This window comes from Schistocerca serialis, unplaced genomic scaffold (assembly GCF_023864345.2).
Source record: "Schistocerca serialis cubense isolate TAMUIC-IGC-003099 unplaced genomic scaffold, iqSchSeri2.2 HiC_scaffold_849, whole genome shotgun sequence".
NCBI lineage: Eukaryota > Metazoa > Arthropoda > Insecta > Orthoptera > Acrididae > Schistocerca > Schistocerca serialis.
The window spans coordinates 3,194,190-3,338,368 of NW_026048462.1; positions in this window are offsets into that span (position 1 = coordinate 3,194,190).

The following is a 144,179-nucleotide window of genomic DNA, read 5'->3' on the forward strand; positions in this document are numbered from 1 at the left end:
TCATCAAGAAGGTCCAAGGGATACAGTAAACCTGAAGTGAAGCATCGGAAGCTAAAACTGGACCCACAGGAGAGGTTCAATTCATAGAAAGTGAGAGTGTCAATCCTCTTGTACTTAAGTCGGCATTGTGACTTTTTTATTAAATTCGGATACAATTTCTGTGTTTCGTCGTCAACAAGAAGGTCCAAGGGATACAGTAAACTTGAAGTGAAGCATCGAAATCTAAAACTGGACTCACAGGAGAGGTTCAAATCATAGAAAGTTAGAGTGTCAGTCCTCTTGTACTAAAGTCGGCCTGTGCCTTTTGTATTTAATTCCGATGCAATTTCTGTGTTTCATCGTCAATAAGAAGGTGCAAGGTATGCAGTAAACCTGAAGTGAAGCATCGGAATCTTAAACTGGACTCACAGGAGAGGTTCAAATCATAGAAAGTTAGAGTGTCAGTCCTCTTGTACTTAAGTCGGCATTGTGCCTTTTGAATTTAATTCCGATGCAATTTCTGTGTTTCATCGTCAATACGAAGGTCCACGGTATACAGTAAACCTGAAGTTAAGCATCGGAATCTATAACTGGACCCACTGGAGAGGTTCAAATCATAGAAAGTGAGAGTGTCAATCCTCTTGTACTTAAGTCGGCATTGTGTCTTTTGTATCAAATTCGGATGCTATTTCTGTGTTTCATCGTCAATAAGAAGGTCCAAGGGATACAGTAAACCTGAAGTGAAGCATCGCAATCTAGAACTGGACTCACAGGAGATGTTCAAATCATAGAAAGTTAGTGTCAGTCCTCTTGTACTTAAGTCGGCATTGTGCCTTTTGAATTTAATTCCGATACAATTTCTGTGTTTCATCGTCAATAAGAAGGTGCAAAGTATACAGTAAACCTGAAGTGAAGCATCGGAATCTAAAACTTGACTCACAGGAGAGGTTCAAATCATAGAAAGTGAGAGTGTCAGTCCTCTTGTACTTAAGTCGGCATTTTGGCTTTTGTATTAAATTCGGATGCAATTTCTGTGTTTCATCGTCAATAAGAAGGTCCAAGGTATACAGTAAACCTGAAGTGTAACATCGGCACCTAAAACTGGACTCACAGGAGAGGTTCAAATCATTGAAAGTTAGAGTGTCACTCCTCTTGTACTTAGGTCGGCATTGTGGCTTCTGAATTTAATTCCGATGCAATTCCTGTGTTTCATCGTCAATAACAAGGTCCAAGGTATACAGTAAACCTGAAGTGTACTATCGGAATCTAAAACTCGACTCACAGGAGAGGTTCAAATCATAGAAAGTTATAATGTCAGCCCTCTTGTACTTAAGTCGGCATTGTGCCTTTTGTCTTAAATTCGGATGCAATTTCTGTGTTTCATCGTCAATAAGAAGGTCCAAGGGATTCAGTATACCTGAAGTGACACATCGGAATCCAAAACTGGACTCACAGGAGAGGTTCAAATCATAGAACGTTAGAGTGTCAGTCCTCTTGTACTTAAGTAGGCATTGTGCCTTTTGAATTTAATTCCTATGCAATGTCTGTGCTTCATCGTCAAAAAGAAGGTCCAAGGCAGACAGCAAACCTGTGTGAAGCCTCGGAATCTAAAACTGGACTCACATTAGCGGTTCAAATCATAGAATGTTAGATTGACAGTCCTCTTGTACTTAAGTCGGCATTGTGCCTTTTTTATTAAATTCGGATACAATTTCTGTGTTTCGTCGTCAACAAGAAGGTCCAAGGGATACAGTAAACTTGAAGTGAAGCATCGAAATCTAAAACTGGACTCACAGGAGAGGTTCAAATCATAGAAAGTTAGAGTGTCAGTCCTCTTGTACTAAAGTCGGCCTGTGCCTTTTGTATTTAATTCCGATGCAATTTCTGTGTTTCATCGTCAATAAGAAGGTGCAAGGTATACAGTAAACCTGAAGTGAAGCATCGGAATCTTAAACTGGACTCACAGGAGAGGTTCAAATCATAGAAAGTTAGAGTGTCAGTCCTCTTGTAATTGAGACTTTATTGTGCCTTTTTTATTAAATTCGGATGCAATTTCTTTGTTTCTTCGTCAATAAGAAGGTGCAAGGTATACAGTAAACCTGAAGTGAAGCATCGGAATCTTAAACTGGACTCACAGGAGAGGTTCAAATCATAGAAAGTTAGAGTGTCAGTCCTCTTGTAATTGAGACTTTATTGTGCCTTTTTTATTAAATTCGGATGCAATTTCTTTGTTTCTTCGTCAATAAGAAGGCGCAAGGTATACAGTAAACCTGAAGTGAAGCATCGGAATCTAAAACTTGACTCACAGGAGAGGTTCAAATCATAGAAAGTGAGAGTGTCAGTCCTCTTGTACTTAAGTCGGCATTTTGGCTTTTGTATTAAATTCGGATGCAATTTCTGTGTTTCATCGTCAATAAGAAGGTCCAAGGTATACAGTAAACCTGAAGTGTAACATCGGCACCTAAAACTGGACTCACAGGAGAGGTTCAAATCATTGAAAGTTAGAGTGTCACTCCTCTTGTACTTAGGTCGGCATTGTGGCTTCTGAATTTAATTCCGATGCAATTCCTGTGTTTCATCGTCAATAACAAGGTCCAAGGTATACAGTAAACCTGAAGTGAAGCATCGGAATCTAAAACTCGACTCACAGGAGAGGTTCAAATCATAGAAAGTTAGAATGTCAGTCCTCTTGTACTTAAGTCGGCATTGTGCCTTTTGTCTTAAATTCGGATGCAATTTCTGTGTTTCATCGTCATTAAGAAGGTCCAAGGGATTCAGTAAACCTGAAGTGAAGCATCGGAATCTTAAACTGGACTCACAGGAGAGGTTCATATCGTAGAAAGTGAGAGTGTCAATCCTCTTGTATTTAAGTCGGCATTGTGTCTTTTGTATTAAATACGGATGCTATTTCTGTGTTTCATCGTCAATAAGAAGGTCCAAGGGATACAGTAAACCTGAAGTGAAGCATCGGAATCTAAAACTGGGCTCACAGGAGAGGTTCAAATCATAGAAAGTTAGATTGTCAGTCCTCTTGTACTTAAGTCGGCATTGTGGTTTTGAATTTAATGCCGATGCAATTCCTTTGTTTCATCGTCAATAAGAAGGTCCAAGGTATACAGTAAACCTGACGTTAAGCATCGGAATCTTAAACTGGACCCACAGGAGAGGTTCAAATCATAGAAAGTTAGAGTGTCAGTCCTCTTGTAATTAAGACTTCATTGTGCCTTTTGTATTAAATTCGGATGCAATTTCTGTGTTTGGTCGTCAATAAGAGGGCGGAAGGTATTCAGTAAACCTGAAGTGAAGCATCGGAATCTAAAACTGGACTCACAGGAGAGGATCAAATCATAGAAAGTGAGAGTGTCAGTCCTATTGTACTTAAGTCGGCATTGTGCCTTTTTTATTAAATTCGGATACAATTTCTGTGTTTCGTCGTCAACAAGAAGGTCCAAGGGATACAGTAAACTTGAAGTGAAGCATCGAAATCTAAAACTGGACTCACAGGAGAGGTTCAAATCATAGAAAGTTAGAGTGTCAGTCCTCTTGTACTAAAGTCGGCCTGTGCCTTTTGTATTTAATTCCGATGCAATTTCTGTGTTTCATCGTCAATAAGAAGGTGCAAGGTATACAGTAAACCTGAAGTGAAGCATCGGAATCTTAAACTGGACTCACAGGAGAGGTTCAAATCATAGAAAGTTAGAGTGTCAGTCCTCTTGTAACTGAGACTTTATTGTGCCTTTTTTATTACATTCGGATGCAATTTCTTTGTTTCTTCGTCAATAAGAAGGTGCAAGGTATACAGTAAACCTGAAGTGAAGCATCGGAATCAGAAACTGGACTCACAGGAGAGGTCCAAATCATAGAAAGTGAGAGTGTCAGTCCTATTGTACTTAAGACGGCATTGTGCCTTTTGTATTAAATTCGGATGCAATTTCTGTATTTCATCGTCAATAAGAAGGTCCAAGGGATACAGTAAACCTGAAGTGAAGCATCGGAAGCTAAAACTGGACTCACAGGAGAGGTTCAAATCATAGAAAGTGATAGCGTCAGTCGTCTTGCACTTAAGTCGGCATTGTTCCTTTTGTATCAAATTCGGATACAATTTCTGTGTTTCATCGTCAATAAGAAGGTCCAAGGGATACAGTAAACCTGAAGTGAAGCATCGGAATCTAAAACTGGGCTCACAGGAGAGGTTCAAATCATAGAAAATTAGATTGTCAGTCCTCTTGTACTTAAGTCGGCATTGTGCCTTTTGAATTTAATTCTGATGCAATTTCTGTGTTTCATCGTGAATACGAAGGTCCACGGTATACAGTAAAGCTGAAGTTAAGCATCGGAATCTAAAACTGGGCTCACAGGAGAGGTTCAAATCATAGAAAGTTAGATTGTCAGTCCTCTTGTACTTAAGTCGGCATTTTGGCTTTTGTATTAAATTCGGATGCAATTTCTGTGTTTCATCGTCAATAAGAAGGTCCAAGGGATACAGTAAACCTGAAGTGAAGCATCGGAATCTAAAACTCGACTCACAGGAGAGGTTCAAATCATAGAAAGTTAGAATGTCAGTCCTCTTGTACTTAAGTCGGCATTGTGCCTTTTGTCTTAAATTCGGATGCAATTGCTGTGTTTCATCGTCAATAAGAAGGTCCAAGGGATTCAGTAAACCTGAAGTGAAGCATCGGAATCTTAAACTGGATTCACAGGAGAGGTTCATATCGTAGGAAGTGAGAGTGTAAATCCTCTTGTATTTAAGTCGGCATTGTGTCTTTTGTATTAAATACGGATGCTATTTCTGTGTTTCATCGTCAATAAGAAGGTCCAAGGGATACAGTAAACCTGAAGTGAAGCATCGGAATCTAAAACTGGGCTCACAGGAGAGGTTCAAATCATAGAAAGTTAGATTGTCAGTCCTCTTGTACTTAAGTCGGCATTGTGGTTTTGAATTTAATGCCGATGCAATTCCTTTGTTTCATCGTCAATAAGAAGGTCCAAGGTATACTGTAAACCTGACGTTAAGCATCGGAATCTTAAACTGGACCCACAGGAGAGGTTCAAATCATAGAAAGTTAGAGTGTCAACCCTCTTGTAATTAAGACTTCATTGTGCCTTTTGTATTAAATTCGGATGCAATTTCTGTGTTTGGTCGTCAATAAGAGGGCGCAAGGTATACAGTAAACCTGAAGTGAAGCATCGGAATCTAAAACTGGACTCACAGGAGAGGATCAAATCATAGAAAGTGAGAGTGTCAGTCCTATTGTACTTAAGTCGGCATTGCGCCTTTTGAATTTTATTCCGATGCAATTTCTGTGCTTCATCGTCAATAAGAAGGTCCAAGGGATACAGTAAACCTGAAGTGAAGCATCGGAAGCTAAAACTGGACCCACAGGAGAGGTTCAAATCATAGAAAGTGAGAGTGTCAATCCTCTTGTACTTAAGTCGGCATTGTGCCTTTTTTATTAAATTCGGATACAATTTCTGTGTTTCGTCGTCAACAAGAAGGTCCAAGGGATACAGTAAACTTGAAGTGAAGCATCGAAATCTAAAACTGGACTCACAGGAGAGGTTCAAATCATAGAAAGTTAGAGTGTCAGTCCTCTTGTACTAAAGTCGGCCTGTGCCTTTTGTATTTAATTCCGATGCAATTTCTGTGTTTCATCGTCAATAAGAAGGTGCAAGGTATACAGTAAACCTGAAGTGAAGCATCGGAATCTTAAACTGGACTCACAGGAGAGGTTCAAATCATAGAAAGTTAGAGTGTCAGTCCTCTTGTAATTGAGACTTTATTGTGCCTTTTTTATTAAATTCGGATGCAATTTCTTTGTTTCTTCGTCAATAAGAAGGTGCAAGGTATACAGTAAACCTGAAGTGAAGCATCGGAATCAGAAACTGGACTCACAGGAGAGGTCCAAATCATAGAAAGTGAGAGTGTCAGTCCTATTGTACTTAAGACGGCATTGTGCCTTTTGTATTACATTCGGATGCAATTTCTGTGTTTCATCGTCAATAAGAAGGTCCAAGGGATACAGTAAACCTGAAGTGAAGCATCGGAAGCTAAAACTGGACTCACAGGAGAGGTTCAAATCATAGAAAGTGATAGCGTCAGTCGTCTTGCACTTAAGTCGGCATTGTTCCTTTTGTATCAAATTCGGATACAATTTCTGTGTTTCATCGTCAATAAGAAGGTCCAAGGGATACAGTAAACCTGAAGTGAAGCATCGGAATCTAAAACTGGGCTCACAGGAGAGGTTCAAATCATTGAAAATTAGATTGTCAGTCCTCTTGTACTTAAGTCGGCATTGTGCCTTTTGAATTTAATTCTGATGCAATTTCTGTGTTTCTTCGTGGATACGAAGGTCCACGGTATACAGTAAACCTGAAGTTAAGCATCGGAATCTATAACTGGACCCACTGGAGAGGTTCAAATCATAGAAAGTGAGCGTGTCAATCCACTTGTACTTAAGTCGGCATAGTAACTTTTGTATTAAATTCGGAAGCAATTTCTGTGTTTCATCGTCAATAAGAAGGTCCAAGGGATACAGTAAACCTGAAGTGAAGCATCGGAATCTAAAACTGGGCTCACAGGAGAGGTTCAAATCATAGAAAGTTAGATTGTCAGTCCTCTTGTACTTATGTCGGCATTGTGCCTTTTGAATTTAATTCTGATGCAATGTCTGTGTTTCATCCTGAATACAAAAGTCCACGGTATACAGTAAACCTGAAGTTAAGCATCGGAATCTATAACTGGACCCACTGGAGAGGTTCAAATCATAGAAAGTTAGAGCGTCAGTCCTCTTGTACTTAAGTCGGCATTGTGCCTTTTGTATTAAATTCGGATGCAATTTCTGTGTTTCATCGTCAATAAGAAGGTGCAAGGTATACAGTAAACCTGAAGTGAAGCATCGGAATCTACAACTGGACTCACAAGGGAGGTTCAAATCATTGAAAGTGGGAGTGTCAATCCTCTTGTACTTAAGGCGGCATTGTGCATTTTGAATTTAAGTCCGATGCAATTTCTGTGTTTCATCGTCAATACGTAGGTCCACGGTATACAGTAAACCTGAAGTTAAGCATCGGAATCTATAACTGGACCCACTGGAGAGGTTCAAATCATAGAAGGTGAGAGTGTCAATCCTCTTGTACTTAAGTCGGCATTGTGTCTTTTGTACTAAATTAGGATGCTATTTCTGTGTTTCATCGTCAATAAGAAGGTCCAAGGGATACTGTAAACCTGAAGTGAAGCATCGGAATCTAGAACTGGACTCACAGGAGATGTTCAAATCATAGAAAGTTAGTGTCAGTCCTCTTGTACTTAAGTCGGCATTGTGCCTTTTGAATTTAATTCCGATACAATTTCTGTGTTTCATCGTCTATAAGAAGGTGCAAAGTATACAGTAAACCTGAAGTGAAGCATCGGAATCTAAAACTTGACTCACAGGAGAGGATCAAATCATAGAAAGTGAGAGTGTCAGTCCTCTTGTACTTAAGTCTTCATTTTGCCTTTTGTATTAAATTCGGATACAATTTCAGTGTTTCATCGTCAATAGGACGGTCTAAGGGATACAGTAAACCTGAAGTGAAGCATCGGAATCTAAAACTGGACTCACAGGAGAGGTTCAAATAATAGAAAGTTAGAGTTTCAGTCCTCTAGTACTTAAGTCGGCATTGTTCCTTTTGTATTTAATTCCGATGCAATTTCTGTGTTTCATCGTCAATAAGAAGGTGCAAGGTATACAGTAAACCTGAAGTGTAACATCGGCACCTAAAACTGGACTCACAGGAGAGGTTCAAATCATTGAAAGTTAGAGTATCACTCCTCTTGTACTTAGGTCGGCATTGTGGCTTCTGAATTTAATTCCGATGCAATTCCTGTGTTTCATCGTCAATAACAAGGTCCAAGGTAACAGTAAACCTGAAGTGAAGCATCGGAATCTAAAACTCGACTCACAGGAGAGGTTCAAATCATAGAAAGCTAGAATGTCAGTCCTCTTGTACTTAAGTCGGCATTGTGCCTTTTGTCTTAAATTCGGATGCAATTTCTGTGTTTCATCGTCAATAAGAAGGTCCAAGGGATTCAGTAAACCTGAAGTGACACATCGGAATCTAAAACTGGACTCACACGAGAGGTTCAAATCATAGAAAGTTAGAGTGTCATTCCTCTTGTACTTAAGTCGGCATTGTGCCTTTTGAATTTAATTCCGATGCAATTTCTGTGTTTCATCGTAAGTAAGAAGGTGCAAAGTATACATAAACCTGAAGTGAAGCATCGGAATCTAAAACTTGACTCACAGGAGAGGTTCAAATCATAGAAAATGAGAGTGCCAGTCCTCTTGTACTTAAGTCGGCATTGTGCCTTTTGTATTAAATTTGGATGCAATTTCTGTGTTTCATCGTCAATACGAAGGTCCAAGGGATACAGTAAACCTGATGTGAAGCATCGGAATCGAAAACTGGACTCACAGGAGAGGTTCAAATCATAGAAAGTGAGAGTGTCAGTCCTCTTTTACTTAAGACGCCATGGGCCTTTTTAATTTAATTCCGATGCAATTTCTGTGTTTCATCGTCAATAAGAAGGTCCACGGTATACAGTAAACCTGAAGTTAAGCATCGGAATCTAAAACTAGACTCACAGGAGAGGTTCAAATCATAGGAAGTTAGATGTGTCACTCCTCTAGTACTTAAGTTGGCATTGTGGTTTTGAATTTAATGCAGATGCAATTCCTTTGTTTCATCGTCAATAAGAAGGTCCAAGGTATACAGTAAACCTGACGTTAAGCATCGGAATCTAAAACTGGACCCACAGGAGAGATTCAAATCATAGAAAGTTAGAGTGTCAGTCCTCTTGTAATTAAGACTTCATTGTGCCTTTTGCATTAAATTCGGATGCAATTTCTGTGTTATGTCGTCAATAAGAGGGTGCAAGGTATACAGTAAACCTGAAGTGAAGCATCGGAATCTAAAACTGGACTCACAGGAGAGGATCAAATCATAGAAAGTGAGAGTGTCAGTCCTATTGTACTTAAGTCGGCATTGTGCCTTTTGAATTTTATTCCGATGCAATTTCTGTGCTTCATCGTCAATAAGAAGGTCCAAGGGATACAGTAAACCTGAAGTGAAGCATCGGAAGCTAAAACTGGACCCACAGGAGAGGTTCAAATCATAGAAAGTGAGAGTGTCAATCCTCTTGTACTTAAGTCGGCATTGTGCCTTTTTTATTAAATTCGGATACAATTTCTGTGTTTCGTCGTCAACAAGAAGGTCCAAGGGATACAGTAAACTTGAAGTGAAGCATCGAAATCTAAAACTGGACTCACAGGAGAGGTTCAAATCATAGAAAGTTAGAGTGTCAGTCCTCTTGTACTAAAGTCGGCCTGTGCCTTTTGTATTTAATTCCGATGCAATTTCTGTGTTTCATCATCTATAAGAAGGTGCAAGGTATACAGTAAACCTGAAGTGAAGCATCGGAATCTTAAACTGGACTCAGAGGAGAGGTTCAAATCATAGAAAGTTAGAGTGTCAGTCCTCTTGTACTTAAGTCGGCATTGTGCATTTTGAATTTAATTCCGATGCAATTTCTGTGTTTCATCGTTAATACGAAGTTCCACGGTATACAGTAAACCTAAAGTTAAGCATCGGAATCTATAACTGGACCCTCTGGAGAGGTTCAAATCATAGAAAGTGAGAGTGTCAATCCTCTTGTACTTAAGTCGGCATTGTGTCTTTTGTATTAAATTCGGATGCTATTTCTGTGTTTCATCGTCAATAAGAAGGTCCAAGGGATACAGTAAACCTGAAGTGAAGCATCGGAATCTAGAACTGGACTCACAGGAGATGTTCAAATCATAGAAAGTTAGTGTCAGTCCTCTTGTACTTAAGTCGGCATTGTGCCTTTTGAATTTAATTCCGATACAATTTCTGTGACTCATCGTCAATAAGAAGGTGCAAAGTATACAGTAAACCTGAAGTGAAGCATCGGAATCTAAAACTTGACTCACAGGAGAGGTTCAAATCATAGAAAGTGAGAATGTCAGTCCTCTTGTACTTAAGTCGGCATTTTGGCTTTTGTATTAAATTCGGATGCAATTTCTGTGTTTCATCGTCAATAAGATGGTCCAAGGTATACAGTAAACCTGAAGTGTAACATCGGCACCTAAAACTGGACTCACAGGAGAGGTTCAAATCATTGAAAGTTAGAGTGTCACTCTTCTTGTACTTAGGTCGGCATTGTGGCTTCTGAATTTAATTCCGATGCAATTCCTGTGTTTCATCGTCAATAACAAGGTCCAAGGTATACAGTAAACCTGAAGTGAAGCATCTGAATCTAAAACTCGACTCACAGGAGAGGTTCAAATCATAGAAAGTTAGAATGTCAGTCCTCTTGTATTTAAGTCGGCATTGTGCCTTTTGTCTTAAATTCGGATGCAATTTCTGTGTTTCGTCGTCAATAAGAAGGTCCAAGGGATTCAGTAAACCTGAAGTGACACATCGGAATCTAAAACTGGACTCACAGGAGAGGTTCAAATCATAGAACGTTAGAGTGTCAGTCCTCTTGTACTTAAGTAGGCATTGTGCCTTTTGAATTTAATTCCTATGCAATTTCTGTGCTTCATCGTCAAAAAGAAGGTCCAAGGCAGACAGCAAACCTGATGTGAAGCCTGGGAATCTAAAACTGGACTCACATTAGCGGTTCAAATCATAGAATGTTAGATTGACAGTCCTCTTGTACTTAAGTCGGCATTGTTCCTTTTGTGTAAAGTTCGGATCAATTTCTTTGTTTCGTCGTCATAAGAAGGTGCAAGGTATACAGTAAACCCGAAATGAAGCATGGGAATCTAAAACTGGACTCACAAGGGAGGTTCATATCGTAGAAAGTGAGAGTGTCAATCCTCTTGTATTTAAGTCGGCATTGTGTCTTTTGTATTAAATTCGGATGCTATTTCTGTGTTTCATCGTCAATAAGAAGGTCCAAGGGATACAGTAAACCTGAAGTGAAGCATCGGAAGCTAAAACTGGACTCACAGGAGAGGTTCAAATCATAGAAAGTGATAGCGTCAGTCGTCTTGTACTTAAGTCGGCATTGTGGCTTTTGTATCAAATTCGGATACAATTTCTGTGTTTCATCGTCAATAAGAATGTGCAAGGTATACAGTAAACCAGAAGGGAAGCATCGGAAACTAAAACTGGGCTCACAAGGGAGGTTCAAATCATAGAAAGTGAGCGTGTCAATCCTCTTGTACTTAAGTCGGCATAGTAACTTTTGTATTAAATTCGGAAGCAATTTCTGTGTTTCATCGTCAATAAGAAGGTCCAAGGGATACAGTAAACCTGAAGTGAAGCATCGGAATCTAAAACTGGGCTCACAGGAGAGGTTCAAATCATAGAAAGTTAGATTGTCAGTCCTCTTGTACTTAAGTCGGCATTGTGCCTTTTGAATTTAATTCTGATGCAATTTCTGTGTTTCATCGTGAATACGAAGGTCCACGGTATACAGTAAACCTGAAGTTAAGCATCGGAATCTATAACTGGACCCACTGGAGAGGTTCAAATCATAGAAAGTTAGAGCGTCAGTCCTCTTGTACTTAAGTCGGCATTGTGCCTTTTGTATTAAATTCGGATGCAATTTCTGTGTTTCATCGTCAATAAGAAGGTGCAAGGTATACAGTAAACCTGAAGTGAAGCATCGGAATCTAAAACTGGACTCACAAGGGAGGTTCAAATCATTGAAAGTGAGAGTGTCAATCCTCTTGTACTTAAGTCGGCATCGTGTCTTTTGTATTAAATTCGCATACAATTTCTGTGTTTCATCGTTAATAAGAGGGCCCAAGGGATACAGTAAACCTGAAGTGAAGCATCGGAATCTAAAACTGGACTAACAGGAGAGGTTCAAATCATAGAAAGTTAGAGTGTCAGTCCTCTCGTACTTAAGTCGACAATGTGCCTTTTGTATTAAATTCGGATGCAATTTCTGGGTTTCATCGTCAATAACAAGGTGCAAGGTATACTGTAAACCTGAGGTGAAGCATCGGAATCTAAAACTGGACTCACAAGGGAGGTTCTAACCATTGAAAGTGAGAGTGTCAATCCTCTTGTACTTAAGTCAGCATTGTGTCTTTTGTATTAAATTCGGATGCTATTTCTGTGTTTCATCGTCAATAAGAAGGTCCAAGGGATACAGTAAACCTGAAGTGAAGCATCGGAATCTACAACTGGACTCACAGGAGAGGTTCAAATCATAGAAAGTTAGAGTGTCAGTCCTCGTGTACTTAAGTCGGCATTCTGCCTTTTGAATTTAAATCCGATGCAATTTCTGTGTTTCATCGTCAATAAGAAGTTGCAAAGTATACTGTAAATCTGAAGTGAAGCATCGGAATCTAAAACTTGACTCACAGGAGAGGTTCAAATCATAGAAAGTGAGAGTTTCAGTCCTCTTGTACTTAAGTCGGCATTTTGCCTTTTGTATTAAATTCGGATGCAATTTCTGTGTTTCATCGTCAATTGGAAGGTCCAAGGGGTACAGTAAACCTGAAGTGAAGCATCGGAATCGAAATCTGGACTCACAGGAGACGTTCAAATCATAGAAAGTGAGAGTGTCAGTCCTCTTGTACTTAGGTCGGCATGGGCCTTTTGAATTTAATTCCGTTGCAATTTCTGTGTTTCATCGTCAATAAGAAGGTCCAAGGTATACAGTAAACCTGAAGTTAAGCATCGGAAACTAAAACTTGAGTCACAGGAGAGGTTCAAATCATAGAAAGTTAGACAGTCAGTCCTCTAGAACTTAAGTCGGCATTGTGCCTTTTGTATTTAATTCCGATACAATATCTGTGTTTCATCGTCAATAAGAAGGTGCAAGGTATACAGTAAACCTGAAGTGTAACATCGGCACCTAAAACTGGACTCAGAGGAGAGGTTCAAATCATTGAAAGTTAGAGTGTCACTCCTCTTGTACTTAGGTCGGCATTGTGGCTTTTGAATTTAATTCCGATGCAATTCCTGTGTTTCATCGTCAATAACAAGGTCCAAGGTATACAGTAATCCTCAAGTGAAGCATCGGAATCTAAAACTCGACTCACAGGAGAGGTTCAAATCATAGAAAGTTAGAGTGTCAGTATTCTTGTACTTAAGTCGGCATTGTGCCTTTTGTATTAAATGCGGATACAATTTCTGTGTTTCATCGTCAATAGGAATGTCCAAGGGATACAGTAAACCTGAAGTGAAGCATCGGAATCTAAAACTGGACTCTCAGGAGAGGTTCAAATCATAGAAAGTTAGATGTGTCTCTCCTCTAGTACTTAAGTCGGCATTGTGGTTTTGAGTTTAATGCCGATGCAATTCCTTTGTTTCATCGTCAATAAGAAGGTCCAAGGTATACAGTAAACCTGACGTTAAGTATCGGAATCTAAAACTGGACCCACAGGAGAGGTTCAAATCATAGAAAGTTAGAGTGTCAGTCCTCTTGTACTTAAGTCGGCAATGTGCCTTTTGAATTTAATTCCGTTGCAATTTCTGTGTTTCATCGTCAATAAGAAGGTCCAAGGGATTCAGTAAACCTGAAGTGACACATCGGAATCTAAAACTGGACTCACACGAGAGGTTCAAATCATAGAAAGTTAGAGTGTCATTCCTCTTGTACTTAAGTCGGCATTGTGCCTTTTGAATTTAATTCCGATGCAATTTCTGTGTTTCATCGTAAGTAAGAAGGTGCAAAGTATACATAAACCTGAAGTGAAGCATCGGAATCTAAAACTTGACTCACAGGAGAGGTTCAAATCATAGAAAATGAGAGTGCCAGTCCTCTTGTACTTAAGTCGGCATTGTGCCTTTTGTATTAAATTTGGATGCAATTTCTGTGTTTCATCGTCAATACGAAGGTCCAAGGGATACAGTAAACCTGATGTGAAGCATCGGAATCGAAAACTGGACTCACAGGAGAGGTTCAAATCATAGAAAGTGAGAGTGTCAGTCCTCTTGTACTTAAGACGCCATGGGCCTTTTTAATTTAATTCCGATGCAATTTCTGTGTTTCATCGTCAATAAGAAGGTCCACGGTATACAGTAAACCTGAAGTTAAGCATCGGAATCTAAAACTAGACTCACAGGAGAGGTTCAAATCATAGGAAGTTAGATGTGTCACTCCTCTAGTACTTAAGTTGGCATTGTGGTTTTGAATTTAATGCAGATGCAATTCCTTTGTTTCATCGTCAATAAGAAGGTCCAAGGTATACAGTAAACCTGACGTTAAGCATCGGAATCTAAAACTGGACCCACAGGAGAGATTCAAATCATAGAAAGTTAGAGTGTCAGTCCTCTTGTAATTAAGACTTCATTGTGCCTTTTGCATTAAATTCGGATGCAATTTCTGTGTTATGTCGTCAATAAGAGGGTGCAAGGTATACAGTAAACCTGAAGTGAAGCATCGGAATCTAAAACTGGACTCACAGGAGAGGATCAAATCATAGAAAGTGAGAGTGTCAGTCCTATTGTACTTAAGTCGGCATTGTGCCTTTTGAATTTTATTCCGATGCAATTTCTGTGCTTCATCGTCAATAAGAAGGTCCAAGGGATACAGTAAACCTGAAGTGAAGCATCGGAAGCTAAAACTGGACCCACAGGAGAGGTTCAAATCATAGAAAGTGAGAGTGTCAATCCTCTTGTACTTAAGTCGGCATTGTGCCTTTTTTATTAAATTCGGATACAATTTCTGTGTTTCGTCGTCAACAAGAAGGTCCAAGGGATACAGTAAACTTGAAGTGAAGCATCGAAATCTAAAACTGGACTCACAGGAGAGGTTCAAATCATAGAAAGTTAGAGTGTCAGTCCTCTTGTACTAAAGTCGGCCTGTGCCTTTTGTATTTAATTCCGATGCAATTTCTGTGTTTCATCATCTATAAGAAGGTGCAAGGTATACAGTAAACCTGAAGTGAAGCATCGGAATCTTAAACTGGACTCAGAGGAGAGGTTCAAATCATAGAAAGTTAGAGTGTCAGTCCTCTTGTACTTAAGTCGGCATTGTGCATTTTGAATTTAATTCCGATGCAATTTCTGTGTTTCATCGTTAATACGAAGTTCCACGGTATACAGTAAACCTAAAGTTAAGCATCGGAATCTATAACTGGACCCTCTGGAGAGGTTCAAATCATAGAAAGTGAGAGTGTCAATCCTCTTGTACTTAAGTCGGCATTGTGTCTTTTGTATTAAATTCGGATGCTATTTCTGTGTTTCATCGTCAATAAGAAGGTCCAAGGGATACAGTAAACCTGAAGTGAAGCATCGGAATCTAGAACTGGACTCACAGGAGATGTTCAAATCATAGAAAGTTAGTGTCAGTCCTCTTGTACTTAAGTCGGCATTGTGCCTTTTGAATTTAATTCCGATACAATTTCTGTGACTCATCGTCAATAAGAATGTGCAAAGTATACAGTAAACCTGAAGTGAAGCATCGGAATCTAAAACTTGACTCACAGGAGAGGTTCAAATCATAGAAAGTGAGAATGTCAGTCCTCTTGTACTTAAGTCGGCATTTTGGCTTTTGTATTAAATTCGGATGCAATTTCTGTGTTTCATCGTCAATAAGATGGTCCAAGGTATACAGTAAACCTGAAGTGTAACATCGGCACCTAAAACTGGACTCACAGGAGAGGTTCAAATCATTGAAAGTTAGAGTGTCACTCTTCTTGTACTTAGGTCGGCATTGTGGCTTCTGAATTTAATTCCGATGCAATTCCTGTGTTTCATCGTCAATAACAAGGTCCAAGGTATACAGTAAACCTGAAGTGAAGCATCTGAATCTAAAACTCGACTCACAGGAGAGGTTCAAATCATAGAAAGTTAGAATGTCAGTCCTCTTGTATTTAAGTCGGCATTGTGCCTTTTGTCTTAAATTCGGATGCAATTTCTGTGTTTCGTCGTCAATAAGAAGGTCCAAGGGATTCAGTAAACCTGAAGTGACACATCGGAATCTAAAACTGGACTCACAGGAGAGGTTCAAATCATAGAACGTTAGAGTGTCAGTCCTCTTGTACTTAAGTAGGCATTGTGCCTTTTGAATTTAATTCCTATGCAATTTCTGTGCTTCATCGTCAAAAAGAAGGTCCAAGGCAGACAGCAAACCTGATGTGAAGCCTGGGAATCTAAAACTGGACTCACATTAGCGGTTCAAATCATAGAATGTTAGATTGACAGTCCTCTTGTACTTAAGTCGGCATTGTTCCTTTTGTGTAAAGTTCGGATCAATTTCTTTGTTTCGTCGTCATAAGAAGGTGCAAGGTATACAGTAAACCCGAAATGAAGCATGGGAATCTAAAACTGGACTCACAAGGGAGGTTCATATCGTAGAAAGTGAGAGTGTCAATCCTCTTGTATTTAAGTCGGCATTGTGTCTTTTGTATTAAATTCGGATGCTATTTCTGTGTTTCATCGTCAATAAGAAGGTCCAAGGGATACAGTAAACCTGAAGTGAAGCATCGGAAGCTAAAACTGGACTCACAGGAGAGGTTCAAATAATAGAAAGTGATAGCGTCAGTCGTCTTGTACTTAAGTCGGCATTGTGGCTTTTGTATCAAATTCGGATACAATTTCTGTGTTTCATCGTCAATAAGAATGTGCAAGGTATACAGTAAACCAGAAGGGAAGCATCGGAAACTAAAACTGGGCTCACAAGGGAGGTTCAAATCATAGAAAGTGAGCGTGTCAATCCTCTTGTACTTAAGTCGGCATAGTAACTTTTGTATTAAATTCGGAAGCAATTTCTGTGTTTCATCGTCAATAAGAAGGTCCAAGGGATACAGTAAACCTGAAGTGAAGCATCGGAATCTAAAACTGGGCTCACAGGAGAGGTTCAAATCATAGAAAGTTAGATTGTCAGTCCTCTTGTACTTAAGTCGGCATTGTGCCTTTTGAATTTAATTCTGATGCAATTTCTGTGTTTCATCGTGAATACGAAGGTCCACGGTATACAGTAAACCTGAAGTTAAGCATCGGAATCTATAACTGGACCCACTGGAGAGGTTCAAATCATAGAAAGTTAGAGCGTCAGTCCTCTTGTACTTAAGTCGGCATTGTGCCTTTTGTATTAAATTCGGATGCAATTTCTGTGTTTCATCGTCAATAAGAAGGTGCAAGGTATACAGTAAACCTGAGGTGAAGCATCGGAATCTAAAACTGGACTCACAAGGGAGGTTCTAACCATTGAAAGTGAGAGTGTCAATCCTCTTGTACTTAAGTCAGCATTGTGTCTTTTGTATTAAATTCGGATGCTATTTCTGTGTTTCATCGTCAATAAGAAGGTCCAAGGGATACAGTAAACCTGAAGTGAAGCATCGGAATCTACAACTGGACTCACAGGAGAGGTTCAAATCATAGAAAGTTAGAGTGTCAGTCCTCGTGTACTTAAGTCGGCATTCTGCCTTTTGAATTTAAATCCGATGCAATTTCTGTGTTTCATCGTCAATAAGAAGTTGCAAAGTATACTGTAAATCTGAAGTGAAGCATCGGAATCTAAAACTTGACTCACAGGAGAGGTTCAAATTATAGAAAGTGAGAGTTTCAGTCCTCTTGTACTTAAGTCGGCATTTTGCCTTTTGTATTAAATTCGGATGCAATTTCTGTGTTTCATCGTCAATTGGAAGGTCCAAGGGGTACAGTAAACCTGAAGTGAAGCATCGGAATCGAAATCTGGACTCACAGGAGACGTTCAAATCATAGAAAGTGAGAGTGTCAGTCCTCTTGTACTTAGGTCGGCATGGGCCTTTTGAATTTAATTCCGTTGCAATTTCTGTGTTTCATCGTCAATAAGAAGGTCCAAGGTATACAGTAAACCTGAAGTTAAGCATCGGAAACTAAAACTAGAGTCACAGGAGAGGTTCAAATCATAGAAAGTTAGACAGTCAGTCCTCTAGAACTTAAGTCGGCATTGTGCCTTTTGTATTTAATTCCGATACAATATCTGTGTTTCATCGTCAATAAGAAGGTGCAAGGTATACAGTAAACCTGAAGTGTAACATCGGCACCTAAAACTGGACTCAGAGGAGAGGTTCAAATCATTGAAAGTTAGAGTGTCACTCCTCTTGTACTTAGGTCGGCATTGTGGCTTTTGAATTTAATTCCGATGCAATTCCTGTGTTTCATCGTCAATAACAAGGTCCAAGGTATACAGTAAACCTCAAGTGAAGCATCGGAATCTAAAACTCGACTCAGAGGAGAGGTTCAAATCATAGAAAGTTAGAGTGTCAGTATTCTTGTACTTAAGTCGGCATTGTGCCTTTTGTATTAAATGCGGATACAATTTCTGTGTTTCATCGTCAATAGGAATGTCCAAGGGATACAGTAAACCTGAGGTGAAGCATCGGAATCTAAAACTGGACTCACAAGGGAGGTTCTAACCATTGAAAGTGAGAGTGTCAATCCTCTTGTACTTAAGTCAGCATTGTGTCTTTTGTATTAAATTCGGATGCTATTTCTGTGTTTCATCGTCAATAAGAAGGTCCAAGGGATATAGTCAACCTGAAGTGAAGCATCGGTATCTAAAACTGGACTCACAGGAGAGTTTCAAATCATAGAAAGTTAGAGTGTCATTCCTCTTGTACTTAAGTCGGCATTGTGCATTTTGAATTTAATTCCCATGCAATTTCTGTGTTTCATCGTCAATAAGAAGGTGCAAAGTATACATAAACCTGAAGTGAAGCATCGGAATCTAAAACTTGACTCACAAGAGAGGTTCAAATCATAGAAAATGAGAGTGTCAGTCCTCTTGTACTTAAGTCGGCATTCTGCCTTTTGTATTAAATTCGGATGCAATTTCTGTGTTTCATCGTCAATACGAAGGTCCAAGGGATACAGTAAACCTGATGTGAAGCATCGGAATCGAAAACTGGACTCACAGGAGAGGTTCAAATCATAGAAAGTGAGAGTGTCAGTCCTCTTGTACTTAAGACGGCATGGGCCTTTTGAATTTAATTCCGAAGCAATTTCTGTGTTTCATCGTCAATAAGAAGGTCCCCGGTATACAGTAAACCTGAAGTTAAGCATCGGAATCTAAAACTAGACTCACAGGAGTGTTTCAAATCATAGGAAGTTAGATGTGTCACTCCTCTAGTACTTAAGTCGGCTTTGTGGTTTTGAATTTAATGCCGATGCAATTCCTTTGTTTCATCGTCAATAAGAAGGTCCAAGGTATACAGTAAACCTGACGTTAAGTATCGGAATCTAAAACTGGACCCACAGGAGAGGTTCAAATCATAGAAAGTTAGAGTGTCAGTCCTCTTGTACTTAAGTCGGCATTGTGCCTTTTGAATTTAATTCCGTTGCAATTTCTGTGTTTCATCGTCAATACGAAGGTGCAAAGTATACAGTAAACCTGAAGTGAAGCATCGGAATCTAAAACTGGGCTCACAGGAGAGGTTCAAATCATAGAAAGTGAGAGTGTCAGTCCTCTTGTACTTAAGTCGGCATTGTGCCTTTTGTATTAAATTCGGATGCAATTTCTGTGTTTCACCGTCAATAGGAAGGTCCAAGCGATACAGTAAACCTGAAGTGAAGCATCGGAATCTAAAACTGGACTCACAGGAGAGGTTCAAATCATAGAAAGTGAGAGTGTCAGTCCTCTTGTACTTAAGTCGGCATGGGCCTTTTGAATTCAATTCCGATGCAATTTCTGTGTTTCATCGTCAATAAGAAGGTCCAAGGTATACAGTAAACCTGAAGTTAAGCATCGAAACTAAAACTAGACTCACAGGAGAGGTTCAAAACATAGAAAGTTAAAGTGTCACTCCTCTTATACTTAAGTCGGCATTGTGGCTTTTGAATTTAATTCCGATGCACTTCCTGTGTTTCATCGTCAATAAGACGGTCCAAGGTATACAGTAAACCTGAAGTTAAGCATCGGAATCTAAAACTGGACTCACAGGAGAGGTTCAAATCATAGAAAGTTAGAGTGTCAGTTCTCTTGTACTTAAGTCGGCATTGTGCCTTTTGTATTAAATGCGGATACAATTTCTGTGTTTCATCGTCAATTGGAATGTCCAAGGGATACAGTAAACCTGAAGTGAAGCATCGGAATCTAAAACTGGACTCACAGGAGAGGTTCAAATCATAGAAAGTTAGAGTGTCAGTCCTCTTGTACTTAAGTCGGCATTGTGCCTTTTGAATTTAATTCCAATGCAATTTCTGTGCTTCATCGTCAAAAAGAAGCTCCAAGGCAGACAGCAAACCTGATGTGAAGCCTCGGAATCTAAAACTGGACTCACATTAGTGGTTCAAATCATAGAAAGTTAGATTGTCAGTCCTCTTGTACTTAAGTCGGCATTGTGCCTTTTGTGTAAAGTTTGGATGCAATTTCTGTGTTTCGTCGTCATAAGAAGGTCCAAGGTATACAGTAAACCTGAAGTGAAGCATCAGAATCTAAAACTGGACTCATAAGGGAGGTTCAAATCATAGAAAGTGAGAGTGTCAATCCTCTTGTATTTAAGTCGGCATTGTGTCTTTTGTATTAAATTCGGATGCTATTTCTGTGTTTCATCGTCAATAAGAAGGTCCAAGGGATTCAGTAAACCTGAAGTGACACATCGGAATCTAAAACTGGACTCACAGGAGAGGTTCAAATCATAGAACGTTAGAGTGTCAGTCCTCTTGTACTTAAGACGGCATTGTGCCTTTTGAATTTAATTCCTATGCAATTTCTGTGCTTCATCGTCAAAAAGAAGGTCCAAGGCAGACAGCAAACCTGATGTGAAGCCTCGGAATCTAAAACTGGACTCACATTAGCGGTTCAAATCATTGAAAGTTAGATTGTCAGTCCTCTTGTACTTAAGTCGGCATTGTTCCTTTTATGTAAAGTTCGGATGCAATTTCTGTGTTTCGTCGTCATAAGAAGGTCCAAGGTATACAGTAAACCTGAAGTGAAGCATCGGAATCTAAAACTGGACTCACAAGGGAGGTTCAAATCGTAGAAAGTGAGAGTGTCAATCCTCTTGTATTTAAGTCGCCATTGTGTCTGTTGTATTAAATTCGGATGCTATTTCTGTGTTTCATCGTCAATAAGAAGGTCCAAGGGATACAGTAAACCTGAAGTGAAGCATCGGAATCTAAAACTGGACTCACAGGAGACTTTCAAATCATAGAAAGTTAGAGTGTCATTCCTCTTGTACTTAAGTCGGCATTGTGCCTGTTGAATTCAATTCCGATGCAATTTCTGTGTTTCATCGTCAATAAGAAGGTCCAAGGTATACAGTAAACCTGAAGTCAAGCATCGGAAACAAAAACTAGACTCACAGGAGAGGTTCAAAACATAGAAAGTTAAAGTGTCACTCCTCTTATACTTAAGTCGGCATTGTGGCTTTTGAATTTAATTCCGATGCAATTCCTGTGTTTCATCGTCAATTAAACGGTCCAAGGTATACAGTAAACCTGAAGTTAAGCATCGGAATCTAAAACTGGACTCACAGGAGAGGTTCAAATCATAGAAAGTTAGAGTGTCAGTTCTCTTGTACTTAAGTCGGCGTTGTGCCTTTTGTATTAAATGCGGATACAATTTCTGTGTTTCATCGTCAATAGGAGTGTCCAAGGTGATACAGTAAACCTGAAGTGAAGCATCGGAATCTAAAACTGGACTGACAGGAGAGGTTCAAATCATAGAAAGGTAGAGTGTCTGTCCTCTTGTACTTAAGGCGGCATTGTGCCTTTTGAATTTAATTCCTATGCAATTTCTGTGCTTCATCGTCAAAAAGTAGCTCCAAGGCAGACAGCAAACCTGATGTGAAGCCTCGGAATCTAAAACTGGACTCACATTAGTGATTCAAATCATAGAAAGTTAGATTGTCAGTCCTCTTGTACTTAAGTCGGCATTGTGCCTTTTGTGTAAAGTTTGGATGCAATTTCTGTGTTTCGTCGTCATAAGAAGGTCCAAGGTATACAGTAAACCTGAAGTGAAGCATCGGAATCTAAAACTGGACTCATAAGGGAGGTTCAAATCATAGAAAGTGAGAGTGTCAATCCTCTTGTATTTAAGTCGGCATTGTGTCTTTTGTATTAAATTCGGATGCTATTTCTGTGTTTCATCGTCAATAAGAAGGTCCAAGGGATACAGTAAACCTGAAGTGAAGCATCGGAATCTAAGACTGGACTCACAGGAGAGGTTCAAATCATAGAAAGTTAGAGTGTCATTCCTCTAATACTTAAGTCGGCATTGTGCCTTTTGAATTTTAGTTCCGATGTAATTTCTGTGTTTCATCGTCAATAAGAAGGTGCAAAGTATACATAAACCTGAAGTGAAGCATCGGAATCTAAAACTTGACTCACATGAGAGGTTCAAGTCATAGAAAATGAGAGTGTCAGTCCTCTTGTACTTATGTCGGCATTGTGCCTTTTGTATTAAATTTGGATGCAATTTCTGTGTTTCATCGTCAATAAGAAGGTCCAAGGGAAACAGTAAACCTGAAGTGAAGCATCGGAATCTAAAACTGGACTCACAGGAGAGGTTCAAATCGTAGAAAGTGAGAGTGTCACTCCTCTAGTACTTAAGTCGGCGTTGTGGTTTTGAATTTAATACCGATGCAATTCCTTTGTTTCATCGTCAATAAGAAGGTCCAAGGTATACAGTAAACCTGACGTTAAGCATCGGATTCTAAAAGTGGACCCACAGGAGAGGTTCAAATCATAGAAAGTTAGAGTTTCAGTCCTCTTGTACTTAAGTCGGCATTGTGCCTTTTGAATTTAATTCCGTTGCAATTTCTGTGTTTCATCGTCAATACGAAGGTGCAAAGTACACAGTAAACCTGAAGTGAAGCATCGGAATCTAAAACTGGACTCACAGGAGAGGTTCAAATCATAGAAAGTGAGAGTGTCAGTCCTCTTGTACTTAAGTCGGCATTGTGCCTTTTGTATTAAATTCGGATGCAATTTCTGTGTTTCATCGTCAACAGGAAGGTCCAAGGGATACAGTAAACCTGAAGTGAAGCATCGGAATGTAAAACTGGACTCACAGGAGAGGTTCAAATCATAGAAAGTGAGAGTGTCAGTCCTCTTGTACTTAAGTCGGCATGGGCCTTTTGAATTCAATTCCGATGCAATTTCTGTGTTTCATCGTCAATAAGAAGGTCAAAGGTATACAGTAAACCTGAAGTTAAGCATCGGAAACTAAAACTAGACTCACAGGAGAGGTTCAAAACATAGAAAGTTAAAGTGTCACTCCTCTTATACTTAAGTCGGCATTGTGGCTTTTGAATATAATTCCAATGCAATTCCTGTGTTTCATCGTCAATAAGAAGGTCCAAGGTATACAGTAAACCTGAAGTTAAGCATCGGAATCTAAAACTGGACTCACAGGAGAGGTTCAAATCATAGAAAGTTAGAGCGTCAGTTCTCTTGTACTTAAGTCGGCATTGTGCCTTTTGTATTAAATGCGGATACAATTTCTGTGTTTCATCGTCAATAGGAATGTCCAAGGGATACAGTAAACCTGAAGTGAAGCATCGGAATCTAAAACTGGACTCACAGGAGAGGTTCAAATCATAGAAAGTTAGAGTGTCAGTCCTCTTGTACTTAAGTCGGCATTGTGCCTTTTGAATTTAATTCCTATGCAATTTCTGTGCTTCATCGTCAAAAAGAAGCTCCAAGGGAGACAGCAAACCTGATGTGAAGCCTCGGAATCTAAAACTGGACTCACATTAGTGGTTCAAATCATAGAAAGTTAGATTGTCAGTCCTCTTGTACTTAAGTCGGCATTGTGCCTTTTGTGTAAAGTTTGGATGCAATTTCTGTGTTTCGTCGTCATAAGAAGGTCCTAGGTATACAGTAAACCTGAAGTGAAGCATCGGAATCTAAAACTGGACTCATAAGGGAGGTTCAAATCATAGCAAGTGAGAGTGTCAATCCTCTTGTATTTAAGTCGGCATCGTGTCTTTTGTATTAAATTCGGATGCTATTTCTGTGTTTCATCGTCAATAAGAAGGTCCAAGGGATACAGTAAACCTGAAGTGAAGCATCGGAACCTAAGACTGGACTCACAGGAGAGGTTCAAATCATAGAAAGTTAGAGTGTCATTCCTCTTGTACTTAACTCGGCATTGTGCCTTTTGAATTTAATTCCGATGCAATTTCTGTGTTTCATCGTCAATAAGAAGGTGCAAAGTATACATAAACCTGAAGTGAAGCATCGGAATCTAAAACTTGACTCACATGAGAGGTTCAAATCATAGAAAATGAGAGTGTCAGTCCTCTTGTACTTATGTCGGCATTGTGCCTTTTGTATTAAATTCGGATGCAATTTCTGTGTTTCATCGTCAATAAGAAGGTCCAAGGGAAACAGTAAACCTGAAGTGAAGCATCAGAATCTAAAACTGGACTCACAGGAGAGGTTAAAATCGTAGAAAGTGAGAGTGTCAGTACTCTTGTACTTAAGACGGCATGGGCCATTTGAATTTAATTCCGATGCAATTTCTGTGTTTCATCGTCAATAAGAAGGTCCACGGTATGCAGTAAAACTGAAGTTAGGCATCGGAATCTAAAACTAGACTCACAGGAGAGGTTCAAATCATAGGAAGTTAGATGTGTCACTCCTCTAGTACTTAAGTCGGCATTGTGGATTTGAATTTAATGCAGATGCAATTCCTTTGTTTCATCGTAAATAAGAAGGACAAATGTATACAGTAAACCTGAAGTGAAGCATCGGAATCTAAAACTGGACTTACAGGAGAGGTTCAAATCATAGAAAGTGAGAGTGTCAGTCCTCTTGTACTTAAGTCGGCATTGTGCTATTATGATCTCAATTCCGATGCAATTTCTGTGTTTCATCGTCAATAAGAAAGTCCAAGGTATACAGTATACCTGAAGTGAAGCATCGGAATCTAAAACTGGACTCACAGGAGAGGTTCAAATCATAGAAAGTTAGAGTCTCAGTCCTCTTGTACTTAAATCGTCATCGTGCCTTTTGAATTTAATTCCGATGCAACTTCTGTGCTTCATTGTCAATAAGAAGGTCCATGGTATACAGTAAACCTGAAGTGTAACATCGGCACCTAATACTGGACTCACAGGAGAGGTTCAAATCATAGAAAGTTAGAGTGTCACTCCTCTTGTACTTAGGTCGGCATTGTGGGTTTTGAATTTAATTCCGATGCAATTCCTGTATTTCATCGTCAATAAGAAGGTCCAAGGTATACAGTAACCTGAAACGAACCATCGGAATCTAAAACTCGACTCACAGGAGAGGTTCAAATCATAGAAAGTGAGAGTGTCAGTCCTCTTGTACTTAAGACGGCATGGGACTTTTGAATTTAATTCCGATGCAATATCTGTATTTCATCGTCAATAAGAAGGTCCACGGTATACAGTAAACCTGAAGTTAAGCATCGGAATCTAAAACTAGACTCACAGGAGAGTCTCAAATCATAGGAAGTTAGATGTGTCACCCCTCTAGTACTTAAGTCGGCATTGTGGTTTTGAATTTAATGCCGATGCAATTCCTTTGTTTCATCGTCAATAAGAAGGTACAAGGTATACAGTAAACCTGACGTTAAGCGTCGGAATCTAAAACTGGACCTACAGGAGAGGGTCAAATCATAGAAAGTTAGAGTGTCAGTTCTCTTGTACTTAGGTCGGCATTGTGACTTTTGTATTAAATTCGGATGTAATTTCTGTGTTTCATCGTCAATCAGAAGGTCCAAGGGATACAGTAAACCTGAAGTGAAGCATCGGAATCTAAAACTGGACTTACAGGAGAGGTTCAAATCATAGAAAGTGAGAGTGTCAGTCCTCTTGTACTTAAGTCGGCATTGTGCTATTTTTAATTTAATTCCGATGCAATTTCTGTGGTTCATCGTCAATTAGAAGGTCCAAGCTATACAGTAAACCTGAAGTGAAGCTTCCGAATCTAAAACTGGAGTCACAGGAGAGGTTCAAATCACAGAAAGTTAGAGTCTCAGTCCTCTTGTACTTACGTCGGCATCGTGCCTTTTGAATTTAATTCCGATGCAACTTCGGTGCTTCATCGTTAATAAGAAAGTCCATGGTATACAGTAAACCGGAAGTGTAACATCGACACCTATAACTGGACCAACAAGAGAGGCTCAAATCATAGAAAGTTAGAGTCTAAGTCCTCTTGTACTTAGGTCGGCATTGTGGCTTTTGAATTTAATTCCGATGCAATTCCTGTGTTTCATCGTCAATAAGAAGGTCCAAGGTATACAGTAAAGCTGAAGTGAAGCATCGGAAACTAAAACTAGACTCACAGGAGAGATTCAAATCATAGAAAGTTAGAGTGTCAGTCCTCTTGTACTTAAGCCGGCATTGTGGCATTTGAATTTAATTCCGATGCAATTCTTGTGTTTCATCGTCAATAAGAAGGTCCAAGGTATACAGTAAACCTGAAGTGAAGCATCGGTATCTAAAACTCGACTCACAGGGGAGGTTCAAATCATACAAAGTTAGAGTGTCACTCCTCTTATACTGAAGTCGGCATTGTCGCTTTTGAATTTAATTCCGATGCAATTCCTGTGTTTTATCGTCAATAAGAAGGTGCAAGGTATACAGTAAACCTGAAGTGAAGCATCGGAATCTAAAACTGGACTCACAAGGAAGGTTCTAATCTTGAAAGTGAGAGTGTCAATCCTCTTGTACTTAAGTCGGCATTGTGTCTTTTGTATTAAATTCGGATGCTATATCTGTGTTTCATCGTCAATAAGAAGGTCCAAGGTATACAGTAAACCTGAAGTGAAGCATCGGAATCTAGAACTGGACTCACAGGAGAGGTTCAAATCATAGAAAGTTAGAGTGTCAGTCCTCTTGTACTTAAGTCGGCATTGTGCCTTTTTGAATTTAATTCCGATGCAATTTCTGTGTTTCATCGTCAATACGAAGGTGCAAAGTACACAGTAAACCTGAAGTGAAGCATCGGAATCTAAAACTGGACTCACAGGAGAGGTTCAAATCAAGGAAAGTGAGGGTGTCAGTCCTCTTGTACTTAAGTCGGCATTGGGCCTTTTGTATTAAATTAGGATGCAATTTCTGTGTTTCATCGTCAATAGGAAGGTCCAAGGGATACAGTAAACCTGAAGTGAAGCATCGGAATCGAAAACTGGACTCACAGGAGAGGTTCAAATCATAGAAAGTTAGAGTGTCACTTCTCTTATACTTAAGTCGGCATTGTGGCTTTTGAATTTAATTCCGATGAAATTCCTGTGTTTCATCGTCAATAAGAAGGTCCAAGGTATACAGTAAACCTGAAGTTAAGCATCGGAATCTAAAACTGGACTCACAGGAGAGGTTCAAATCATAGAAAGTTAGAGTGTCGGTTCTCTTGTACTTAAGTCGGCATTGTGCTTTTGTATTAAATTCGGATGCAATTTCTGTGTTTCAGTGCCAATAAGAAGGTCCAAGGGATACAGTAAACCTGAAGTGAAGCTTCGGAATCTAAAACTGAACTCACAGGAGAGGTTCAAATCATAGAAATTGAGAGTGTCAGTCCTGTTGTACTTAAGTCGGCATTGTGCCTCTTGTATTTAATTCCGATGCAATTTATGTGTTTCATCGTCAATAAGAAGGTGCAAGGTATACAGTTAACCTGAAGTGTAACATCGGCACCTAAAACTGGACTCACAGGAGAGGTTCAAATCATTGAAAGTTAGAGTGTCACTCCTCTTGTACTTAGGTCGGCATTGTGTCTTTTGAATTTAATTCCGATGCAATTCCTGTGTTTCATCGTCAATAACAAGGCCCAAGATATACAGTAATCCTTAAGTGAAGCATCGGAATCTAAAACCCGACTCACAGGAGAGGTTCAAATCATAGATAGTTAGAGTGTCAGTCCTCTTGTACTTAAGTCGGCATTGTGCCTTTTGTCTTAAATTCGGATGCAATTTCTGTGTTTCATCGTCAATAAGAAGGTCCAAGGGATTCAGTAAACCTGAAGTGAAACATCGGAATCTAAAACTGGACTCACAGGAGAGGTTCAAATCATAGAAAGTTAGAGTGTCAGCCCTTTTGTACTTAAGTCGGCATTGTGCCTTTTGAATTTAATTCCTATGCAATTTCTGTGCTTCATCGTCAAAAAGAAGGTCCAAGGCAGACAGCAGACCTGATGTGAAGCCGCGGAATCTAAAACTGGACTCACATTAGTGGTTCAAATCATAGAAAGTTAGATTGTCAGTCCTCTTGTACTTAAGTCGGCATTGTGCCTTTTGTGTAAAGTTCGGATGCAATTTCTGTGTTTCGTCGTCATAAGAACGTCCAAGGTATACAGTAAACCTGAAGTGAAGCATCGGAATCTAAAACTGGACTCACAAGGGAGGTTCAAATCATAGAAAGTGAGAGTGTCAATCCTCTTGTATTTAAGTCGGCATTGTGTCTTTTGTATTAAATTCAGATGCTATATCTGTGTTTCATCGTCAATAAGAAGGTCCAAGGGATCCAGTAAACCTGAAGTGAAGCATCGGAATCTAAAACTGGACTCCTAGGAGAGGTTCAAATCATAGAAAGTTAGAGTGTCATTCCTCTTGTATTTAAGTCGGCATTGTGCCTTTTGAATTTAATTCCGATGCAATTTCTGTGTTTCATCGTCAATAAGAAGGTACAAAGTATACATAAACCTGAAGTGTAGCATCGGAATCTAAAACTTCACTCACATGAGAGGTTCAAATCATAGAAAATGAGAGTGTAGGCCTTTTTGTACTTTTGTCGGCATTGTGTCTTTTGTATTAAATTCGGATGCAATTTCTGTGTTTCATCGTCAATAAGAAGGTCCAAGGGATACAGTAAACCTGAAGTGAAGCATCGGAATCTAAAACTGGACTCACAGGAGAGGTACAAATCGTAGGAAGTGAGAGTGTCAGTCCTCTTGTACTTAAGACGGCATGGGCCTTTTGAATTTAATTCCGATGCAATTTCAGTGTTTCATCGTCAATAAGAAGGTCCACGGTATACAGTGAACCTGAAGTTAAGCATCGGAATCTAAAACTAGACTCACAGGAGAGGTTCAAATCATAGGATTTAGATGTGTCACTCCTCTAGTACTTAAGTCGGCATTGTGGTTTAGAATTTAATGCCGATGCAATTCCTTTGTTTCATCGTCAATAAGAAGCTCCAAGGTATACAGTAAACCTGACGTTAAGCATCGGAATCAAAAACTGGACTCACAGGAGAGGTTCAAATCATATAAAGTGAGAGTGTCAGTTCTCTTGTAATTAAGTCGGCATTGTGACTTTTGTATTAAATTCGGATGCAATTTCTGTGTTTCATCGTCAATAAGAAGGTCCAAGGGATACAGTAAACCTGAAGTGAAGCATCGGAATGTAAAACTGGACTCACAGGAGAGGTTCAAATCATAGAAAGTGAGAGTCTCAGTCCTCTTGTACTTAAGTCGGCATCGTGCCTCTAGAATTTAATTCCGATGCAACTTCTGTGTTTCATCGTCAATAAGAAGGTCCATGGTATACAGTAAACCTGAAATGTAACATCGGCACCTAATACTGGACTCACAGGAGAGGTTCAAATCATAGAAAGTTAGAGTGTCACTCCTCTTGTTTTAGGTTGGCATTGTGGGTTTTGAATTTAATTCCGTTGCAATTCCTGTATTTCATCGTCAATAAGAGGGTCCTAGTTATACAGTAAACCTGAAGTGAACCATCGGAATCTAAAACTCGACTCACAGGAGAGGTTCAAATCATAGAAAGTTAGAGTGTCAGTCCTCTTGTACTTCAGTCGGCATTGTGCCTTTTGTATTAAATTCGGATGCATTTTCTACGTTTCATCGTCAATAAGATGGTGCAAGGTATTCAGTAAACCTGAAGTGAAGCAGCGGAATCTAAAACTGGACTCACAGGGGAGGTTCAAATCATAGAAGTGAGAGTGTCAATCCTCTTGTACTTAAGTCGGCATTGTGTCTTCTGTATTAAATTCGGATGCAATTTCTGTGTTTCATCGTCAATACGAATGTCCAAGGGATACAGAAAACCTGAAGTGAAGCATCAGAATCTAAAACTGGACTCACAGGAGAGGTTAAAATCATAGAAAGTTAGAGTGTCAGTCCTTTTGTAATTAAGTCGGCATTGTGCCTTTTGTATAAAATTCCGATGAAATTTCTGTGTTTCGTCGTCAATAAGAAGGTGCAAGGTGTAAAGTAAATAAGAAGTGAAGCATCGGAATCTAAAACTGGACTCACAGGAGAGGGTCAAATCATAGATAGTTAGAGTGTCAGTCCTCTTGTACTTAAGTCGGCATTGTGCTATTTTTAATTTAATTCCGATGCAATTTCTGTGTTTCATCGTCAATAAGAAGGTCCAAGGTATACAGTAAACCTGAAGTGAAGCATCGGAATCTAAAACTGGAGTCACAGGAGAGGTTCAAATCATAGAAAGTTAGAGTCTCAGTCCTCTTGTACTTATGTCGGCATCGTGCCTTTTGAATTTAATGCCGATGCAACTTCTGTGCTTCCTCGTTAATAAGAAAGTCCATGGTATACAGTAAACCTGAAGTGTAAATCGGCACCTACAACTGGACTCACAGGAGAGGTTCAAATCATAGAAAGTTAGAGTCTCAGTCCTCTTGTACTTAAGTCGGCATTGTGGCTTTTGAATTTAATTCCGATGCAATTCCTGTGTTTCATCGTCAATAAGAGGGTCCAAATTATACAGTAAAGCTCGAAGTGAAGCATCGGAAACTAAAACTCGACTCACAGGAGAGATTCAAATCATAGAAAGTTAGAGTGTCAGTCCTCTTGTACTTAAGGCGGCATTGTGGCTTTTGAATTTAATTCCCATGCAATTTCTGTGCTTCATCGTCAAAAAGAAGGTCCACGGCATACAGTAAACCTGAAATGAAGCATCGGAATCTAAAACTGGACTCAGATTAGAGGTTCAAATCATAGAAAGTTAGATTGTCAGTCCGTTAGTACTTAAGTCGGCATTGTGCCTTTTGTATTAAATTCGGATGCAATTTCTGTGTTTCATCGTCAATAAGAAGGTCCAAGGGATTCAGTAAACCCAGGGTGAAGCATCGGAATCTAAAGCTGGACTCACAGGAGAGGTTCAAATCATAGAAAATTTGAGTGTCAGCCCTCTTGTACTTAACTCGGCATTGTGCCTTTTGAATTTAATTCCGTTGCCATTTCTGTGTTTCATCGTCAATACGAAGGTCCAAGGTATACAGTAAACCTGAAGTGAAGCATCGGAATCTAAAACTGGACACACAGGAGAGGTTCAAATCATAGAAAGTTAGAGTGTCAGTCCTCTTGTACTAAGGTCGGCTTGTGCCTTTTGTATTTAATTCCCATGCAATTTCTGTGTTTCATCATCATTAAGAAGGTACAAGGTATACAGTAAACCTGAAGTGAAGCAACGGAATCTAAAACTGGACTCACAGGAGAGGTTCAAATCATAGAAAGTTAGAGTGTCAGTCCTCTTGTAATTAAGACTTCATTGTGCCTTTTGTATTAAATTCGGATGCAATTTCTGTGTTTCGTCGTCAATAAGAGGGTGCAAGGTTTACAGTAAACCTGAAGTGAAGCATCGGAATCTAAAACTGGACACACAGGAGAGGTTCAAATCATATAAAGTGAGAGTGTCAGTCCTATTGTACTTAAGTCGGCATTGTGCCTTTTGAATTTAATTCGGATGCAATTACTGTGATTCATCGTCAATAAGAAGGTCCAAGGGATACAGAAAACCTGAAGTGAAGCATCGGAAGCTCAAACTGGACTCACAGGAGTGGTTCAAATCATAGAAAGTGAGAGTGTCAGTCCTCTTGTACTTAAGTCGGCACTGTGCCCTTTGTATCAAATTCGGATGCAATTTCTGTGTTTCATCGTCAATAAGAAGGTGCAAGGTATACAGTAAACCTGAAGTGAAGCATCGAGTTCTAAAACTGGACTCACAAGGGAGGTTCAAATCATAGAAAGTGTGAGTGTCAATCTTCTTGTACTTAAGTCGGCATTGTGCCTTTTGTATTAAATTCGGATACAATTTCTGTGTTTCATCGTCAACAAGAAGGTCCAAGGGATACAGTAAACCTGAAGTGAAGCATCGGAATCTAAAACTGGACTCACAGGAGAGGTTCCAATCATAGAAAGTTAGAGTGTCAGTCCTCAAAGTCGGCTTGTGCCTTTTGTATTTAATTCCGAAGCAATTTTTGTGTTTCATCGTCAATAAGAAGGTGCAAGTTATACAGTAAACCTGAAGTGAAGCATCGGAATCTAAAACTGGACACTCAGGAGAGGTTCAAATCATACAAAGTTAGAGTGTCAGTTCTCTTGTACTTAAGTCGGCATTGTGACTTTTGTATTAAATTCGGATGCAATTTCAGTGTTTCATCGTCAATAAGAAGGTCCAAAGGATAGAGTAAACCTGAAGTGAAGCATCGGAATGTAAAACTGGACTCACAGGAGAGGTTCAAATCATAGAAAGTGAGAGTGTCAGTCCTCTTGTACTTAAGTCGGCATTGTGCTATTATGAACTCAATTCCGATGCAATTTCTGTGTTTCATCGTCAATAAGAAGGTCCAAGGTATACAGTAAGCCTGAAGTGAAGCATCGGAATCTAAAACTGGACTCACAGGAGAGGTTCAAATCATAGAAAGTTAGAGTGTCAGTCCTCTTGTACTTCAGTCGGCATTGTGCCTTTTGTATTAAATTCGGATGCATTTTCTACGTTTCATCGACAATAAGAAGGTGCAAGGTATTCAGTAAACCTGAAGTGAAGCAGCGGAATCTAAAACTGGACTCACAGGGGAGGTTCAAATCATAGAAGTGAGAGTGTCAATCCTCTTGTACTTAAGTCGGCATTGTGCTATTTTTAATTTAATTCCGATGCAATTTCTATGTTTCATCGTCAATTAGAAGGTCCAAGAGATACAGAAAACCTGAAGTGAAGCATCGGAATCTAAAACTGGACTCATAGGAGAGGTTCAAATCATAGATAGTTAGAGTGTCAGTCCTCTTGTACTTAATTCGGCATTGTGCTATTTTTAATTTAATTTCGATGCAATTTCTGTGTTTCATCGTCAATAAGAAGGTCCAAGGGATACAGAAAACCTGAAGTGAAGCATCGGAAGCTCAAACTGGACTCACAGGAATGGTTCAAATCATAGAAAGTGAGAGTGTCAGTCCTCTTGTACTTAAGTCGGCACTGTGCCCTTTGTATCAAATTCGAATGCAATTTCTGTGTTTCATCGTCAATAAGAAGGGGCAAGGTATACTGTAAACCTGAAGTGAAGCATCGGAATCTAAAACTGGACTCACAAGGGAGGTTCAAATCATAGAAAGTGAGAGTGTCAATCCTCTTGTACTTAAGTCGGCATTGTGCCTTTTGTATTAAATTCGGATACAATTTCTGTGTTTCATCGTCAACAAGAAGGTCCATGGGATACAGTAAACCTGAAGTGAGGCATCGGAATCTAAAACTGGACTCACAGGAGAGGTTCAAATCATAGAAAGTTAGAGTGTCAGTCCTAAAGTCGGCTTGTGCCTTTTGTATTTAATTACGATGCAATTTCTGTGTTTCATCGTCAATAAGAAGGTGCAAGGTATACAGTAAACCTGAAGTGAAGCATCGGAATCTAAAACTGGACTCACAGGAGAGGTTCAAATCATAGAAAGATAGAGTGTCAGTCCTCTTGTAATCACGACTTCATTGTGCCTTTTCAATTAAATTCGGATGCAATTTCTGTGTTTCTTCGTCAATAAGAAGGTGCAAGGTATACAGTAAACCTGAAGTGAAGCATCGGAATCTAAGACTGGACCTACAGGAGAGGTTCAAATCATAGAAAGTTAGAGTGTCAGTCCTCTTGTAAATAAGTCGGCATTGTGCCTTTTGTTTAAAATTCGGATGCAATTTCTGTGTTTCGTCGTCAATAAGAAGGTGCATGGTATACAGTAATCCTGAAGTGTAGCATCGGAATCTAAAACTGGACTCACAGGAGACTTTCAAATCATAGAAAGTGAGAGTGTCAGTCCTCTTGTACTTAAGTCAGCATGGTGCCTTTAGTATCAAATTCGGATGCAATTTATGTGTTTCATCGTCAATAAGAAGGTGCAAGGTATACAGTAAACCTGATGTGAAGCATCGGAATCTAAAACTGGGCTCCCAAGGGAGGTTCTAATCGTAGAAAGTGAGAGTGTCAATCCTCTTGCACTTAAGTCGGCATAGTGACTTTTGTATTAAATTCGGAAGCAATATCTGTGTTTCATCGTCAATAAGAAGGTCAAAGGGATACAGTAAACCTGAGGTGAAGCATCGGAATCTAAAACTGGGCTCACAGGAGAGGTTCAAATCATAGAAAGTGAGAGTGTCAGTCCTCTTGTACTTAAGTCGGCATTGTGCCTTTTGAATTTAATTCGGATGCAATTTCTGTGTTTCATCGTCAATACGAAGGTCCAAGGTATACAGTAAACCTAAAGTGAAGCATCGGAATCTAAGACTGGACCTACAGGAGAGGTTCATATCATAGAAAGTTAGAGTGTCAGTCCTCTTGTAAATATGTCGGCATTGTGCCTTTTGTTTAAAATTCGGATGCAATTTCTGTGTTTCGTCGTCAATAAGAAGGTGCATGGTATACAGTAATCCTGAAGTGTAGCATCGGAATCTAAAACTGGACTCACAGGAGACTTTCAAATCATAGAAAGTGAGAGTGTCAGTCCTCTTGTACTTAATTCGGCATTGTGCCTTTTTGAATTTAATTCCGATGCAATTTCTGTGTTTCATCGTCAATACGAAGGTGCAAAGTACACAGTAAACCTGAAGTGAAGCATCGGAATCTAAAACTGGACTCACAGGAGAGGTTCAAATCAAGGAAAGTGAGGGTGTCAGTCCTCTTGTACTTAAGTCGGCATTGTGCCTTTTGTATTAAATTAGGATGCAATTTCTGTGTTTCATCGTCAATAGGAAGGTCCAAGGGATACAGTAAACCTGAAGTGAAGCATCGGAATCGAAAACTGGACTCACAGGAGAGGTTCAAATCATAGAAAGTTAGAGTGTCACTTCTCTTATACTTAAGTCGGCATTGTGGCTTTTGAATTTAATTCCGATGAAATTCCTGTGTTTCATCGTCAATAAGAAGGTCCAAGGTATACAGTGAACCTGAAGTTAAGCATCGGAATCTAAAACTGGACTCACAGGAGAGGTTCAAATCATAGAAAGTTAGAGTGTCAGTTCTCTTGTACTTAAGTCGGCATTGTGCTTTTGTATTAAATTCGGATGCAATTTTGTGTTTCAGTGCCAATAAGAAGGTCCAAGGGATACAGTAAACCTGAAGTGAAGCTTCGGAATCTAAAACTGAACTCACAGGAGAGGTTCAAATCATAGAAAATGAGAGTGTCAGTCCTGTTGTACTTAAGTCGGCATTGTGCCTCTTGTATTTAATTCCGATGCAATTCATGTGTTTCATCGTCAATAAGAAGGTGCAAGGTATACAGTTAACCTGAAGTGTAACATCGGCACCTAAAACTGGACTCACAGGAGAGGTTCAAATCATTGAAAGTTAGAGTGTCACTCCTCTTGTACTTAGGTCGGCATTGTGGCTTTTGAATTTAATTCCGATGCAATTCCTGTGTTTCATCGTCAATAACAAGGTCCAAGATATACAGTAATCCTTAAGTGAAGCATCGGAATCTAAAACTCGACTCACAGGAGAGGTTCAAATCATAGCGAGTTAGAGTGTCAGTCCTCTTGTACTTAAGTCGGCATTGTGCCTTTTGTCTTAAATTCGGATGCAATTTCTGTGTTTCATCGTCAATAAGAAGGTCCAAGGGATTCAGTAAACCTGAAGTGAAACATCGGAATCTAAAACTGGACTCACAGGAGAGGTTCAAATCATTGAAAGTTAGAGTGTCAGCCCTCTTGTACTTAAGTCGGCATTGTGCCTTTTGAATTTAATTCCTATGCAATTTCTGTGCTTCATCGTCAAAAAGAAGGTCCAAGGCAGACAGCAGACCTGATGTGAAGCCGCGGAATCTAAAACTGGACTCACATTAGTGGTTCAAATCATAGAAAGTTAGATTGTCAGTCCTCTTGTACTTAAGTCGGCATTGTGCCTTTTGTGTAAAGTTCGGATGCAATTTCTGTGTTTCGTCGTCATAAGAGCGTCCAAGGTATACAGTAAACCTGAAGTGAAGCATCGGAATCTAAAACTGGACTCACAAGGGAGGTTCAAATCATAGAAAGTGAGAGTGTCAATCCTCTTGTATTTAAGTCGGCATTGTGTCTTTTGTATTAAATTCAGATGCTATATCTGTGTTTCATCGTCAATAAGAAGGTCCAAGGGATACAGTAAACCTGAAGTGAAGCATCGGAATCTAAAACTGGACTCCTAGGAGAGGTTCAAATCATAGAAAGTTAGAGTGTCATTCCTCTTGTATTTAAGTCGGCATTGTGCCTTTTGAATTTAATTCCGATGCAATTTCTGTGTTTCATCGTCAATAAGAAGGTACAAAGTATACATAAACCTGAAGTGTAGCATCGGAATCTAAAACTTGACTCACATGAGAGGTTCAAATCATAGAAAATGAGAGTGTAGGCCTTTTTGTACTTTTGTCGGCATTGTGTCTTTTGTATTAAATTCGGATGCAATTTCTGTGTTTCATCGTCAATAAGAAGGTCCAAGGGATACAGTAAACCTGAAGTGAAGCATCGGAATCTAAAACTGGACTCACAGGAGAGGTACAAATCGTAGGAAGTGAGAGTGTCAGTCCTCTTGTACTTAAGACGGCATGGGCCTTTTGAATTTAATTCCGATGCAATTTCAGTGTTTCATCGTCAATAAGAAGGTCCACGGTATACAGTAAACCTGAAGTTAAGCATCGGAATCTAAAACTAGACTCACAGGAGAGGTTCAAATCATAGGAAGTTAGATGTGTCACTCCTCTAGTACTTAAGTCGGCATTGTGGTTTTGAATTTAATGCCGATGCAATTCCTTTGTTTCATCGTCAATAAGAAGCTCCAAGGTATACAGTAAACCTGACGTTAAGCATCGGAATCTAAAACTGGACTCACAGGAGAGGTTCAAATCATAGAAAGTGAGAGTGTCAGTTCTCTTGTAATTAAGTCGGCATTGTGACTTTTGTATTAAATTCGGATGCAATTTCTGTGTTTCATCGTCAATAAGAAGGTCCAAGGGATACAGTAAACCTGAAGTGAAGCATCGGAATGTAAAACTGGACTCACAGGAGAGGTTCAAATCATAGAAAGTGAGAGTGTCAGTCCTCTTGTACTTAAGTCGGCATTGTGCTATTATGAACTCAGTTCCGATGCAATTTCTGTGTTTCATCGTCAATAAGAAGGTCCAAGGTATACAGTAAACCTGAAGTGAAGCATCGCAATCTAAACCTGGACTCACAGGAGAGTTTCAATTCATAGAAAGTTAGAGTCTCAGTCCTCTTGTACTTAAGTCGGCATCGTGCCTCTAGAATTTAATTCCGATGCAACTTCTGTGTTTCATCGTCAATAAGAAGGTCCATGGTATACAGTAAACCTGAAGTGTAACATCGGCACCTAATACTGGACTCACAGGAGAGGTTCAAATCATAGAAAGTTAGAGTGTCACTCCTCTTGTTTTAGGTCGGCATTGTGGGTTTTGAATTTAATTCCGTTGCAATTCCTGTATTTCATCGTCAATAAGAAGGTCCTAGGTATACAGTAAACCTGAAGTGAACCATCGGAATCTAAAACTCGACTCACAGGAGAGGTTCAAATCATAGAAAGTTAGAGTGTCACTCCTCTTGTTTTAGGTCGGCATTGTGGGTTTTGAATTTAATTCCGTTGCAATTCCTGTATTTCATCGTCAATAAGAAGGTCCTAGGTATACAGTAAACCTGAAGTGAACTATCGGAATCTAAAACTCGACTCACAGGAGAGGTTCAAATCATAGAAAGTTAGAGTCTCAGTCCTCTTGTACTTAAGTCGGCATCGTGCCTCTAGAATTTAATTCCGATGCAACTTCTGTGTTTCATCGTCAATAAGATAGTGCAAGGTATTCAGTAAACCTGAAGTGAAGCATCAGAATCTAAAACTGGACTCACAGGAGAGGTTAAAATCATAGAAAGTTAGAGTGTCAGTCCTTTTGTAATTAAGTCGGCATTGTGCCTTTTGTATAAAATTCCGATGAAATTTCTGTGTTTCGTCGTCAATAAGAAGGTGCAAGGTGTAAAGTAAATCTGAAGTGAAGCATCGGAATCTAAAACTGGACTCACAGGAGAGGGTCAAATCATAGATAGTTAGAGTGTCAGTTCTCTTGTACTTAAGTCGGCATTGTGCTATTTTTAATTTAATTCCGATGCAATTTCTGTGTTTCATCGTCAATAAGAAGGTCCAAGGTATACAGTAAACCTGAAGTGAAGCATCGGAATCTAAAACTGGAGTCACAGGAGAGGTTCAAATCATAGAAAGTTAGAGTGTCAGTCCTCTTGTACTTATGTCGGCATCGTGCCTTTTGAATTTAATGCCGATGCAACTTCTGTGCTTCCTCGTTAATAAGAAAGTCCATGGTATACAGTAAACCTGAAGTGTAACATCGGCACCTACAACTGGACTCACAGGAGAGGTTCAAATCATAGAAAGTTAGAGTCTCAGTCCTCTTGTACTTAAGTCGGCATTGTGGCTTTTGAATTTAATTCCGATGCAATTCCTGTGTTTCATCGTCAATAAGAGGGTCCAAGGTATACAGTAAAGCTCGAAGTGAAGCATCGGAAACTAAAACTCGACTCACAGGAGAGATTCAAATCATAGAAAGTTAGAGTGTCAGTCCTCTTGTACTTAAGGCGGCATTGTGGCTTTTGAATTTAATTCCCATGCAATTTCTGTGCTTCATCGTCAAAAAGAAGGTCCACGGCATACAGTAAACCTGAAATGAAGCATCGGAATCTAAAACTGGACTCAGATTAGAGGTTCAAATCATAGAAAGTTAGATTGTCAGTCCGTTAGTACTTAAGTCGGCATTGTGCCTTTTGTATTAAATTCGGATGCAATTTCTGTGTTACATCGTCAATAAGAAGGTCCAAGGGATACAGTATACCCAGGGTGAAGCATCGGAATCTAAAGCTGGACTCACAGGAGAGGTTCAAATCATAGAAAGTTTGAGTGTCAGTCCTCTTGTACTTAACTCGGCATTGTGCCTTTTGAATTTAATTCCGTTGCCATTTCTGTGTTTCATCGTCAATACGAAGGTCCAAGGTATACAGTAAACCTGAAGTGAAGCATCGGAATCTAAAACTGGACACACAGGAGAGGTTCAAATCATAGAAAGTTAGAGTGTCAGTCCTCTTGTACTAAGGTCGGCTTGTGCCTTTTGTATTTAATTCCCATGCAATTTCTGTGTTTCATCGTCATTAAGAAGGTACAAGGTATACAGTAAACCTGAAGTGAAGCAACGGAATCTAAAACTGGACTCACAGGAGAGGTTCATATCATAGAAAGTTAGAGTGTCAGTCCTCTTGTAATTAAGACTTCATTGTGCCTTTTGTATTAAATTCGGATGCAATTTCTGTGTTTCGTCGTCAATAAGAGGGTGCAAGGTTTACAGTAAACCTGAAGTGAAGCATCGGAATCTAAAACTGGACACACAGGAGAGGTTCAAATCATATAAAGTGAGAGTGTCAGTCCTATTGTACTTAAGTCGGCATTGTGCCTTTTGAATTTAATTCGGATGCAATTACTGTGATTCATCGTCTATAAGAAGGTCCAAGGGATACAGAAAACCTGAAGTGAAGCATCGGAAGCTCAAACTGGACTCACAGGAGTGGTTCAAATCATAGAAAGTGAGAGTGTCAGTCCTCTTGTACTTAAGTCGGCACTGTGCCCTTTGTATCAAATTCGGATGCAATTTCTGTGTTTCATCGTCAATAAGAAGGTGCAAGGTATACAGTAAACCTGAAGTGAAGCATCGGATTCTAAAACTGGACTCACAAGGGAGGTTCAAATCATAGAAAGTGTGAGTGTTAATCTTCTTGTACTTAAGTCGGCATTGTGCCTTTTGTATTAAATTCGGATACAATTTCTGTGTTTCATCGTCAACAAGAAGGTCCAAGGGATACAGTAAACCTGAAGTGAAGCATCGGAATCTAAAACTGGACTCACAGGAGAGGTTCCAATCATAGAAAGTTAGAGTGTCAGTCCTCAAAGTCGGCTTATGCCTTTTGTATTTAATTCCGAAGCAATTTCTGTGTTTCATCGTCAATAAGAAGGTGCAAGTTATACAGTAAACCTGAAGTGAAGCATCGGAATCTAAAACTGGACACACAGGAGAGGTTCAAATCATACAAAGTTAGAGTGTCAGTTCTCTTGTACTTAAGTCGGCATTGTGACTTTTGTATTAAATTCGGATGCAATTTCAGTGTTTCATCGTCAATAAGAAGGTCCAAGGGAAAGAGTAAACCTGAAGTGAAGCATCGGAATGTAAAACTGGACTCACAGGAGAGGTTCAAATCATAGAAAGTGAGAGTGTCAGTCCTCTTGTACTTAAGTCGGCATTGTGCTATTATGAACTCAATTCCGATGCAATTTCTGTGTTTCATCGTCAATAAGAAGGTCCAAGGTATACAGTAAACCTGAAGTGAAGCATCGGAATCTAAAACTGGACTCACAGGAGAGGTTCAAATCATAGAAAGTTAGAGTCTCATTCCACTTGTACTTAAGTCGGCATCGTGCCTTTTGAATTTTATTCCGATGCAACTTCTGTGTTTCATCGTCAATAAGAAGGTCCATGGTATACAGTAAACCTGAAGTGTAACATCGGCACCTAATACTGGACTCACAGGAGAGGTTCAAATCATAGAAAGTTAGAGTGTCACTCCTCTTGTACTTAGGTCGGCATTGTGGGTTTTGAATTTAATTCCGATGCAATTCCTGTATTTCATCGTCATAAAGAAGGTCCTAGGTATACAGTAAACCTGAAGTGAACCATCGGAATCTAAAACTCGCCTCACAGGAGAGGTTCAAATCATAGAAAGTTAGAGTGTCAGTCCTCTTGTACTTCAGTCGGCATTGTGCCTTTTGTATTAAATTCGGATGCATTTTCTACGTTTCATCGACAATAAGAAGGTGCAAGGCATTCAGTAAACCTGAAGTGAAGCAGCGGAATCTAAAACTGGACTCACAGGGGATTTTCAAATCATAGAAGTGAGAGTGTCAATCCTCTTGCACTTAAGTCGGCATTGTGCTATTTTTAATTTAATTCCGATGCAATTTCTGTGTTTCATCGTCAATAAGAAGGTCCAAGAGATACAGAAAACCTGAAGTGAAGCATCGGAATCTAAAACTGGACTCATAGGAGAGGTTCAAATCATAGATAGTTAGAGTGTCAGTCCTCTTGTACTTAAGTCGGCATTGTGCTATTTTTAATTTAATTCCGATGCAATTTCTGTGTTTCATCGTCAATAAGAAGGTCCAAGGTATACAGTAAACCTGAAGTGAAGCATCGGAATCTAAAACTGGAGTCACAGGAGAGGTTCAAATCATAGAAAGTTAGAGTCTCAGTCCTCTTGTACTTATGTCAGCATCGTGCCTTTTGAATTTAATTCCGATGCAACTTCAGTGCCTCCTCGTTCATAAGAAAGTCCATGGTATACAGTAAACCTGAAGTGTAACATCGGCACCTATAACTGGAAGCACAGGAGAGGTTCAAATCATAGAAAGTTAGAGTCTCAGTCCTCTTGTACTTAAGTCGGCATTGTGGCCTTTGAATTTAATTCCGATGCAATTCCTGTGTTTCATCGTCAATAAGAGGGTCCAAGGTATACAGTAAAGCTCGAAGTGAAGCATCGGAAACTAAAACTCGACTCACAGGAGACATTCAAATCATAGAAAGTTAGAGTGTCAGTCCTCTTGTACTTAAGGCGGCATTGTGGCTTTTGAATTTAATTCCCATGAAATTTCTGTGCTTCATCGTCAAAAAGAAGGTCCACGGCATACAGTAAACCTGAAATGAAGCATCGGAATCTAAAACTGGACTCAGATTAGAGGTTCAAATCATAGAAAGTTAGGTTGTCAGTCCGTTAGTACTTAAGTCGGCATTGTGCCTGTTGTATTAAATTCGGATGCATTTTCTGTGTTTCATCGTCAAAAGAAGGTCCAAGGGATACAGTAAACCCAGGGTGAAGCATCGGAATCTAAAGCTGGACTCACAGGAGAGGCTCAAATCATAGAAAGTTTGAGTGTCAGTCCTCTTGTACTTAACTCGGCATTGTGCCTTTTGAATTTAATTCCGTTGCAATTTCTGTGTTTCATCGTCAATACGAAGGACCAAGGTATACAGTAAACCTGAAGTGAAGCATCGGAATCTAAAATTGGACACACAGGAGAGGTTCAAATCATAGAAAGTTAGAGTGTCAGTCCTCTTGTACTAAAGTCGGCTTGTGCCTTTTGTATTTAATTCCCATGCAATTTCAGTGTTTCATCGTCAATAAGAAGGTCCAAGGGATACAGTAAACCTGAAGTGAAGCATCGGAATCTAAAACTGGACTCACAGGAGAGGTTCAAATCATTGAAAATTAGAGTGTCAGTCCTCTTGTACTTAAGCCGGCATTGTGCCTTTTGTATTAAATTCGGATGCAATTTCTGTGTTTAGTCGTCAATAAGAGGGTGCAAGGTTTACAGTAAACCTGAAGTGAAGCATCGGAATCTAAAATTGGACACACAGGAGAGGTTCAAATCATAGAAAGTGAGAGTGTCAGTCCTATTGTACTTAAGTCGGCATTGTGCCTTTTGAATTTAATTCCGATGCAATTACTGTGATTCATCGTCAATAAGAAGGTCCAAGGGATACAGAAAACCTGAAGTGAAGCATTGGAAGCTCAAACTGGACTCACAGGAATGGTTCAAATCATAGGAAGTGAGAGTGTCAGTCCTCTTGTACTTAAGTCGGCACTGTGCGCTTTGTATCAAATTCGGATGCAATTTCTGTGTTTCATCGTCAATAAGAAGGGGCAAGGTATACTGTAAACCTGAAGTGAAGCATCGGAATCTGAAACTGGACTCACAAGGGAGGTTCAAATCATAGATAGTGAGAGTGTCAATCCTCTTGTACTTAAGTCGGCATTGTGCCTTTTGTATTAAATTCGGATACAATTTCTGTGTTTCATCGTCAACAAGAAGGTCCATGGGATACAGTAAACCTGAAGTGAAGCATCGGAATCTAAAACTGGACTCACAGGAGTGGTTCAAATCATAGAAAGTTAGAGTGTCAGTCCTAAAGTCGGCTTGTGCCTTTTGTATTTAATTACGATGCAATTTCTGTGTTTCATCGTCAATAAGAAGGTGCAAGGTATACAGTAAACCTGAGGTGAAGCATCGGAATCTAAAACTGGGCTCACAGGAGAGGTTCAAATCATAGAAAGTGAGAGTCTCAGTCCTCTTGTACTTAAGTCGGCATTGTGCCTTTTGAATTTAATTCGGATGCAATTTCTGTGTTTCATCGTCAATACGAAGGTCCAAGGTATACAGTAAACCTAAAGTGAAGCATCGGAATCTAAGACTGGACCTACAGGAGAGGTTCATATCATAGAAAGTTAGAGTGTCAGTCCTCTTGTAAATAAGTCGGCATTGTGCCTTTTGTTTAAAATTCGGATGCAATATCTGTGTTTCGTCGTCAATAAGAAGGTGCATGGTATACAGTAATCCTGAAGTGTAGCATCGGAATCTAAAACTGGACTCACAGGAGACTTTCAAATCATAGAAAGTGAGAGTGTCAGTCCTCTTGTACTTAAGTCAGCATGGTGCTATTGTGAATTTAATTCCGATGCAATTTCTGTGTTTCAGCGTCAATACGACGGACCAAGGGATACAGTAAACTAAAATGAAGCATCTGAATCGAAAACTGGACTCACAGGAGAGGTTTAAATCATAGAAAATGAGAGTGTCAGTCCTCTTGTACTTAAGTCGGCATGGTCCTTTTGAATATAATTCCGATGCAATTTCTGTGTTTCATCGTCAATATGAAGGTGCAATGTATACAGTAAACCTGAAGTGAAGCATCGCAAACTAAAACAAGACTCACAGGATAGGTTCAAATCATAGAAAGTTAGAGTCTGAGTCCTCTTGTACATAAGTTCGCATTGTGCCTTTTGAATTTAAAACCGATGCAATATCTGTGCTTCATTGTCAATAAGAAGGTCCATGGTATACAGTAAACCTGATGTGTAACATCGGCATCTAAAACTGGACTCACAGGAGAGGTTCAAATCATGGAAAGTTAGAGTGTCACTCCTCTTGTACTTAAGTCGGCATTGTGGCTTATTAATTTAATTCCGATGCAATTCCTGTTTTTCATCGTCAATAAGAAGGTCCAAGGTATACTGTAAACCTGAAGTGAAGCATCGGAATCTAAAACTGGACTCACAGGGGAGGTTCAAATTATAGACAGTGTAAGTGTCAGTCCTCTTGTACTTTAGTCGGCATTGTTCCTTTTGTATTAAATTCGGAAGGAATTTCTGTGTTTCATCGTCAATAAGAAGGTGCAAGGTATACAGTAAACCTGAAGTGAAGCATCGGAATCTAAAACTGGACTCACAAGAGAGGTTCAAGTCATAGAAAGTTAGAGTGTCACTCCTCTTGTACCTAAGTCGGCATTGTGGCTTTTTAATTTAATTCCGATGCAATTCCTGTTTTTCATCGTCAATAAGAAGGTCCAAGGTATACTGTAAACCTGAAGTGAAGCATCGGAATCTAAAACTGGACCCACAGGAGAGGTTCAAATCATAGAATGTGAAAGTGTCAGTCCTCTTGTACTTAAGTCGGCATTGTTCCTTTGGTATTAAATTCGGATGCAATTTCTGTGTTTCATCGTCAATAAGAAGGTGCAAGGTATACAGTAAACCTGAAGTGAAGCATCGGAATCTAAAACTGGACTCACAAGAGAGGTTCAAATCATAGAAAGTGAGAGTGTCAGTCCTCTTGTACTTAAGTCGGCATTGTGCCTTATGAATTTAATTCCGATGCAATTTCTGTGTTTCATCGTCAATACGAAGGTCCAAGGTATACAGTAAACCTGAGGTTAAGCATCGGAATGTAAAACTGGACTCACAGGAGAGGCTCAAATCATAGAATGTTAGAGTGTCAGTCCTCTGGCACTTCAGTCGGCACTGTGCCTTTTGTATTAAATTCGGATGCAATTTCTGTGTTCCATCGTCAATAAGAAGGTCAAAGGGATACAGTAGACCTGAAGTGAGGCATCGGAATCTAAAGCTATACTCACAGGAGAGGTTCAAATCATAGAAAGATAGAGTGTCAGTCCTCTTGTACCTAACTCGGCATTGTGCATTTGAATTTAATTCCGATGCAATTTCTGTGCTTCATCGTCAATAAGAACGTCCAAGGTACACAGTAAACCTGAAGTGAAGCATCGAAATTCAAAACTGGACTCACAGGAGAGTTTCAAATCATAGAAAGTTAGAGTATCAGCCCTCTTGTACTTATGTCGGCATTGTGCTTTTTGAATTTAATTCCGATGCAATTACTGTGATTCATCGTCAATACGAAGGTCCAAGGTATACAGTAAACCTGAAGTGAAGCATCGGAATCTAAAACTGGACTCGCAGGAGAGGTTCAAATCATAGAAAGTGAGAGTGTCAGTCCTCTTGTACCTAAGTCGGCATTGTGTCTTTTGTATTAAATTCGGATGCTATTTCTGTGTTTCATCGTCAATACGATAGTCCACGGAATACAGTAAACCTGAAGTGAAGCATCGGAATCTAAAACTGGACTCACAGGAGAGGTTCAAATCATAGAATGTTAGAGTGTCAGTCCTCTTGTACTTCAGTCGGCACTGTGCCTTTAGTATTAAATTCAGATGCAATTTCTATGTTCCATCGTCAATAAGAAGGTCAAAGGGATACAGTAAACCTGAAGTGAGGCATCGGAATCTAAACCTATACTCACAGGAGAGGTTCAAATCTTAGAAAGTTAGAGTGTCAGTCCTCTTGTACTTAACTCGGCATTGTGCATTTGAATTTAATTCCGATGCAATTTCTGTGCTTCATCGTCAATAAGAAGGTCAAAGGTACACAGTAAACCTGAAGTGAAGCATCGGAATCTGAAACTGGACTCACAGGAGAGGTTCAAATCATAGAAAGTTAAAGTATCAGCCCTCTTGTACTTATGTCGGCATTGTGCCTTTTGAATTTAATTCCGATGCAATTTCTGTGTTTCATCGTCAATACGAAGGTCCAAGGTATACAGTAAACCTGAAGTTAAGCATCGGAATCTAAAACTGGACACACAGGAGAGGTTCAAAACATAGGAAGTTAGAGTGTCAGTACTCTTGTACATATGTCGGCATTATGCCTTTTGTATTAAATTCGGATAAAATTTCTGTGTTTCATCGTCAATAAGAAGGTCCAAGGGATGCAGTAAACCTAAAGTGAAGCATCGGAATCTAAAACTGGACTCGCAGGAGTGGTTCAAATCATAGAAAGTTAGAGTGTCAGTCCTCTTGTACTTAAGTCGGCATTGTGCCTTTTGTATTACATTCGGATACAATTTCTGTGTTTCATCGTCAATTAGAAGGTCCAAGGGATACAGTAAACCTGAAGTGAAGCATCGGAATCTAAAGCAAGACTCACAGGAGAGGTTCAAATCATAGAAAGTTAGAGTCAGAGTCCTCTTGTACATAAGTTGGCATTGTGCCTTTTGAATTTAATACCGATGTAATATCTGTGTTTCATCGTCAATATGAAGGTGCAAGGTATACAGTAAACCTGAAGTGAAGCATCGGAATCTAAAATCGGACTCACAGGAGAGGTTCAAATCATAGAAACATAAGTGTCAGTCCTCTTGTACTTCAGTCGGCATTGTGTCTTTTGTATTAAATTCGGATGCTATTTCTGTGTTTCATCGTCAATACGAAGGTCCCAGGGATACAGTAAACCGAAAGTGAAGCATCGGAATCTAAAGCAAGACTCACAGGAGAGGTTCAAATCATAGAAAGTTAGAGTCAGAGTCCTCTTGTACATAAGTTGGCATTGTGCCTTTTGAATTTAATACCGATGTAATATCTGTGTTTCATCGTCAATATGAAGGTGCAAGGTATACAGTAAACCTGAAGTGAAGCATCGGAATCTAAAACAAGACTCACAGGATAGGTTCAAATCATAGAAAGTTAGAGTCTGAGTCCTCTTGTACATAAGTTGGCATTGTGCCTTTTGAATTTAATACCGATGCAATATCTGTGCTTCATTGTCAATAAGAAGGTCCATGGTATACAGTAAACCTGATGTGTAACATCGGCATCTAAAACTGGACTCACAGGAGAGGTTCAAATCATAGAAAGTTAGAGTGTCACTCCTCTTGTACTTAAGTCGGCATTGTGGCTTTTTAATATAATTCCGATGCAATTCCTGTTTTTCATCGTCAATAAGAAGGTCCAATTTATACTGTAAACCTGAAGTGAAGCATCGGAATCTAAAACTGGACCCACAGGAGAGGTTCAAATCATAGAAAGTGAAAGTGTCAGTCCTCTTGTACTTAAGTCGGCATTGTTCCTTTTGTATTAAATTCGGATACAATTTCTGTGTTTCATCGTCAATAAGAAGGTGCAAGGTATACAGTAAACCTGAAGTGAAGCATCGGAATCGAAAACTGGACTCACAAGAGAGGTTCAAATCATAGAAAGTGAGAGTGTCAGTCCTCTTGTACTTGAGTCGGCATTGTGCCTTTTGTATTTAATTCGGATGCAATGTCTGTGTTTCATCGCCAATAAGAAGGTCCAAGGTATACAGTAAACCTGAGGTTAAGCATCGGAATCTAAAACTGGACTCACAGGAGAGGTTCAAATCATAGAAAGTTAGAGTGTCAGTCCTCTTGTACTTAAGTCAGCATTGTGCTTTTTGAATTAATATCCGATGCAATTACTGTGTTTCATCGTCAATAAGACGGTCCAAGGTATACAGTTAACTTGATGTGAACCATCGGAATCTAAAACAGGACTCACAGGAGAGGTTCAAATCATAGAAAGTGAGAGTGTAAGTCCTCTTGTACTTAAGTCGGCATTGTGCATTTGGTATTAAATTCGGAAACAATTTCTGTGTTTCATCGTTAATAAGAAGGTCCAAGGGATACAGTAAACCTGAAGTGAAGCATCGGAATCTAAAACTGGACTCACACGAGAGGTTCAAATCATTGAAAGTAAGAGTGTCAGTCCTCCTTACTTAAGCCGGCATTGTGCCTATCGTATTAAATTCGGATGCAATTTCCGTGTTTCATCGTCAATACGAAAGTCCAAGGGATACAGTAAACCTGAAGTGAAGCATCGGAATCTAAAACTGGACTCACAGGAGAGGTTCAGATCATAGAAAGTTAGACTGTCAGTCCTCTTGTAATTAAGTCGGTATTGTGCCTTTTGTATAAAATTCGGATGCAATTTCTGTGTTTCGTCGTCAATAAGAAGGTGCAAGGTATAAAGTAAACCTGAAGTGAAGCATCGGAATCTATAACTGGACTCACAGCAGAGGTTCAAATCATAGATAGTGAGAGTGTCAGTCCTCTTGCACTTAAGTCGGCATTGTGCTACTTTGAATTTAATTCCGATGCAATTTCTGTGTTTCATCGTCAATAAGAAGGTCCAAGGTATACAGTAAACCTGAAGTGAAGCATCGGAATCTATAACTGGACTCACAGTAGAGGTTCAAATCATAGAACGTTTGAGTCTAATTCCTCTTGTGCTTAAGTCGGCATCGTGCCTTTTGAACTTAATTCCGATGCAACTTCTGTGCCTCATCGTCAATAAGAAGGTCCATGGTATACAGTAAGCCTGAAGTGTAACATCCGCACCTAAAACTGGACTCACAGGAGAGGTTCAAATCATAGAAAGTTAGAGTGTCACTCCTCTTGTACTTACGTCGGCATTGTGGCTTTTGAATTTAATTCCGATGCAATTCCTGTGTTTCATCGTCAATAAGAAGGTCCAAGGTATACAGTAAACCTGAAGTGAAGCATCGGAATCTAAAACTGGACCCGCAGGAGAGGTTCAAATCATAGAAAGTTAAAGTATCAGCCCTCTTGTACTTATGTCGGCATTGTGCCTTTTGAATTTAATTCCGATGCAATTTCTGTGTTTCATCGTCAATACGAAGGTCCAAGGTATACAGTAAACCTGAAGATAAGCATCGGAATCTAAAACTGGACTCACAGGAGAGGTTCAAACCATAGAAAGTTAGAGTGTCAGTCCTCTTGTACTTAAGTCGGCATTGTGTCTTTTGTATTAAATTCGGATGCTATTTCTGTGTTTCATCGTCAATACGAAGGTCCACGGAATACAGTAAACCTGAAGTGAAGCATCGGAATCTAAAACTGGACTCACAGGAGAGGTTCAAATCATAGAATGTTAGAGTGTCAGTCCTCTTGTACTTCAGTCGGCACCGTGCCTTTACTATTAAATTCGGATGCAATTTCTGTGTTCCATCGTCAATAAGAAGGTCAAAGGGATACAGTAAACCTGAAGTGAGCCATCGGAATCTAAAGCTATACTCTGAGGAGAGGTTCAAATCATAGAAAGTTAGAGTGTCAGTCCTCTTTGTACTTAACTCGGCATTGTGCATTTGAATTTAATTCCGATGCAATTTCTGTGCTTCATCGTCAATAGGAAGGTCCAAGGTACATAGTAAACCTGAAGTGAAGCATCGGAATCCAAAACTGGACTCACAGGAGAGGTTCAAATCATAGAAAGTTAAAGTATCAGCCCTCTTGTACTTATGTCGGCATTGTGCCTTTTGAATTTAATTCCGATGCAATTTCTGTGTTTCATCGTCAATACGAAGGTCCAAGGTATACAGTAAACCTGAAGATAAGCATCGGAATCTAAAACTGGACTCACAGGAGAGGTTCAAAACATAGGAAGTTAGAGTGTCAGTACTCTTGTACATATGTCGGCATTATGCCTTTTGTATTAAATTCGGATAAAATTTCTGTGTTTCATCGTCAATAAGAAGGTCCAAGGGATACAGTAAACCTGAAGTGAACCATCGGAATCTAAAACTGGACTCACAGGAGAGGTTCAAATAATAGAAAGTTAGAGTGTCAGTCCTCTTGTACTTCAGTCGGCATTGTGTCTTTTGCATTAAATTCGGATGCTATTTCTGAGTTTCATCGTCAATACGAAGGTCCCAGGGATACAGTAAACCTGAAGTGAAGCATCGGACTCTAAAACTGGACTCGGAGGAGAGGTTCAAATCATTGAAAGTTAGAGTGTCAGTCCTCTTGTACTTAAGTCGGCATTGTGCCTTTTGTACCAAATTCGAATGCAATTTCTGTGTTTCATCGTCAATATGAAAGTCCAAGGGTTACAGTAAACCTGAAGTGAAGCTTCGGAATCTAAAACTGGACTCACAGGAGAGGTTCAAATCATAGAAAGTGAAAGTGTTAGTCCTCTTGTACTTCAGTCGGCATTGTGTCTTTTGTATAAAATTCGGATGCTATTTCTGTGTTTCATCGTCAATACGAAGGTCCCCGGGATACAGTAAACCTAAAGTGAAGCATCGGAATCTAAAACAACACTCACAGGAGATGTTCAAATCATAGAAAGTGAGAATGTCAGTCCTCTTGTACTTAAGTCGGCATGGGCCTTTTGAATATAATTCCGAGGCAATTTCTGTGTTTCATTGTCAATATGAAGGTGCAAGGTATACAGTAAACCTGAAGTGAAGCATCGGAATCTAAAACAAGACTCACAGGATAGGTTCAAATCATAGAAAGTTAGAGTCTGAGTCCTCTTGTACATAAGTTTGCATTGTACCTTCTGAATTTAATACCGATGCAATATCTGTGCTTCATTGTCAATAAGAAGGTCCATGGTATACAGTAAACCTGATGTGTAACATCAGCATCTAAAACTGGACTCACAGGAGAGGTTCAAATCGTAGAAAGTTAGAGTGTCACTCCTCTTGTACTTAACTCGGCTTTGTGGCTTTTTAATTTAATTCTGATGCAATTCCTGTTTTTCATCGTCAATAAGAAGGTCCAAGGTATACCGTAAACCTGAAGTGAAGCATCGGATTCTAAAACTGGACCCACAGGAGAGGTTCAAATCATAGAAAGTGAAAGTGTCAGTCCTCTTGTACTTAAGTCGGCATGGTTCCTTTTGTATTAAATTCGGATGCACTCTCTGTGTTTCATCGTCAATAAGAAGGTGCAAGGTATACAGTAAACCTGAAGTGAAGCATCGGAATCTAAAACTGGACTCACAAGAGAGGTTCAAATCATAGAAAGTTAGAGTGTCAGTCCTCTTGTACTTAAGTCGGCATTGTGTCCTTTGTATTAAATTCGGATGTTATTTCTGTGTTTCATCGTCAATACGAAGGTGCAAGGGATACAGCAAACCCGAAGTGAAGCATCGGAATCTAAAACTGGACTCACAGGAGAGGTTCAAATCATACAAAGTTAGAGTGTCAGTCCTCTTGTACTTAAGTCGGCATTGTGCCTTTTGTATTAAATTCGGATACAATTTCTGTGTTTCTTCGTCAATAAGATGGTCCAAGGAATACAGTCAACCTGAAGTGAAGCATGGAAATCTAAAATGGACTCACAAGCGAGGTTCATATCATTGAAAGTTAGAGTGTCAGTCCTCTTGTAATGAAGTCGGCATTGTGCCTTTTGTATTAAATTCGGATGCAATATCTGTGTTTCGTCGTCAATAAGAAACTGCAAGGTATACAGTAAACCAGAAGTGAAGCATCGGAATCTAAAACTGGACTCACAGGAGAGGTTCAAATCATGGAAAGTTAGAGTATCAGCCCTCTTGTACTTATGTCGGCATTGTGCCTTTTGAATTTAATTCGGATGCAATTTCTGTGTTTCATCGTCAATACGAAGGTCAAAGGGATGCAGTAAGCCTAAAGTGAAGCATCGGAATCTAAAACTGGACTCGCAGGAGTGGTTCAAATCATAGAAAGTTAGAGTGTCAGTCCTCTTGTACTTAAGTCGGCATTGTGCCTTTTGTATTAAATTCGGATGCAATTTCTGTGTTTCATCGTCAATAAGAAAGTCCAAGGGATACAGTAAACCTGAAATGAAGCATCGGAATCTAAATCTGGACTCACAGGATAAGTTCAATCCTAGAAAGTTAGAGTGTCAGTGCTCTTGCACTTAAGTCGGCATTGTGCCTTTTGTATTAAATTCGGATGCAATTTCTGTGTTCCGTCGTCAATAAGAAGGTCCAAGGGATACAGTAAACCTGAAGTGAAGCATCGGAATCTAAAACTGGACTCACAGGAGAGGTTCAAATCATAGAAAGTGAGAGTGTCAGTCCTCTTGTACTTAAGTCAGCATTGTGCTATTGTGAATTTAATTCCAATGCAATTTCTGTGTTTCATCGTCAATACGAAGGACCAAGTGATATAGTAAACCTAAAGTGAAGCATCGGAATCTAAAACTGGACTCACAGGAGAGGTTCAAATCATTGAAAGTTAGAGTGTCAGTCCTCTTGTACTTCAGTCGGCAGTGTGTCTTTTGCATTAAATTCGGATGCTATTTCTGTGTTTCATCGCCAATACGAAGGTCCCAGGAATACAGTAAACCTGAAGTGAAGCATCGGTATCTAAGACTGGACTCACATGAGAGATTCAAATAATAGAAAGTTAGAGTGTCAGTCCTCTTGTACTTAAGTCGGCATTATGCCTTTTGTATTAAATTCGGATGCAATTTCTGTGTTTCATCGTCAATATGAAAGTCCAAGGGTTACAGTAAACCTGAAGTGAAGCATCGGAATCTAAAACTGGACTCACAGGACAGGTTCAAATCACAGAAAGTTAGAATGTCCGTCTACTTGTACTTAAGTCGGCATTGTGCCTTTTGTACTGAATTCCGATGCAATTTCTGTGTTTCATCGTCAATAAGAAGGTCCAAGGGATACAGTAAACCTAAAGTGAAGCATCGGAATCTAAAACTGGACTCACAGGAGAGGTTCAAATCATAGAAAGTGAGGGTGTCAGTCCTCTTGTACTTAAGTCAGCATTGTGCTATTTTGAATTTAATTCCAATGCAATTTCTGTGTTTCATCGTCAATACGAAGGACCAAGTGATATAGTAAACCTAAAGTGAAGCATCGGAATCTAAAACTGGACTCACAGGAGAGGTTCAAATCATTGAAAGTTAGAGTGTCAGTCCTCATGTACTTAAGCTGGCATTGTGCCTTTTGTATTAATTTCGGATGCAATTTCTGTGTTTCATCGTCAATAAGAAAGTCCAAGGGATACAGTAAACCTGAAGTAAAGCATCGGAATCTAAAACTGGACTCACAGGAGAGGTTCAAATCGTAGAAAGTTAGAGTGTCAGTGCTCTTGTTCTTCAGTCGGCATTGTGCCTTTTGTAGAAAATTCGGATGCAACTTCTGTGTTTCATCGTCAATAAGAAGGTCCAAGGGATACAGTAAACTTGAAGTGAAGCATCGGAATCTAAAACTGGACCCACAGGAGAGGTTCAAATCATAGAAAGTTAGAGTGTCAGTGCTCTTGTACTTATGTCGGCATTGTGCCTTTTGTATTAAATTCGGATGCAATTTCTGTGTTTCATCGACAATAAGAGAGTCCAAGGGATACAGTAAACCTGAAGTGAAGCATCGGAATCTATAAATGGACTCACAGGAGATGTTCAAATGATACAAAGTTAGAGTGTCACTCCTCTTGTACTTACGTCGGCATTGTGGCTTTCGAATTTTTATTCCGATGCAATTCCTGTGTCTCATGGTCAATAAGAAGGTCCAAGGTATACAGTAAACCTGAAGTGAAGCATCGGAATCTAAAACTCAACTCACAGGAGAGGTTCAAATAACAGAAAGTTAGAGTGTCAGTCCTCTTGTACTTAAGTCGGCATTGTGCCTTCTGTATTAAATTCGGATGCAATTTCTGTGTTTCATCGTCAATAAGAAGGTCCATGGGATACAGTAAACCTGATGCGAAGCATCGGAATCTAAAACTGGACTCATAGGAAAGGTTCCAATCAAAGAAATGTAGAGTGTCAGTCCTCTTGCACTGAAGTGGGCATTGTGCCTTTTGAATTTATTTCCGATGCAATTTCTGTGCTTCATCGTCAAAAAGAAAGTCCAAGGCAGACAATAAACCTGAAGTGAAGCATCGAAATCTAAAACTGTACTCACATTAGAGGTTGAAATCATAGAAAGTTAGAGTGTCAGTGCTCTTGTACTTTAGTCGGCATTGTGCCTTTTGTATTTAATTCGGATGCAATTTCTGTGTTTCATCGTCAATAAGAAGGTCAAAGGGGTACAGTAAACCTGAACTGAAGCATCGGAATGTAAAACTGGACTCACAGGAGAGGTTCAATTCATAGAAAGTTAGAGTGTCAGTCCTCTTGTACTTAAGTCGGCATTGTGACTTATGTATTTAATTCGGATGCAATTTCTGTATTTTATCGTCAATATGAAGGTCCAAGGGATACAGTAAAACTGAAGTGAAGCTTCGGAATCTAAAACTGGACTCACAGGAGAGTTTCAAATCGTAGAAAGTGAGAGTGTCTGTCCTCTTGTACTTAAGTCGGCATTATGCCTTTTGTGGTAAATTCGGATGCAATTTCTGTGTTTCATCGTCAATAAGAAGGTCCAAGGGATACAGTAAACCTGTAGTGAAGCATCGGAATCTAAAACTGGACTCGCAGGAGAGGTTCATATCATAGATAGTTAGAGTGTCAGTCCTCTTGTACTTATGTCGGCATTGTGGCTTTTGAATTTAGTTCCGATGCAATTTCTATATTTCATCGTCAATAAGAAGGTCCAAGGTATACAGTAAACCTGAGGTGAATCATCGGAATCTAAAACTGGACTGACAGGAGAGGTTCAAATCATAGAAAGTGAGAGTGTCAGTCCTCTTGTACTTAAGTCGGCATTATGCCTTTTGTGTTAAATTCGGATGCAAATTCTGTGTTTCATCGTCAATAAGAAGGTCCAAGGGATACAGTAAACCTGAACTGAAGCATCGGAATCTAAAACTGGACTCACAGGAGAGGTTCAAATCATTGAAAGGTAGAGTGTCAGTCCTCTTGTACTTAAGCTGGCATTGTGCCTTTTGTATTAAATTCGGTTGCAATTTCTGTGTTTCATCGTCAATAAGAAAGTCCAAGGGTTACAGTAAACCTGAAGTGAAGCATCGGAATCTAAAACTGGACTCACAGGAGAGGTTCAAATCATAGAAAGTGAGAGTGTCAGTCCTCTTGTACTTAAGTAGGCATTGTGATTTTTGTATTAAATTCGGATGCAATTTTTGTGTTTCATCGTCAATATGAAGGTCCAAGGGATACAGTAAACCTGAAGTGAAGCTTCGGAATGTAAAACTGGTCTCACAGGAGAGGTTCAAATCATTGAAAGTTAGAGTGACAGTCCTCTTGTACTTAAGTCGGCATTGTGCCTTTTGTATTAAATTCGGATGCAATTTCTGTGTTTCATCGTCAATTAGAAGGTCCAAGGGGTACAGTAAACCTGAAGTGAAGCATCGGAATCTAAAACTGGACTCACAGGAGAGGTTCAAATCATTGAAAGTTAGAGTGTCAGTCCTCTTGTACTTAAGTCGGCATTGTGACTGTTGTATTAAATTGGGATACAATATCAGTATTTCATCGTCAATAAGAAGGCCCAAGGGATACAGTAAACCTGAAGTGAAGCATTGGAATCTGAAACTGGACTCGCAGGAGATGTTCAAATCATAGATAGTTAGAGTGTCAGTCCTCCTGTACTTAAGTCGGCATTGTGCCTTTTGAATTTAATTCCGATGCAATTGATGTGTTTCATTGTCAATAAGAAGGTCCAAGGTATACAGTAAACCTGAAGTGAACCATCGGAATCTAAAACTGGACACATAGGAGAGGCTCAAATCATAGAAAGTGAGAGTGTCAGTCCTCTTGTACTTAAGTCGGCATTGTGACTTTTGTATTAATTTCGCAAGCATTTTCTGAGTTTCATCGTCAATAAGAAGGTCCAAGGGATACAGTAAACCTGAAGTGAAGCATCGGAATCTAAAACTGGACTCACATTAGAGGTTCAAATCATAGAAAGTTAGAGTGTCAGTTCTCTTGTACTTAAGTCGGCATTGTGTCTTTTGTATTAAATTTGGATGCAATTTCTGTGTTTCATCGTCAATAAGAAGGTTAAGGGATACAGTAAACCTGAAGTGAAGCATCGGAATCTAAAGCAGGACTCACAGTAGGGGTTCAATTCACAGAAAGTTAGAGTGTCAGTCCGCTTGTACTTAACTCGGCAATGTGCATTTGAATTTAATCCCGATGCAATTTCTGTGGTTCATCGTCAATAAGAAGGTACAAGGTATACAGTAAACCTGAAGTTAACCATCGGAATCTAAAACTGGACAAGCAGGAGTGGTTTAAATCATAGAAAGTTAGTGTGTCAGTCCTCTTGTACTTAAGTCGGCATTGTGCCTTTTGAATTTAATTCCGATGCAATTGCTGTGTTTCATCGTCAATTAGAAGGTCCAAGGTATACAGTAAACCTGAAGTGAACCTTCGGAATCTAAAACTGGACTCACAGGAGAGGTTCAATTCATTGAAAGTTAGAGTGTCAGTCCTCTTGTACTTAAGTCGGCATTGTGCCTTTTGTATTAAATTCCGATGCAATTTCTGTGTTTCATCGTCAATTAGAAGGTCCAAGGGGTACAGTAAACCTGAAGTGAAGCATCGGAATCTAAAACTAGACTCACAGGGAGGTTCAAATCATAGAAAGTTAGAGTGTCACTTCTCTTGTACTTAAGTCCTCATTGTGCCTTTTGTATTAAATTCGGATGCAACTTCAGTGTTTCATCGTCAATAAGAAGGTCCAAGGGATACAGTAAACTTGAAGTGAAGCATCGGAATGTAAAACTGGACTCATAGGAGAGGTTCAATTCATAGAAAGTTAGAGTGTCAGGCCTCTTTAACTTAAGTCCGCATTGTGCATTTTGAATTTAGTTCCGATGCTGTTTCTGTGTTTCATCGTCAATACGAAGGTCCAAGGTATACAGTAAACCTGAAGTTAAGAATCGGAATATAAAACTGGACACACAGGAGCGGTTCTAATCATAGAAAGTTAGAGTGTCAGTCCTCTTGTACTTAAGTCGGCATTGTGACTTTTGTATTTAATTCGGATGCAATTTCTGTGTTTTATCGTCAATATGAAGGTCCAAGGGATACAGTAAAATTGAAGTGAAGCTTCGGAATCTAAAACTGGACTCACAGGAGAGGTTCAAATCGTAGAAAGTGAGAGTGTCTGTCCTCTTGTACTTAAGTCGGCATTATGCCTTTTGTGGTAAATTCGGATGCAATTTCTGTGTTTCATCGTCAATAAGAAGGTCCAAGGGATACAGTAAACCTGTAGTGAAGCATCGGAATCTAAAACTGGACTCGCAGGAGAGGTTCATATCATAGATAGTTAGAGTGTCATTCCTCTTGTACTTATGTCGGCATTGTGGCTTTTGAATTTAGTTCCGATGCAATTTCTGTGTTTCATCGTCAATAAGAAGGTCCAAGGTATACAGTAAACCTGAGGCGAATCATCGGAATCTAAAACTGGACTCACAGGAGAGGTTCAAATCATAGAAAGTGAGAGTGTCAGTCCTCCTGTACTTAAGTCGGTATTGTGACTGTTGTATTAAATTGGGATACAATATCTGTATTTCATCGTCAATAAGAAGGTCCAAGGGTTACAGTAAACCTGAAGTGAAGCATTGGAATCTGAAACTGGACTCGCAGGAGATGTTCAAATCATAGAAAGTTAGAGTGTCAGTCCTCCTGTACTTAAGTCGGCATTGTGACTTTTGTATTAATTTCGGAAGCATTTTCTGAGTGTCATCGTCAAAAAGAAGGTCCAAGGGATACAGTAAACCTGAAGTGAAGCATCGGAATCTAAAACTGGACTCACATTACAGGTTCAAATCATAGAAAGTTAGAGTGTCAGTTCTCTTGTACTTAAGTCGGCATTGTGTCTTTTGTATTAAATTCGGATGCAATTTCTGTGTTTCATCGACAATAAGAGAGTCCAAGAGAAACAGTAAACCTGAAGTGAAGCATCGGAATCTAAAACTGGACTCACAGGAGAGGTTCAAATCATAGAAAGAGAGAGTGTCAGTCCTCTTGTACTTAAGTCGGCATGGGCCTATTGAATTCCGATGCAATTACTGTGTTTCTTCATCAATAAGAAGGTGCAAGGGATACAGTAAACCTGAAGTTAAGCATCGGAATCTGAAACTGGTCTTACAGGAGAGGTTCAAATCATAGAAAGTTAGAGTGTCAGTCCTCTTGTACTTAAGTAGGCATTGTGATTTTTGTATGAAATTCGGATGCAATTTCTGTGTTTCATCGTCAATAAGAAGGTCCAAGGGATACAATAAACCTGAAGTGAAGCTTCGGAATCTAAAACTGGTCTCACAGGAGAGGTTCAAATCATTGAAAGTTAGAGTGTCAGTGCTCTTGTACTTAAGTCGGCATTGTGCCTTTTGTATTAAATTCGGACACAATTTCTGTGTTTCATCGTCAATAAGAAGGACCAAGGGATACAGTAAACCTGAAGTGAGGCATTGGAATCTAAAACTGGACTCGCAGGTGATATTCAAATCATAGAAAGTTAGAGTGTTAGTCCTCTTGTACTTAAGTCGGCATTGTGCCTTTTGAATTTAATTCCGATGCAATTTCTGTGCTTCATCGTCAAAAAGAAGGTCCAAGGGATACAGTAAACCTGAAGTGAAGCATCGGAATCTAAAACTGGGCTCACATTAGAGGTTCAAACCATGGAAAGTTAGAGTGTCAGTCCTCTTGTACTTAAGTCGGCATTGTGCCTTTTGTATTAAATTCGGATGCAATTTCTGTGTTTCATCGTCAATAAGATGGTCAAAGGGATACAGCAACCCTGAAGTGAAGCATCGGAATCTAAAGCTGGACTCACAGGAGAGGATCAAATCATAGAAAGTTTGAGTGTCAGTCCTCTTGTACTTAACTCGGCATTGTGCATTTGAATTTAATTCCGATGCAATTTCTGTGCTTTTTCGTCAATACGAAGGTCCAAGGTACACAGTAAACCTGAAGTGAAGCATCGGAATCTAAAACTGGACTCACAAGAGAGGTTCAAATCATAGAAAGTTAGAGTATCAGCCCTCTTGTACTTAAGTCGGCATTGTGCCTTTTGAATTTAATTCCGATGCAATTTCTGTGTTTCATCGTCAATACGAAGGTCCAAGGTATACAGTAAACCTGAAGTTAAGCATCAGAATCTAAAACTGGACTCACAGGAGAGGTTCAAATCATAAAAAGTAAGAGTGTCAGTCCTCTTGTACTTAAGTCGCCATTGTGCCTTTTGTATTATATTCGGATGCAATTTCTGTGTTTCATCGTCAATAAGATGGTGCAAGGTATACAGTTAACCTGAAGTGAAGCATCGGAATCTAAAACTCGACTCACTGGAGAAGTTCAAATCATTGAAAGTTAGAGTGTTAGACCTCTTGTACTTATGTCGGCATTGTGACTGTTGTATTAAATTGGGATACAATATCTGTATTTCATCGTCAATAAGAAGGTCCAAGGGATACAGTAAACCTGAAGTGAAGCATTGGAATCTGAAACTGGACTCGCAGGAGATGTTCAAATCATAGAAAGTTAGAGTGTCAGTCCTCCTGTACTTAAGTCGGCATTGTGCCTTTTGGATTTAATTCCGATGCAATTGATGTGTTTCATTGTCAATAAGAAGGTCCAAGGTATACAGTAAACCTGAAGTGAACCATCGGAATCTAAAACTGGACACATAGGAGAGGCTCAAATCATAGAAAGTGAGAGTGTCAGTCCTCTTGTACTTAAGTCGGCATTGTGACTTTTGTATTAATTTCGGAAGCATTTTCTGAGTTTCATCGTCAAAAAGAAGGTCCAAGGGATACAGTAAACCTGAAGTGAAGCATCGGAATCTGAAGCAGGACTCACAGGAGGGGTTCAAATCACAGAAAGTTAGAGTGTCAGTCCTCTTGTACTTATGTCGGCATTGTGCCTTTTGTATTAAATTCGGATGCAATTTCTGTGTTTCAACGACAATAAGAGAGTCCAAGAGAAACAGTAAACCTGAAGTGAAGCATCGGAATCTAAAACTGGACTCACAGGAGAGGTTCAAATCATAGAAAGAGAGAGTGTCAGTCCTCTTGTACTTAAGTCGGCATGGGCCTTTTGAATTCCGATGCAATTACTGTGTTCTTCATCAATAAGAAGGTGCAAGGGATACAGTAAACCTGAAGTTAAGCATCGGAATCTGAAACTGGTCTTACAGGAGAGGTTCAAATCATAGAAAGTTAGAGTGTCAGTCCTCTTGTACTTAAGTAGGCATTGTGATTTTTGTATTAATTTCGGATGCAATTTCTGTGTTTCATCGTCAATATGAAGGTCCAAGGGATACAGTAAACCTGAAGTGAAGCTTCGGAATCTAAAACTGGTCTCACAGGAGAGGATCAAATCATTGAAAGTTAGAGTGTCAGTCCTCTTGTACTTAAGTTGGCATTGTGACTTTTGTATTAAATTCGGATACAATTTCTGTGTTTCATCGTCTATAAGATGGTCCAAGGGATAAAGTAAACCTTAAGTGAGGCATTGGAATCTAAAACTGGACTCGCAGGTGATGTTCAAATCATAGAAAGTTAGAGTGTTAGTCCTCTTGTACTTAACTCGGCATTGTGCCTTTTGAATTTAATTCCGATGCAATTTCTGTGTTTCATCGTCAATACGAAGGTCCAAGGGATACAGTAAACCTGAAGTGAAGCATCGGAATCTAAAACTGGACTCACAGGAGAGGTTCAAATCATAGAAAGAGAGAGTGTCAGTCCTCTTGTACTTAAGTCGGCATGGGCCTTTTGAATTCCGATGCAATTACTGTGTTCTTCATCAATAAGAAGGTGCAAGGGATACAGTAAACCTGAAGTTAAGCATCGGAATCTGAAACTGGTCTTACAGGAGAGGTTCAAATCATAGAAAGTTAGAGTGTCAGTCCTCTTGTACTTAAGTAGGCATTGTGATTTTTGTATTAATTTCGGATGCAATTTCTGTGTTTCATCGTCAATATGAAGGTCCAAGGGATACAGTAAACCTGAAGTGAAGCTTCGGAATCTAAAACTGGTCTCACAGGAGAGGATCAAATCATTGAAAGTTAGAGTGTCAGTCCTCTTGTACTTAAGTTGGCATTGTGACTTTTGTATTAAATTCGGATACAATTTCTGTGTTTCATCGTCTATAAGAAGGACCAAGGTATACAGTAAACCTGAAGTGAACCATCGGAATCTAAAACTGGACACATAGGAGAGGCTCAAATCATAGAAAGTGAGAGTGTCAGTCCTCTTGTACTTAAGTCGGCATTGTGACTTTTGTATTAATTTCGGAAGCATTTTCTGAGTTTCATCGTCAAAAAGAAGGTCCAAGGGATACAGTAAACCTGAAGTGAAGCATCGGAATCTGAAGCAGGACTCACAGGAGGGGTTCAAATCACAGAAAGTTAGAGTGTCAGTCCTCTTGTACTTATGTCGGCATTGTGCCTTTTGTATTAAATTCGGATGCAATTTCTGTGTTTCAACGACAATAAGAGAGTCCAAGAGAAACAGTAAACCTGAAGTGAAGCATCGGAATCTAAAACTGGACTCACAGGAGAGGTTCAAATCATAGAAAGAGAGAGTGTCAGTCCTCTTGTACTTAAGTCGGCATGGGCCTTTTGAATTCCGATGCAATTACTGTGTTCTTCATCAATAAGAAGGTGCAAGGGATACAGTAAACCTGAAGTTAAGCATCGGAATCTGAAACTGGTCTTACAGGAGAGGTTCAAATCATAGAAAGTTAGAGTGTCAGTCCTCTTGTACTTAAGTAGGCATTGTGATTTTTGTATTAATTTCGGATGCAATTTCTGTGTTTCATCGTCAATATGAAGGTCCAAGGGATACAGTAAACCTGAAGTGAAGCTTCGGAATCTAAAACTGGTCTCACAGGAGAGGATCAAATCATTGAAAGTTAGAGTGTCAGTCCTCTTGTACTTAACTCGGCATTGTGCCTTTTGAATTTAATTCCGATGCAATTTCTGTGCTTCATCGTAAAAAAGAAGGTCCAAGGGATACAGTAAACCTTAAGTGAAGCATCGGAATCTAAAACTGGGCTCACATTAGAGGTTCAAACCATGGAAAGTTAGAGTGTCAGTCCTCTTGTACTTAAGTCGGCATTGTGCCTTTTGTATTAAATTCGGATGCAATTTCTGTGTTTCATCGTCAATAAGATGGTCAAAGGGATACAACAACCGTGAAGTGATGCATCGGAATCTAAAGCTGGACTCACAGGAGAGGATCAAATCATAGAAAGTTAGAGTGTCAGTCCTCTTGTACTTAACTCGGCATTGTGCCTTTTGAATTTAATTCCGATGCAATTTCTGTGTTTCATCGTCAATACGAAGGTCCAAGGTATACAGTAAACCTGAAGTTAAGCATCGGAATCTAAAACTGGACTCACAGGAGAGGTTCAAATCATAGAAAGTAAGAGTGTCAGTCCTCTTGTACTTAAGTCGGCATTGTGATTTTTGTATTAAATCCGGATGCAATTTCTGTGTTTCATCATCAATATGAAGGACCAGGGGATACAGTAAACCTGAAGTGAAGCATTGGAATCTGAAACTGGACTCGCAGGAGATGTTCAAATCATAGAAACTTAGAGTGTCAGTCCTCCTGTACTTAAGTCGGCATTGTGCCTTTTGAATTTAATTCTGATGCAATTGATGTGTTTCATTGTCAATAAGAAGGTCCAAGGTATACAGTAAACCTGAAGTGAACCATCGGAATCTAAAACTGGAATCACAGGAGAGGCTCAAATCATAGAAAGTGAGAGTGTCAGTCCTCTTGTACTTAAGTCGGCATTGTGACTTTTGTATTAATTTCGGAAGCAATTTCTGAGTTTCATCGTCAATAAGAAGGTCCAAGGGATACAGTAAACCTGAAATGAAGCATCGGAATCTAAAACTGGACTCACAGGAGAGTTTCAAATCATTGAATGTTAGAGTGTCAGTCCTGGTGTACTTAAGCCGGCATTGTGCCTTTTGTATTAAATTCGGGTGCAATTTCTGTGTTTCATCGTCAATAAGAGAGTCCAAGGGATACAGTAAATCTGAGGTTAAGCATCGGAATCTAAAACTGGACTCACAGGAGAGGTTCAAATCATAGAAACTGAGAGTGTCAGTCCTCATGTACTTAAGTCGGCATTGTGCATTTTGCATTAAATTGGGAAGCAATTTCTGTTTTTCAACGTCAATAAGAACGTCCAAGGGATACAGTAAACCTGAAGTGAAGCATCTGAATGTAAAACTGGACTCAAAGGAGAGGTTCATATCATAGAAAGTGAGATTTTAAATCCTCTTGTACTTAAGTCGGCATTGTGCCTTTTGTATTAAATTCGGATGCAATTTCTGTGTTTCATCGTCAATAAGAAGGTCCAAGGGATACAGTAAACCCGAAGTGAAGCATCGGAATCTATAACTGGACTCACAGGAGAGGTTCAAATAATAGAAATTGAGAGTGTCAGTCCTCTTGTACTTAAGTCGGCATTGTGCGTTTTGTATTAAATTCGGATACAATTTCTGTGTCTCATCGTCAATAAGAAGGTGCAAGGTATACAGTAAACCTGAAGTGAAGCATCGGAATCTAAAACTGGACTCACAGGAGAGGTTCAAATCATTGAAAGTGAGAGTGTCAGTCCTCTTGTACTTAAATCGCCATTGTGTCTTTTGTATTACATTAGGATGCAATTTCTGTGTTTCATCGTCAATAAGAAGGCCCAAGGGATACAGTAAACCAGAAGTGAAGCATCGGAATCTAAAACTGTACTCACAGGAGATGTTCAAATCATAGAAAGTTAGAGTGTCAGTCCTCTTGTACTTAAGACAGCATTGTGCCTTTTGAATTTTTCCGATGCAATTTCTGTGTTTCATCGTCAATAAGAAAGTGCAAAGTATACAGTAAACCTGAAGTGAAGCATCGGAATCTAAAACTGATCTCACAGGAGAGGTTCAAATCATAGAAAGTGAGAGTGTCAGTCCTCTTGTACTTAAGTCGGCATTGTGCCTTTTGTATTAAATTCGGATACCGTTTCTGAGTTTCATCGTCAATACGATGGTTTAAGGGATACAGTAAACCTGAAGTGAAGCATCGGAATGGAAAACTGGACTCACAGGAGAGGTTCAAATCATAGAAAGTGAGAGTATCAGTCCTCTTGTACTTAAGTCGGCATTGTGCCTTTTGAATTTAATTCCGATGCAATTTCTGTGCTTCATCGTCAATAAGAAGGTCCATGGTATACAGTAAACATGACGTGTAACACCGGCATCTAAAACTGGACTCACAGGAGAGGTTCAAATAATTGAAAGTCAGAGTGTCAGGCTTCTTGCACTTAAGTCGGCATTGTGCCTTTTGAATTTAATTCCGAACAATTTCTGTGCTTCATCGTCAAAAAGAAGGTCCAAGGGATACAGTAAACCTGAAGTGAAGCATCGGAATCCAAAACTGGACTCACATTAGTGGTTCAAATCATAGAAAGTTAGAGTGTCAGTCCTCTTGTACTTAAGTCGGCATTGTGCCTTTTGTATTAAATGCGGAAGCCATTTCTGTGTTTCATCATCGATAAGAAGGTCTAAGGGATACAGTAAACCTGAAGTGAAGCATCGGAATCTAAAGCTGGACTCACAGGAGGGGTTCAAATCACAGAAAGTTAGAGTGTCAGTCCTCTTGTACTTAACTCGGCATTGTGCATTTGAATTTAATTCCGATGCAATTGCTGTGTTTCATCGTCAATAAGATGGTCCAAGGTATACAGTAAACCTGAAGAGAAGCATCGGAATCTAAAACTACACTCACAGCAGAAGTTCAAATCATAGAAAGTTAGAGTGTCACTTCCCTTGTACTTAAGTCGGCATTGTGCCTTTTGTATTAAAGTCGGATGCAATTTCTGTGTTTCATCGTCAATAAGAAGGTCCAAGGGATACAGTAAAACTGAAGTGAAGCATCGAAATCGAAAACTGGACTCACAGGAGAGGTTCAAATCATAGAAAGTGGGAGTGTCATTCCTCTTGTACTTAAGTCGGCATTGTGCCTTTTGTATTAAATTCGGATGCAATTTCTGTGTTTCATCGTCAATACGAAGGTCCAAGGGATACAGTAAACCTGAAGTGAAGCATTGGAATCGAAAACTGCACTCACAGGAGCGGTTCAAATCATAGAAAGTGAGAGTGTGAGTCCTCTTGTACTTAAGTCGGCATTGTGCCTTTGGTATTAAACTCGGATGCTAATTCTGTGTTTCATTGTCAATAAGAAGGTGCAAGCTATACAGTAAACCTGAAGTGAAGCATCGGAATCTAAAACTGGACTCACAGGAGAGGTTCAAATCATAGAAAGTGAGAGTGTCAGTCCTCCTGTACTTAAATCGGCATTGTGACTTTTGAATTAAATTTGGATGCAATTTCTGTATTTCATCGTCTATAAGAAGGTCCAAGGGATACTTTAAACCTGACGTGAAGTATCGGATTCTAAAACTAGACTCACAGGAGAGGTTCAAATAATAGAAAGTGAGTGTGTCAGTCCTCTTGTACTTAAGTCGGCATTGTGCCTTTTGAATTTAATTCCGATGCAATTTCTGTGTTTCATCGTCAACACGGAGATCCAAGGTATGCAGTAAACCTGAAGTTAAGCATCATAATCTAAAACTGGACTCACAGGAGAGGTTCAAAACATAGAAAGTTAGAGTGTCTGTCCTCTTGTACTTTAGTCGGCATTGGGACTTTTGTATAAAATTCGGATGCAATTTCTGTGTTTCATCGTCAATATGAAAGTCCAAGGGATACAGTAAACCTGAAGTGAAGCTTCGGAATCTAAAACTGGTCTCACAGGAGAGGTTCAAATCATAGAAAGTTAGAGTATCAGTCCTCTTGTACTTAAGTCGGCATTGTGCCTTTTGTATTAAATTCGGATACAATTTCTTTGTTTCATCGTCAAAAAGAAGGTCCAAGGGATACAGTAAACCTGAAGTGAAACATCGGAATCTAAAACAGGACTCACAGGAGAGGTTCAAATCATTGAAAGTTACAGTGTCAGTCCTCTTGTACTTAAGCCAGCATTGTGCCTTTTGTATTAAATTCGGATGCAATTTCTGTGTTTCATCGTCAATAACAAAGTCCAGGGGATACAGTAAACCTGAAGTGAAGCAGCGGAATCTGAAACTGGACTCACAGGAGAGATTCCAATCATAGAAAATTAGAGTGTCAGTCCTCTTGTACTTTAGTCGGCATTGTGCCTTTTGTATTAAATTCGGATGCAATTTCTGTGTTTAATCGTCAATAAGAAGGTCCAGGGGATACAGTTAACCTGAAGTGAAGCTTCGGAATCAAAAACTGGACTCACCAGAGAGGTTCTAATCATAGAATGTTAGAGAGTGTCAGTTCTCTTGTACTTAAGTCGGCATTGTGCCTTTTGAATTTAATTCCGGTGCAATTTCTGTGTTTCATCGTCAATAAGAAGGTGCAAGGTTACAGTAAACCTGAAGTGAAGCATCGGAATCTAAAACTAGACTCACAGGAGAGGTTCAAATCATAGAGAGTTAGAGTGTCAGTCCTCTTGTAATTAAGTCGGCATTGTGCCTTTTGAATTAAATTCGGATACAATTTCTGTGTTTCATCGTCAATAAGAAGGTCCAGGGGATACAGTAAACCTGAAGTGAAGCATCGGAATCTAAAACTGGACTCGCAGGAGAAGTTCAAATCATAGAAAGTTAGAGTGTCAGTCCTCTTGTACTTAAGTCCTCATGGTGCCTTTTGAATTAAATTGGGATGCAATTTCTGTGTATCGTCGTCAATAAATGGGTCCAAGGGATACAGTAAAACTAAAGTGAAGCATCGGAATCTAAAACTGGACTTACAGGAGAAGTTCAGATCATTGAAAGTTAGAGTGCCAGTCCTCTAGTACGTAAGTCGGCATTGTGCCTTTTGTATTAAATTCGGATGCAATTTCTGTGTTTCATCGTCAATAAGATAGTCCAAGGGATACAGTAAACCTGAAGTGAAGCATCGGAATCTAAAACTGGATTCACAGGAGAGGCTCAGATCATAGATTGTTAGAGTGTCAGTCCTCTAGTACTTAATGTGGCATTGTGCCTTTTGTATTAAATTAGGATGCAATTTCTCTGTATCATCGTCAATAAGAAGGCCCAAGGGATACAGTAAACCTGAAGTGAAGCATCGGAATCTAAAACCGGACTCACAGGAGAGGTTCAAATCATAGAAAGTGAGAGTGTCAGTCCTCTTGTACTTAAGTCGGCATTGTGCCTTTTGTATTAATTTCGGATGCAATTTCTGTGTTTCGTCGTCAATAAGAAGGTGCAAGGTAAACAGTAAACCTGAAGTGAAGCATCGGAATCTAAAACTGGACTCACAGGAGAGGTTCAAATCATAGAAAGTGAGAGTGTCAGTCCTCTTGTACTTTAATCGGCATTGTGTTTATTGTATTAAATTCGGATGCAATTTCTGTGCTTCATCTTTAATAAGAAGGTCCAAGGAATACAGTAATCCTGAAGTGAAGCATCGGAATCTAAAATTGGACTAACAGGAGAGGTTCAAATCATAGAAAGTTAGAGTGTCAGTCCTCTTGTACTTAAGACTGCATTGTGCTTTTAAATTTATATCTGATGCAATTTCTGTGTTTCATCGTCAATATGATGGTCAAAGTATACAGTAATCCTGAAGGGAAGCATTGGAATCTACAACTGGACTCACAGGAGAGGTTCAAGTCATAGAAAGTGAGAGTGTCTGTCATCTTCTACTTAAGTCGGCATTGTGCCTTTTGTATTCCATTCGGATGATATTTCTGTGTTTCATCGTCAATACGAGGGTCCAAGGGGTACAGTAAACCTGAAGTGAAGCATCGGAATCGAAATCTGGACTCACAGGAGAGGTTCAAATCATAGAGAGTGAGAGTGTCAGTCCTCTTGTACATAAGTCGGCATGGGCCTTTAGAAGTTAGTTCCGATGCAATATCTGTGCTTCATCGTCAGTAAGAAGGTCCATGGTATACAGTAAACCTGAAGTGTAACATCGGCATCTAAAACTGGACTCACAGGGGTGGTTCATATCATAGAAAGTTAGAGTGTCACTCCTCTTGTTCTTAAGTCGGCATTGTGGCTTTTTAATTTAATTCCGATGCAATTCCTGTTTTTCATCGTCAATAAGAAGGTCCAAGGTATACAGTAAACCTGAAGTGAAGCATCGGAATCTAAAACTCGGCTCACAGGAGAGGCTCAAATCATTGAAACTTAGAGTGTCAGTCCTCTTGTGCTTAAGTCGGCATTGTGCCTTTTGTATTAAATTCGAATGCAATTTCTGTGTTTCATCGTCAATAAGAAGGTCCAAGGGATACATTAAACCTGAAGTGAAGCACCGGAATCTAAAACTGGACTCACAGGTGAGGTTCAAATAATAGAAAGTTAGAGTGTCAGTCCTCTTGTACTTAAGTCGGCATTGTGTTTTTTGAATTTAATTCCGATGCAATTTCTGTGTTTCATCATCAACAAGAAGGTCCAGCGGATACAGTAAACCTGAAGTGAAGCATCGGAATCTAAAACTGGACTCACAGGAGAGGTTCAAATAATAGAAAGTTAGTGTGTCAGTCCTCTTGTACTTAAGTCGGCGTTGTGTCATTTGTATCAAATTCGGACGCAATTTCTGTGTTTCATCGTCAATAAGAAGGTAAAAGGAATACAGTAAACACGAAGTGAAGCATCGGAATGTAAAACTCGACCTACAGGAGTGGTTCAAATCATTGAAACTTAGAGTGTCAGTCCTCTTGTACTTAAGTCGGCATTGTGACTTTTGTATTTAATTCGGAAGCAATTTCTGTGTTTCATCGTCTATAAGAAGGTCCAAGGGATACTTTAAACCTGAAGTGAAGCATCGGAATCTAAAACTGGACTCACAGGAGAGGTTCAAATAATAGAAAGTTAGTGTGTCAGTCCTCTTGTACTTAAGTCGGCATTGTGCCTTTTGTATTAAGTTCGGATGTAATTTCTGTGTTCCATCGTCAATAAGAAGGTCAAAGGGATACAGTAAACCAGAAGTGAAGCATCGGAATCTAAAACTGGACTATCAGGAGAGGTTCAAATGATTGAAAGTTAGAGTGTCAGTCCTCTTGTACCTAAGTCGGCATTGGGACTTTTGTATTAAATTCGGATGCAATTTCTGTGTTTCATCGTCGATAGGAATGTCCAAGGGATAGAGTAAACCTGAAGTGAAGCTTCGGAATCTAAAACAGGTCTCACAGGAGAGGTTCAAATCAAAGAAAGTTAGAGTGTCAGTCCTCTTGTACTTAAGCCGGCATTGTGCCTTTTGAATTAAATTCCGATGCAATATCTGTGTTTCATCGTCTATAAAAAGGTCCAAGGGTTACTTTAAACCTGAAGTGAAGCATCGGAATCTAAAACTGGACTCACCAGAGATGTTCTAATCATAGAAAGTTAGAGAGTGTCAGTTCTCTTGTACTTAAGTCGGCATTGTGCCTTTTGAATTTCATTCCGATGCAATTTCTGTGTTTCATCGTCAATAAGAAGGTGCAAGGTTACAGTAAACCTGATGTGAATCATCTGAATCTAAAACTAGACTCACAGGAGAGGTTCAAATCATAGAGAGTTAGAGTGTCAGTCCTTTTGTAATTAAGTCGGCATTGTGCCTGTTGTATTAAATTCGGTTACAATTTCTGTGTTTCATCATCAATAAGAAGGTCCAGGGGATACAGTAAACCTGAAGTGAAGCATCGGAATCTAAAACTGGACTCATAGGAGAGGTTCAAATCGTAGAAAGAGACAGTGTCAGTCCTCTTGTACTTAAGTCGGCATTGTGCCTTTTGTATTAAATTCGGATGCAATTTCAGTGTTTCATCGTCAATAAGAAGGTGCAAGGTATACAGTAAACCTGAAGTGAAGCATCGGAATCTAAAACTGGACCCACAGGAGAGGTTCAAATCATTGAAAGTGAGAGTGTCAGTCCTCTAGTACTTAAGTCGGCATTGTGCCTTTTGTATTAAATTAGTTTGCAATTCCTCTGTATCATCTTCAATAAGTAGGTCCAAGGGATACAGTAAACCTGAAGTGAGGCATCGGAATCTAAAACTGGACTCACAGAAGAGGTTCAAATCATAGAAAGTGAGAGTGCCTGTCCTCTTGTACTTAACTCGGCATTGTGCATTTGAATTTAATTCCGATGCAATTTCTGTGCTTCATCGTCAATAAGAAGGTCCAAGGTACACAGTATACCTGAAGTGAAGCATCGGAATCTAAAACTGGACTTACAGGAGAGGTTCAAATCATTGAAAGTTTGAGTGCCATTCCTCTTGTAAGTAAGTCGGCATTGTGCCTTTTGTATTAAATTCGGATGCAATTTCTGTGTTTCATCGTCAATAAGATAGTCCAAGGGATACAGTAAACCTGAAGTTAAGCAACGGAATCTAACACTGGACTCACAGGAGAGGTTCTAGTCATAGAAAGTTAGAGTGTCAGTCCTACTGTACTAAAGTCGGCATTGTGCCTTTTGTATTAAATTCGGATACAATTTCTGTGTTTCATCGTCAATAAGAAGGTCCAAAGGATACAGTAAACATGAAGTGAAGCATCAGAATCTAAAACTTGACTCGCAGGAGAGGTTCAAATCATAGATAGTTAGAGTGTCAGTCCTCTTGTACTTAAGCTGGCATTGTGCCTTATGTATTAAATTCGGATGCAATTACTGTGTTTCATCGTCAGTAAGAAAGTCCAAGGGATACAGTAAACCTGAAGTGAAGCATCGGATTCTAAAACTGGACTCATAATAGAGGTTCGAATCATAGAAAGTTAGAGTGTCAGTCCTCTTGTTCTTAAGACTTCATTGTGCATTTTGAACTTAATTCTGATGCAATTTCTTTGTTTCATCGTCAATAAGAAGGTGCAAAGTATACAGTGAAGCTGAAGTGAAGCATCGGAATCTAAAACTGGACTCGCAGGAGAGGTTCACATCATAGAAAGTGAGAGTGTCAGTCCTCTTGTACTTAAGACGGCATTGTGCCTTTTGTATTAAACTCTGATGCAATTCCTGTGTTTCATCGTCAATACGAAGGTCCAAGGGATACAGAAAACCTGAAGTGAAGCATCGGAATCGAAAACTTTACTCACAGGAGAGGATCAAATTATAGAAAGTGAAAGTGTCAGTCCTCTTGTACTTAAGTCGGCATGGGCCTTTTGAATTTAATTCCGATGCAATTTCTGTGTTTCATCTTCAATGAGAAGGTGCAAGGTATCCAGTAAACCCGAAGTGAAGCATCAGAATCTAAAACTAGACTCACAGGAGAGGTTCAAATCATAGAAAGTTAGAGTCTCAGTCCTCTTGTACTTAAGTCGGAATTGTGCCTTTTGATTTTTATTCCGATGCAATTTATGTGCTTCATCGTAAATAAGAAGGTCAATGGTATACAGTAAATCTGAAGTGAAACATCGGCATCTAAAACTGGACTCACAGGAGAGGTTCAAATCATAGAAAGTTAGAGTGTCACCCCTCTTGTACTTAAGTCGGCATTGTGGCTTTTTAGTTTAATTCCGATGCAATTCCTGTTTTTCATCGTAAATAAGAAGGTCCAAGGTTTACAGTAAACCTGAAGTGAACCATCGGAATCTAAAACTGGACTCACAGGAGAGGCTCAAATCATTGAATGTAAGAGTGTCAGTCCTCTTGTACTTAAGTCGGCATTATGACTTTTGTGTTAATTTCGGTTGCAATATCTGTATTTCATCGTGAATAAGAAGGTCCAAGGGATACAGTAAACCTGAAGTGAAGCATTGGAATCTGAAACTGGACTCGCAGGAGATGTTCAAATCATAGAAAGTTAGAATGTCAGTCCTCCTGTACTTAAGTCGCCATTGTGCCTTTTGAATTTAATTCCGATGCAATTGATGTGTTTCATTGTCAATAAGAAGGTCCAAGGTATACAGTAAACCTGAAGTGAACCATCGGAATCTAAAACTGGACTCACAGGAGAGGCTCAAATCATTGAATGTAAGAGTGTCAGTCCTCTTGTACTTAAGTCGGCATTGTGACTTTTGTGTTAATTTCGGATGCAATTTCTGAGTTTCATCGTCAATAAGAAGGTCCAAGGGATACAGTGAACCTGAAGTGAAACATCGGAATCTAAAACTGGACTCACAGGAGAGTTACAAATCATTGAACGTTATAGTGTCAGTCCTCTTGTACTTAAGCCGGCATTGAGCCTTTTGTATTAAATTGGGAAGCAATTTCTGTGTTTCATCGTCAATAACAAGGTCCAAGGGATACAGTAAACCTGAAGTGAAGCATCGGAATCTAAAACTGGACTCACAGGAAAGGTTCAAATCATAGAAAGTGAGAGTGTCAATCCTCTTGTACTTAAGTCGCATTGTGCCTTTTGTATTAAATTCGGATGCAATTTCTGTGTTTCATCGTCAATAAGAAGGTCCAAGGGATACAGTAAACCCGAAGTGAAGCATCGGAATCTAAAACTGGACTCACAGGAGAGGTTCAAATCATAGAAATTGAGAGTGTCAGTCCTCTTGTACTTAAGTCGGCATTGTGCCTTTTGTATTAAATTCGGATGCAATTTCTGTGTCTCATCGTCAATAAGAAGGTGCAAGGTATACAGTAAACCTGAAGTGAAGCATCGGAATCTAAAACTGGACTCACAGGAGAGGTTCAAATCATAGAAAGTGAGAGTGTCAGTCCTCTTGTACTTAAATCGCCATTGTGCCTTTTGTATTAAATTCGGATGCAATTTCTGTGTTACATCGTCAATAAGAAGGTCCAAGGGATACAGTAAACCTGAAGTGAAGCATCGGAATCTAAAACCGGACTCACAGGAGAGGTTCAAATCATAGAAAGTTAGAGTGTCAGTCCTCATGTACATAAGTCGGCATTGTGCCTTTTGTATTAAATTCGTATGCCGTTTCTGTGTTTCATCGTCAATACGATGGTCCAAGGGATACAGCAAACCTGAAGTGAAGCATCGGAATGTAAAACTAGACTCACAGGAGAGGTTCAAATCATAGAAAGTGAGAGTGTCAATCCTCTTGTACTTTAAGTCGCATTGTGCCTTTTGAATTTAATTCCGATGCAATTTCTGTGCTTCATCGTCTATAAGAAGGTCCATGGTATACAGTAAACATGACGTGTAACACCGGCATCTAAAACTGGACTCACAGGAGAGGTTCAAATCATAGAAAGTTAGAGTGTCACTCCTCTTGTACTTAAGTCGGCATTGTGGCTTTTTAATCTAATTCCGATGCAATTCCTGTTTTTCATCGTCAATAAGAAGGTCCAAGGTATACTGTAAACCTTAAGTGAAGCATCGGAATCTAAAACTCGACTCACAGGAGAGGTTCAAATCATTGAAAGTTACAATTTTTTGTCCTCTTGTACTTAAGTCGGCATTGTGCCTTTTGTATTAAAGTCTGATGCAATTTCTGTGTTTCATCGTCATTAAGGAGGTCCAAGGGATACATTAAACCTGAAGTGAAGCATCAGAATCTAAAACTGGACTCACAGCAGAGGTTCAATTAATTGAAAGTTAGAGTGTCAGGCCTCTTGTACTTAAGTCGGCATTGTGCCTTTTGAATTTAATTCCGATGCAATTTCTGTGCTTCATCGTCAAAAAGAAGGTCCAAGGGATACAGTAAACCTGAAGTGATGCATCGGAATCTAAAACTGCGCTCACATTAGAGGTTCAAATCATAGAAAGTTAGAGTGTCAGTCCTTTTGTACTTAAGCCGGCATTGTGCCTTTTGAATTTAATTCCGATGCAATTGCTGTGTTTCATCGTCAATAAGAAGGTCCAAGGTATACAGTAAACCTGAAGTGAACCATCGGAATCTAAAACTGGTCTCACAGGAGAGGTTCAAATCATTGAAAGTTAGAGTGTCAGTCCTCTTGTACTTAACTCGGCATTGTGCATTTGAATTTAATTCCGATGCAATTTCTGTGCTTCATCGTCAATAAGAAGGTCCAAGGTATACAGTAAACCTGAAGTTAACCATCGGAATCTAAAACTGGACAAGCAGGAGAGGTTCAAATCATAGAAAGTTAGTGTGTCAGTCCTCTTGTACTTAAGTCGGCATTGTGCCTTTTGAATTTAACTCCGATGCAATTGCTGTGTTTCATCGTCAATAAGAAGGTCAAAGGTATACAGTAAACCTGAAGTTAAGCATCGGAATCTAAAACTGGACTCACAGGAGAGGTTCAAATCATAGAAAGTTAGAGAGTCAGTCCTCTTTTACTTAAGTCGGCATTGTGATTTTGTATTAAATTCGGATGCAATTTCTGTGTTTCATCGTCAATATGAAGGTCCAAAGCATATAGTAAACCTGAAGTGAAGCTTCGGAATCTACAACTGGTCTCACAGGAGAGGTTCGAATCATAGAAAAGGAGAGTGTCAGTCCTCTTGTACCTAAGTTGGCATTTTGACGTTTGTATTAAATTCGGATACAATTTCTGTGTTTCATCGTCAATAAGAAGGTCCATGGGATACAGTAAACCTGAAGTGAACCATCGGAATCTAAAAGTGGAGTCGCAGGAGAGGTTCAAATCATAGAAAGTTAGAGTGTCAGTCCTCTGGTACATAAGACGGCATTGTGACTTTTGAATTTAATTCCGATGCAATTTCTGTGTTTTATCGTCAATAAGAAGATCCAAGGTATACAGGAAACCTGAAGTGAACCATCGGAATCTAAAACTGGACTCTTAGGAGGGGTTCAAATCATAGAAAGTGAGAGTGTCAGTCCTCTTGTACTTAAGTCGGCATTGTGCCTTTTGCATTAAATTCGGATTCAATTTCTGTGTTTCATCGTAAATAAGAAGGTCCAAGGGATACAGTAAACCTGAAGTGAAGCATCGGAATCTAAAACTGGACTCACAGGAGAGGTTCATATCATAGAAAGTTAGAGTGTCAGTCCTCTTGTACTTAAGTCGGCATTGTGACTTTTGTATTAATTTTGGATGCAATTTCTGTGTTTCATCGTCTATAAGAAGGTCCATGGGATACTTTAAACCTGACGTGAAGCATCGGTATTTAAAACTGGACTCACAGGAGAGGTTCAAATAATAGAAAGTTAGTGTGTCAGTCCTCCTGTACTTAAGTCGGCATTGTGCCTTTTGTATTAAATTCGGATGCAATTTCTGTGTTTCATCGTCAATAAGAAGGTCCAAGGGATACAGTAAAACTGAAGTGAAGCATCGAAATCTAAAACTGGACTCACAGGAGAGGTTCAAATCATAGAAAGTGAGAGTGTCAGTCCTCTTGTACTTAAGTCGGCATTGTGCCTTTTGTATTATATTCGGATGCAATTTCTGTGTTTCATCGTCAATAAGATGGTGCAAGGTATACAGTTAACCTGAAGTGAAGCATCGGAATCTAAATCTCGACTCACTGGAGAGGTTCAAATCATTGAAAGTTAGAGTGTCAGACCTCTTGTACTTATGTCGGCATTGTGCCTTTTGTTTTAAATTCGGATACAATTTCTGTGTTTCATCGTCAATAAGAAGGTCCAAGGGTATACATTAAACCTGAAGTGAAGCATCGGAATCTTAAACTGGACTCACAGGAGAGGTTCAAATAATAGAAAGTTAGAGTGTCAGTCCTCTTGTACTTAAGTCGGCATTGTGCCTTTTGAATTTAATTCCGATGCAATTTTGTGCTTCATCGTCAAAAAGAAGGTCCAAGGGATACAGTAAACCTGAAGTGAGGCAACGGAATCCTAAACTGGACTCACATTAGAGGTTCAAATCATAGAAAGTTAGAGTGTCAGTCCTCTTGTACTTAAGTCGGCATTGTGCTTTTTGTAATAAATTCGGATGCAATTTCTGTGTTTCATCGTCAATAAGAAGGTCAAAGGGATACAGTAAACCTGAAATGAAGCATCGGAATCTACAGCTGGACTCACAGGAGAGGTTAAAATCATAGAAAGTGAGAGTGTCACTCCTCTTGTACTTAACTCGGCATTGTGAATTTGAATTTAATTCCGACGCAATTTCTGTGCTTCATCGTCAATAAGAAGGTCCAAGGTACACCGTAAACCTGAAGTGAAGCATCGGAATCTAAAACTGGACTCAAAGGAGAGGTTCAAATCTTAGAAAGTTAGAGTATCAGCCTTCTTGTACTTAAGTCGGAATTGTGCCTTTTGAATTTAATTCGGATGCAATTTCTGTGTTTCATCGTCAATACGAAGGTCCAAGGAATCCAGTAAACCTGAAGTGAAGCTTCGGAATCTAAAACTGGTCTCACAGGAGAGTTTCGAATCATAGAAAGGGAGAGTGTCAGTCCGCTTGTACTTAAGTTGGCATTTTTACTTTTGTATTAAATTCGGATACAATTTCTGTGTTTCATCGTCAATGAGAAGGTCCATGGGATACAGAAAACCTGTAGTGAAGCATCGGAATCTAAAACTAGAGTCGCAGGAGAGGCTCAAATCATAGAAAGTTAGAGTGTCAGTCCTCTGGTACTTAAGTCGGCATTGTGCCTTTTGAATTTATTTCCGATGCAATTTCTGTGTTTTAGCGTCAATAAGAAAATCCAAGGTATACAGTAAACCTGAAGTGAACCATCGGAATCTAAAACTGGACTCACAGGAGGGGTTCAAATCAAATAAAGTGAGAGTGTCAGTCCTCTGTTACTTAAGCCGGTATTGTGCCTTTTGTATTAAATTCGGATGCAATTTCAGTGTTTCATCGTCAATATGAAAGTCCGAGGGATACAGTAAACCTGAAGTGAAGCATCGGAATCTAAAACTGGACTTAAAGGAGAGGTTCAAATCATAGAAAGTTAGAGTGTCTGTCCTCTTGTACTTAAGTCGGCATTGTGCCTTTGGTATTAAATTCGGATGCAATTTCTGTGTTTCATTGTCAATAAGATGGTGCAAGCTATACAGTAAACCTGAAGTGAAGCATCGGAATCTAAAACTGGACTCACAGGAGTAGCTCAAATCATAGATTGTTAGAGTGTCAGTCCTCTAGTACTTAAGTCGGCATTGTGCCTTTTGTATAAAATTAGGATGCAATTTCTCTGTATCATTCGTCAATAAGAAGGTCCAAGAGATACAGTAAACCTGAAGTGAAGCATCGGAATCTAAAAGTGGACTCACAGGAGAGGTTCAAATCATAGAAAGTGAGAGTGTCAGTCCTCTTGTACTTAAGTCGGCATTGTGCCTTTTGTATTAAATTCGGATGCAATTTCTGTGTTTCATCGTCACTAAGAAGGTCCTAGGGATACAGTAAACCTGAAGTGAAGCATCGGAATCTAAAACTAAACTCACAGGAGAGGTTCAAATCATAGAAAGTGAGAGTGTCAGTCCTCTTGTACTTAAGTCGGCATTGTGCCTTTTGTATTAAATTCGGATGCAATTTCTGTGTTTCATCGTCAATAAGAAGGTGCAAGGTATACAGTTAACCTGAAGTGAAGCATCGGAATCTAAAACTGGACTCACAGGAGAGGTTCAAATCATAGAAAGTGGGAGTGTCAGTCCTCTTGTACTTAAATCGGCATTGTGTTTTTTGTATTAAATTCGGATGCAATTTCTGTGTTTCATCGTCAATAAGAAGGTCCAAGGAATACTGTAAACCTGAAGTGAAGCATCGGAATCTAAAACTGGACCCACAAGAGAAGTTCAAATCATAGAAAGTTAGAGTGTCAGTCCTCTTGTACTTAAGACTGCATTGTGCTTTTAAATTTAATTCCGATGCAATTTCTGTGTTTCATCGTCAATAAGATGGTGCAAAGTATACAGTAAACTTGCAGGGAAGCATCGGAATCTACAACTGGACTCACAGGAGAGGTTGAAATAATAGAAAGTGAGAGTGTCAGTCCTCTTGTACTTAATTCGGCATTGTGCCTTTTGTATTAGATTCGAATGCAATTTCTGTGTTTCATCGTCAATACGAGGGTCCAAGGGATACAGTAAACCTGAAGTGAAGCATCGGAATCGAAAACTGGACTCACAGGAGTGGTTCAAATCATAGAAAGCGAGAGTGTCAGTCCTCTTGTACTTAAGTCGGCATGGGCCTTTTGAATTTAATTCCGATGCAATTTCTGCGTTTCATCGTCAATAAGAAGGTGCAAGGTATACAGTAAACCTGAAGTGAAGCATCGGAATCTAAAACTAGACTCACAGGAGAGGTTCAAATCATAGGAAGTTAGAGTCTGAGTCCTCTTGTACTTAAGTCGGCATTGTGCCTTTTGAAGTTAATTCCGATGCAATATCTGTGCTTCATCGTCAATAAGAAGGTCCATGGTATACAGTAAACCTGAAAAGTAACATCGGCATCTAAAACTGGACTCACAGGAGAGGTTCATATCATAGAAAGTTAGTGTCACTCCTCTTGTACTTAAGTCGGCATTGTGGCTTTTTAATTTAATTCCGATGCAATTCCTGTTTTTCATCGTCAATAAGAAGGTCCAAGCTATACAGTAAACCTGAAGTGAAGCATCGGAATCTAAAACTGGACTCACAAGAGAGGTTCAAATCATAGAAAGTTAGAGTGTCAGTCCTCTTGTACTTAGCTCGGCATTGTGCATTTGAATTTAATTACAATGCAATTTCTGTGCTTCATCGTCAATAAGAAGGTCCAAGGTACACAGTAAACCTGAAGTGAAACATCGGCATCTAAAACTGGACTCACAGGAGACGTTCAAATCATAGAAAATTAGAGCATCAGCCCTCTTGTACTTAAGTCGGCATTGTGAATTTCGAATATTAATTCCGATGCAATTTCTGTGTTTCATGGTCAACACGAAGGTCCAAGGTATACAGTAAACCTGAAGTTAAGCATCGGAATCTAAAACTGGACTCACAGGAGAGGTTCAAATCATAGAAAGTGAGAGTGTCATTCCTCCTGTACTTAAGTCGGCATTGTGCCTTTTGTATTAAATTCGGATGAAAATCTGTGTTTCATCGTCAACAACAAGTTCCAAGGGATACAGTAAACCTGAAGTGAAGCAACGGAATCTGAAACTGGACTCACAGGAGAGGTTCAAATCATTGAAAGTTAGAGTGTCAGTCCTCTTGTACTTAAGCCGGCATTGTGCCTTTTGTATTAAATTAGGATGCAATTTCTGTGTTTCATCGTCAATAAGAAAGTCCAAGGGATACAGTAAACCTGAAGTGAAGCATTGGAATCTAAAACTGGACTCACAGGAGAGGTTCAAATCATAGAATGTTAGAGTGTCAGTCCTAGTGTACTTAAGTCGGCATTGTGCCTTTTGTATTAAATTCGGATGCAATTTCTATGTTTCATCGTCAATAAGAAGGTCCAAGGGATACACAAAACCTGAAGTGAAGCATCGGAATCTAAAACTGGACTCACAGGAGAGGTTCAAATCATAGAAAGTTAGAGTGTCCGTCCTCTAGTACTTAAGTCGGCATTGTGCCTTTTGTATTAAATTCGGATGCAATTTCTGTGTTTCATCGTCAATAAGAAGGTCCAAGGGATACAGTAAACCTGAAGTGAATAATCGGAATCTAAAACTGGACTCACAGTAGGGGTTCAAATCATAGAAAGTTAGAGTGTCAGTCCTCTTGTACTTTATACGGCATTATGCCTTTGGAATATATTTCCGATGCAATATCTGGGTTTCATCGTCAATAAGAAGGTGCAAGGTATACAGTAAACCTGAAGTGAAGCATCGGAATCTAAAACTGGACTCACAGGAGATGTTCAAATCATAGAAAATTAGAGTGTCAGTCCTCTTGTACTTAAGTCGGCATTGGGACTTTTGTATTAAATTCGGATGCAATTTCTGTGTTTCATCGTCAATATGAAAGTCCAAGGGATACAGTAAACATGAAGTGAAGCTTCGGAATCTAAAACTGGTCTTGCAGGAGAGGTTCAAATCATAGAAAGTTAGAGTGTCAGTCCTCTTGTACTTAAGTCGGCATTGTGCCTTTTGTATTAAATTCGGATACAATTCCTGTGTCTCATCGTCAATGAGAAGGTCCAAGGGATACAGTAAACCTGAAGTGAAGCATCGGAATCAAAAACTGGACTCACAGAAGAGGTTCAAATCATTGAAAGTTAGAGTGTCAGTCCTCTTGTACTTAAGCCGGCATTGTGCCTTTTGTATTAAATTCGGATGCAATTTCTGTGTTTCATCGTCAATAAGAAAGTCCAAGGGATACAGTAAACCTGAAGTGAAGCATCGGAATATAAAACTGGACTCACAGGATGGGTTCAAATCGTAGAAAGTTAGAGTGTCAGTCCTCTTGTACTTTAGTCGGCATTGTGCCTTTTGTATTAAATTCGGATGCAATTTCTGTGTTTAATCGTCAATAAGAAGGTCCAGGGGATACAGTTAACCTCAAGTGAAGCATCGGAATCTAAAACTGGACTCACCAGAGAGGTACTGATCATAGAAAGTTAGAGAGTGTCAGTTCTCTTGTACTTAAGTCGGCATTGTGCCTTTTGAATTTAATTCCGATGCAAATTCTGAGTTTCATCGTCAATAAGAAGGTGCAAGGTTACAGTAAACCTGAAGTGAAGCATCGGAATCTAAAACTAGACTCACAGGAGAGGTTCAAATCATAGAGAGTTAGAGTGTCAGTCCTCTTGTAATTAAGTCGGCATTGTGCCTTTTGTATTAAATTCGGATGCAATTTCTATGTTTCATCGTCAATACAAAGGTGCAAGGTATACAGTAAACCTGAAGTGAAGCATCGGAATCTAAAACTGGACTCTCAGGAGAGGTTCAAATCATAGAAAGTGAGAGTGTCAGTCCTCTTGTACTTATGTCGGCATTGTGTTTTTTGTATTAAATTCGGACGCAATTTCTGTGTTTCATCGTCAATAAGAAGGTCCAAGGAATACAGTAAACCTGAAGTGAAGCATCGGAATCTAAAATGGACTCACAGGAGAGGTTCAAATCATAGAAAGTTAGAGTGTCAGTCCTCATGTACTTAAGACTGCAGTGTGCTTTTAAATTAAATTCCGATGCCATTTCTGTGTTTTATCGTCAATAAGAGGGTGCAAAGTATACAGTAAACCTGAAGGAAAGCATCGGAATCTACAACTGGACTCATAGGAGAGGTTCAAATCATAGAAAGTGAGAGTCTCAGTCCTCTTGTACTTAAGTCGGCATTGTGCCTTTTTAAGTTAATTCCGATGCAATTTCTGTGTTTCATCGTCAATAAGAAGGTGCAAGGTATACAGTAAACCTGAAGTGTAACATCGGCATCTAAAACTGGACCCACAGGAGAGGTTCAAATCATAGAAAGTTAGAGTGTCAGTCCTCTTGTACTTATGTCGGCATTGTGCCTTTTGAAGATAATTCCGATGCAATATCTGTGCTTCATCGTCAATAAGAAGGTCCATGGTATACAGTAAACCTGAAGTGTAACATCGGCATCTAAAACTGGACTCACAGGAGAGGTTCATATCTTAGAAAGTTAGTGTCACTCCTCTTGTACTTAAGTCGGCATTGTGGCTTTTTAATTTAATTCCGATGCAATTCCTGTTTTTCATCGTCAATAAGAAGGTCCAAGCTATACAGTAAACCTGAAGTGAAGCATCGGAATCTAAAACTCGACTCACAGGAGAGGTTCAAATCATTGGAACTTAGAGTGTCAGTCCTCTTGTACTTAAGTCGGCATTGTGCATTTGTATTAAATTCGGATGCAGTTTCTGTGTTTCATCGTCAATAAGAAGGTCCAAGGGATACATTAAACCTGAAGTGAAGCACCGGAATCTAAAACTGGACTCACAGGAGAGGTTCAAATCATAGAAAGTGAGAGTGTCAGTCCTCTTGTACTTAAGTCGGCATTGTGCCTTTTGTATTAAATTCGGATGCAATTTCTGTGTTTCATCGTCAATAAGAAGGTGCAAGGTATACAGTAAACCTGAAGTGAAGCATCGGAATCTAAAACTGGACTCACAGGAGAGGTTCAAATCATAGAGAGTTAGAGTGCCAGTCCTCTAGTACGTAAGTCGGCATTGTCCCTTTTGTATGAAATTCGGATACAATTTCTGTGTTTCATCGTCAATAAGAAGGTTGAGTGGATACAGTAAACCTGAAGTGTAGCATCGGAATCTAAAACTGGACTCGCAGGAGAAGTTCAGATCATAGAAAGTTAGAGTGTCAGTCCTCTTTTACTTAAGTCCTCATGGTGCCTTTTTAATTTAATTCGGATGCAATATCTATGTTTCATCGTCAATAGGAAGGTCCAAGGGATACAGTAAACCTGAAGAGAAGCATCGGAATCTAAAACTAGACTCACAGGAGAGGTTCAATTCATAGGAAGTTTGAGTCTGAGTCCTCTTGTACTTAAGTCGGCATTGTGCCTTTTGAAGTTAATTCCGATGCAATATCTGTGCTTCATCGTCAATAAGAAGGTCCATGGTATACAGTAAACCTGAAGTGTAACATCGGCATCTAAAACTGGACTCACAGGAGAGGTTCATATCATTGAAAGTTAGTGTCACTATACTTGTACTTAAGTCGGTATTGTGCCTTTTGTATTAAATTCGGATGCAATTTCTGTGTTTCATCGTCAATAAGAACGTCCAAGGGATACATTAACCTGAAGTGAAGCACCGGAATCTAAAACTGGACTCACACGAGAGGTTCAAATAATAGAAAGTTAGAGTGTCAGTCCTCTTGTACTTAAGATGGCATTGTGTTTTTTGAATTTTATTCCGACGCAATTTCTGTGCTTCATCGTCAAAAAGAGGGTCCAAGGGATACAGTAAACCTGAAGTGAAGCATCGGAATCTAAAACTGGACTCACATTAGCGGTTCAAATCATAGAAAGTGAGAGTGTCAGTCCTCTTGTACGTAAGTCGGCATTGTGCCTTTTGTATTAAATTCGGATGCAATTTCTGTGTTTCATCGTCAATAAGAAGGTCAAAGAGATACAGTAAACCTGAAGTGAAGCATCGGAATCTAAAGCTGGACTCACAGGAGAAGTTCAAATCATTGAAAGTTAGAGTGTCAGTCCTCTTGTACTTAAGCCGGCATTGTGCCTTTTGTATTAAATTCGGATGCAATTTCTGTGTTTCATCGTCAATAAGAAAGTCCAAGGGATACAGTTAACCTGAAGTGAACCATTGGAATCTAAAACTGGACTCACAAGGGAGGTTCAAATCATAGAAAGTTAGAGTGTCAGTCCTAGTGTACTTAAGTCGGCATTGTGCCTTTTTTATTAAATTCGGATGCAATATCTATGTTTCATCGTCAATAAGAAGGTCCAAGGGATACACAAAACCTGAAGTGAAGCATCGGAATCCAAAACTGGACTCACAGGAGAGGTTCAAATCATCGAAAGTGAGAGTGTCCGTCCTCTAGTACTTAAGTCGGCATTGTGCCTTTTGTATTAAATTCGGATGCAATTTCTGTGTTTCATCGTCAATAAGAAGGTCCAAGGGATACAGTAAACCTGAAGTGAATAATCGGAATCTAAAACTGGACTCACAGGAGAGGTTCAAATCATCGAAAGTGAGAGTGTCAGTCCTCTTGTACTTAAGTCGGCATTGTGCCTTTTGTATTAAATTCGGATGCAATTTCTGTGTTTCATCGTCAATACGAAGGTGAAAGGTATACAGTAAACCTGAAGTGAAGCTTCGGAATCTAACACTGGACTCACAGGAGAGGTTCTAGTCATAGAAAGTGAGAGTGTCAGTCCTCTTGTACTTAAATCGGCATTGTGTTTTTTGTATTAAATTCGGATGCAATTTCTGTGTTTCATCGTCAATAAGAAGGTCCAAGGAATACAGTAAACCTGAAGTGAAGCATCGGAATCTAAAACTGGACTCACAGGAGAGGTTCAAATCATAGAAAGGTAGAGTGTCAGTCCTCTTGTACTTAAGACTGCATTGTGCTTTTAAATTAAATTCCGATGCCATTTCTGTGTTTCATCGTCAATAAAAAGGTGCAAAGTATACAGTAAACCTGAAGGAAAGCATCGGAATCTACAACTGGACTCATAGGAGAGGTTCAAATCATAGAAAGTGAGAGTCTCAGTCCTCTTCTACTTAAGTCGGCATTGTGCCTTTTTAAGTTAATTCCGATGCAATTTCTGTGTTTCATCGTCAACAAGAAGGTGCAAGGTATACAGTACACCTGAAGTGTAACATCGGCATCTAAAACTGGACCCACGGGAGAGGTTTAAATCATAGAAGGTTAGAGTGTCAGTCCTCTTGTACTTATGTCGGCATTGTGACTTTTGTATTGAATTTAGATGCATTTTCTGTGTTTCATCGTCTATAAGAATGTCCAAGGGATACTTTAAACCTGACGTGAAGCATCGGAATCTAAAACTGGACTCACAGGAGAGGTTCAAATAATAGAAAGTTAGTGTGTCAGTCCTCCTGTACTTAAGTCGGCATTGTGCCTTTTGTATCAAATTCGGATGCATTTTCTGTGTTTCATCGTCAATAATAAGGTCAAAGGGATACAGTAAACCAGAAGTGAAGCATCGGAATCTAAAGCTGGTCTCATAGGAGAGGTTCAAATCATAGAAAATTAGAAAGTTAGTCCTCTTGTACTTAACTCGGCATTGTGCTTTTAAATTTAATTCCAATGCAATTTCTGTGTTTCATCGTCAATACGATGGTGCAAAGTATACAGTAAACCTGAAGGGAAGCATCGGAATCTACAACTGGACTCACAGGAGAGGTTCAAATCATAGAAAGTGAGAGTGTCAGTCCTCTTGTACTTAAGTCGGCATTGTGCCTTTTGTATTTGATTCGAATGCAATTTCTGTGTTTCATCGTCAATACGAGGGTCCAAGGGATACAGTAAACCTGAAGTGAAGCATCGGAATCGAAAACTGGACTCACACGAAAGGTTCAAATCATAGAAAGTGAGAGTGTCAGTCCTCTTGTACTTAAGTCGGCATGGGCCTTTTGAATTTAATTCCGATGCAATATCTGTCCTTCATCGTCAATAAGAAGGTCCATGGTATACAGTAAACCTGAAGTGTAACATCGGCATCTAAAACTGGACTCACAGGAGAGGTTCATATCATAGAAAGTTAGTGTCACTCCTCTTGTACTTAAGTCGGCATTGTGGCTTTTTAATTTAATTCCGATGCAATTCCTGTTTTTCATCGTCAATAAGAAGGTCCAAGCTATACAGTAAACCTGAAGTGAAGCATCGGAATCTAAAACTCGACTCACAGGAGAGGTTCAAATCATTGGAACTTAGAGTGTCAGTCCTCTTGTACTTAAGTCGGCATTGTGCCTTTTGTATTAAATTCGGATGCAATTTCTGTGTTTCATCGTCAATAAGAAGGTCCAAGGGATACATTAAACCTGAAGTGAGGCACCGGAATCTAAAACTGGACTCACAGGAGAGGTTCATATCATAGAAAGTTAGTGTCACTCCTCTTGTACTTAAGTCGGCATTGTGGCTTTTTAATTTAATTCCGATGCAATTCCTGTTTTTCATCGTCAATAAGAAGGTCCAAGCTATACAGTAAACCTGAAGTGAAGCATCGGAGTCTATAACTGGAACCACAGGAGAAGTTCAAATCATAGAAGTTTAGAGTGTCAGTCCTCTTGTACTTACGACTGCATTGTGCTTTTAAATTTAATTCCGATGCAATTTCTGTGTTTCATCGTCAATAAGATGGTGCAAAGTATACAGTAAACCTGAAGGGAAGCATCGGAATCTACAACTGGACTCACAGGAGAGGTTCAAATCATAGAAAGTGTGAGTCCTCTTGTACTTAAGTCGGCATTGTGCCTTTTGTATTTGATTCGAATGCAATTTCTGTGTTTCATCGTCAATACGAGGGTCAAAGGGATACAGTAAACCTGAAGTGAAGCATCGGAATCGAAAACTGGACTCACAGGAGAGGTTCAAATCATAGAAAGTGAGAGTGTCAGTCCTCTTGTACTTAAGTCGGCATGGGCTTTTGAATTTAATTCCGATGCAATATCTGGCCTTCATCGTCAATATGAAGGTCCATGGTATACAGTAAACCTGAAGTGTAACAACGGCATCTATAACTGGACTCACAGGAGAGGTTCATATCATAGAAAGTTAGTGTCACTCCTCTTGTACTTAAGTCGGCATTGTGGCTTTTTAATTTAATTCCGATGCAATTCCTGTTTTTCATCGTCAATAAGAAGGTCCAAGCTATACAGTAAAGCTGAAGTGAAGCATCGGAATCTAAAACTCGACTCACAGGAGAGGTTCAAATCATTGGAACCTAGAGTGTCAGTCCTCTTGTACTTAAGTCGGCATTGTGCCTTTTGTATTAAATTCGGATGCAATTTCTGTGTTTCATCGTCAATAAGAAGGTCCAAGGGATACATTAAACCTGAAGTGACGCACCGGAATCTAATACTGGACTCACAGGAGAGGTTCATATCATAGAAAGTTAGTGTCACTCCTCTTGTACTTAAGTCGGCATTGTGGCTTTTTAATTTAATTCCGATGCAATTCCTGTTTTTCATCGTCAATAAGAAGGTCCAAGCTATACAGTAAACCTTAAGTGAAGCATCGGAGTCTATAACTGCAACCACAGTAGAAGTTCAAATCATAGAAATTTAGAGTGTCAGTCCTCTTGTACTTACGACTGCATTGTGCTTCTAAATTTAATTCCGATGCAATTTCTGTGTTTCATCGTCAATAAGATGGTGCAAAGTATACAGTAAACCTGAAGGGAAGCATCGGAATCTACAACTGGACACACAGGAGAGGTTCAAATCATAGAAAGTGAGAGTGTCAGTCCTCTTGTACTTAAGTCGTCATTGTGCCTTTTGTATTAGATTCGAAAGCAATTTCTGTGTTTCATCGTCAATACGAGGGTCCAAGGGATACAGTAAACCTGAAGTGAAGCATCGGAATCGAAAACTGGACTCACAGGAGAGGTTCAAATCATAGAAAGTGAGAGTGTCAGTCCTCTTGTACTTAAGTCGGCATGGGCCTTTTGAATTTAATTCGGATGCAATTTCTGTGTTTCATCGTCAATAAGAAGGTCCATGGTATACAGTCAACCTGAAGTGTAACATCGGCATCAAAAACTGGACTCACAGGACAGGTTCATATCATAGAAAGTTAGTGTCACTATACTTGTACTTAAGTCGGCATTGTGGCTTTTTAATTTAATTCCGATGCAATTCCTGTTTTTCATCGTCAATAAGAAGGTCCAAGCTATACAGTAAACCTGAAGTGAAGCATCGGAATCTAAAACTCGAGTCACAGGAGAGGTTCAAATCATTGGAACTTAGTGTGTCAGTCCTCTTGTACTTAAGTCTGCATTGTGCCTTTTGTATTAAATTCGGATGCATTTTCTGTGTTTCATCGTCAATAAGAACGTCCAAGGGATACATTAAACCTGAAGTGAAGCACCGGAATCTAAAGCTGGACTCACAGGAGAGGTTCAAATAATAGAAAGTTAGAGTGTCAGTCCTCTTGTACTTAACTCGGCATTGTGTTTTTTGAATTTAATTCCGATGCAATTTCTGTGCTTCATCGTCAAAAAGAAGGTCCAAGGGATACAGTAAACCTGAAGTGAAGCATCGGAATAGAAAATGGACTCACATTAGTGGTTCAAATCATAGAAAGTGAGAGTGTCAGTCCTCTTGTACTTAAGTCGGCATTTTGCCATTTGTATTAAATTCGGATGCAATTTCTGTGTTTCATCGTCAATAAGAAGGTCAAAGGGATACAGTAAACCTGAAGTGAAGCATCGGAATCTAAAGCTGGACTCACAGGAGAGGTTCAAATCATTGAAAGTTAGAGTGTCAGTCCTCTTGTACTTAAGCCGGCATTGTGCCTTTTGTATTAAATTCGGATGCAATTTCTGTGTTTCATCGTCAATAAGAAAGTCCAAGGGATACAGTTAACCTGAAGTGAAGCATTGGAATCTAAAACTGGACTCACAGGAGAGGTTCAAATCATAGAAAGTTAGAGTGTCAGTCCTAGTGTACTTATGTCGGCATTGTGCCTTTTTTATTAAATTCGGATGCAATTTCTATGTTTCATCGTCAATAAGAGGGTCCAAGGGATACACAAAACCTGAAGTGAAGCATCGGAATCCAAAACTGGACTCACAGGAGAGGTTCAAATCATCGTAAGTGAGAGTGTCCGTCCTCTAGTACTTAAGTCGGCATTGTGCCTTTTGTATTACATTCGGATGCAATTTCTGTGTTTCATCGTCAATAAGAAGGTCCAAGGGATACAGTAATTCTGAAGTGAATAATCGGAATCTAAAACTGGACTCACCAAAGAGGTTCAAATCATAGAAAGTTAGAGAGTGTCAGTTCTCTTGTACTTAAGTCGGCAGTGGGACTTTTGTATTAAATTCGGATACAATTTCTGTGTTTCATCGTCAATGAGAAGGTCCAAGGGATACAGTAAACCTGAAGTGAAGTATCGGAATCAAAAAATGGACTCACAGGAGAGGTTCAAATGATTGAAAGTTAGAGTGTCAGTCGTCTTGTACTTAAGCCGGCATTGTGCCTTTTGTATTAAATTCGGATGCAATTTCTGTGTTTCATCGTCAATAAGAAAGTCCAAGGGATACAGTAAACCTGAAGTGAAGCATCGGAATCTAAAACTGGACTCACCAAAGAGGTTCAAGTCATAGAAAGTTAGAGAGTGTCAGTTCTCTTGTACTTAAGTCGGCATTGTGCCTTTTGAATTTAATTCCGATGCAATTTCTGTGTTTCATCGTCAATATGAAGGTGCAAGGTTACAGTAAACATGAAGTGAAGCATCGGAATCTAAAACTAGACTCACAGGAGAAGTTCAAATCATATAGAGTTAGAGTGTCAGTCCTCTTGTAATTAAGTCGGCATTGTGCCTTTTGTATTAAAATCGGATACAATTTCTGTGTTTCATCGTCAATAAGAAGGTCCAGGGGATACAGTAAACCTGAAGTGCAGCATCGGAATCTAAAACTGGACTCGCATGAGTAGTTCAAATCATAGAAAGTTAGAGTGTCAGTCCTCTTGTACTTAAGTCCTCTTTGTGCCTTTTGAATTTAAATCGGATGAAATTTCTGTGTTTCATCGTCAATAAGAAGGTGCAAGGTATACAGTAAACCTGAAGTGAAGCATCGGAATCTAAAACTAGACTCACAGGAGAGGTTCAAATCATAGGAAGTTAGAGTCTGAGTCCTCTTGTACTTAAGTCGGAATTGTGCCTTTTGAAGTTAATTCCGATGCAATATCTGTGCTTCATCGTCAATAAGAAGGTTCCAAGGGATACAGTAAACCTGAAGTGAAGCATCGGCATCTAAAACTGGACTCACAGGAGAGGTTCATATCATAGAAAGTTAATGTCACTATACTTGTACTTAAGTCGGCATTGTGGCTTTTTAATTTAATTCCGATGCAATTCCTGTTTTTCATCGTCAATAAGAACGTCCAAGCTATACAGTAAACCTGAAGTGAAGCATCGGAATCTAAAACTCGACTCACAGGAGAGGTTCAAATCATTGGAACTTAGAGTGTCAGTCCTCTTGTACTTAAGTCTGCATTGTGCCTATTGTATTAAATTCGGATGCAATTTCTGTGTTTCATCGTCAATAAGAACGTCCAAGGGATACATTAAACCTGAAGTGAAGCACCGGAATCTAAAACTGGACTCACAGGAGAGGTTCAAATAATAGAAAGTTAGAGTGTCGGTCCTCTTGTATTTAAGTCGGCATTGTGTTTTTTGAAATTAATTCCGATGCAATTTCTGTGCTTCGTCGTCAAAAAGAAGGTTCCAAGGGATACAGTAAACCTGAAGTGAAGCATCGGAATCTAAAACTGGACTCACATTAGCGGTTCAAATCATAGAAAGTGAGAGTGTCAGTCCTCTTGTACTTAAGTCGGCATTGTGCCTTTTGTATTAAATTCGGATGCAATTTCTATGTTTCATCGTCAATAAGAAGGTCCAAGGGATACACAAATCCTGAAGCGAAGCATCGGAATCCAAAACTGGACTCACAGGAGAGGTTCAAATCATCGAAAGTGAGAGTGTCCGTCCTCTAGTACATAAGTCGGCATTGTGCCTTTTGTATTAAATTCGGATGCAATTTCTGTGTTTCATCGTCAATAAGAAGGTCCAAGGGATACAGTAAACCTGAAGTGAATAATCGGAATCTAAAACTGGACTCACAGTAGGGGTTCAAATCATTGAAAGTTAGAGTGCCAGTCCCCTTGTACTTAAGTCGGCAGTGGGACTTTTGTATTAAATTCGGATGCAATTTCTGTGTTTCATCGTCAATATGAAAGTCCAAGGGATACAGTAAACATGAAGTGAAGCTTCGGAATCTAAAACTGGTCTCACAGGAGAGGTTCAAATCATAGAAAGTTAGAGTGTCAGTCCTCTTGTACTTAAGTCGGCATTGTGCCTTTTGTATTAAATTCGGATACAATTTCTGTGTTTCATCGTCAATGAGAAGGTCCAAGGGATACGGTAAACCTGAAGTGAAGCATCGGAATCAAAAAATGGACTTACAGGAGAGGTTCAAATTTTTGAAAGTTACAGTGTCAGTCGTCTTGTACTTAAGCCGGCATTGTGCCTTTTGTATTAAATTCGGATGCAATTTCTGTGTTTCATCGTCGATAAGAAAGTCCAAGGGATACAGTAAACCTGAAGTGAAGCATCGGAATCTAAAACTGGACTCACAGGATAGGTTCAAATCGTAGAAAATTAGAGTGTCAGTCCTCATGTACTTTAGTCGGCATTGTGCCTTTTGTATTAAATTCGGGTGCGATTTCTGTGTTTAATCGTCAATAAGAAGGTCCAGGGGATACAGTTAACCTGAAGTGAAGCATCGGAATCTAAAACTGTACTCACCAGAGAGGTTCTAACCATAGAAAATTAGAGAGTGTCAGTTCTCTTGTACTTAAGTCGGCATTGTGCCTTTTGAATTTAGTTCCGATGCAATTTCTGTGTTTCATCGTCAATAAGAAGGTGCTAGGTTACAGTAAACATGAAGTGAAGCATCGGAATCTAAAACTAGACTCACAGGAGAAGTTCAAATCATAGAGAGTTAGAGTGTCAGTCCTCTTGTAATTAAGTCGGCATTGTGCCTTTTGTATTAAATTCGGATACAATTTCTGTGTTTCATTGTCAATAAGAAGGTCCAGGGGATACAGTAAACCTGAAGTGCAGCATCGGAATCTAAAACTGGACTCGCAGGAGTAGTTCAAATCATAGAAAGTTAGAGTGTCAGTCCTCTTGTACTTAAGTCCTCATTGTGCCTTTTGAATTTAAATCGGATGCAATTTCTGTGTTTCATCATCAATAAGAAGGTCCAAGGGATACAGTAAAACTGAAGTGAAGCATCGGAATCTGAAACTGGACTTACAGGAGAGGTTCAAATCATTGAAATTTAGAGTGCCAGTCCTCTTGTACATAAGTCGTCATTGTGCCTTTTGTATTAAATTCGGATGCAATTTCTGTGTTTCATCGTCAATAAGATAGTCCAAGGGATACAGTAAACCTGAAGTGAAGCATCGGAATCTAAAACTGGTCTCACAGGAGAGGCTCAAATCATAGATTGTTAGAGTGTCAGTCCCCTAGTACTTAAGTCGGCATTGTGCCTTTTGTATTAAATTAGGATGCAATTTCTCTGTATCATCGTCAATAAGAAGATCCAAGGGATACAGTAAACCTGAAGTGAAGCATCGGAATCTAAAGCTGGACTCACAGGAGAGGTTCAAATCATAGAAAGTTAGAGTTTCAGTCCTCTTGTACTTAAGTTGGCATTGTGCCTTTAGTATTAAATTTGTATGCAATTTCTGTGTTTCATCGTCAATAAGAAGGTCCAAGGGATACAGTAAACCTGAAGTGAAGCATCGGAATCTAAAACTGGACTCACAGGAGAGGTTCAAATCATACAATGTTAGAGTTTCTGTCCTCTTGTACTAAAGTCGGCATTGTGCCTTTTGTATTAAATTCAGATGCAGTTTCAGTGTTTCATCGTCAATACGAATGTCCAAGGAATACAGTAAACCTGAAGTGAGGCATCGGAATCTAAAACTGGACTCACAGGAGAGGTTCAAATTATAGAAAGTTAGAGTGTCAGTCCTCCTGTACTTAAGTCGGCATTGTGCCTTTTGTATTAAATTCGGATGCAATTTCTGTGTTTCATCGTCAATAAGAAGGTCCAAGGGATACAGTAAATCTGAGGTGAAGCATCGGAATTTAAAACTGGACTCACAGGAGAGGTACAAATCATAGAAAGTTAGAGTGTCAGTCCTCTAGTACTTAAGTCGGCATTGTGCCTTTTGTATTAAATTCGGATGCAATTTCTATGTTTCATCGTCAATAAGAAGGTCCAAGGGATACACAAATCCTGAAGCGAAGCATCGGAATCCAAAACTGGACTCACAGGAGAGGTTCAAATCATCGAAAGTGAGAGTGTCCGTCCTCTAGTACATAAGTCGGCATTGTGCCTTTTGTATTAAATTCGGATGCAATTTCTGTGTTTCATCGTCAATAAGAAGGTCCAAGGGATACAGTAAACCTGAAGTGAATAATCGGAATCTAAAACTGGACTCACAGTAGGGGTTCAAATCATAGAAAGTTAGAGTGTCAGTCCTCTTGTACTTAAGTCGGCAGTGGGACTTTTGTATTAAATTCGGATGCAATTTCTGTGTTTCATCGTCAATATGAAAGTCCAAGGGATACAGTTAACATGAAGTGAAGCTTCGGAATCTAAAACTGGTCTCACAGGAGAGGTTCAAATCATAGAAAGTTAGAGTGTCAGTCCTCTTGTACTTAAGTCGGCATTGTGCCTTTTGTATTAAATTCGGATACAATTTCTGTGTTTCATCGTCAATGAGAAGGTCCAAGGGATACAGTAAACCTGAAGTGAAGCATCGGAATCAAAAAATGGACTTACAGGAGAGGTTCAAATCTTTGAAAGTTACAGTGTCAGTCGTCTTGTACTTAAGCCAGCATTGTGCCTTTTGTATTAAATTCGGATGCAATTTCTGTGTTTCATCGTCAATAAGAAAGTCCAAGGGATACAGTAAACCTGAAGTCAAGCATCGGAATCTAAAACTGGACTCACAGGATAGGTTCAAATTGTAGAAAATTAGAGTGTCAGTCCTCTTGTACTTTAGTCGGCATTGTGCCTTTTGTATTAAATTCGGGTGAGATTTCTGTGTTTAATCGTCAATAAGAAGGTCCAGGGGATACAGTTAACCTGAAGTGAAGCATCGGAATCTAAAACTGGACTCACCAGAGAGGTTCTAATCATAGAAAATTAGAGAGTGTCAGTTCTCTTGTACTTAAGTCGGCATTGTGCCTTTTGAATTCAGTTCCGATGCAATTTCTGTGTTTCATCGTCAATAAGAAGGTGCTAGGTTACAGTAAACATGAAGTGAAGCATCGGAATCTAAAACTAGACTCACAGGAGAAGTTCAAATCATAGAGAGTTAGAGTGTCAGTCCTCTTGTAATTAAGTCGGCATTGTGCCTTTTGTATTAAATTCGGATACAATTTCTGTGTTTCATTGTCAATAAGAAGGTCCAGGGGATACAGTAAACCTGAAGTGCAGCATCGGAATCTAAAACTGGACTCGCAGGAGTAGTTCAAATCATAGAAAGTTAGAGTGTCAGTCCTCTTGTACTTAAGTCCTCATTGTGCCTTTTGAATTTAAATCGAATGCAATTTCTGTGTTTCATCATCAATAAGAAGGTCCAAGGGATACAGTAAAACTGAAGTGAAGCATCGGAATCTGAAACTGGACTTACAGGAGAGGTTCAAATCATTGAAAGTTAGAGTGCCAGTCCTCTTGTACATAAGTCGTCATTGTGCCTTTTGTATTAAATTCGGATGCAATTTCTGTGTTTCATCGTCAATAAGATAGTCCAAGGGATACAGTAAACCTGAAGTGAAGCATCGGAATCTAAAACTGGACTCTCAGGATAGGTTCAAATCGTAGAAAGTTAGTGTCACTATACTTGTACTTAAGTCGGCATTGTGGCTTTTTAATTTAATTCCGATGCAATTCCTGTTTTTCATCGTCAGTGAGAACGTCCAAGCTATACAGTAAACCTGAAGTGAAGCATCGGAATCTAAAACTCGACTCACAGGAGAGGTTCAAATCATTGGAACTTAGAGTGTCAGTCCTCTTGTACTTAAGTCTGCATTGTGCCTTTTGTATTAAATTCGGATGCAATTTCTGTGTTTCATCGTCAATAAGAACGTCCAAGGGATACATTAAACCTGAAGTGAAGCACCGGAATCTAAAACTGGACTCACAGGAGAGGTTCAAATAATAGAAAGTTAGAGTGTCAGTCCTCTTGTACTTAAGTCGGCATTGTGTTTTTTGAAATTAATTCCGATGCAATTTCTGTGCTTCGTCGTCAAAAAGAATGTTCCAAGGGATACAGTAAACCTGAAGTGAAGCATTGGAATCTAAAACTGGACTCACAGGAGAGGTTCAAATCATAGAAAGTTAGAGTGTCAGTCCTAGTGTACTTAAGTCGGCATTGTGCCTTTTGTATTAAATTCGGATGCAATTTCTATGTTTCATCGTCAATAAGAAGGTCCAAGGGATACACAAATCCTGAAGCGAAGCATCGGAATCCAAAACTGGACTCACAGAAGAGGTTCAAATCATCGAAAGTGAGAGTGTCCGTCCTCTAGTACATAAGTCGGCATTGTGCCTTTTGTATTAAATTCGGATGCAATTTCTGTGTTTCATCGTCAATAAGAAGGTCCAAGGGATACAGTAAACCTGAAGTGAATAATCGGAATCTAAAACTGGACTCACAGTAGGGGTTCAAATCATAGAAAGTTAGAGTGTCAGTCCTCTTGTACTTAAGTCGGCAGTGGGACTTTTGTATTAAATTCGGATGCAATTTCTGTGTTTCATCGTCAATATGAAAGTTCAAGGGATACAGTAAACATTAAGTGAAGCTTCGGAATCTAAAACTGGTCTCACAGGAGAGGTTCAAATCATAGAAAGTTAGAGTGTCAGTCCTCTTGTACTTAAGTCGGCATTGTGCCTTTTGTATTAAATTCGGATACAATTTCTGTGTTTCATCGTCAATGAGAAGGTCCAAGGGATACGGTAAACCTGAAGTGAAGCATCGGAATCAAAAAATGGACTTACAGGAGAGGTTCAAATCTTTGAAAGTTACAGTGTCAGTCGTCTTGTACTTGAGCCGGCATTGTGCCTTTTGTATTAAATTCGGATGCAATTTCTGTGTTTCATCGTCGATAAGAAAGTCCAAGGGATACAGTAAACCTGAAGTGAAGCATCGGAATCTAAAACTGGACTCACAGGATAGGTTCAAATCGTAGAAAATTAGAGTGTCAGTCCTCTTGTACTTTAGTCGGCATTGTGCCTTTTGTATTAAATTCGGGTGCGATTTCTGTGTTTAATCGTCAATAAGAAGGTCCAGGGGATACAGTTAACCTGAAGTGAAGCATCGGAATCTAAAACTGGACTCACCAGAGAGGTTCTAATCATAGAAAATTAGAGAGTGTCAGTTCTCTTGTACTTAAGTCGGCATTGTGCCTTTTGAATTTAGTTCCGATGCAATTTCTGTGTTTCATCGTCAATAAGAAGGTGCTAGGTTACAGTAAACATGAAGTGAAGCATCGGAATCTAAAACTAGACTCACAGGAGAAGTTCAAATCATAGAGAGTTAGAGTGTCAGTCCTCTTGTAATTAAGTCGGCATTGTGCCTTTTGTATTAAATTCGGATACAATTTCTGTGTTTCATTGTCAATTAGAAGGTCCAGGGGATACAGTAAACCGGAAGTGCAGCATCGGAATCTAAAACTGGACTCGCAGGAGTAGTTCAAATCATAGAAAGTTAGAGTGTCAGTCCTCTTGTACTTAAGTCCTCATTGTGCCTTTTGAATTTAAATCGGATGCAATTTCTGTGTTTCATCATCAATAAGAAGGTCCAAGGGATACAGTAAAACTGAAGTGAAGCATCGGAATCTGAAACTGGACTTACAGGAGAGGTTCAAATCATTGAAAGTTAGAGTGCCAGTCCTCTTGTACATAAGTCGTCATTGTGCCTTTTGTATTAAATTCGGATGCAATTTCTGTGTTTCATCGTCAATAAGATAGTCCAAGGGATACAGTAAACCTGAAGTGAAGCATCGGAATCTAAAACTGGACTCACAGGATAGGTTCAAATCGTAGAAAGTTAGTGTCACTATACTTGTACTTAAGTCGGCATTGTGGCTTTTTAATTTAATTCCGATGCAATTCCTGTTTTTCATCGTCAGTGAGAACGTCCAAGCTACACAGTAAACCTGAAGTGAAGCATCGGAATCTAAAACTCGACTCACAGGAGAGGTTCAAATCATTGGAACTTAGAGTATCAGTCCTCTTGTACTTAAGTCTGCATTGTGCCTTTTGTATTAAATTCGGATGCAATTTCTGTGTTTCATCGTCAATAAGAACGTCCAAGGGATACATTAAACCTGAAGTGAAGCACCGGAATCTAAAACTGGACTCACAGGAGAGGTTCAAATAATAGAAAGTTAGAGTGTCAGTCCTCTTGTACTTAAGTCGGCATTGTGTTTTTTGAAATTAATTCCGATGCAATTTCTGTGCTTCGTCGTCAAAAAGAAGGTTCCAAGGGATACAGTAAACCTGAAGTGAAGCATTGGAATCTAAAACTGGACTCACAGGAGAGGTTCAAATCATAGAAAGTTAGAGTGTCAGTCCTAGTGTACTTAAGTCGGCATTGTGCCTTTTGTATTAAATTCGGATGCAATTTCTATGTTTCATCGTCAATAAGAAGGTCCAAGGGATACACAAATCCTGAAGCGAAGCATCGGAATCCAAAACTGGACTCACAGAAGAGGTTCAAATCATCGAAAGTGAGAGTGTCCGTCCTCTAGTACATAAGTCGGCATTGTGCCTTTTGTATTAAATTCGGATGCAATTTCTGTGTTTCATCGTCAATAAGAAGGTCCAAGGGATACAGTAAACCTGAAGTGAATAATCGGAATCTAAAACTGGACTCACAGTAGGGGTTCAAATCATAGAAAGTTAGAGTGTCAGTCCTCTTGTACTTAAGTCGGCAGTGGGACTTTTGTATTAAATTCGGATGCAATTTCTGTGTTTCATCGTCAATATGAAAGTCCAAGGGATACAGTAAACATTAAGTGAAGCTTCGGAATCTAAAACTGGTCTCACAGGAGAGGTTCAAATCATAGAAAGTTAGAGTGTCAGTCCTCTTGTACTTAAGTCGGCATTGTGCCTTTTGTATTAAATTCGGATACAATTTCTGTGTTTCATCGTCAATGAGAAGGTCCAAGGGATACGGTAAACCTGAAGTGAAGCATCGGAATCAAAAAATGGACTTACAGGAGAGGTTCAAATCTTTGAAAGTTACAGTGTCAGTCGTCTTGTACTTATGCCGGCATTGTGCCTTTTGTATTAAATTCGGATGCAATTTCTGTGTTTCATCGTCGATAAGAAAGTCCAAGGGATACAGTAAACCTGAAGTGAAGCATCGGAATCTAAAACTGGACTCACAGGATAGGTTCAAATCGTAGAAAATTAGAGTGTCAGTCCTCTTGTACTTTAGTCGGCATTGTGCCTTTTGTATTAAATTCGGGTGCGATTTCTGTGTTTAATCGTCAATAAGAAGGTCCAGGGGATACAGTTAACCTGAAGTGAAGCATCGGAATCTAAAACTGGACTCACCAGAGAGGTTCTAATCATAGAAAACTAGAGAGTGTCAGTTCTCTTGTACTTAAGTCGGCATTGTGCCTTTTGAATTTAGTTCCGATGCAATTTCTGTGTTTCATCGTCAATAAGAAGGTGCTAGGTTACAGTAAACATGAAGTGAAACATCGGAATCTAAAACTAGACTCACAGGAGAAGTTCAAATCATAGAGAGTTAGAGTGTCAGTCCTCTTGTAATTAAGTCGGCATTGTGCCTTTTGTATTAAATTCGGATACAATTTCTGTGTTTCATTGTCAATTAGAAGGTCCAGGGGATACAGTAAACCTGAAGTGCAGCATCGGAATCTAAAACTGGACTCGCAGGAGTAGTTCAAATCATAGAAAGTTAGAGTGTCAGTCCTCTTGTACTTAAGTCCTCATTGTGCCTTTTGAATTTAAATCGGATGCAATTTCTGTGTTTCATCATCAATAAGAAGGTCCAAGGGATACAGTAAACCTGAAGTGAAGCATCGGAATCTAAAACTGGTCTCACAGGAGAGGCTCAAATCATAGATTGTTAGAGTGTCAGTCCTCTAGTACTTAAGTCGGCATTGTGCCTTTTGTATTAAATTAGGATGCAATTTCTCTGTATCATCGTCAATAAGAAGATCCAAGGGATACAGTAAACCTAAAGTGAAGCATCGGAATCTAAAACTGGACTCACAGGAGAGGTTCAAATCATAGAAAGTGAGAGTGTCAGTCCTCATGCACTTAAGTCGGCATTGTGCCCTTTTTATTACATTCGGATGTATTTTCTGTGTTTCATCGTCAATAAGAAGGTCCTAGGGATACAGTAAACCTGAAGTGAAGCATCGGAATCTAAAACTGGACTTACAGGAGAGGTTCAAATCATCGAAAGTGAGAGTGTCAGTCCTCTTGTACTTAAGTCGGCATTGTGCCTTTTGTATTAAATTCGGATGCAATTTCTGTGTTTCATTGTCAATTAGAAGGTCCAGGGGATACAGTAAACCTGAAGTGCAGCATCGGAATCTAAAACTGGACTCGCAGGAGTAGTTCAAATCATAGAAAGTTAGAGTGTCAGTCCTCTTGTACTTAAGTCCTCATTGTGCCTTTTGAATTTAAATCGGATGCAATTTCTGTGTTTCATCATCAATAAGAAGGTCCAAGGGATACAGTAAAACTGAAGTGAAGCATCGGAATCTGAAACTGGACTTACAGGAGAGGTTCAAATCATTGAAAGTTAGAGTGTCAGTCCTCTTGTACATAAGTTGTCATTGTGATATTTGTATTAAATTCGGATGCAATTTCTGTGTTTCATCGTCAATAAGAAGGACCAAGGTATACATTAAATCTGAAGTGAAGCACCGGAATCTAAAACTGGACCCACAGGAGAGGTTCAAATAATAGAATGTTAGGGTTTCAGTACTCTTGTACTTAAGTCGGCATTGTGCCTTTTGAATTTAATTCCGATGCAATGTCTGTGTTTCATCGTCAAAAAGAAGGTCCATGGGATACAGTAAACCTGAAGTGAAGCATCGGAATCTAAAACTGGCCTCACATTAGAGGTTCAAATCATAGAAAGTTAGAGTGTCAGTCCTCTTGTACTTAAGTCGGCATTGTGCCTTTTGAATTTAATTCCGATGCAATTTCTGTGTTTCATCGTCAATAAGAAGGTCCAAGGTATACAGTAAACCTGAAGTGAACCATCGGAATCTAAAACTGGACTCACAGGAGAGGTTCAAATCATAGAAAGTGAGAGTGTCAGTCCTCTTGTACTTAAGTCGGCATTGTGGCTTATGTATTAAATTCGGATGCAATTTCTGTGTTTCATCGTCAATAAGAAAGTCCAAGGGATACAGTAAACCTGAAGTGAAGCATCGGAATCTAAAGCTGGACTCACAGGAGAGGTTCAAATCATAGAAAGTTATTGTTTCAGTCCTCTTGTACTTAAGTTGGCATTGTGACTTTAGTATTAAATTTGTATGCAATTTCTGTGTTTCATCGTCAATAAGAAGGTCCAAGGGATACAGTAAACCTGAAGTGAAGCATCGGAATCTAAAACTGGACTCACAGGAGAGGTTCAAATCATACAATGTTAGAGTTTCTGTCCTCTTGTACTAAAGTCGGCATTGTGCCTTTTGTATTAAATTCAGTTGCAGTTTCAGTGTTTCATCGTCAATACGAATGTCCAAGGAATACAGTAAACCTGAAGTGAGGCATCGGAATCTAAAACTGGACTCACAGGAGAGGTTCAAATCATAGAAAGTTAGAGTGTCAGTCCTCCTGTACTTAAGTCGGCATTGTGCCTTTTGTATTAAATTCGGATGCAATTTCGGTGTTTCATCGTCAATAAGAAGGTCCAAGGGATACAGTAAATCTGAGGTGAAGCATCGGAATTTAAAACTGGACTCACAGGAGAGGTACAAATCATAGAAAGTTAGAGTGTCAGTCCTCTAGTACTTAAGTCGGCATTGTGCCTTTTGTATTAAATTCGGATGCAATTTCTATGTTTCACCGTCAATAAGAAGGTCCAAGGGATACACAAATCCTGAAGCGAAGCATCGGAATCCAAAACTGGACTCACAGGAGAGGTTCAAATCATCGAAAGTGAGAGTGTCCGTCCTCTAGTACATAAGTCGGCATTGTGCCTTTTGTATTAAATTCGGATGCAATTTCTGTGTTTCATCGTCAATAAGAAGGTCCAAGGGATACAGTAAACCTGAAGTGAATAATCGGAATCTAAAACTGGACTCACAGTAGGGGTTCAAATCATAGAAAGTTAGAGTGTCAGTCCTCTTGTACTTAAGTCGGCAGTGGGACTTTTGTATTAAATTCGGATGCAATTTCTGTGTTTCATCGTCAATATGAAAGTCCAAGGGATACAGTAAACATGAAGTGAAGCTTCGGAATCTAAAACTGGTCTCACAGGAGAGGTTCAAATCATAGAAAGTTAGAGAGTGTCAGTTCTCTTGTACTTAAATCGGCATTGTGCCTTTTGAATTTAGTTCCGATGCAATTTCTGTGTTTCATCGTCAATAAGAAGGTGCTAGGTTACAGTAAACATGAAGTGAAGCATCGGAATCCAAAACTGGACTCACAGGAGAGGTTCAAATCATCGAAAGTGAGAGTGTCCGTCCTCTAGTACATAAGTCGGCATTGTGCCTTTTGTATTAAATTCGGATGCAATTTCTGTGTTTCATCGTCAATAAGAAGGTCCAAGGGATACAGTAAACCTGAAGTGAATAATCGGAATCTAAAACTGGACTCACAGTAGGGGTTCAAATCATAGAAAGTTAGAGTGTCAGTCCTCTTGTACTTAAGTCGGCAGTGGGACTTTTGTATTAAATTCGGGTGAGATTTCTGTGTTTAATCGTCAATAAGAAGGTCCAGGGGATACAGTTAACCTGAAGTGAAGCATCGGAATCTAAAACTGGACTCACCAGAGAGGTTCTAATCATAGAAAATTAGAGAGTGTCAGTTCTCTTGTACTTAAATCGGCATTGTGCCTTTTGAATTTAGTTCCGATGCAATTTCTGTGTTTCATCGTCAATAAGAAGGTGCTAGGTTACAGTAAACATGAAGTGAAGCATCGGAATCTAAAACTAGACTCACAGGAGAAGTTCAAATCATAGAGAGTTATAGTGTCAGTCCTCTTGTAATTAAGTCGCCATTGTGCCTTTTGTATTAAATTCGGATACAATTTCTGTGTTTCATTGTCAATAAGAAGGTCCAGGGGATACAGTAAACCTGAAGTGCAGCATCGGAATCTAAAACTGGACTCGCAGGAGTAGTTCAAATCATAGAAAGTTAGAGTGTCAGTCCTCTTGTACTTAAGTCCTCATTGTGCCTTTTGAATTTAAATCGGATGCAATTTCTGTGTTTCATCATCAATAAGAAGGTCCAAGGGATACAGTAAAACTGAAGTGAAGCATCGGAATCTGAAACTGGACTTACAGGAGAGGTTCAAATCATTGAAAGTTAGAGTGCTAGTCCTCTTGTACATAAGTCGTCATTGTGCCTTTTGTATTAAATTCGGATGCAATTTCTGTGTTTCATCGTCAATAAGATAGTCCAAGGGATACAGTAAACCTGAAGTGAAGCATCGGAATCTAAAACTGGTCTCACAGGAGAGGCTCAAATCATAGATTGTTAGAGTGTCAGTCCTCTAGTACTTAAGTCGGCATTGTGCCTTTTGTATTAAATTAGGAGGCAATTTCTCTGTATCATCGTCAATAAGAAGGTCCAAGGGATACAGTAAACCTAAAGTGAAGCTTCGGAATCTAAAACTGGACTCACAGGAGAGGTTCAAATCATAGAAAGTGAGAGTGTCAGTCGTCTTGCACTTAAGTCGGCATTGTGCCCTTTGTATTACATTCGGATGCATTTTCTGTGTTTCATCGTCAATAAGAAGGTCCTAGGGATACAGTAAACCTGAAGTGAAGCATCGGAATCTAAAACTGGACTTACAGGAGAGGTTCAAATCATCGAAAGTGAGAGTGTCAGTCCTCTTGTACTTAAGTCGGCATTGTGCCTTTTGTATTAAATTCGGATGCAATTTCTGTTTCATCGTCAATAAGAAGGTCCAAGGTATACAGTAAACCTGAGGTGAACCATCGGAATCTAAAACTTGACTTACAGGAGAGGTTCAAATCATAGAAAGTGAGCATGTAAGTCCTCCTGTACTTAAGTCGGCATTGTGCCTTTTGTATTAAATGCGGATGCAAATCTGTGTTTCATCGTCAATAAGAAGGTCCAAGGGATACAGTAAACCTGAAGTGAAGCATCGGAATCTAAAACTGGACTCACAGGAGAGGTTCAAATCATTGAAAGTTAGAGTGTCTGTCCTCTTGTACTTAAGTCGGCATTGTGGCTTTTTAATTTAATTCCGATGCAATTCTTGTCTTTCATCGTCAATAAGAAGGTCCAAGGTATACAGCAAACCTGAAGTGAAGCATCGGAATCTAAAACTCGACTCACAGGAGAGGTTCAAATCATTGAAAGTTAGAGTGTCAGTCCTCTTGTACTTAAGTCGGCATTGTGCCTTTTGTATTAAATTCGGATGCAATTTCTGTGTTTCATCGTCAATAAGAAGGACCAAGGTATACATTAAATCTGAAGTGAAGCACCGGAATCTAAAACTGGACTCACAGGAGAGGTTCAAATAATAGAATGTTAGGGTTTCAGTACTCTTGTACTTAAGTCGGCATTGTGCCTTTTGAATTTAATTCCGATGCAATGTCTGTGTTTCATCGTCAAAAAGAAGGTCCATGGGATACAGTAAACCTGAAGTGAAGCATCGGAATCTAAAACTGGCCTCACATTAGAGGTTCAAATCATAGAAAGTTAGAGTGTCAGTCCTCTTGTACTTAAGTCGGCATTGTGCCTTTTGAATTTAATTCCGATGCAATTTCTGTGTTTCATCGTCAATAAGAAGGTCCAAGGTATACAGTAAACCTGAAGTGAACCATCGGAATCTAAAACTGGACTCACAGGAGAGGTTCAAATCATAGAAAGTGAGAGTGTCAGTAATCTTGTACTTAAGTCGGCATTGTGGCTTATGTATTAAATTCGGATGCAATTTCTGTGTTTCATCGTCAATAAGAAAGTCCAAGGGATACAGTAAACCAGAAGTGAGGCATCGGAATCTAAAGCTGGACTCACAGGAGAGGTTCAAATCATAGAAAGTTAGAGTTTCAGTCCTCTTGTACTTAAGTTGGCATTGTGCCTTTAGTATTAAATTTGTATGCAATTTCTGTGTTTCATCGTCAATAAGAAGGTCCAAGGGATACAGTAAACCTGAAGTGAAGCATCGGAATCTAAAACTGGACTCACAGGAGAGGTTCAAATCATACAGTGTTAGAGTTTCTGTCCTCTTGTACTAAAGTCGGCATTGTGCCTTTTGTATTAAATTCAGATGCAATTTCAGTGTTTCATCGTCAATACGAATGTCCAAGGAATACAGTAAACCTGAAGTGAGGCATCGGAATCTAAAACTGGACTCACAGGAGAGGTTCAAATCATAGAAAGGTAGAGTGTCAGTCCTCCTGTACTTAAGTCGGCATTGTGCCTTTTGTATTAAATTCGGATACAATTTCTGTGTTTCATCGTCAATAAGAAGGTCCAAGGGATACAGTAAATCTGAGGTGAAGCATCGGAATTTAAAACTGGACTCACAGGAGAGGTACAAATCATAGAAAGTTAGAGTGTCAGTCCTCTAGTACTTAAGTCGGCATTGTGCCTTTTGTATTAAATTCGGATGCAATTTCAGTGTTTCATCGTCAATAAGAAGGTCCAAGGGATACAGTAAACTTGAAGTGAAGCATCGGAATCTAAAACTGGCCTCACATTAGAGGTTCAAATCATAGAAAGTTAGAGTGTCAGTCCTCTTGTACTTAAGTCGGCATTGTGCCTTTTGAATTTAATTCCGATGCAATTTCTGTGTTTCATCGTCAATAAGAAGTTCCAAGGGTACAGTAAACCTGAAGTGAAGCATCGGAATCTAAAACTGGACTCACAGGATAGGTTCAAATCAATGTAGGGAGAGTGTCAGTCCCCTTGTACTTCAGTCGGCAATGTGCCTTTTGTATTAAATTCGGACGCAATTTCTGTGTTTCATCGTTAATAAGAAGGCGCAAGGTATACTTTAAACCTGAAGTGAAGCATCGGAATCTAAAACTGGACTCACAGGAGAGGCTCAAATCATAGAAAGTTAGAGTGTCAGTCCTCTTGTACTTAAGTCGGCATTGTGCCTTTTGTTTTAAATTCGGATACAATTTCTGTGTTTCATCGTAAATAAGAAGGTCCAGGGGATACAGTAAACCTGAAGTGAAGCATTGGAATCTAAGACAGGACTCGCAGGAGGGGTTCAAATCATAGAAATTTAGAGTGTCTGTCCTCATGTACTTAAGTCGGCATTGTGCCTTTTGAATTTCATTCTGATGCAATTTCTGTGTTTCATCGTCAATAGGAAAGTACAAGCGATACAGTATACCTGAAGTGAAGCATCGGAATATAAAACTGGACTCATAGGATAGGTTCAATTCATAGAAAGTTAGAGTGTCAGTCCTCTAGTACTTAAGTCGGCGTTGTGCCTTTTGTATTAAATTCGGATGCAATTTCTGTGTTTCGTCGTCAATAAGAAGGTCCAAGGGATACAGTAAACCTGAACTGAATCATCGGATTCTAAAACTGGACGCACAGGAGAGGTTCAAATCAGTGGAAGTTAGAGTGTCAGTCTGCTTGTACTTAAACCGGCATTGTGCCTTTTGTATTAAATTCGGATGCAATTTCTGTGTTTTATCATCAATAAGAAGGTCCATGGGATACAGTAAACCTGAAGTGAAGCATCGGAATCTAAAACTGGACTCGCAGGAGGGGTTCAAATCATAGAAAGTTAGAGTGTCAGTCCTCTTGTTCTTAAGACTGCATTGTGCTTTTAAATTAAATTCCGATTCAATTTCTGTGTTTCATCGTCAATAAGAAGGAGCAAAGTATACAGTAAACCTGAAGGAAAACATCGGAATCTACAACTGGACTCATAGGAGAGGTTCAAATCATAGAAAGTTAGAGTGTCAGTCCTCTTGTACTTAAGTCGGCATTGTGCCTTTTGTATTAGATTCGGATGCAATTTCTGTGTTTCATCGTCAATACGAGGGTCCAAGGGATACAGTATACCTGAAGTGAAGCATCGGAATCGAAAACTGGACTCACAGGAGAGGTTCAAATCATAGAAAGTGAGAGTGTCAGCCCTCTTGTACTTAAGTCGGCATGGGCCTTTTGAATTTAATTCCGATGCAATTTCTGTGTTTCATCGTCAATAAGAAGGAGCAAGGTATACAGTAAACCTGAAGTGAAGCATTGGAATCTAAAACTGGACTCACAGGAGAGGTTCAAACCAAAGATATTTACAGTGTCAGTCCCCTTGTACTTAAGTCGGCATTGTGCCTTTAGTATTAAATTCGGATGCAATGTCTGAGTTTCTTCGTCAATAAGAAGGTCCAAGGGATACAGAAAACCTGAAGTGAAGCAACGGAATCTAAAACTGGACTCACCAGAGAGGTGCTAATCCTAGAAATTTAGAAAGTATCAGTCCTATTGTACTTAAGTCGGCATTGTGCTTTTTGAATGTAATTCCGATGCAATTTCTGTGCTTCATCGTCAATAAGAAGGTGCAAGGTTACAGTAAACCTGAAGTGAGGCATCGGAATCTAAAACTGGACTCACAGGAGAGGTTCAAATCATAGAGAGTTACAGTGTCAGTCCTCTTGTAATTAAGTCGGCATTGTGCCATTTGTATTAAATTCGGATACAATTTCCGTGTTTAATCGTCAATAAGAAGGTCCAGGGGATACAGTGAACCTGAAGTGAAGCTTCGGAGTCTAAAGCTGGAATCGCAGGAGAGGTTCAATTCATAGAAAGTTAGAGTGTCAGTCCTCTTGTACTTAAGTCGACATTGTGGCTTTTTAATTTAATTCCGATGCAATTCTTGTCTTTCATCGTCAAAAAGAAGGTCCAAGGTATACTGTAAACCTGAAGTGAAGCATCGGAATCTAAAACTCGACTCACAGAAGAGGTTCAAATCATTGAAAGTTAGAGTGTCAGTCCTCTTGTACATAAGTTGTCATTGTGATATTTGTATTAAATTCGGATGCAATTTCTGTGTTTCATCGTCAATAAGAAGGACCAAGGTAAAAAATTAAATCTGAAGTGAAGCACCAGAATCTAAAACTGGACTCACAGGAGAGGTTCAAATAATAGAATGTTAGGGCTTCAGTCCTCTTGTACTTAAGTCGGCATTGTGCCTTTTGAATTTAATTCCGATGCAATTTCTGTGTTTCATCGTCAATAAGAAGGTCCAAGGTATACAGTAAACCTGAGGTGAATCATCGGAATCTAAAACTGGCCTCACATTAGAGGTTCAAATCATAGAAAGTTAGAGTGTCAGTCCTCTTGTACTTAAGTCGGCATTGTGCCTTTTGAATTTAATTCCGATGCAATTTCTGTGTTTCATCGTCAATAAGATGGTCCAAGGTATACAGTAAACCTGAAGTGAACCATCGGAATCTAAAACTGGACTCACAGGAGAGGTTCAAATCATAGAAAGTGAGAGTGTCAGTCCTCTTGTACGTAAGTCGGCATTGTGTCTTATGTATTAAATTCGGATGCAATTTCTGTGTTTCATCGTCAATAAGAAAGTCCAAGGGATACAGTAAACCTGAAGTGAAGCATCGGAATCTAAAGCTGGACTCACAGGAGAGGTTCAAATCATAGAAAGTTAGAGTGTCAGTCCTCTTGTACTTAAGTCGGCATTGTGCCCTTAGTATTAAATTCGTATGCTATTTCTGTGTTTCATCGGCAATAAGAAGGTCCAAGGGATACAGTAAACCTGAAGTGAAGCATCGGAATCTAAAACTGGACTCACAGGAGAGGTTCAAATCATAGAATGTTAGAGTTTCAATCCTCTTGTACTTAAGTCGGCATTGTGCCTTTTGTATTAAATTCAGATGCAATTTCAGTGTTTCATCGTCAATAAGAAAGTCCAAGGGATACAGTAAACCTGAAGTGAAGCATCGGAATCTAAAACTGGACTCACAGGAGAGGTTCAAATCATAGAAAGTTAGAGTGTCAGTCCTCTAGTACTTAAGTCGGCATTGTGCCTTTTGTATTAAACTCGGATGCAATTTCTGTGTGTCATCGTCAATAAGAAGGTCCAAGGGATACAGTAAACCTGAAGTGAAGCATCGGAATCTAAAACTGGACTCGCAGGAGAGGTTCAAATCATAGAAACTTAGAGTCTCAGTCCTCTTGTACTTAAGTCGGCATTGTGCCTTTTGAATTTAATTCTGATGCAATTACTGTGTTTCATCGTCAATAAGAAGGTCCAAGGGTACAGTAAACCTGAAGTGAAGCATCGGAATCTAAAACTGGACTCACAGGATAGGTTCAAATCAATGAAGGGAGAGTGTCAGTCCTCTTGTACTTAAGTCGGCATTGTGCTATTTGTATTAAATTTGGATGCAATTTCTGTGTTTCATCGTCAATAAGAAGGAGCGAGGTACACAGTAATCCTGAAGTGAAGCATCGGAATTTAAAACAGGACTCACAGGAGTGGTTCAAATCATAGAAAGTGAGAGTGTCAGTCCTCTTTTACTTATGTCGGCATTGTGCCTTTTGTATTAAATTCGGATGCAATTTCTGTGTTTTATCATCAATAAGAAGGTCCAAGGGTTACATAAACCTAAAGTGAAGCATCGGAATCTAAAACTGGACTCACAGGAGAGGTTCAAATCTTAGAAAGGGAGAGGGTCAGTCCTCTTGTACTTAAGTCGGCAATGTGCCTTTTGTATTAAATTCGGATGCAATTTCTGTGTTTCATCGTCATTAATAAAGTGCAAGGTATACTGTAAACCTGAATAGAAGTATCGGAATCTAAAACTGGACTCACAGGAAGGGTTCAAATCATAGAAACTGAGAGTGTCAGTCATCTTGTGCTTAAGTCGGCATTGTGCCTTTTGTATTTAATTCGGATGCAATTTCTGTGCTTCATCGTCAATAAGAAGGTCCAAGGGATACAGTAAAGCTGATGTGAAGGTTCGGAATCTAAAACTGGGCTCACAGGAGAGGTTCAAATCATAGAAGGTTAGAGTGTCAGTCCTCTTGTACTTAAGTCGGCATTGTGCCTTTTGTATTAAATTCGGATACAATTTCTGTGTTTCATCGTCAATAAGAAGGTCCAGGATATACAGTAAACCTGAAGTGAATCATCGGAATCTAAAACTGGACTCGCAGGAGAGGTTTAAATCATAGAAAATTTGAGTGTCAGTCCTCTTGTACATAAGTCGGCATTGTGCCTTTTGAATTTAATTCCGATGCAATTTCTGTGTTTCATCGTCAATAAGAAGGTCCAAGGTATACAGTAAACCTGAGGTGAACCATCGGAATCTAAAACTTGACTTACAGGACAGGTTCAAATCATAGAAAGTGAGCGTGTCAGTCCTCCTGTACTTAAGTCGGCATTGTGCCTTTTGTATTAAATGCGAATGCAAATCTGTGTTTCATCGTCAATAAGAAGGTCCAAGGGATACAGTAAACCTGAAGTGAAGCATCGGAATCTAAAACTGGACTCACAGGAGAGGTTCAAATATTTGAAAGTTAGAGTGTCAGTCCTCTTGTACTTAAGCCGGCATTATGCCTTTTGAATTTAATTCCGATGCAATTTCTGTGTTTCATCGTCAATAAGAAGGTGCAAGGTATACAGTAAACCTGAAGTGAAGCATTGGAATCTAAAACTGGACTCACAGGAGAGGTTCAAATCAAAGATATTTAGAGTGTCAGTCCCCTTGTACTTAAGTCGGCATTGTGCCTTTAGTATTAAATTCGGATGCAATGTCTGAGTTTCTTCGTCAATAAGAAGGTCCAAGGGATACAGTAAACCTGAAGTGAAGCATCGGAATCTAAAACTGGACTCACCAGAGAGGTTCTAATCCTAGAAATTTAGAAAGTGTCAGTCCTATTTTACTTAAGTCGGCATTGTGCCTTTTGAATTTAATTCCGATGCAATTTCTGTGCTTCATCGTCAATAAGAAGGTGCAAGGTTACAGTAAACCTGAAGTGAGGCATCGGAATCTAAAACTGGACTCACAGGAGAGGTTCAAATCATAGAGAGTTAGAGTGTCAGTCCTCTTGTAATTAAGATGGCATTGTGCCATTTGTATTAAATTCGGATACAATTTCCGTGTTTCATCGTCAATAAGAAGGTCCAGGGGATACAGTGAACCTGAAGTGAAGCATCGGAATCTAAAGCTGGAATCGCAGGAGAGGTTCAAATCATAGAAAGTTAGAGTGTCAGTCCTCTTGTACTTAAGTCGGCATTCTGCCTTTTTAATTTAATTCCGTTGCTATTCTTGTCTTTCATCGTCAATAAGAAGGTCCAAGGTATACAGTAAACCTGAAGTGAAGCATCGGAATCTAAAACTCGACTCACAGAAGAGGTTCAAATCATTGAAAGTTAGAGTGTCAGTCCTCTTGTACATAAGTTGTCATTGTGATATTTGTATTAAATTCGGATGCAATTTCTGTGTTTCATCGTCAATAAGAAGGACCAAGGTATACATTAAATCTGAAGTGAAGCACCGGAATCTAAAACTGGACTCACAGGATAGGTTCAAATAATAGAATGTTAGGGCTTCAGTCCTCTTGTACTTAAGTCGGCATTGTGCCTTTTGAATTTAATTCCGATGCAATTTCTGTGTTTCATCGTCAATAAGAAGGTCCAAGGTATACAGTAAACCTGAGGTGAATCATCGGAATCTAAAACTGGCCTCACATTAGAGGTTCAAATCACAGAAAGTTAGAGTGTCAGTCCTCTTGTACTTAAGACGGCATTGTGCCTTTTGAATTTAATTCCGATGCAATTTCTGTGTTTCATCGTCAATAAGAAGGTCCAAGGTATACAGTAAACCTGAAGTGAACCATCGGAATCTAAAACTGGACTCACAGGAGAGGTTCAAATCATAGAAAGTGACAGTGTCAGTCCTCTTGTACTTAAGTCGGCATTGTGCCTTTAGTATTAAATTCGTATGCAATTTCTGTGTTTCATCGTCAATAAGAAGGTCCAAGGGATACAGTAAACCTGAAGTGAAGCATCGGAATCTAAAACTGGACTCACAGGAGAGGTTCAAATCATAGAATGTTAGAGTTTCAATCCTCTTGTACTTAAGTCGGCGTTGTGCCTTTTGTATTAAATTCGGATGCAATTTCTGTGTTTCGTCGTCAATAAGAAGGTCCAAGGGATACAGTAAACCTGAACTGAATCATCGGATTCTAAAACTGGACGCACAGGAGAGGTTCAAATCAGTGGAAGTTAGAGTGTCAGTCTGCTTGTACTTAAACCGGCATTGTGCCTTTTGTATTAAATTCGGATGCAATTTCTGTGTTTTATCATCAATAAGAAGGTCCATGGGATACAGTAAACCTGAAGTGAAGCATCGGAATCGAAAACTGGACTCACAGGAGAGGTTCAAATCATAGAAAGTGAGAGTGTCAGCCCTCTTGTACTTAAGTCGGCATGGGCCTTTTGAATTTAATTCCGATGCAATTTCTGTGTTTCATCGTCAATAAGAAGGAGCAAGGTGTACAGTAAACCTGAAGTGAAGCATTGGAATCTAAAACTGGACTCACAGGAGAGGTTCAAATCAAAGATATTTAGAGTGTCAGTCCCCTTGTACTTAAGTCGGCATTGTGCCTTTAGTATTAAATTCGGATGCAATGTCTGAGTTTCTTCGTCAATAAGAAGGTCCAAGGGATACAGAAAACCTGAAGTGAAGCATCGGAATCTAAAACTGGACTCACCAGAGAGGTTCTAATCCTAGAAATTTAGAAAGTATCAGTCCTATTGTACTTAAGTCGGCATTGTGCCTTTTGAATTTAATTCCGATGCAATTTCTGTGCTTCATCGTCAATAAGAAGGTGCAAGGTTACAGTAAACCTGAAGTGAGGCATCGGAATCTAAAACTGGACTCACAGGAGAGGTTCAAATCATAGAGAGTTACAGTGTCAGTCCTCTTGTAATTAAGTCGGCATTGTGCCATTTGTATTAAATTCGGACACAATTTCCGTGTTTAATCGTCAATAAGAAGGTCCAGGGGATACAGTGAACCTGAAGTGAAGCTTCGGAGTCTAAAGCTGGAATCGCAGGAGAGGTTCAATTCATAGAAAGTTAGAGTGTCAGTCCTCTTGTACTTAAGTCGACATTGTGGCTTTTTAATTTAATTCCGATGCAATTCTTGTCTTTCATCGTCAATAAGAATGTCCAGGGTATACAGTAAACCTGAAGTGAAGCATCGGAATCTAAAACTCGACTCACAGAAGAGGTTCAAATCATTGAAAGTTAGAGTGTCAGTCCTCTTGTACATAAGTTGTCATTGTGATATTTGTATTAAATTCGGATGCAATTTCTGTGTTTCATCGTCAATAAGAAGGACCAAGGTAAAAAATTAAATCTGAAGTGAAGCACCAGAATCTAAAACTGGACTCACAGGAGAGGTTCAAATAATAGAATGTTAGGGCTTCAGTCCTCTTGTACTTAAGTGGCATTGTGCCTTTTGAATTTAATTCCGATGCAATTTCTGTGTTTCATCGTCAATAAGAAGGTCCAAGGTATACAGTAAACCTGAGGTGAATCATCGGAATCTAAAACTGGCCTCACATTAGAGGTTCAAATCATAGAAAGTTAGAGTGTCAGTCCTCTTGTACTTAAGTCGGCATTGTGCCTTTTGAATTTAATTCCGATGCAATTTCTGTGTTTCATCGTCAATAAGATGGTCCAAGGTATACAGTAAACCTGAAGTGAACCATCGGAATCTAAAACTGGACTCACAGGAGAGGTTCAAATCATAGAAAGTGAGAGTGTCAGTCCTCTTGTACGTAAGTCGGCATTGTGTCTTATGTATTAAATTCGGATGCAATTTCTGTGTTTCATCGTCAATAAGAAAGTCCAAGGGATACAGTAAACCTGAAGTGAAGCATCGGAATCTAAAGCTGGACTCACAGGAGAGGTTCAAATCATAGAAAGTTAGAGTGTCAGTCCTCTTGTACTTAAGTCGGCATTGTGCCTTTAGTATTAAATTCGTATGCTATTTCTGTGTTTCATCGGCAATAAGAAGGTCCAAGGGATACAGTAAACCTGAAGTGAAGCATCGGAATCTAAAACTGGACTCACAGGAGAGGTTCAAATCATAGAATGTTAGAGTTTCAATCCTCTTGTACTTAAGTCGGCATTGTGCCTTTTGTATTAAATTCAGATGCAATTTCAGTGTTTCATCGTCAATAAGAAAGTCCAAGGGATACAGTAAACCTGAAGTGAAGCATCGGAATCTAAAACTGGACTCACAGGAGAGGTTCAAATCATAGAAAGTTAGAGTGTCAGTCCTCTAGTACTTAAGTCGGCATTGTGCCTTTTGTATTAAACTCGGATGCAATTTCTGTGTGTCATCGTCAATAAGAAGGTCCAAGGGATACAGTAAACCTGAAGTGAAGCATCGGAATCTAAAACTGGACTCGCAGGAGAGGTTCAAATCATAGAAACTTAGAGTCTCAGTCCTCTTGTACTTAAGTCGGCATTGTGCCTTTTGAATTTAATTCTGATGCAATTACTGTGTTTCATCGTCAATAAGAAGGTCCAAGGGTACAGTAAACCTGAAGTGAAGCATCGGAATCTAAAACTGGACTCACAGGATAGGTTCAAATCAATGAAGGGAGAGTGTCAGTCCTCTTGTACTTAAGTCGGCATTGTGCTATTTGTATTAAATTTGGATGCAATTTCTGTGTTTCATCGTCAATAAGAAGGAGCGAGGTACACAGTAATCCTGAAGTGAAGCATCGGAATTTAAAACAGGACTCACAGGAGTGGTTCAAATCATAGAAAGTGAGAGTGTCAGTCCTCTTTTACTTATGTCGGCATTGTGCCTTTTGTATTAAATTCGGATGCAATTTCTGTGTTTTATCATCAATAAGAAGGTCCAGGGGTTACATAAACCTAAAGTGAAGCATCGGAATCTAAAACTGGACTCACAGGAGAGGTTCAAATCTTAGAAAGGGAGAGGGTCAGTCCTCTTGTACTTAAGTCGGCAATGTGCCTTTTGTATTAAATTCGGATGCAATTTCTGTGTTTCATCGTCATTAATAAAGTGCAAGGTATACTGTAAACCTGAATAGAAGTATCGGAATCTAAAACTGGACTCACAGGAAGGGTTCAAATCATAGAAACTGAGAGTGTCAGTCATCTTGTGCTTAAGTCGGCATTGTGCCTTTTGTATTTAATTCGGATGCAATTTCTGTGCTTCATCGTCAATAAGAAGGTCCAAGGGATACAGTAAAGCTGATGTGAAGGTTCGGAATCTAAAACTGGGCTCACAGGAGAGGTTCAAATCATAGAAGGTTAGAGTGTCAGTCCTCTTGTACTTAAGTCGGCATTGTGCCTTTTGTATTAAATTCGGATACAATTTCTGTGTTTCATCGTCAATAAGAAGGTCCAGGATATACAGTAAACCTGAAGTGAATCATCGGAATCTAAAACTGGACTCGCAGGAGAGGTTTAAATCATAGAAAATTTGAGTGTCAGTCCTCTTGTACTTAAGTCGGCATTGTGCCTTTTGAATTTAATTCCGATGCAATTTCTGTGTTTCATCGTCAATAAGAAGGTCCAAGGTATACAGTAAACCTGAGGTGAACCATCGGAATCTAAAACTTGACTTACAGGACAGGTTCAAATCATAGAGAGTGAGCGTGTCAGTCCTCCTGTACTTAAGTCGGCATTGTGCCTTTTGTATTAAATGCGAATGCAAATCTGTGTTTCATCGTCAATAAGAAGGTCCAAGGGATACAGTAAACCTGAAGTGAAGCATCGGAATCTAAAACTGGACTCACAGGAGAGGTTCAAATATTTGAAAGTTAGAGTGTCAGTCCTCTTGTACTTAAGCCGGCATTATGCCTTTTGAATTTAATTCCGATGCAATTTCTGTGTTTCATCGTCAATAAGAAGGTGCAAGGTATACAGTAAACCTGAAGTGAAGCATTGGAATCTAAAACTGGACTCACAGGAGAGGTTCAAATCAAAGATATTTAGAGTGTCAGTCCCCTTGTACTTAAGTCGGCATTGTGCCTTTAGTATTAAATTCGGATGCAATGTCTGAGTTTCTTCGTCAATAAGAAGGTCCAAGGGATACAGTAAACCTGAAGTGAAGCATCGGAATCTAAAACTGGACTCACCAGAGAGGTTCTAATCCTAGAAATTTAGAAAGTGTCAGTCCTATTTTACTTAAGTCGGCATTGTGCCTTTTGAATTTAATTCCGATGCAATTTCTGTGCTTCATCGTCAATAAGAAGGTGCAAGGTTACAGTAAACCTGAAGTGAGGCATCGGAATCTAAAACTGGACTCACAGGAGAGGTTCAAATCATAGAGAGTTAGAGTGTCAGTCCTCTTGTAATTAAGTCGGCATTGTGCCATTTGTATTAAATTCGGATACAATTTCCGTGTTTCATCGTCAATAAGAAGGTCCAGGGGATACAGTGAACCTGAAGTGAAGCATCGGAATCTAAAGCTGGAATCGCAGGAGAGGTTCAAATCATAGAAAGTTAGAGTGTCAGTCCTCTTGTACTTAAGTCGGCATTGTGCCTTTTTAATTTAATTCCGATGCTATTCTTGTCTTTCATCGTCAATAAGAAGGTCCAAGGTATACAGTAAACCTGAAGTGAAGCATCGGAATCTAAAACTCGACTCACAGAAGAGGTTCAAATCATTGAAAGTTAGAGTGTCAGTCCTCTTGTACATAAGTTGTCATTGTGATATTTGTATTAAATTCGGATGCAATTTCTGTGTTTCATCGTCAATAAGAAGGACCAAGGTATACATTAAATCTGAAGTGAAGCACCGGAATCTAAAACTGGACTCACAGGAGAGGTTCAAATAATAGAATGTTAGGGCTTCAGTCCTCTTGTACTTAAGTCGGCATTGTGCCTTTTGAATTTAATGCCGATGCAATTTCTGTGTTTCATCGTCAATAAGAAGGTCCAAGGTATACAGTAAACCTGAGGTGAATCATCGGAATCTAAAACTGGCCTCACATTAGAGGTTCAAATCACAGAAAGTTAGAGTGTCAGTCCTCTTGTACTTAAGACGGCATTGTGCCTTTTGAATTTAATTCCGATGCAATTTCTGTGTTTCATCGTCAATAAGAAGGTCCAAGGTATACAGTAAACCTGAAGTGAACCATCGGAATCTAAAACTGGACTCACAGGAGAGGTTCAAATCATAGAAAGTGAGAGTGTCAGTCCTCTTGTACTTAAGTCGGCATTGTGCCTTTAGTATTAAATTCGTATGCAATTTCTGTGTTTCATCGTCAATAAGAAGGTCCAAGGGATACAGTAAACCTGAAGTGAAGCATCGGAATCTAAAACTGGACTCACAGGAGAGGTTCAAATCATAGAATGTTAGAGTTTCAATCCTCTTGTACTTAAGTCGGCATTGTGCCTTTTGTATTAAATTCAGATGCAATTTCAGTGTTTCATCGTCAATAAGAAAGTCCAAGGGATACAGTAAACCTGAAGTGAAGCATCGGAATCTAAAACTGGACTCACAGGAGAGGTTCAAATCATAGAAAGTTAGAGTGTCAGTCCTCTAGTACTTAAGTCGGCATTGTGCCTTTTGTATTAAACTCGGATGCAATTTCTGTGTGTCATCGTCAATAAGAAGGTCCAAGGGATACAGTAAACCTGAAGTGAAGCATCGGAATCTAAAACTGGACTCGCAGGAGAGGTTCAAATCATAGAAAGTTAGAGTCTCAATCCTCTTGTACTTAAGTCGGCATTGTGCCTTTTGAATTTAATTCTGATGCAATTACTGTGTTTCATCGTCAATAAGAAGGTCCAAGGGTACAGTAAACCTGAAGTGAAGCATCGGAATCTAAAACTGGACTCACAGGATAGGTTCAAATCAATGAAGGGAGAGTGTCAGTCTTCTTGTACTTCAGTCGGCAATGTGCTTTTGTATTAAATTCGGATGCAATTTCTGTGTTTCATCCTTAATAAGAAGGCGCAAGGTATACTTTAAACCTGAAGTGAAGCATCGGAATCTAAAACTGGACTCACAGGAGAGGTTCAAATCATAGAAAGTGAGAAAGTCGGTCCTCTTGTACTTAAGTCGGCATTGTGCCTTTTGTATTAAATTCGGATGCAACTTCTGTGTTTCATCGTCAATAAGAAGGTCCAAGGGGTACATCAAACCTGAAGTGAAGCTTCGGAAACTAAACCTGGTCTCACAGGAGAGGCTCAAATCATAGAAAGTTAGAGTGTCAGTCCTCTTGTACTTAAGTCGGCATTGTGCCTTTTGTATAAAATTCGGATACAATTTCTGTGTTTCATCGTAACTAAGAAGGTCCAGGGGATACAGTAAACCTGAAGTGAAGCATCGGAATCTAAAACTGGACTCACAGAATAGGTTCAAATCAATGAAGAGAGAGTGTCAGTCCTCTTGTACTTAAGTCGGCATTGTGCTATTTGTATTAAATTTGGATGCAATTTCTGTGTTTCATCGTCAATAAGAAGGAGCTAGGTACACAGTAATCCTGAAGTGAAGCATCGGAATTTAAAACAGGACTCACAGGAGTGGTTCAAATCATAGAAAGTGAGAGTGTCAGTCCTCTTTTACTTATGTCGGCATTGTGCCTTTTGTATTAAATTCGGATGCAATTTCTGTGTTTTATCATCAATAAGAAGGTCCAAGGGTTACATAAACCTGAAGTGAAGCATCGGAATCTAAAACTGGACTCAAAGGAGAGGTTCAAATCTTAGAAAGGGAGAGGGTCAGTCCTCTTGTACCTAAGTCGGCAATGTGCCTTTTGGATTAAATTCGGATGCAATTTCTGTGTTTCATCGTCATTAAGAAAGTGCAAGGTATACTGTAAACCTGAATAGAAGTATCGGAATCTAAAACTGGACTCACAGGAAGGGTTCAAATCATAGAAACTGAGAGTGTCAGTCATCTTGTGCTTAAGTCGGCATTGTGCCTTTTGTATTTAATTCGGATGCAATTTCTGTGCTTCATCGTCAATAAGAAGGTCCAGGATATACAGTAAACCTGAAGTGAAGCATCGGAATCTAAAACTGGACTCGCAGGAGAGGTTTAAATCATAGAAAATTTGAGTGTCAGTCCTCTTGTACTTAAGTCGGCATTGTGCCTTTTGAATTTAATTCCGATGCAATTTCTGTGTTTCATCGTCAATAAGAAGGTCCAAGGTAAACAGTAAACCTGAAGTGAGTCATCGGAATCTAAAACTGGACTCACAGGAGAGGTTCAAATCATAGAAAGTGAGAGTGTCAGTCGTCTTGTACTTAAGTCAGCATTGTGCAGTTTGTTTTAAATTCGGATGCAATTTCTGTGTTTCATCGTCAATAAGAAGGTCCATGGGATACAGTGAAACTGAAGTGAAGCTTCGGAATCTAAAACTGGTCTCACAGGAGAGGTTCAAACCATAGAAAGTTAGAGTGTCAGTCCTCTTGTATTTAAGTCGGCATTGTGCCTTTTGTATCAAATTAGGATACAATTTCAGTATTTCATCGTAAATAAGAAGGCTCAGGGGATACAGTAAACCTGAAGTGAAGCATCGGAATCTAAAACTGGACTCGCAGGAGAGGTTCAAATCATAGAATGTTAGAGTTTCAGTCCTCTTGTACTTAAGTCGGCATTGTGCCTTTTGTATTAATTTCGGATACAATTTCTGTGTTTCATCGTAAATAAGAAGGTCCAGGGGATACAGTAAACCTGAAGTGAAGCATCGGTATCTGAAACTGGACTCGCAGGAGAGGTTCAAAACCTGGTAAATTACAGTGTCAGTCCTCTTGTACTTAAGACGGCATTGTGCCTATTGAATTTAATTCCGATGCAATTTCTGTGATTCATCGTCAATAAGAAAGTCCAAGGTATACAGTAAACCTGAAGTGAACCATTGGAATCTAAAACTGGACTCAAACGAGTGGTTCAAATCATAGAAAGTGAGAGTGTCAGTCCTCTTGTACTTAAGTCGGCATTGTGCCTTTTGTGTTAAATTCGGATGCAATTTCTGTGTTTCGTCGTCAATAAGGTGGTCCAAGGGATACAGTAAACCTGAAGTGAAGCTTCGGACTCTAAAACTAGACTCACAGGAGAGGTTCAAATCATAGAAAATTAGAGTGTCAGTCCTCTTGTACTTAAGTCGGCATTGTGCCTTTTGTATTAAATTCGTATGCAATTTCTGTGTTTCATCGTCAATAAGAAGGTCCAAGGGATACAGTAAACCTGAAGTGAAGCATTGGATTCTAAAACTGGACTTACAGGAGAGGGTCAAATCATTGAAAGTTGGAGTGTCGCTCCTCTTGTACGTAAGTCGGCATTGAGCCTTTTGTATTAAATTCGGATGCAATTACTGTGTTTCATCGTCAATAAGAAAGTCCAAGGTTTACAGTAAACCTGAAGTGAAGCATCGGAATCTAAAACTGGATTCACAGGAGAGGTTCAAATCTTGGAAAGTGAGAGGGTCAGTCCTCTAGTACTTATGTCGGCATTGTGCCTTTTGTATTAAATTCGGATGCAATTTCTGAGTTTCGTCCTCAATAAGAAGGTCCAAGGGATACAGTAAACCTGAAGTGAAGCATCGGAATCGAAAACTGGACTTACAGGAGCGGTTCAATTCATAGAAAGTGAGAATGTCAGTCCTCTTGTACTTATGTCGGCATTGTGCCTTTTGTATTAAATTCGGTTGCAATTTCTATGTTTCATCGTCAACAAGAAGGTGCATGGTATACAGTAAACCTGAAGTGAAACATCGGAATCTAAAATTGGACTCACAGGAGAGGTTCAAATCATAGAAAGTGAGAGTGTCAGTCCTCTTGTTCTTAAGTCGGCATTATGCTTTTTGAATTTAATTCCGATGCTATTTCTGTGTTTCATCGTCAATAAGAAGGTGCAAGGTATACAGTAAACCTCAAGTGAAGCATTGGAATCTAAAACTGGACTCACAAGAGAGGTTCAAATCCTAGAAAGTTAGAGTGTCAGACCTCTTGTACTTAAGTCGGCATTGTGCATTTTGTATTAAATTCGGATGCAATTTCTGTGTTTCATCGTCAATAAGGTGGTCCAAGGGATACAGTAAACCTGAAGTGAAGCATCGAATTCTAAAACTGGACTCACAGGAGAGGTTCTAATCATAGAAAGTTAGAGAGTGTCAGTCCTCTGGTACTTAAGTCGGCATTGTGCAGTTTGAATTTAATTCCGTTGCAATTTCTGTGTTTCATCGTCAATATGAAGGTGCAAGGTATACAGTAAACCTGAAGTGAAGCATCGGATTCTAAAACTGGACTCACAGGTGAGGTTTAAATCATAGAGAGTTAGAGTGTCAGTCCGCTTTTAATTAAGTCGGCATTGTGCCTTTTGAATTTAATTCCGATGCAATTTCTGTGCTTCATCGTCAACAAGAAGGTGCAAGGTGTACAGTAAACCTGAAGTGAAGTTTCGGAATCTAAAACTGGACTCACAGGAGAGGTTCAAATTATAGAAAGTGGGAGTGTCAGTCCTCTTGTACTCAAGTCGGCTTTGTGCCTTTTGTATTAAATTCGGATACAATTTCCGTGTTTCATCTTCAATAAGAAGGTCCAAGGGATACAGTAAACCTGAAGTGAAGAATCGGAACCTAAAAGTGGACTCGCAGGAGAGGTTCAAATCATAGAAATTTAGAGTGTCAGTCCTCTTGTACTTAAGTCGGCTTTGCGCCTTTTGAATTTAATTCTGATGCAGTTTATGTGTTTCATCGTCAATAAGAAGGTAAAGGGTATACAGTAAACCTCAAATGAAATATCGGAATCTAAAACTGGACTCACAGGAGAGATTCAAATCATTGAAAGTGAGAGTGTCAGTCCTCTTGTACTTAAGTCGCCATTGTGCCTTTTGTATTAAATTCGGATGCAATTTCTGTGTTTCATCGTCAATTAGAAGGTCCAAGGGACACAGTAAACCTGAAGTGAAGTATCGGAATCCAAAATTGTTCTCACAGGATAGGTTCAAATCATTGAAAGTTAGAGTGCTAGTCCTCTTGTACGTAAGTCGGCATTGTGCCTGTTGTATTAAAATCAGATGAAATTTCTGTGTTTCATCGTCAATAATAAAGTCCAAATGATACAGTAAACCTGAAGTGAAGCATCGGAATCTAAAACTGGACTCACAGGAGAGGTTCAAATCATTGAGGGATCGAGTGTCAGTCCTCTTGTACTTAAGTCGGCATTGTGCCTTTTGTATTAACTTCGGATGCAATATCTGTGTTTCATCGTCAATAAGAAAGTCCAAGGGATACAGCAAACCTGAAGTGAAGCATCGGAATCTTAAACTGGACTCACAGGAGAGGTTCAAATCAAAGAAAGTTAGAGTGTCAGTCCTCTAGTACTTAAGTCGGCATTGTGCCTTTTGTATTAAATTCGGATGTAATTTCTGTGTTACATCGTGAATAAGAAGGTCCAAGGGATACAGTAAACCTGAAGTGAAGCATCGCAATCTAAAACTGGACTCACAGGAGAGGATCAAATCACAGAAAGTAAGAGTGTCAGTCCACTTGTACTTAAGTAGGTATTGTGCTTTTGTATTAAATCCGGATGCAATTTCTGTGTTTCATCGTCAATAACAAGGTGCAAAGTATACAGTAAACGTGAAATGAAGCATCGGAATCTAAAACTGAACTCACAGAAGAGGTTCAAATCATAGAAAGTAAGAGTGTCAGTCGTCTTGTACTTAAGTCGGCATTGGGCCTTTTGTATTAAATTTGGATGCAATTTCTGTGTTTCATCGTCAATAAGAAGGAGCAAGGTATACAGTAAACCTGAACTGAAGCATCGGAATCTAAAACTGGGCCCACAGGAGCGGTTCAAATCATAGAAAGAGAGAGTGTCAGTCCTCTTTTACCTAAGTCGGCATTGTGAATTTTGTATTAAATTCGGATGCAATTTCTGTGTTTCATCTTCAATAAGAAGGTCCTAGGGATACAGTAACCCTGAAGTGAAGCTTCGGAATCTAAAACTGGTCTCACAGGAGAGGTTCAAGTCATAGAAAGTTAGAGTGTCAGTCCTCATGTACTTAAGTCGGCATTGTGCCTTTTGTATTAATTTCGGATACAATTTCTGTGTTTCATCGTAAATAAGAAGGTCCAGGGGGTACAGTAAACCTGAAGTGAAGCATCGGAATCTAAAACTGTACTCGCAGGAGAGGTTCAAATCATGGAAAATTAGAGTGTCAGCCCTCTTGTACTTAAGACGGCATTGTGCCTTTTGAATTTAATTCCGAAGCTATTTCTGTGATTCATCGTCAATAAGAAGGTGCAAGGTGTACAGTAAACCTGAAGAGAAGTATCGGAATCTATAACTGGACTCACAGGAGAGGTTCAAATCATAGAAAGTGGCAGTGTCAGTCCGCTTGTAATTAAGTCGGCATTGTGCCTTTTGAATTTAATTCCGATGCAATTTCTGTGTTTCATCGTCAACAAGAAGGTGCAAGGTGTACAGTAAACCTGAAGTGAAGCATCGGAATCTAAAACTGGACTCACAGGAGAGGTTCAAATCATAGAAAGTGGGAGTGTCAGTCCTCTTCTACTCAAGTCGGCATTGTGCCATTTGTATTAAATTCGGATACAATTTCCGTGTTTCATCGTCAATAAGAAGGTCCAAGGGATACAGTAAACCTGAAGTGAATCATCGGAATTTGAAAGTGGACTCGCAGGATAGGTTCAAATCAGAGAAAGTTAGAGTGTCAGTACTCTTGTACTTAAGTCGGCATTGTGCCTTTTGAATTTAATTCTGATGCAGTTTCTGTGTTTCATCGTCAATAAGAAGGTAAAAGGTATACAGTAAAACTGAAGTGAAATATCGGAATCTAAAACTGGACTCACAGGAGAGATTCAAATCATAGAAGTTGAGAGTGTCAGTCCTCTTGTACTTATGTCGGTATTGTGCGTTTTGTATTAAATTCGGATGCAATTTCTGTGTTTCATCGTCAATAAGAATGTCCAAGGGATACAGTAAAGCTGAAGTGAAGCATCGGAATCTTAAACTTGACTCACAGAAGAGCCTCAAATCATAGAAAATTAGAGTGTCTGTCCTCTTGTACTTCATTCGGCATTGAGCCTTTTGTTTTAAATTCGGATGCAATTTCTGTGTTACATCGTCAATAAGGAGGTCCAAGGGATACAGTAAACCTGAAGTGAAGCATCGAGTTCTAAAACTGGACTCACAGGAGAGGTTCTAATCATAGAAAGTTAGAGAGTGTCAGTCCTCTGGTACTTAAGTCGGCATTGTGCAGTTTGAATTTAATTCCGTTGCAATTTCTGTGTTTCATCGTCAATATGAAGGTGCAAGGTATACAGTAAACCTGAAGTGAAGCATCGGATTCTAAAACTGGACTCACAGGTGAGGTTTAAATCATAGAGAGTTAGAGTGTCAGTCCGCTTGTAATTAAGTCGGCATTGTGCCTTTTGAATTTAATTCCGATGCAATTTCTGTGCTTCATCGTCAACAAGAAGGTGCAAGGTGTACAGTAAACCTGAAGTGAAGTTTCGGAATCTAAAACTGGACTCACAGGAGAGGTTCAAATTATAGAAAGTGGGAGTGTCAGTCCTCTTGTACTCAAGTCGGCTTTGTGCCTTTTGTATTAAATTCGGATACAATTTCCGTGTTTCATCTTCAATAAGAAGGTCCAAGGGATACAGTAAACCTGAAGTGAAGAATCGGAACCTAAAAGTGGACTCGCAGGAGAGGTTCAAATCATAGAAATTTAGAGTGTCAGTCCTCTTGTACTTAAGTCGGCTTTGCGCCTTTTGAATTTAATTCTGATGCAGTTTATGTGTTTCATCGTCAATAAGAAGGTAAAAGGTATACAGTAAACCTCAAATGAAATATCGGAATCTAAAACTGGACTCACAAGAGAGATTCAAATCATTGAAAGTGAGAGTGTCAGTCCTCTTGTACTTAAGTCGCCATTGTGCCTTTTGTATTAAATTCGGATGCAATTTCTGGGTTTCATCGTCAATTAGAAGGTCCAAGGGACTAAGTAAACCTGAAGTGAAGTATCGGAATCTAAAATTGTTCTCACAGGATAGGTTCAAATCATTGAAAGTTAGAGTGCTAGTCCTCTTGTACGTAAGTCGGCATTGTGCCTGTTGTATTAAATTCTGATGAAATTTTTTGTGTTTCATCGTCAATAATAAAGTCCAAATGATACAGTAAACCTGAAGTGAAGCATCGGAATCTAAAACTGGACTCACAGGAGAGGTTCAAATTATTGAAAGATCGAGTGTCAGTCCTCTTGTACTTAAGTCGGCATTGTGCCTTTTGTATTAACTTCGGATGCAATATCTGTGTTTCATCGTCAATAAGAAAGTCCAAGGGATACAGCAAACCTGAAGTGAAGCATCGGAATCTTAAACTGGACTCACAGGAGAGGTTCAAATCAAAGAAAGTTAGAGTGTCAGTCCTCTAGTACTTAAGTCGGCATTGTGCCTTTTGTATTAAATTCGGATGTAATTTCTGTGTTTCATCGTGAATAAGAAGGTCCAAGGGATACAGTAAACCTGAAGTGAAGCATCGGAATCTAAAACTGGACTCACAGGAGAGGATCAAATCACAGAAAGTTAGAGTGTCAGTCCACTTGTACTTAAGTAGGTATTGTGCTTTTGTATTAAATCCGGATGCAATTTCTGTGTTTCATTGTCAATAACAAGGTGCAAAGTATACAGTAAACGTGAAATGAAGCATCGGAATCTAAAACTGGACTCACAGAAGAGGTTCAAATCATAGAAAGTAAGAGTGTCAGTCGTCTTGTACTTAAGTCGGCATTGGGCCTTTTGTATTAAATTTGGATGCAATTTCTGTGTTTCATCGTCAATAAGAAGGAGCAAGGTATACAGTAAACCTGAACTGAAGCATCGGAATCTAAAACTGGGCCCACAGGAGCGGTTCAAATCATAGAAAGTGAGAGTGTCAGTCCTCTTTTACCTAAGTCGGCATTGTGAATTTTGTATTAAATTCGGATGCAATTTCTGTGTTTCATCTTCAATAAGAAGGTCCTGGGGATACAGTAAACCTGAAGTGAAGCTTCGGAATCTAAAACTGGTCTCACAGGAGAGGTTCAAGTCATAGAAAGTTAGAGTGTCAGTCCTCTTGTACTTAAGTCGGCATTGTGCCTTTTGTATTAATTTCGGATACAATTTCTGTGTTTCATCGTAAATAAGAAGGTCCAGGGGGTACAGTAAACCTGAAGTGAAGCATCGGAATCTAAAACTGGAATCGCAGGAGAGGTTCAAATCATGGAAAATTAGAGTGTCAGTCCTCTTGTACTTAAGACGGCATTGTGCCTTTTGAATTTAATTCCGAAGCTATTTCTGTGATTCATCGTCAATAAGAAGGTGCAAGGTGTACAGTAAACCTGAAGAGAAGCATCGGAATCTATAACTGGACTCACAGGAGAGGTTCAAATCATAGAAAGTGGCAGTGTCAGTCCGCTTGTAATTAAGTCGGCATTGTGCCTTTTGAATTTAATTCCGATGCAATTTCTGAGTTTCATCGTCAACAAGAAGGTGCAAGGTGTACAGTAAACCTGAAGTGAAGCATCGGAATCTAAAACTGGACTCACAGGAGAGGTTCAAATCATAGAAAGTGGGAGTGTCAGTCCTCTTCTACTCAAGTCGGCATTGTGCCTTTTGTATTAAATTCGGATACAATTTCCGTGTTTCATCGTCAATAAGAAGGTCCAAGGGATACAGTAAACCTGAAGTGAATCATCGGAATCTGAAAGTGGACTCGCAGGATAGGTTCAAATCAGAGAAAGTTAGAGTGTCAGTACTCTTGTACTTAAGTCGGCATTGTGCCTTTTGAATTTAATTCTGATGCAGTTTCTGTGTTTCATCGTCAATAAGAAGGTAAAAGGTATACAGTAAAACTGAAGTGAAATATCGGAATCTAAAACTGGGCTCACAGGAGAGATTCAAATCATAGAAATTGAGAGTGTCAGTCCTCTTGTACTTAAGTCGGCATTGTGCCTTCTGTATTAAATTCGGATCCAATTTCTGTGTTTCATCGTCAATAAGAAGGTCCAAGGGATACATTATACCTGAAGTGAAGCATCGGAATCTTAAACTGGACCCACAGGAGAGGATAAAATCATTGAAAGTTAGAGTGTCAGTCCTCTTGTACTTATGTCGGTATTGTGCGTTTTGTATTAAATCCGGATGCAATTTCTGTGTTCCATCGTCAATAAGGAGGTCCAAGGGATACAGTAACCCTGAAGTGAAGCATCGGAATCTCACACTGGACTCACAGGAGAGGTTCAAATCATAGAGGGTTAGAGAGTCAGTCCTCTTGTAATTAAGTCGGCATTGTGCCTTTTGAATTTAATTCCGATGCAATTTCTGTGTTTCATCATCAATAAGAAGGTCCAAGGGTTACATAAACCTGAAGTGATGCATCGGAATCTAAAACTGGACTCACAGGAGAGGTTCAAATCTTAGAAAGGGAGAGGGTCAATCCTCTTGTACTTAAGTCGGCAATGTGCCTTTTGTATTGAATTCGGATGCAATTTCTGTGTTTCATCGTCAATAAGAATGTCCAAGGGATACAGTAAAGCTGAAGTGAAGCATCGGAATCTTAAACTTGACTCACAGAAGACCCTCAAATCATAGCAAATTAGAGTGTCGGTCCTCTTGTACTTCATTCGGCATTGAGCCTTTTGTTTTAAATTCGGATGCAATTTCTGTGTTACATCGTCAATAAGGAGGTCCAAGGGATACAGTAAACCTGAAGTGAAGCGTCGTAATCTAAAACTGGACTCACAGGAGCGGTTCGAATCGTTGAAAGTGAGAGTGTCAGTCCACTTTTACTTAAGTCGGCATTGTGCTTTTTGTATTAAATTCGGATCCAATTTCTGTGTTTCATCGTCAATAAGAAGGTCCAAGGGTTACAGTATACCTGAAGTGAAGTATCGGAATCTAAAACTGGACTCACAGGAGAAATTCAAATCATAGGCCGTGAGAGTGTCAGTCCTCTTGTACTTATGTCAGCATTGTGCCTTTTGTATTAAATTCGGATGCAATTTCTGTGTTTCATCGTCAATAAGAAGGTCCACGGGGTACAGTAAACCTGAAGTGAAGCATCGGAAGCTAAAACTGGACTCACAGAAGAGGTTCAAATCATAGAAAGTGAGAGTGTCAGTCCTCTTGTACTTAAGTCGGCATTGTGCGTTTTGTATTAAATTCGGATACAATTTCAGTGTTTCATCGTAAATAAGAAGACTCAGGGGATACAGTAAACCTGAAGTGAAGCATCGGAATCTAAAACTGGACTCGCAGGAGAGGTTCAAATCATAGAAAGTTAGAGTGTCAGTCCTCTTGTACTTAAGTAGGCATTGTGCCTTTTGTATTTAATTCCGATGCAATTTCTGAGTTTCATCGTCAATAAGAAAGTCTAAGGTATACAGTAACCCAGAAGTGAACAATCGGAATCTAAAACTGGACCCACACGAGAGGTTCAAATCATAGAAAGTCAGAGGCTCAGTCCTCTTGTACTTAAGTCGGCATTGTGCCTTTTGTATTAAATTCGTATGCAATTTCTGTGTTTCATCGTCAGTAAGAAAGTCCAAGGGATACAGTAAACCTGAAGTGAGGCATTGGATTCTAAAACTGGACTCACAGGAGTGGTTCAAATCTTAGAAAGGGAGAGGGTCAGTCCTCTTGTACTTAAGTCGGCATTGTGCCTTTTGTATTAAATTCGGTTGCAATTTCTGTGTTTCATCGTCAACAGGAAGGTGCATGGTATACAGTAAACCTGAAGTGAAACATCGAAATCGAAAACTGGACTCACAGGAGAGGTTCAAATCATAGAAAGTGAGAGAGTCAGTCCTCTTGTACTTAAGTCGGCATTATGCCTTTTGAATTTAATTCCGATGCTATATCTGTGTTTCATCGTCAATAAGAAGGTGCAAGGTATACAGTAAACCTGAAGTGAAGCATTGGAATCTAAAACTGGACTCACAGGAGAGGTTCAAATCTTAGAAAGGGAGAGGGTCAGTCCGCTTGTACTTGAGTCGGCAATGTGCCTTTTGTATTAAATTCGGATGCAATTTCTGTGTTTCATCGTCAATAAGAAAGTGCAACGTATACTGTAAACCTGAAGAGAAGTATCGGAATCTAAAACTGGACTCACAGGAGAGGTTCAAATCATAGAAACTGAGAGTGTCAGTCATCTTGTGCTTAAGTCGGCATTGTGCCTTTTGTATTAAATTCGGATACAATTTCTGTGTTTCATCGTCAATAAGAAGGTCCAGGAGATACAGTAAACCTGAAGTGAAGCATCGGAATCTAAAACTGGACTCGCAGGAGAGGTTAAAATCATAGAAAGTTAGAGTGTCAGTTCTCTTGTACTTAAGTCGGCATTGTGCCTTTTGAATTTAATTCCGATGGAATTTATGTGTTTCATCGTCAATAAGAAGGTCCAAGGTAAACAGTAAACCTGAAGTGAGACATCGGAATCTAAAACTGGACTCACAGGAGAGGTTCAAATCATAGAAAGTGAGAGTGTCAGTCGTCTTGTACTTAAGTCGGCATTGTGCCTTTTGTATTAAATTCGGATGCAATTTCTGTGTTTCATCGACAATAAGAAGGTCCAAGGGATACAGTGAAACTGAAGTGACGCTTCGGAATCTAAAACTGGTCTCACAGGAGAGGTTCAAATCATAGAAAATTATAGTGTCAGTCCTCTTCTACTTAAGTCGGCACTGTGCCTTTTGTATTAAATTCGGATACAATTTCAGTGTTTCATCGTAAATAAGAAGGCTCAGGGGATACAGTAAACCTGAAGTGAAGCGTCGGAATCTAAAACTGGACTCGCAGGAGAGGTTCAAATCATAGAAAGTTAGAGTGTCAGTCCTCTTGTACTTAAGTAGGCATTGTGCCTTTTGCATTTAATTCCGATGCAATTTCTGTGTTTCATCGTCAATAAGAAAGTCTAAGGTATACAGTAACCCAGAAGTGAACAATCGGAATCTAAAACTGGACCCACACTAGAAGTTCAAATCATAGAAAGTGAGAGGCTCAGTCCTCTTGTACTTAAGTGGCATTGTGCCTTTTGTATTAAATTCGGATGCAGTTTCTGTGTTTCATCGACAATAAGGAGGTCCAAGGGATACAGTAAACCAGAAGTGAAGCATCGGAATCTAAAACTGGACTCACAGGAGAGGTTCAATTCATAGAAACTTAGAGTGTCAGTCCTCTTGTACTTAAGTCGGCATTGTGCCTTTTGTATTAAATTCGTATGCAATTTCTGTGTTTCATCGTCAGTAAGAAAGTCCAAGGGATACAGTAAATCTGAAGTGAGACATTGGATTCTAAAACTGGACTCGCAGAAGAGGTTCACATCATAGAAAGTGAGAAAGTCAGTCCTCTTGTACTTAAGTCGGCATTGTGCATTTTGTATTAAATTCGGATGCAATTTCTGTGTCTCATCGTCAATAATAAGATCCAAGGGATACAGTAAACCTGAAGTGAAGCATCGGAATCTAAAAGTGGACTCACAGGAGAGGTTCTAATCATAGAAAGTTAGAGGGTGTCAGTCCTCTAGTACTTAAGTCGGCATTGTGCCGTTTGAATTTAATTCCGATGCAATTCCTGTGTTTCATCGTCAATAAGAAGGTGCAAGGTATACAGTAAACCTGAAGTGAAGCATTGGAATCTAAAACTGGACTCACAGGAGAGGTTCAAATCTTAGAAAGGGAGAGGGTCAGTCCGCTTGTACTTAAGTCGGCAATGTGCCTTTTGTATTAAATTCGGATGCTATTTCTGTGTTTCATCGTCAATAAGAAAGTGCAACGTATACTGTAAACCTGAAGAGAAGTATCGGAATCTAAAACTGGACTCACAGGAGAGGTTCAAATCATAGAAACTGAGAGTGTCAGTCATCTTGTGCTTAAGTCGGCATTGTGCCTATTGTATTAAATTCGGATGCAATTTCTGTGCTTCATCGTCAATAAGAAGGTCCAAGGGATACAGTAAAGCAGATGTGAAGGTTCGGAATCAAAAACTGGGCTCACAGGAGAGGTTCAAATCATAGAAAGTTAGAGTGTCAGTCCTCTTGTACTTAAGTCGGCATTGTGCCTTTTGTATTAAATTCGGATACAATTTCTGTGTTTCATCGTCAATAAGAAGGTCCAGGAGATACAGTAAACCTGAAGTGAAGCATCGGAATCTAAAACTGGACTCGCAGGAGAGGTTAAAATCATAGAAAGTTAGAGTGTCAGTTCTCTTGTACTTAAGTCGGCATTGTGCCTTTTGAATTTAATTCCGATGCAATTTCTGTGTTTCATCGTCAATAAAAAGGTCCAAGGTAAACAGTAAACCTGAAGTGAGACATCGGAATCTAAAACTGGACTCACAGGAGAGGTTCAAATCATAGAAAGTGAGAGTGTCAGTCGTCTTGTACTTAAGTCGGCATTGTGCCTTTTGTATTAAATTCGGATGCAATTTCTGTGTTTCATCGTCAATAAGAAGGTCCAAGGGATACAGTGAAACTGAAGTGACGCTTCGGAATCTAAAACTGGTCTCACAGGAGAGGTTCAAATCATAGAAAATTATAGTGTCAGTCCTCTTCTACTTAAGTCGGCATTGTGCCTTTTGCATTAAATTCGGATATAATTTCAGTGTTTCATCGTAAATAAGAAGGCTCAGGGGATACAGTAAACCTGAAGTGAAGCGTCGGAATCTAAAACTGGACTCGCAGGAGAGGTTCAAATCATAGAAGGTTAGAGTGTCAGTCCTCTTGTACTTAAGTAGGCATTGTGCCTTTTGCATTTAATTCCGATGCAATTTCTGTGTTTCATCGTCAATAAGAAAGTCTAAGGTATACAGTAACCCAGAAGTGAACAATCGGAATCTAAAACTGGACAAACCCTAGAAGTTCAAATCATAGAAAGTGAGAGGCTCAGTCCTCTTGTACTTAAGTCGGCATTGTGCCTTTTGTATTAAATTCGTATGCAATTTCTGTGTTTCATCGTCAGTAAGAATGTCCAAGGGATACAGTAAATCTGAAGTGAGACATTGGATTCTAAAACTGGACTCGCAGGAGAGGTTCAAATCATAGAAAGTGAGAAAGTCAGTCCTCTTGTACTTAAGTCGGCATTGTGCATTTTGTATTAAATTCGGATGCAATTTCTGTGTTTCATCGTCAATAATAAGATCCAAGGGATACAGTAAACCTGAAGTGAAGCATCGGAATCTAAAAGTGGACTCACAGGAGAGGTTCTAATCATAGAAAGTTAGAGGGTGTCAGTCCTCTAGTACTTAAGTCGGCATTGTGCCGTTTGAATTTAATTCCGATGCAATTCCTGTGTTTCATCGTCAATAAGAAGGTGCAAGGTATACAGAAAACCTGAAGTGAAGCATCGGATTCTAAAACTGGTCTCACAGGTGAGGTTCAAATCATAAAGAGGTAGAGTGTCAGTCCTTTTCTAACTATGTCGGCATTGTTTTTTTTTACTTTAATTCCGATGCAATTTCTGTGTTTCATCGTCAGTAAGACGGTGCAATTGATACAGTAAACCTGAAGTGAAGCATCGGAATCTAAAACTGGAATCACAGGAGGGGTTCAAATCATAGAAAATTAGAGTGTCAGTCCTCTTGTACTTAAGTCGGCATTGTGCCTTTTGTATTAAATTAAGATGCAATTTCTGTGTTTCATCGTCAATAAGAAGGTCCATGGGATACAGTAAACCTGAAGTTAAGCATCGGAATCTAAAACTGGACTCACAGGAGAGTTTCAAATCATTGAAAGTTAGAGTGTCAGTCCTCCAGTACGTAAGTCGGCATTGTGCCTTTTGTATTAAATTCGTATGCAATTTCTGTGTTTCATCGTCAATAAGAAAGTCCAAGGGATACAGTAAACCTGAAGTGAAGCATCGGAATCAAAAACTGGACTCACAGGAGAGGTTCAAATCATAGAAAGTTAGAGTGTCAGGCCTCTAGTACTTAAGTCGGCATTGAGCCTTTTGTATTAATTTCGGATGCAATTTCTGTGTTTAATCGTCAATAAGAAGGTCCAAGGGATACAGTAAACCTGAAGTGATGCACCGGAATCAAAAACTGGACTCACAGGAGCGGTTCAAATCATAGGAAGTGAGGGTGTCAGTCCTCTTTTACTTAAGTCGGCATTGTGCCTTTTGTATTAAATTCGGATGCAATTTCTGTGTTTAATCGTCAATAAGAAGGTCCAATGGTTACAGTAAACCTGAAGTGAAGCATCGGAATCTAAAACATGGCCTCACAGGAGAGGTTCAAATAATAGTAAGGTAGAGTGTCAGTTCTCTTGTACTTAAGTCGGCATTGTGCCTTTTGAATTTAATTCCGATGCAATTTCTGTGTTTCATCGTCAATAAGAAGGTCCAAGGTAAACAGTAAACCTGAAGTGAGACATCGGAATCTAAAACTGGACTCACAGGAGAGGTTCAAATCATAGATAGTGAGAGTGTCAGTCGTCTTGTACTTAAGTCGGCATTGTGCAGTATGTATTAAATTCGGATGCAATTTCTGTGTTTCATCGTCAATAAGAAGGTCCAAGGGATACAGTGAAACTGAAGTGACGCTTCGGAATCTAAAACTAGTCTCACAGGAGAGGTTCAAATCATAGAAAATTACAGTGTCAGTCCTCTTCTACTTAAGTCGGCATTGTGCCTTTTGTATTAAATTCGGATACAATTTCAGTGTTCCATCGTAAATAAGAAGGCTCAGGGGATACAGTAAACCTGAAGTGAAGCATCGGAATCTAAAACTGGACTCGCAGGAGAGGTTCAAATCATAGAAAGTTAGAGTGTCAGTCCTCTTGTACTTAAGTAGGCATTGTGCCTTTTGCATTTAATTCCGATGCAATTTCTGTGTTTCATCGTCAATAAGAAAGTCTAAGGTATACAGTAACCCAGAAGTGAACAATCGGAATCTAAAACTGGACCCACACTAGAAGTTCAAATCATAGAAAGTGAGAGGCTCAGTCCTCTTGTACTTAAGTCGGCATTGTGCCTTTTGTATTAAATTCGGATGCAATTTCTGTGTTTCATCGTCAATAAGGAGGTCCAAGGGATACAGTAAACCAGAAGTGAAGCATCTGAATCTAAAACTGGACTCACAGGAGCGGTTCAATTCATAGAAACTTAGAGTGTCAGTCCTCTTGTACTTAAGTCGGCATTGTGCCTTTTGTATTAAATTCGTATGCAATTTCTGTGTTTCATCGTCAGTAAGAAAGTCCAAGGGATACAGTAAATCTGAAGTGAGACATTGGATTCTAAAACTGGACTCGCAGGAGAGGTTCAAATCATAGAAAGTGAGAGTGTAAGTCCTCTTGTTCTTAAGTCGGCATTGTGCATTTTGTATTAAATTCGGATGCAATTTCTGTGTTTCATCGTCAATAAAAAGATGCAAGGGATACAGTAAACCTGAAGTGAAGCATCGGAATCTAAAACTGGACTCACAGGAGAGGTTCTAATCATAGAAAGTTAGAGGGTGTCAGTCCTCTAGTACTTAAGTCGGCATTGTGCCGTTTGAATTTAATTCCGATGCAATTCCTGTGTTTCATCGTCATTAAGAAGGTGCAAGGTATACAGTAAACCTGAAGTGAAGCATCGGATTCTAAAACTGGTCTCACAGGTGAGGTTCAAATCATAGAGAGGTAGAGTGTCAGTCCTTTTCTAACTATGTCGGCATTGTTTATTTTTAATTTAATTCCGATGCAATTTCTGTGTTTCATCGTCAATAAGACGGTGCAAGGGATACAGTAAACCTGAAGTGAAGCATCGGAATCTAAAACTGGAATCACGGGAGGGGTTCAAATCATAGAAAATTAGAGTGTCAGCCCTTTTGTACTTAAGTCGGCATTGTTCCTTTTGTATTAAATTAAGATGCAATTTCTGTGTTTCATCGTCAATAAGAAGGTCCAAGGGATACAGTAAACCTGAAGTTAAGCATCGGAATCTAAAACTGGACTCACAGGAGAGTTTCAAATCATTGAAATTTAGAGTGTCAGTCCTCTTGTACGTAAGTCGGCATTGTGCCTTTTGTATTAAATTCGTATGCAATTTCTGCGTTTCATCGTCAATAAGAAAGTCCAAGGGATACAGTAAACCTGAAGTGAAGCATCGGAATCAAAATCTGGACTCACAGGAGAGGTCCAAATCATAGAAAGTTAGAGTGTCAGGCCTCTAGTACTTAAGTCGGCATTGAGCCTTTTGTATTAATTTCGGATGCAATTTCTGTGTTTAATCGTCAATAAGAAGGTCCAAGGGATACAGTAAACCTGAAGTGATGCATCGGAATCAAAAACTGGACTCACAGGAGCGGTTCAACTCATAGGAAGTGGGGGTGTCAGTCCTCTTTTACTTAAGTCGGCATTGTGCCTTTTGTATTAAATTCGGATGCAATTTCTGTGTTTAATCGTCAATAATAAGGTCCAATGTTTACAGTAAACCTGAAGTGAAGCATCGGAATCTAAAACTGGACTCACAGGAGAGTTTCAAATCATTGAAAGTTAGAGTGTCAGTCCTCTTGTACGTAAGTCGGCATTGTGCCTTTTGTATTAAATTCGTATGCAATTTCTGTGTTTCATCGTCAATAAGAAAGTCCAAGGGATACAGTAAACCTGAAGTGAAGCATCGGAATCAAAAACTGGACTCACAGGAGAGGTTCAAATCATAGAAAGTTAGAGTGTCAGGCCTCTAGTACTTAAGTCGGCATTGAGCCTTTTGTATTAATTTCGGATGCAATTTCTGTGTTTAATCGTCAATAAGAAGGTCCAAGGGATACAGTAAACCTGAAGCGATGCATCGGAATCAAAAACTGGACTCACAGGAGCGGTTCAAATCATAGGAAGTGGGGGTGTCAGTCCTCTTTTACTTAAGTCGGCATTGTGCCTTTTGTATTAAATTCGGATGCAATTTCTGTGCTTCATCGTCAATAAGAAGGTCCAAGGGATACAGTAAAGCAGATGTGAAGGTTCGGAATCAAAAACTGGGCTCACAGGAGAGGTTCAAATCATAGAAGGTTAGAGTGTCAGTCCTCTTGTACTTAAGTCGGCATTGTGCCTTTTGTATTAAATTCGGATACAATTTCTGTGTTTCATCGTCAATATGAAGGTCCCGGAGATACAGTAAACCTGAAGTGAAGCATCGGAATCTAAAACTGGACTCGCAGGAGAGGTTAAAATCATAGAAAGTTAGAGTGTCAGTTCTCTTGTACTTAAGTCGGCATTGTGCCTTTTGAATTTAATTCCGATGCAATTTCTGTGTTTCATCGTCAATAAGAAGGTCCAAGGTAAACAGTAAACCTGAAGTGAGACATCGGAATCTAAAACTGGACTCACAGGAGAGGTTCAAATCATAGAAAGTGAGAGAGTCAGTCCTCTTGTACTTAAGTCGGCATTATGCCTTTTGAATTTAATTCCGATGCTATATCTGTGTCTCATCGTCAATAAGAAGGTGCAAGGTATACAGTAAACCTGAAGTGAAGCATTGGAATCTAAAACTGGACTCACAGGAGAGGTTCAAATCATAGATAGTTAGAGTGTCAGTCCTCTTGTACTTAAGTCGGCATTGTGCATTTTGTATTAAATTCGGATGCAATTTCTGTGTTTCATCGTCAATAATAAGATCCAAGGGATACAGTAAACCTGAAGTGAAACATCGGAATCTAAAACTGGACTCACAGGAGAGGTTCAAATCATAGAAAGTTAGAGGGTGTCAGTCCTCTAGTACTTAAGTCGGCATTGTGCCGTTTGAATTTAATTCCGATGCAATTCCTGTGTTTCATCGTCAATAAGAAGGTCCAGGGGATACAGTAAACCTGAAGCGAAGCATCGGAATCTAAAACTGGACTCGCAGGAGAGGTTCAAAACATGGAAAATGACAGCGTCAGTCCTCTTGTACTTAAGACGGCATTGTGCCTTTTGTAATAAATTCGGATCCAATTTCTGTGTTACATCGTCCGATAAGAAGGTCCAAGCGTTACAGTATACCTGAAGTGAAGCATCGGAATCTAAAACTGGACTCACAGGAGAGGTTCAAATCTTAGAAACTTATAGTGTCAGTCCTCTTGTACTTAACTCGGCTTTGTGCCTTTTGTATTAAATTCGGATACAATTTCAGTGTTTCATCGTGAATAAGAAGGCTCAGGGGATACAGTAAACCTGAAGTGAAGCATCGGAATCTAAAACTGGACTCGCAGGAGAGGTTCAAATCATAGAAAGTTAGAGTGTCAGTCCTCTTGTTCTTAAGTAGGCATTGTGCCTTTTGAATTTAATTCCGATGCAATTTCTGTGTTTCATAGTCAATAAGAAAGTCTAAGGTATACAGTAACCCAGAAGTGAACAATCGGAATCTAAAACTGGACCCATACGAGAGGTTGAAATCATAGAAAGTGAGAGGCTCAGTCCTCTTGTACTTAAGTCGGCATTATGCCTTTTGAATTTAATTCCGATGCTATATCTGTGTTTCATCGTCAATAAGAAGGTGCAAGGTATACAGTAAACCTGAAGTGAAGCATTGGAATCTAAAACTGGACTCACAGGAGAGGTTCAAATCTTAGAAAGGGAGAGGGTCAGTCCTCTTGTACTTAAGTCGGCAATGTGCTTTTTGTATTAAATTCGGATGCAATTTCTGTGTTTCATCGTCAATAAGGAAGTGCAAGGTATACTGTAAACCTGAAGAGAAGTATCGGAATCTAAAACTGGACTCACAGGAGAGGTTCAAATCATAGAAACTGAGAGTGTCAGTCATCTAGTGCTTAAGTCGGCATTGTGCCTTTTGTATTAAATTCGGATGCAATTTCTGTGCTTCATCGTCAATAAGAAGGTCCAAGGGATACAGTAAAACAGATGTGAAGGTTCGGAATCAAAAACTGGGCTCACAGGAGAGGTTCAAATCATAGAAGGTTAGAGTGTCAGTCCTCTTGAACTTAAGTCGGCATTGTGCCTTTTGTATTAATTTCGGATACAATTTCTGTGTTTCATCGTCAATAAGAAGGTCCAGGAGATACAGTAAACCTGAAGTGAAACATCGGAATCTAAAACTGGACTCGCAGGAGAGGTTAAAATCATAGAAAGTTAGAGTGTCAGTTCTCTTGTACTTAAGTCGGCATTGTGCCTTTTGAATTTAATTCCGATGCAATTTCTGTGTTTCATCGTCAATAAGAAGGTCCAATGTAAACAGTAAACCTTAAGTGGGACATCGGAATCTAAAACTGGACTCACAGGAGAGGTTCAAATCATAGAAAGTGAGAGTGTCAGTCGTCTTGTACTTAAATCGGCATTGTGCAGTTTGTATTAAATTCGGATGCAATTTCTGTGTTTCATCGTCAATAAGAATGTCCAAGGGATACAGTAAACCTGAAGTGAAGCATCGGAATCTAAAACTGGACTCACTGGAGCGGTTCAAATCATTGAAAGTGAGAGTGTCAGTCCTCTTTTACTTAAGTCGGAATTGTGCCTTTTGTATTAAATTCGGATCCAATTTCTGTGTTTCATCGTCAATAAGAAGGTCCAAGGGTTACAGTATACCTGAAGTGAAGCATCGGAATCCAAAACTGGACTCACAGGAGAAATTCAAATCATAGACCGTGAGAGTGTCAGACCTCTTGTACTTAAGTCGGCATTGTGCCTTGTGTATTAAATTCGGTTGCAATTTCTGTGTTTCATCGTCAATAAGAAGGTCCAAGGGATACAGTGAAACTGAAGTGAAGCTTCGGAATCTAAAACTGGTCTCACAGGAGAGGTTCAAATCATAGAAAGTTATAGTGTCAGTCCTCTTGTACTTAAGTCGGCATTGTGCCATTTGTATTAAATTCGGATACAATTTCAGTGTTTCATCGTAAATAAGAAGGCTCATGGGATACAGTAAACCTGAAGTGAAGCATCGGAATCTAAACCTGGACTCGCAGGAGAGGTTCAAATCATAGAAAGTTAGAGTGTCAGTTCTCTTGTACTTAAGTCGGCATTGTGCCTTTTGCATTTAATTCCGATGCAATTTCTGTGTTTCATCGTCAATAAGAAAGTCTAATGTATACAGTAACCCAGAAGTGAACAATCGGAATCTAAAACTGGACCCACACGAGAAGTTAAATTCATAGAAAGTGAGAGGCTCAGTCCTCTTGTACTTAAGTCGGCATTGTGCCTTTTGTATTAAATTCGGATGCAATATCTGTGTTTCATCGTCAATAAGGAGGTCCAAGGAATACAGTAAACCAGAAGTGAAGCATCGGAATCTAAAACTGGACTCACAGGAGAGGTTCAATTCATAGAAACTTAGAGTGTCAGTCCTATTGTACTTAAGTCGGCATTGTGCCTTTTGTATTAAATTCGTATGCAATTTCTGTGTTTCATCGTCAGTAAGATAGTCCAAGGGATACAGTAAACCTGAAGTGAGGCATTGGATTCTAAAACTGGACTCGCAGGAGAGGTTCAAATCATAGAAAGTGAGAGTGTCAGTCCTCTTGTACTTAAGTCGGCATTGTGCCTTTTGTATTAAATTCGGTTGCAATTTCTGTGTTTCATCGTCAACAGGAAGGTGCATGGTATACAGTAAACCTGAAGTGAAACATCGGAATCTAAAACTGGACTCAAAGGAGAGGTTCAAATCATAGAAAATGAGAGAGTCAGTCCTCTTGTACTTAAGTCGGCATTATGCCTTTTGAATTTAATTCCGATGCTATATCTGTGTTTCATCGTCAATAAGAATGTGCAAGGTATACAGTAAACCTGAAGTGAAGCATTGGAATCTAAAACTGGACTCACAGGAGAGGTTCAAATCATAGATAGATAGAGTGTCAGTCCTCTTGTACTTAAGTCGGCATTGTGCATTTTGTATTAAATTCGGATGCAATTTCTGTGTTTCATCGTCAATAATAAGATCCTAGGGATACAGTAAACCTGAAGCGAAGCATCGGAATCTAAAACTGGACTCACAGGAGAGGTTCTAATCATAGAAAGTTAGAGAGTGTCAGTCCTCTAGTACTTAAGTCGGCATTGTGCCGTTTGAATTTAATTCCGATGCAATTTCTGTGTTTCATCGTCAATAAGAATGTGCAAGGTATACAGTAAACCTGAAGTGAATCATCGGATTCTAAAACTGGTCTCACAGGTGAGGTTCAAATCATAGAGAGGGATGAGTGTCAGTCCTTTTCTAACTATGTCGGCATTGTTTTTTTTTTAATTTAATTCCGATGCAATTTCTGTGTTTCATCGTCAATAAGAAGGTGCAAGGGATACAGTAAACCTGAAGTGAAGCATCGGAATCTAAAACTGGAATCACAGGAGGGGATCAAATCATAGAAAATTAGAGTGTCAGTCCTCTTGTACTTAAGTCGGCAATGTGCCTTTTGTATTAAATTAAGATGCAATTTCTGTGTTTCATCGCCAATAAGATGGTCCAAGGGATACAGTAAATATGAAGTTAAGAATCGGAATCTAAAACTGGACTCACAGGAGAGTTTCAAATCATTGAAAGTTAGAGTGTCAGTCCTCTTGTACTTAAGTCGGCTTTGTGCCTTTTGTATTAAATTCGAATGCAATTTCTGTGTTTCATCGTCAATAAGAAAGTCCAAGGGATACAGTAAACCTGAAGTGAAGCATCGGAATCAAAAACTGGACTCACAGGAGAGGTTCAAATCATAGAAAGTTAGAGTGTCAGGCCTCTAGTACTTAAGTCGGCATTGAGCCTTTCGTATTAATTTCGGATGCAAATTCTGTGTTTAATCGTCAATAAGAAGGTCCAAGGGATACAGTAAACCTGAAGTGATGCATCGGAATCTAAAACTGGACTCACAGGAGCGGTTCAAATCATAGGAAGTGAGAGTGTCAGTCCACTTTTACTTAAGTCGGCATTGTGCCTTTTGTATTAAATTCGGATGCAATTTCTGTGTTTAATCGTCAATAAGAAGGTCCAATGGTTACAGTAAACCTGAAGTGAAGCATCGGAATCTAAAACTGGACTCATAGGAGAGGTTCAAATCATAGAAAGGTAGAGTGTCAGTCCTCTTGTACTTCAGTCGGCAATGTGTCTTTTGTATTAAATTCGGATGCAATTTCTGTGTTTCATCGTTAATAACAAGGTGTAAGGTATACTGTAAACCTGAAGTGAAGCATCGGATTCTAAAACTGGAATCACAGGAGAGGGTCAAATCGTAGAAAGTGAGAGTGTCAGTCCTCTTGTACTTAAGTCGGCATTGTGCCTTTTGTATTAAATTCGGATGCAATTACTGTGTTTCATCGTCAATAAGAAGGTCCAAGGGATACAGTAAACCTGAGGTGAAGCTTCGGAATCTAAAACTGGTCTCACAGCAGAGGTTCAAATCTTGGAAAGTGAGAGTGTCAGTCCTCTAGTACTTAAGTCGGCATTGTGCCTTTTGTGTTAAATTCGGATGCAATTTCTGTGTTTCGTCGTCAATAAGAAGGTCCAAGGGATACAGTAAACCTGAAGTGAAGCATCGGAATCGAAAACTGGACTTACAGGAGCGGTTCAATTCATAGAAGGTGAGAATGTCAGTCCTCTTGTACTTATGTCGGCATTGTGCCTTTTGTATTAAATTCGGTTGCAATTTCCATGTTTCATCGTCAACAAGAAGGTGCATGGTATACAGTAAACCTGAAGTGAAACATCGATATCTAAAATTGGACTCATAGGAGAGGTTCAAATCATAGAAAGTGAGAGTGTCAGTCCTCTTGTACTTAAGTCGGTATTATGCCTTTTGAATTTAATTCCGATGCTATTTCTGTGTTTCATCGTCAATAAGAAGGTGCAAGGTATACAGTAAACCGGAAGTGAAGCATTGGAATCTAAAACTGGACTCACAAGAGAGGTTCAAATCCTAGAAAGTTAGAGTGTCAGTCCTATTGTACTTAAGTCGGCATTGTGCATTTTGTATTAAATTCGGGTGCAATTTCTGTGTTTCATCGTCAATAAGAAGGTCCAAGGGATACAGTAAACCTGAAGTGAAGCATCGGATTCTAAAACTGGACTCACAGGTGAGGTTCAAATAATAGAGAGTTAGAGTGTCAGTCCGCTTGTAATTAAGTCGTTATTGTGCCTTTTGAATTTAATTCCGATGCAATTTCTGTGTTTCATCGTCAACAAGAAGTTTGTAAGGTGTACAGTAATCCTGAAGTGAAGCATCGGAATCTAAAACTGGACTCACAGGAGAGGTTCAAATTATAGAAAGTGGGAGTGTCAGTCCTCTTGTACTCAAGTCGGCTTTGTGCCTTTTGTGTTAAATTCGGATACAATTTCTGTGTTTCATCGTCAATAAGAAGGTCGAAGGGATACAGTAAACCTGAAGTGAAGCATCGGAACCTAAAAGTGGACTCGCAGGAGAGGTTCAAATCATAGAAATTTAGAGTGTCAGTCCTCTTGTACTTAAGTCGGCATTGCGCCTTTTGAATTTAATTCTGATGCAGTTTATGTGTTTCATCGTCAATAAGAAGGTAAAAGGTATACAGTAAACCTCAAATGAAATAGCGGAATCTAAAACTGGACTCACTGGAGGGATTCAAATCATAGAAAGTGAGAGCGTCAGTCCTCTTGTACTTAAGTCGCCATTGTGCCTTTTGTATTAAATTCGGATGCAATTTCCGTGCTTCATCGTCAATAAGAAGGTCCAAGGGATACAGTAAAGCTGATGTGAAGGTTCGGAATCTAAAACTGGGCTCACAGGAGAGGTTCAAATCATAGAAGGTTAGAGTGTCAGTCCTCTTGTACTTAAGTCGGCATTGTGCCTTTTGTATTAAATTCGGATGCAATTTCTGTGTTTCATCGTCAATAAGAAAGTGCAGGGTATACTGTAAACCTGAAGAGATGTATCGGAATCTAAAACTGGACTCACAGGAGAGGTTCAAATCATAGAAACTGAGAGTGTCAGTCATCTTCTGCTTAAGTCGGCATTGTGCCTTTTGTATTAAATTCGGATGCAATTTCTTTGCTTCATCGTCAATAAGAAGGTCCAAGGGATACAGTAAAGCTGATGTGAAGGTTCGGAATCTAAAACTGGGCTCACAGGAGAGGTTCAAATCATAGAAGGTTAGAATGTCAGTCCTCTTGTACTTAAGTCGGCATTGTGCGTTTTGTATTAAATTCGGATACAATATCTGTGTTTCATCGTCAATAAGAAGGTCCAGGAGATACAGTAAACCTGAAGTGAAGCATCGGAAACTAAAACTGGACACGCAGGAGAGGTTAAAATCATAGATAGTTAGAGTGTCAGTCCTCTTGTACTTAAGTCGGCATTGTGCTTTTTGAATTTAATTCCGATGCAATTTCTGTGTTTCATCGTCAATAAGAAGGTCCAAGGTAAACAGTAAACCTGAAGTGAGCCATCGGAATCTAAAACTGGACTCACAGGAGAGGTTCAAATCATAGAAAGTTAGAGTGTCAGTCGTCTTGTACTTAAGTCGGCATTGTGCAGTTTGTATTAAATTCGGATGCAATAACTGTGTTTCATCGTCAATAAGAAGGTCCAAGGGATACAGTAAACCTGAAGTGAAGCTTCGGAATCTAAAACTGGTCTCAAAGGAGAGGTTCAAATCATAGAAAGTTAGAGTGTCAGTTGTCTTGTAAGTAAGTCGGCATTGTGCCTTTTGTATTAATTTCGGATACAATTTCTGTGTTTCATCGTAAATAAGAAGGTCCAGGGGATACAGTAAACCTGAAGCGAAGCATCGGAATCTAAAACTGGACTCGCAGGAGAGGTTCAAAACATGGAAAATTACAGCGTCAGTCCTCTTGTACTTAAGACGGCATTGTGCCTTTTGAATTTAATTCCGATGCAATTTCTGTGATTCATCGTCAATACGAAAGTCCAAGGTAAGCAGTAAACCTGTAGTGAACCATCGGAATCTAAAACTGGACTCACACGAGAGGTTCAAATCATAGAAAGTGACAGTGTCAGTCCTCTTGTACTTAAGTCGGCATTGTGCCTTTTGTATTAAATTCGGATGCAATTTCTGTTTTTCGTCGTCAATAAGGAGGTCCAAGGGATACGGTAAACCTGAAGTGAAGCATCGGACTCTAAAACTGGACTCACAGGAGAGGTAAAATCATAGAAAATTAGAGTGTCAGTCCTCTTGTACTTAAGTCGGCATTGTGCCTTTTGTATTAAATTCGTATGCAATTTCTGTGTTTCATCGTCAATAAGAAGGTCCACGGTATACAGTAAACCTAAAGTGAAGCATTGGATTCTAAAACTGGACTCACAGGAGAGGTTCAAATCATTGAAAGTTGGAGTGTCACTCCTCTTGCACGTAAGTCGGCATTGTGCCTTTTGTATTAAATTCGGATGCAATTACTGTGTTTCATTGTCAATAAGAAAGTCCGAGGGTTACAGTAAACCTGAAGTGAAGCATCGGAATCTAAAACTGGACTCACAGGAGAGGTTCAAATCTTGGAAAGTGAGAGTGTCAGTCCTCTAGTACTTAAGTCGGCATTGTGCCTTTTGTATTAAATTCGGATGCAATTTCTGTGTTTCATCGTCAATAAGAAATTCCAAGGGATACAGTAAACCTGAAGTGAAGCATCGGAATCGAAAACTGGACTTACAGGAGCGGTTCAATTCATAGAAGGTGAGAATGTCAGTCCTCTTGTACTTATGTCGGCATTGTGCCTTTTGTATTAAATTCGGTTGCAATTTCTATGTTTCATCGTCAACAAGAAGGTGCATGGTATACAGTAAACCTGAAGTGAAACATCGAAATCTATAATTGGACTCATAGGAGAGGTTCAAATCATAGAAAGTGAGAGTGTCAGTCCTCTTGTACTTAAGTCGGCATTATGCTTTTTGAATTTAATTCCGATGCTATTTCTGTGTTTCATCGTCAATAAGAAGGTGCAATGTATACAGTAAACCGCAAGTGAAGCATTGGAATCTAAAACTGGACTCACAAGGGAGGTTCAAATCCTAGAAAGTTAGAGTGTCAGTCCTATTGTACTTAAGTCGTCATTGTGCATTTTGTATTAAATTCGGATGCAATTTCTGTGTTTCATCGTCAATAAGAAGGTCCAAGGGATACAGTAAACCTGAAGTGAAGCATCGAGTTCTAAAACTGGACTCACAGGAGAGGTTCTAATCATAGAAAGTTAATGAGTGTCAGTCCTCTTGTACTTAAGTCGGCATTGTGCCGTTTGAATTTAATTCCGATGCAATTTCTGTGTTTCATCGTCATCAAGAAGTTGCAAGGTGTACAGTAATCCTGAAGTGAAGCATCGGAATCTAAAACTGGACTCACAGGAGAGGTTCAAATTATAGAAAGTGGGAGTTTCAGTCCTCTTGTACTCAAGTCGGCTTTGTGCCTTTTGTATTAAATTCGGATACAATTTCTGTGTTTCATCGTCAATAAGAAGGTCGAAGGGATACAGTAAACCTGAAGTGAAGCATCGGAACCTAAAAGTGGACTCGCAGGAGAGGTTCAAATCATAGAAATTTAGAGTGTCAGTCCTCTTGTACTTAAGTCGGCATTGCGCCTTTTGAATTTAAATCTGATGCAGTTTATGTGTTTCATCGTCAATAAGAAGGTAAAAGGTATACACTAAACCTCAAATGAAAAATCGGAATCTAAAACTGGACTCACAGGAGAGCTTCAAATCATAGAAAGTGAGAGTGTCAGTCCTCTTGTACTTAAGTCGCCATTGTGCCTTTTGTATTAAATTCGGATGCAATTTCTGTGCTTCATCGTCAATAAGAAGGTCCAAGGGATACAGTAAAGCTGATGTGAAGGTTCGGAATCTAAAACTGGGCTCACAGGAGAGGTTCAAATCATAGAAGGTTAGAGTGTCAGTCCTCTTGTACTTAAGTCGGCATTGTGCCTTTTGTATTAAATTCGGATGCAATTTCTGTGTTTCATCGTCAATAAGAAAGTGCAAGGTATACTGTAAACCTGAAGAGATGTATCGGAATCTAAAACTGGACTCACAGGAGAGGTTCAAATCATAGAAACTGAGAGTGTCAGTCATCTTGTGCTTAAGTCGGCATTGTGCCTTTGGTATTAAATTCGGATGCAATTTCTGTGCTTCATCGTCTATAAGA